Source organism: Dipodomys spectabilis, unplaced genomic scaffold, assembly GCF_019054845.1.
Source record: "Dipodomys spectabilis isolate Male_0828 unplaced genomic scaffold, ASM1905484v1 ptg000024l, whole genome shotgun sequence".
Taxonomy (NCBI): Eukaryota; Metazoa; Chordata; class Mammalia; order Rodentia; family Heteromyidae; genus Dipodomys; species Dipodomys spectabilis.
In genome coordinates, this window is record NW_024870701.1 from 15,045,942 (window position 1) to 15,164,255 (window position 118,314).

General features: G+C 41.3%; 3 protein-coding genes across 4 annotated transcripts; 1 reads left to right on the forward strand and 2 right to left on the reverse strand.

The window, feature by feature from the left end:
* Positions 1-5,380: 5,380 nt before the first annotated feature.
* On the forward strand, positions 5,381-25,883 carry Znf397 (zinc finger protein 397). The gene is made up of 7 exons (XM_042675001.1): positions 5,381-5,451; positions 7,085-7,564; positions 7,877-8,024; positions 9,834-10,893; positions 15,550-15,652; positions 15,706-15,757; positions 23,713-25,883. The coding sequence occupies exons 2-7, from the start codon at positions 7,160-7,162 to the stop codon at positions 25,614-25,616; spliced, it is 3,672 nt and encodes a 1,223-aa protein (XP_042530935.1). The 5' UTR covers positions 5,381-5,451; positions 7,085-7,159; the 3' UTR covers positions 25,617-25,883.
* Positions 25,884-30,031: 4,148 nt separating this feature from the next.
* Positions 30,032-40,058, reverse strand: Znf24 (zinc finger protein 24). 2 transcript variants are annotated; one of them, XR_006146905.1, is made up of 5 exons: positions 39,963-40,058; positions 37,042-37,543; positions 36,656-36,803; positions 33,770-35,578; positions 30,032-30,541 (listed from the first exon to the last, which is right to left on the reverse strand). XR_006146905.1 is itself a non-coding variant. In XM_042675024.1 (4 exons), the coding sequence occupies exons 2-4, from the start codon at positions 37,459-37,461 to the stop codon at positions 35,040-35,042; spliced, it is 1,107 nt and encodes a 368-aa protein (XP_042530958.1). In that variant the 5' UTR covers positions 37,462-37,543; positions 39,963-40,058; the 3' UTR covers positions 32,102-35,039. The 2 variants fall into 2 exon arrangements, 1 of the variants encoding a protein (XP_042530958.1); XM_042675024.1 differs by lacking the exon at positions 30,032-30,541 and having other exon boundaries at positions 32,102-35,578.
* Positions 40,059-40,355: 297 nt separating this feature from the next.
* LOC122104260 (zinc finger protein 396-like) lies at positions 40,356-62,492 on the reverse strand. Its single transcript, XM_042675002.1, is given in 6 exon segments — positions 40,356-40,586; positions 55,793-56,298; positions 60,394-60,536; positions 60,819-61,206; positions 61,761-61,825; positions 62,269-62,492. Coding segments are annotated over 6 exon segments (1,557 nt in total).
* Positions 62,493-118,314: the final 55,822 nt, after the last annotated feature.

Here is a 118,314-nt window from a genome sequence, read left to right on the forward strand (position 1 = left end):
CATTGGGTGCCAAGCTTTGGAACAATGAGCTTTAGGGGCTCATCTAAGATGGAAACCATAACATCCACACTGTGCACCAAAACAAATCCTAAATGGTTCAAAGACTTGCATATTAAAAATAATAGACAAACATTACTTGAAGTAAGGAAGGCTTCTTATAACTATCGTGCAAAGTAAAGAAACAACTGACAAACTTGACTAATTCTACTACATAAAAATCAGAAAGTTCAGGCTGGGAAGGTGGCTCAGTGGTAGAGCACTTGCCTTGCATGCATGAGGCCCTGGGTTCGATTCCTCAGCAAAGAGAAAAAAAAAAGCCGGAAGTGGCACTGTGGCTCAAGTGGTAGAGTGCTAGCCTTGAGCTGAAGAGCTGAGGGACAGGGTCCAGGCCCAGAGTTCAGGCCCCACCACCGGACCCCCCCCAAAAAAAATCAGAAAGTTCTTTATGGCAAAAACAAAGGCAAAAACCAAGGGGAAAAGTCATAAAAAATATTTTAAAGGGTCAATAATCCTATTTAAAATGCATATGGCTATCTCTTGTTGCGTTGTTTCAAATAGCAAAAAATTAGAAATAACCTCATTTAGAGGCTGATTAACTAAATTAAGGTTTTAGAAATGTTATTTACTCATTATAACTTCCAGTGAAAGTCATCCTAAGCCTATGTAGTCGAACATACCTGTAGTCATAGCTACTCAGGAGGCAAAGGCAGGAAGATCACTTGAGTCAGTAAGTTCAAGAGCAGCCTGGGTAAGGTAGTGACTCATCCATCTTAAGGTTTGGGTTTTGGTTTCTTTTCCAAATTATCCCAATGATTTTTCAAGACTGACTACAGTCTCAGAATGCTACAGAACACCTTGAGTTAACATTCTGACTTATTTCCTATTTGGCAAACTAAGAAATTAGTTAAAAATTTAAAATACAAGAAAGAAAAAACATTTGAATCCTTATCTTGGGGCTCATTTCGCCTAACATAAAGATTCAAATGTTTTTTCTTTCTTGCGATTGTTTCTAACATATTTATAAGATGATTTCTTTGTTGCTTTGTATGTACTTCCCCCATGGTATAACCCCTGTTTTCACTGTATTTGATGTTGGTATAATTTGTGGAGGGGAAGGGAAAAAACAAATTGTTTAAATAGGGATCCAGGTGGACCCATTGCAACAATGAGATGTACAAGATGTTATGTCGAAAAATGAACTTTACAGCTTGGGGGGAGAAGGGAGGAAGGAATGGGAAGGGGAAACAAAGGAGGAGGCAAAAATGCTTGATAAGAAATGTACTCATTACCTTGCCCATGTAATTATAACCCCTCTATACGCTATTTTCACAATTAAAAAAATTTTAAGTACAAACAGTGGTTTGCAAATGTTAAAAGCCTTTACAACTAAGCCATATGAAGTTCTGAGGTCTAACAAGGTATGTTATATTAAAGGGATGCAAATGGTAAGAAAAACAATGAAAGTAAGAAATTGATAGGAGAGGATGTGGCTTCTGCAATAGAAATATACCAAAATTCACTCAGTACCGATGGCTTACGCCTGTAATCCTGGCTACTTTTGAGGTGGAAAACTTGAGGATAGACATTCAAAGCCAGCCCTAGTAGGAAAGTTGTTTTTGTTGTTTTGTTTTGTTGGTTATGGGGCTTGAACTCAGGACCTGGAGCTGTCCCTGAGCTCTTTTTCTCAAGGCTAGTACTCTATCACTTTGAGCCACAGCTCCACTTCCACTTTTCCAGTGGTTATTGGAAATAAGAATCTCAAGGACTTTCTTGCACTGTCTTTGAACTGTCATCCTCAGATCTCAGCTTCCTGAGTAGCTAGGATTATAGGTATGAGCCTGCAGCACCTTGCTTCATGAGCCTCTTATCTCCAGTTAACCACAAGAAAACTGGAAGTAGAGCTGTAGCTCAAAGTGGTAGAGCTCTAGTCTTGAGCAAAAAAGTTCAGGTACAATACCCAGGCCCTGAGTTCAAGCCCCTGATTGACAAAAAGAAAAGAAAAATACCAGAGGTCTTCAGCTTATTATAGCAGTAACCTAGAGTTGTAGCAAAAGATTACAACAGCACATGTGGTATGTGTGGACCATATCATATGAGTCTGTATTTGGTTTCTTGCTTGTTGTATACTATATTCACCCATTCATTCCAGACTGGCAACTTACCTTCTCATTTCAAACAAGATAATTTAAAAGGAGGGAATTATATTTTTAAAACTTAAAGAGCTAGAGGCATGGCTCAAGTGCTAGAGCACCAGCCGTGAAAACGTAATAGACATACAGATATGAAAACCTAAAGAAGTCATTATTCACAGATCATTAAACTCAATTGTAAGATTAGGTAGAGTGTGGTCATAAGTGATTATGAAAGACAAAAGCGATCAATCTTCAAGACACTGAATATTAAATCAAGAGAGCTTATAAATATATACAGTTCCATAAAAACTAGTCATTTCTGCCTAAGCTTTGTTTACTGAATGATTTACATCTGTATTTTTTCCTAACTATTTTTCCTTAAGAGAAAAAAGAGAAAATGTATAGATAGAAACCTAATAGGATGTACAAATTTAAGTCTATATTTGTCAGCTACAAACTAGTGTGTCTATTAGGGCATATTTTGCTTTGCCTTTTGGTTTCCCTAATCCAAGCTGGGGCTGAGTATTTCTCCAATGTATGTACCTTTCATTTCCTCTTCACTTTCTACATTTCCATTGCTGTCTATGTCCTACCCTTTGGATGGGTTTTCAGAGGATCAGCTCTATGACACCTATTCACACAAATAGTCACAGAACTGAGTGCCTGTCTCGTTGGTGATTAATAAGTATTTTTATTAAATTAGTTATCAAATATAACAGATACAGCATGTATTTCATATACTAGTAATCTTCTAAATAGCCAACATTTTCATTTTGGCCCGTTACTTAATATTTTATTACTTATTTAAAAAGCAGATTTGTAAGATAAACATAACAGGAACTGAACCTTAAGACGTTCACTATAAAAAACAAATTTAGACAGATATTCAATATAAACTTCTAGAAAACAAATTATCCAAGCCTAGTTCTCTTTTTCTCATATAACTCAGAAGTAGGTGTAGTAGAGATAACTCTTTCATGCTGTCTTTGTTTCCAAGTAACCATAGAAAGTATTCAAGATTATTTGGGTTATTAAGATGCTACATGGTTTGTCTTTATAACTGAAATACTTGATGACTCATTTAGACATCAAAAATCCAAATAACTATATTCTATAAGTGCTTAAAGGGAATAAGAAATTACTGTGAAAACTCCACCAGGACCTTCTGAAGCTGTTCTGCCTGAAAAGGCCAGGAGGGGGCAGCAAATCCCCAGGAAATGTTAAAAGAATCCTGATTTGTTCCTATACATCTGAACTCGCATGGACCTACTAGACAGTGGATTAAATATCTGATGACTCCAGACAAATTGTATTTTCAAAGTAGTGGAAGCCTTGGAATTGTTTAAATCATTTTATTGACTAAGTATGTTGTTGCTAATTATAACCTACTGGCTAATTTATAATAGGTGTAATATATGACAAGTTTTCAGCCAATCAGAAAGTAGAGAGGAAAAAGATAAAAGAACAGGGAAAAGTAAAAGCTGAAAAATGCTTAAGTACTGTATAATACCTCACATTTGCATAATTGATAGCGTTCAACCTAATAATGAATAATTTACTGCTTATCATACTAATCATTTAAATACAGCCCTAGAAATTATAATGAAATCAAGTAACTTTTAAGCTAGTGATTTTTTTTTTTAGATCAACTAACTTTACTCATTCTTTGTGTAAGTAAATTATTTTATAAAAATGGAAGAATTTATCCTGTGACACAGGTTCTTCAGCTTAGAGTGATACCCAATTAGGCTTTGAGGTATGGCTCAAGTGGTTGAGCACTTGCCTAGAATGACACCCAGTATCCTCACACAATTGATCAAACCTGTAAGATACTGCTAGTATATAATCCTTTTTCAGACTAATAAAATTATAATGGTATGGAAAAATCAGATTTTTTTTTAGGGGGAGGGTCTGGTCGTGGGCCTGAACTCTGGGCCTGGGCGCTGTCCCTCAGCTCTTCACCTCAAGGCTAGCACTCTACCACTTGAGCCACAGTGCCACTTCCGGCTTTTTTCTGCTTATGTGGTACTGAGAAATCAAACCCAGGGCCTCAGGCATGTGAGGCAAGCACTTTACCACTGAGCCATCTTCCCAGCCCTGGAAAAAATTCGATTTTTTTTTTTTTAAAAGATGAACAATTTGCTAGGCACCAGTGGCCACACCTATTTATAATCCAACTTCCTCGGGAAAGTAAGATCCAAAGGTCATTGTTTGAAGCCAGCCCAGACAGACAAATCCAAAAAAACTCTTTTATCAAAAAAAAAAAAAAAAAAAACCATAAAGACTGCCTAAATTTTTTTTTTAGATAGGAAGACTTCTTTCCAAAGTAGCAAGATTAAAGTCAACACACACACACACACACACACACAAATCAGCTTTGCTACTATCAGTCAAGAACGGGTTGGAAAGAAATTGGGAAACCAATCCCATTTACACTAGCCCAGAATAACTCATGAACATAAACCCAAGCAAATGAAAGAGCTCTTCATTGAAAACGATAACACATTAAAGGGATACATTGAACAGGACAGTCAAACTTGGAGAAGGCCTCTCCTCCCATATGCACGGATTGGCAGGATTAGTATTGTGCCAGATGGCCATTATTTCCTTGCTTTTTAAGATGTTATTTCATAAAAAGCTTTACTCATAATGGCTTTCCTCGGGGAGGAAGGTAACATCTTCTACATAGCCAAAGACAAATACATGGAAACATATTTGTAACAAATGCGGTGTAACCTTAACAAGAACCGCACACACGCACGCGCGCACACACACGCACACATACACACGCACGCGCGCACACACTCGCACACACACACGCGTGCGCGCGCACACACGCACACATACACACGCACGCGCGCACACACGCACACATTACACACGCGCGCGCGCACACAATTTTTTAAATGGGGAAAGCTATTTCTCCAAAAAGTAACAAGGGGTCAAATCTAAATCTCAAGCTAAGTTAAAATAGGAGGTTTCCGATGGGGTAGAGGCGAGAGCCTGGGAGCCGGGGACAGGGGCGTCCTTGAACTCGGGAGCCGGAGGAGGGCCTGTCCTGGAAGGGCGGGTGACGGTGAGACCTGGCCCAAACCAGGAAGGCGGAGAATAGGATCCACGCGCTGATTGGGTGTCTGTGGGGAAAAGGGCGGAGGACGAATAAAACTCATGGCGCTGATTGGGTGTGTGTGAGTGAGGGGCGGGGAGGACGGAGTCTCCCTGGACTCGCGAGAGGAGAGCGGCGGGGGTACACTTCCGGTCTTTGTGGTTTGCCACTCGGGGTCGGCGGCTGGCGCCCTGGCAACTCTTGGGTTTCGCGGTGAGGGACGCGGGCCCGGACGCAGAGGGAGGGGACGGCAGGGTGGGTGCCCGACCTGGCGCGGGGTGGAGGAGCCGCACTCCTGGGTCTGCCTGTTGGGGCGGAGTCTCGGGGCGTGCGGTCCATCCCAGCCTCTCCGGTGGGAGCGCGGTCCTCCGCGCCGGGCCCTCCCTGAGAGCTACTGCGCCTTCCCGGGGTGTATAGTAGGAAGCCCGAGTATGCTAATGAGAATGCTAATGAGCATGCTAATTAGCCCCTGAAGCTCTCCGTGGTGCTGGGAGGCAGTTCCTCTGTTTGTCTTGCTGATTACACTGAAGGGGACTTGCTCCTGTGGATAGACCACCCCCCATCCCAAAATCCAGACGTTCGGGCTATATCACAGAATTGAATACAGAACTCTCAAGTGCCATATTGCGCTTGTGAAATAGTCTCTTCCCAGAATACTCTTCAGCTCTGAAGTTGGCCCTTTTGCATCTTTTAGTTTTACAATATCTAGCCTGCTTTCGAACGCATGGTAGGAGTTTTACAATTTTTTCTTGCTTTATGCCTCAAGCAGGTTCACTCATGAGCAACAAGCATTCTTTTAACCAAATGCACATGTAGGACAGAGCAATACTAAGTTCCTCTGTTTGTTGAAGAAATATTTGGTCACTAAATGTGAACAAATGGCTTATGTTCCACATTACTTCGTTTAAATCAACTCATTTAATTTTAGAGTGTGTGGGGAGGGGGGATTGGGACTTGAACTCAGGTTTTTCAGCTCTTTATTGGCCTTTTCACTCAAGGTTGACACTCTTAACTCTTAAGCCACATCTTGCTTCCAGCTTTTTGCTGTTTAATTCAAGAAAAGAATCTCATGGACTTTTGTTGGATTCCCACTATGATCCCCAAATTCTAACATACTGAGTAGCTAGGAATGAGACACCAGTACCCAGCTAATTTGAGTTTTTAAAAATGTTTTATTACTGCCCTAAGGGAAAATCAATACCTGCTATCAATAGGAGATAACTAAAAATAAGACTTGTAAAGTTGATGTTATTGAATTCTAGCTGGATATCATTATTACCCATGGAAGCCTGGATCAGAGGCCTCTATTTTAAAGTTCTGCAAGTTTTACATATATGTTAAAGGCACATTTTTCTCCTTGATGTGATCAAAATTGAAAGATAATTCACCCTGTGGCTCATGCCTGTAATTCTGGCTACTCAGGAGGCTGAGATCTGAGGATCTTGATTCAAAGCCAGCCCTGGCAAGAAAGTCTGTGGGACTCTTATCTCCAGTAAACTACTCAGAAAAAGCCAAAAGTGGAGCTCTGACTTAAGCGGCAGGGCATTAGTCTCGAGCAAAAGGCTCAGGGACAGTACACTGAGTTCAAGCCCCAGGACTGGCACACACACATCCCCACCAAAAAAAAAAGAAAGATAATTTAAAAAGGTAATAATCTAGGTGATTCATGTTCATAATTTCTAACAGTGATAGGAATTACAAGTAAGGCGAATGTTTTTAGTTCGACACTAGATTGCTATTTAGTGATAGTCCCAAATTTGCTTCTTTCAATGTTACTGGTTTATTATAAGACTTTTAGAGAATTTTTTTTCCTGCCAAAAGTTAACAGAGCTTTTATATTCTACAGGAAAGAAAAGATTACTCAAATCTCCAGCACAGAACTAGTTGTACTGTGCTTCTTCTTAAGCTGCTTCAGCCCAGAATGGCTGTGGAATCCAGAGCAATTTCAACTCAGGATCATCAGGAACAAGGATTACTACTGGTGAAAATAGAAGATGGCTTTTCCTGGAGCCATACATTTAAACAGAATGGAAGCACCGAATCCTGCCAAGAATTGTTTCGCCAGCAGTTCAGGAAGTTTTGCTACCATGAGACACCTGGACCTCGGGAGGCTCTGGGCCGACTCCAGGAGCTTTGCTATCAGTGGCTAATGCCAGAGTTGCATACCAAGGAACAGATCCTAGACCTACTGGTGCTAGAGCAGTTTCTGAGCATTCTGCCCGAGGAGCTGCAGATATGGGTACAGCAACATAGTCCAAGAAGTGGAGAGGAAGCTGTGACCCTGTTGGAGGATTTGGAGAGAGAGTTTGATGATCCAGGGCAACAGGTAGGAACAGATTGAAGTGATATAGGAAAAGGAATTTATAGCCGAGAGTGAGCGTGTAGTATACCAACAGTAGGTTGCATAGCTATATGTCTGTAATAAACCATATTCCTGATGTAATGATAGAGACATACCTGTCTGTGCCCTTAAATGGGTTTTTTTGGTCCCTATCCTTCATCTGTGAAGGTGGGCCAATCTAGTCATTTTTTTTCTTTTTTAAAACTATCTTGTAATTGTACAAAGGAGTTTCAGTTTAAGAAATCAGTTTAGAAAGATTTATAATGCATTTTGATAATCATGTTTTTCTAATTTCAGGTCCCAACTAGTCCACAGGGACCAGCGGTGCCATGGAGGGATCTGACATATCTCAGAGCATCCAAGGAGTCAGAAAACATCCAGCTCCAACTCCAGCCTCTGAAGACACAGTTGAAGTCCTGGAAACCTTGCCGTTCCTCCAAAAGTGGTGAGGAATAGAAACTTACCAGGAAACTCCTATCACTTAGGGTTCTGGTTTTGAGGATGCAGAATTAATTACATTTGCAAGCTTGCCACATGCGAGCATCACTTTCATTCATCAGAACCAGAGTTGCTTGCTTCAGCAGCTTTGTGTTCAGCAGACCTCTAATGGGTTGCAGCTAGTTGTTCTTGTGACAGTTTCCCCTCTCATTCATTCACTTATTTAATCATCTTTCCCCTAGTTAGTGAGTACTAAAATGTCTAATGCCATGGTAAGCACTGAGACTCCATCTTCAAGAAATTTTCAGTTCGAGGTGAATATATTACAGTAGGCACTAGTTAGTATGAGAACACATACAGTAGCGCCTAACCCAATCAGAAAGACAAAAGGAATGCTTCCTGGGAAGAGACACCTAAGACTTGGAAGATAAGTAGGAAGAAGCCAGATAAATGGGTGGAAGGAATGGCCAAGCAAAGAATGGCCACAAAGTTCTAGGAGAGAATATACCCATTCTGGAAATTGTAGGAAATTTTGTTTGAGGTGAGAAGATAATTGATTTAAAAAAAAAAAAAAAAGAGTAGTAAGAGAGAAACTAAAGTTGCAAAAATACATTTACTCAATGCAGAGGGGTGCAGTTTGGACAAGGGAGTGATGTGATTAGATTTTTAGAACTTGGCTGCAGAGTGGAAAGTGGATTTGAGGAAGGCAAGGCACTGAGCCACTTGTTATCAAGGTGGCCACAGTGAATAAATCAGCATGTGTTTTGGGGGAGGGTGGGAGAGGTCAAAGCAATCCCATTCCTCAGTGGTGAAAGTACATTTCAATATCTAGTCATCGTTAAAAAGCAGAGAGTGAGGAAGGGTGGCACACTATTGATATCTCAGGTAATGGTGGTACTGTTTTCATGTAAAAGGGGAAACACAAGGACAAACAAAGCATCTGAGGATATGTGAGGATGTTTTAGTTTGAAGTATTTTTATGCTTGTAAAATAGTCACAGTAAAATATTAGTCATTATTGAAACTAGTACATTGAAAGTTTGTAAAAGTGAGGACATGCGAGAGCCTTGAACAGAATCAGGAACACCGGTGTTCCAAGTGTGATTAGGAGCCCAGGCCATGAAGGATCAGCCATAGAAGTGAGACAAACGCGTGAATATATATAAAGGAAAGTGTGGACCTCACACTTACTGCTTCAAAAAGCCAAATAAGTAAGATCCAGAAGGTATGCATTGGGTTACAAAGTTGTGATGTTAGTGTTCTTGATGAGATCAGAACCAGTGGAAGCAGTGTGGTTTACATGGAGGGTAAGGTAGAAACTAGACTGCAGAATGGGAAGGTGTGCAGATAACCCTTTCTGTTGCACTGAGCTTGATTTTTTTTTTTTTTAAGGGGGAAATTTGAATTTATTTAAATGCTGAAAAGCAATAATCTAGAAAGAGGTTGAAAATAATAGAAAATACTTAATCAATTGAAGTCTTAAAGGAGGCAAAAAGGATGAAATTCAAAGTTTAGATGTAGGCTTTAGTTATAGCATCTATTTTGGCCAGTTGAAGGAAAGATAGTTACACTGACATCTTTGTAGGTAAACCTCTCTGTTTTCTACCATGTTGAAAGTGAATACTGAGCCAATCACAGTGTAGACCTGTAATTCCAGCTACTTGAGCAGCTAAGGTAGGAGGCTCTCATAAGCCCAGGAGTACCAAAGCCTGGGTACTCATAAGCCTGGGTAACATACCTTGTTTAAAAAAAAAAAAGAGGTGAATATTGAAAGACAGGAGAAATATAAAGTCTGATTTTTCCGCCTTTTTTGCTAGTTATCATTTCAGATTGTGAGAACAATGAAACAGCAAGTAATATCATTTCAGAAGAAAAATCACAGGAACTCTGTCAGGAAGCTTCATTTGGAGGAGGTGATGGGCAGGAAAGCAGCTTAGAGTGGCAGCAAGCAAGTGCTACACGGGAGAAGTTAAGAAGATCCCCTCCCCATGGGGGCAGCTTCAGTCAAGTGATCTTCACACACAAATCTTTAGGAAAGAAAGACCATGATGATGAGCCTCAAAGATTCTTGATTCTAAGTGCAAACTCTATAACATGTCAGAAGGTTCCTGCAGAAGAAAGACCTTATAGATGTGATGTCTGTGGGCACAGCTTCAAGCAGCATTCCTCTCTCACTCAGCATCAAAGAATCCATACTGGAGAAAAGCCCTATAAGTGTAACCAGTGTGGAAAGGCCTTTAGTTTGAGATCATATCTGATTATTCACCAGCGAATTCATAGTGGTGAGAAAGCATATGAATGCAGTGAATGTGGGAAAGCCTTCAATCAGAGCTCAGCTCTCATTAGACATCGGAAAATTCATACTGGTGAAAAAGCTTGTAAATGTAATGAGTGTGGCAAAGCATTCAGTCAAAGTTCGTATCTCATTATACATCAAAGAATTCACACTGGTGAAAAGCCCTACGAATGTAAGGAATGTGGGAAAACTTTTAGCCAGAGCTCAAAGCTTATTAGACATCAGCGAATTCATACAGGAGAGAGACCTTATGAATGTAATGAATGTGGGAAAGCTTTTAGGCAGAGCTCAGAGCTGATTACTCATCAGAGAATACACAGTGGGGAGAAGCCCTATGAATGTGGTGAATGTGGGAAAGCCTTCAGTCTGAGCTCCAACCTCATCAGGCATCAGAGAATTCACAGTGGAGAGGAACCTTACCAGTGTAACGAATGTGGTAAAACCTTCAAAAGGAGTTCAGCCCTTGTTCAGCATCAGAGGATCCATTCTGGGGATGAAGCTTATATATGTAATGAATGTGGGAAGACTTTCAGGCACAGATCAGTTCTCCTGCGCCATCAGAGGGTCCATACTGTAAATTTGTGAATATGATGTTTGTTTAAATACTTCTGTCAGATTTTTCTCTTTTAGAGCAGGTGACTTTGGAGCAACAGTTCAAGGTTGTGAACTACTGTCTTGAGTCACCTAATTTCGTTTACGCATCACTTCCTAATGCTACTACAAATCATCCCTTGAAGATTTTCCTTGTGACTTATCAGGATAACATGGAAGACTCTGATCCCAGCTTTTCTCTTAACTGTTGGAATACTCAGGAAATAGCAAAAAGCGGTGATGGAACATCAAAACCTCATTTTTGAGAATGTTATGAAAGGGCATGAGGCTCTAGGCTCTGTCACTGCATCTCATAGTCTAGTGTGCCAGGTTTGAGAGAGAATGTAGACAGCCGGAGGGACATTTCCTCAGGAACTCAAAAACAGTGATGCACAACAAGAAAGATGGGGAAACCGTTTTATCAAGTCTGTTGAGCATGGGGCAAGCTAGAAATAAGGCACAAGAAGAATACAAATTGTCCAGTGATTTTTATTTTGGCCAGCTTTGGGGTTTGAACTAAGTGCCTGGGTGCTGTCCCCAAGCTCTTTTGCTTAGCCTAGTCCTCTACAAATTGAGCCACAGCTTCACTTTCAGTATTTAGTGGTTAATTGGAGATTAAGAGTCTCCCAGACTTTCCTGCCTGGGCTGGCTTTGAACCATGACCCTCAGATCTCTCAGCCTCCTGAGTAGCTAGGATTATAGGCATGAGCCACTGGTGCCTGGCTTCAATGATTCTTTTTATTAACACCTGCTTTGCATCAAAGATTAAGGATACAATGGGAAACAAGACCTAATTCTGCAGTCAGGAAATGAACCTAACATGGTCAAGGCTATGTGGCTAAGGGTATTCCTTAAGCACTTTCCTCATTTCCTTATCCAAGAAGTTAAGAAAGAAAATTGCTGAAAGAGGATAGGCCAAAAGACAGTGTTCCCAGTGAAGGAATAACAAAGCCCAGGAAGAAAGTTCTGGCCTTTCTAGTTGTTGAAATGGGGGTCATGTTTATAACAAACACGGTTATATCCCTGAGATGGCCAATGTATGGGCATGCACTAACTATTAAGAATGGCATGCCGGGTACCGGTGGCTCACGCCTGTAATCCTAGCTACTCAGGAGGCAGAGATCTGAGGATCATGGTTCAAAGTCAGCCCAGGCAAGAAAGTCCATGAAACTCTTATCTCCAATAAACCACCAGAATACCAGAAGTGGCACTGTAGCTCAAGTGGTAGAGCACTCACTTTGAGCTGAAGAGCTGAGGGACAGCACCCAGGCCCAGAGTTCAAGACCCATGAACTACTGGGAAAAAAAAGTGGCAGGATATAGCTGGATGCTGGTGACTCACACTTGTAATCCTAGCTACTCAGGAGGCTGAGATCCCAGGATCATGGTTCAAAGCCAGCCCGAGTAAGAAAGTCTGTGAGATTCTTATCTCCAGTTAACTACCAGAAAACTGAAAGTGGTGCTGTGGCTCAAAGTGGTAGAGCATTAGCCTTGTGCAAAAAAGCTAAGGGATAGCTCCCAGGCCCTGAGTTCAAGCCCCACAACCACCACCACCACCACCAACAAAAAAGGTGGGAAACCTAAATGTCCAGTGTGGTGAGAATATGAAATAAGAAAAAGTATTATTTGGAAAATATGGCAAAAGATAACAAAATAGAGCTACTCAGCTGATTTTCTTTGTTTTCTACAGGGAAACACCCAAGCTGCAATGAGTAAGGTGTTAATGTAGGAATTGATACATTGTAAAAGGAAAATGGTTTCTATAGAGAGATCTTAGATCAGTAAGAAGTACATGCTAAGGGCTTTGTATATATGCATTAATTATTTCACTACAGTGCATATTTTCTGGATGAGGAAATAAGGTTAATGGTCATAGCTAAAAGCTACTGTGTTCAAAGCTTCAATTCATAACCCTACTTTGGAGCCACTTTATTCAGTTTCCCTGTGAAAAGCTTCCAACAGAAAAACTTGTATTTGGCTTGGAGTATACTTCTCAATCCTCAGTATTGAAAATTTAAGACTATGAAAGAAAGCCAAGCTCATCATCATAGAAGAGTTACAGGTGTGAGCCTCTGGTACCTGGCTAAAATATATTTAAGATTAGGGAAGTAGGCTGGGGATGTAGCTTAGTAGTATACTAGTGTGTGTGATGCACTTGTTTAATTTTCTGAACCAAAAAAGCCCAGGATAGTTGAGGAAATAAAAACATTTGCTTTCCTGAACATCTCTGTCCTTTCCAAGTCTGTGTAGCAAACATAACTCTGAACTTCAATTTCATCACTGATCAAATGACACTGGCAGACTTGACCCATCTCATGTAGGATTAAGAGAATCCTCTACAAGTGGGGCTGTGACTCAAAGTGGTAGAACACTAGCCTTGATAAAAAGAGCTCAGAGACAGCAACCAGGCCCTGAGTTCAAGCCCCACAAATGACCAAAAAAAAAAAATCCTGTACAAATTCAAAGATGCATTGTATTTATAAAATGCTTTGTTGAATGGCAACTCCTTTGCACAAGAGATTATACATTTTTTAAATAGAGAAAAAATTCGCTAAATTCTAAATCCCTGTGCAAAAGTTACAGCCTTGAATTTCAAAACTATAATCTTGAATTGCTTTTCCATAAATTTAGCCAACGCAAGGCACCTCACAACTCAGGTTAAAGGCTCTCTTACAGTTGCTTCAGAATTCTGCAAGTATGAAATGAAAGGGGCTTCAATATAAGCTGGATATCCAAGGAATTTTTTCTCATTCTCTGTGAAAGGATTAAAAAGCATTGTCAGCCAGGTGCTGGTAGCTCATGCCATAATTGTAGCTATTCAGGAGGCTGAGATCTGAGGATTATGGTTCGAAGCCAGCCAGGGCAGGAAAGTCCATGAGACTTTTATCCAATTAACCTCAGAAAACTAGAAATGGAGGTGTGGCTCAAAGTGCTCTAGCCTTGGGACAGTGCTTAGGCCCTGATTCCAAGCCCCATCTCTCTCTCTCTCTCTCTCTCTCTCTCTCTCTCTCTCTCTCTCTCTCATACACACACACACACACACACACAAAAGCATTATGTCCATATGAAATCTTGTACCAGAATGTTTATAACACCTTTATTTGCAATAGTAAGAAAAAGACTGGAAACAACCCAAAATTAGTGTTTTGTGAAATGAAAGGTTAGTACAGCTGGAAAAGGCTGTGGACCTGACCACCTGCTAGAGTTAAGGCAATGACAACTTTCTTTGCTATATCCAAGTGTGAAAATGGAACAGTGAAGCTTGTTGAGATTGGTCTGGAGGGAGTGGGAGAGAGGGAGTCTAATCAAGGTACATTTTGTAAGTGAATGAATGGACAAATCAAAATGGGACCCTTGTATACTAATTGATGCTAACCAAAATGCCCATCAACTACCTATCACATTGTGATCACTACACACAAGTTTTTATTCAGCAACCCAAAGGGATGAACTATTGATACAGCAATAATGACAAATCTCAAGGTTTCTCTCAATGAAAGAAGACTGGCCTAAATAAACAAATATGTTTAATTCCACCTCAATAGGTCAACAAGTACAAAAGATCACTAGCAGTTGAGAGGGGGGAGGAACTGGATGAGGAAACGTAAGAGTTGGTAGATGTGCACACTTCCGTGGTGATGGTTTCATGGCTGGGTGTGAGAACATCAAATTACAGCCTTTAGACATTAGATGTTTGTGTCAGGGCTTGGACGCAGGCCTGAGCACTGTCCCTGAGCTTTTCCGCCCAGGCCAGCGCTCACAGCTCCAATTACCGTTTTCTGATGATTGATAGCAGATAAGCGTCTCACGGACTTTCTTACCCAGGCTGGCTTCGAACCACAGTCCTCAGATCTAAGCCTCCTGAGCAGCTAGGCGGCCAGCTAAAACTTCTTAAAAAATAAAAATAAAAAGCACTCCCATTCTCCAGGACTCCGGAGTCAGCGGGAAGAAAGAATGGAAGCTCAGCTGCGAATCACCCTCCCTGAGGGCCTGCCGCGGCCACCGGCATGGGCAGGGTTAACTCCCCAGGCACTCCCACCGACACGCCCTCCCTCGCGCATGCGCAGTAACCACCCCAAGCTCAGCGCTGGACCCTTGCGGACGCCCCGGCATCCCGCGCGAACGCTGGGCGCTGGGCGGGCAGCCGGAGCCCACCTGGAGGTACGCGTGTTGACCCCCGGGGCGGGGGGGTGTGGGGGGCGCCGGCCACTTCCCCCAGGGCGATCGGTCCTTGGCCTAGGGTGCTGGTGGCAGCCGGTCCCCCGCGCCCTAGGCCTTGGGCTGCAGGGGAAGAGGCCGGGCGTGTCTGCAGAGGTGCAGGTGGCACCACCCAGTGTGCGCACATCGCGCCGCCGATCGGGCTGCTGGACTGTGGTTTGTGGGTGAGGCGCGAGGAAGGCCGGCGTGTGGGCGCCCCCGGCCGGCAAGCCTGGGAATGACAGACACACCTGCCCGCACCCCAGCTGCCCCGCCTGGACGTTCCCTCACCCCCTCCCCGCTCCGTCCCTAGCCCCCACACTTTGAACAACTCTCCACTAGAAAGGAGTTCAGGAGGGCGATGAGGGCAACTCGTGGAGGGAGGGGGAGAACGTTGAGTAACTTGGAAATGAACCGTTTCGTGTTTTCCCCCTTCGCCTTCTTGTGTAGGTGGAGGCCGTCTCTCTGTGTAACGAGTCCCATCTCCAGTCTGCACAGGGATTCTCTTCTGAGCCCACAGATGGCCAGTTGCCTCCAGGTCCCTGGCCCTCTGGTACACAAGGAATTGGAAGTTCTCCAGGGGTGCCCTGAGGCGTCCACCTGCAGCCCATGGAGATCCAGTTCGAGTATGAGTCTCAGGAACACCAACTTCTGACAGGTGAGGAGCAGTGTGTTGTGTACTACTCCAGGGTCTCAGGCAGAGAATGTCTCTTGTGTCTTCAAATGATATCAATCTTCTTCATTGCCTATGCACTCACTTTGCTAAGTAGTAGTATTTGTGTAGTGCTTGGAACATAGTTGTATGTCTTTGAGTTCTAGCAACCACATTTTTATTCGGTTCCTTCCTCTCCTCCATCTGTCTTTGGTGATACTGGGGCTTGATCTCAGGGCCTCACACTTGCTGGCTGGCACTTACAGACCTGTTTGGTTTTCTGCTAGTTATTTTGGAGATAAAGCCTCTTAGACTTTTCTACCCAGGTTGACTTTGAACTTTGATCCTCAGCTTCCTGACCAAAGCAATCACATGACCAATTCCAGATCATTATAGAAGAGAATGACACAAAGATACTGATATTGAGAGGCTTCTTTTTTTTTATTGTGAAAATACTGTACAGAGGGGTTACAATTACATGGGCAAGATAATGAGTACATTTCTTGTTTTTTTTTGTAGTTAAAATACCATCATTTATTTCTAGGGGCAAACACATTTTGTGTGAAACCTAAATGAAAAACATAACACATTATATACAAAGCTTTGGTAAAACACAGGTCTGGCTTACAATGGTGAACACTTAAGTTTGCATATACAGTGGTGTTGCAGGGTTGTTAAGGTTTATGGAAGTCCATCCTTTTGATGAACTTGATATGATGAAATTACCTAACCATACATAACCATATATATATACATACATATATACATATATATGTATATGTATGTACACACACGTATGTATTTATTAAGTGACATGTAAATAAAAATAAATATTTACATTGAATAAATTTAGTGAACCGATACTTTTCCCAAAGAATTATTTTACCTGAACCAATTCATGTCTTAAAGTCTCCAATGCTATACACTTACATGGTTGCGATCCCCTTCAGCTTTTTTTTTATTTTAATAGTTTCATTTTTATTTTTATTTTTCGTGAAAATGCTGTACAGAGGGGTTACAATTACATGGGCAAGATAATGAGTACATTTCTTATCAAGCATTGTAGCCTCCTCCTTTGTTTCCCCTTCCCATCCCTTCCCATCCTCCCCCTGCCCCCCCCCAATCCTCTCCAGCCCCCCCTCCACCAAAGTTGTGAAGTTCATTTTCGACATAACTTGTACATCTCACTGTTGCCATGGGTCCACCTGTATCCCTATTTAAATGATTTGTTTTTCCCCTTCCCCTCCACAAATTATACCATCACATACAGTGAAAGCAGGGGTTATACTGTTGGGGAGGGACATACAAAGCAACAAAGAAATCATCTTATAAATGGGTTAGAAACAATCGCATGAAAGAAAAAAAACATTTGAATACATATCTTAGGGTTCATTTCCCTAACGTCACCTTATCTGACATTTTCTGCTTAACTCAGACATATACTAGATATTACAAATAAGGGAAACCATGGGACCTATGTTTCTTTGGGCCTGGCTTATTTCACTTAATATAATTTTTTCCAAGCTTTTCCATTTCCTAACAAATGGGGCAATGTCATTCTTTCTGATGGAGGCATAGAATTCCATTGTGTATATATACCACATTTTCTTGATCCATTCATCTACTGCGGGGCATCTGGGTTGGTTCCATATCTTAGCTATAGTAAATAGTGCTGCAATAAACATATTCGTGCTGATAGCTTTAGTGTGGTGTTGTTTGTAAACATTTGGGTCCCATGGTTTCCCTTATTTGTAATATCTAGTATATGTATGAGTCAAGCGGAAAAGGTCAGATAATGTGATGTCAGGAAAATGAACCCTTAGATGTGTATTTTAATGTTTTTTTTCTTTCATGCATGTGTTTCTAACACATTTATAAGATTATCTCTTTGTTGCTTTGTATGTCCCTCCCCCACAGTATAACCCCTGCTTTCACTATATTTGATGTCAGTATAACTTGTGGAGGAGATGGGGAAAAACCAGTTGTTTAAGGATACAGGTGGACCTGTTGCAACAATAAGAAGTACAAGTTGTCATGTCCAAAACGAGCTTTACAACGTTGGTACGGGGGGGGGGGGGAAGGGGGGGAAAGGGGGGGAAGGAGAAGAATTGGGATTAGGGGGGGAGGGGGGAGGCTGGGAAGGGATGTGAAGGGTAAACAAAGGAGGAGGCTGCAATGCTTGGTAAGAAATGTACGCATTATCCTGCCCATGTAACTGTAACTCCTCTGTACAGTATGTTCACAAATAAAATTAAATTAAATTAAAAAAAAAAAAAACATTTGGGTAAATGCCCAAAAGTAGGATTGCTGGATCATAGGGGAGCTCTATGTGGAGTCTTTTGAGGAACCTCCATACTACTCTCCAAAGTGGTTGAACAAGTTTACACTCCCACCAACAATGCAGTAAGGTTCCCTTCTGTCCACATCCCCTCCAGCATCTGTTGTTTAATTAGAATTCTTGAGAGGCTTCTTTGAGGCCCATTCCTTCTATAAGAAATACCACAGGCTTGTCATGTGGGCATATAGATTCACATATACCTAAACTCATATACTCAGAAGGCAGAAATGGGGAGGATTGTGATTTGAGGCAAACTTTAGCAAAAAGTCAGCAGTACCCTGACCCTGTCTCAACTAATAAGCCAGACATATGTAGGAGACATAGATAGATGGATCCTGGTTAGATCCCAGCCCCAGGCAAAAAGCTGGAGACTAATGGAAAAATCACTAAGGGCTGGGGTGTGCTCAAAATGAAAAGACTAGCATTCAGATTACTACACTCCCAATACATCAGGAAAATCAGCATCTGATGAGACTGCCCTTTCTTTGCTAGTTGATCTAAAGTTACTTCATCTCCTATTAAAACCCTAGAATTGAATTACCTCTGGTGTTCTTCATATTAATTAATTGAATTAATATAGTGTAACTGTGAGAACCAGAGGCACTGGAAGTCCCGCCCCTTGCTGTTGTTACCCCACTGGGATCACTGGGGAGGGGGGCACCTAGAGAGAGAAAAAGAGAGAGAGAGAAAGAGACTGACTTGGTGTTGCAAGGGAGGTGGGAGAGAAGGAGACACAACAGGAAAGAGATATCTCCTGGAGCAGAGCAGTGCCCAGAGGAGAACCCAGGCCCACGGAGATGCCTGAGGAGACGGGGCCAACAGAGAGGCCTGCAGAATGCCCTGTGGAGAGCAGAGAGGCCTGTGAAGAGCCAAGAGGCCTGCAGACAGTGGAGGCCTGCAGACAGTGGCAAGGCATATGGAGAGGCCCACAGAGATCTGAAAGGCCTGCGGAGAGGTAGAGAGGCCTGTGGAAACTTGCCCCCTTGAACGTAACAGCTGTTCCTAGTTCTGAGGTAACCCAGGACAGGACAGTTGCAGACCAACTAATAAAACTCCTTTGTCACCTTTAACTGAGGCTCTGTGGATTTTCTCACTCCCAGGTCATTATATAACTAATAATTAGTACAGTATAACTAAATGTGCTGTAACTGAGGTATTATAATTTACTGACTACATATATTGTATATATATATCACTTTTAATTGTGCATTTTAATGAGTTTTAACATATTTAATATGCTCACTATAATCAACACTCCCTTCTTCCTCTCCCCCCGCCCAACACACACAAGATTTCCTTATTAGTCATTCTAGTCTATCTCCATTCCTAGGGTACCACTTGATTTCTGTCACCATTTACTTGGTTCAGATTCCCTAACATTTTGTGTAGATGGAATCATACTTTTGCATACCAGCAGTCTTCAATCTGGTTTTTGGGGGGTTTTTTTGGGGGGGGGCAGTCATGGAGCCTGAACTCTGGACCTGGGCGCTGTCCCTCAGCTCTTCAGTTCAAAGCTAACACTCTACCACTTGAGCCACAGCGCCACTTCCGGCTTTTTTTTTTCTGCTTATGTGGTGCTAAGGAATCAAACCCAGAGCCTCAAGCATGCAAGGCAAGTGCTCTACCACTGAGCCACCTTCCCAGCCCATGTTTTTTTTAAAAATATATATTCATCCATATTTTGTTTTTATTTTCTTTTGGCAGTCCATGATAATTATACTCAAGTCCTCAGCCTTGTACCACTGTACCACTTGAGGTTCACCCACAGTCTTCATGTTGTTTTATCAGTAATTTTTTCTTAATTGTTGACTAATATTCCATTGTTTGGCTCTATAACAACTTGCTTATTGACTCACCCAGTGATGGACATTCAGATTGTTTTTGTTTGGGCTGTTTTTTACTTGTTTGTTTTTTGTTCTGTATTTTCTATCTGCAGTGTATGGGAGTTCCAGTTATTCCACATCCTTTTTTTTTTTTTTCTTAGTCATGGGGCTTGAATTCACGGCCTGGGTGCTGTCCCTGAGCTTTCTTACTCAAAGCTAGCTCTCTACCACTTTCAGCCAGAACACTACTTCTAGTTTTCTGGTAGTTAATTGGAGATAAGAGTCTCATAGATTTTCCTACCCAGGCTGGCTTCAACCCTTGATCCTCAGATCTCACCCTCCTGAGTAACTAGTATTACACACATGAGCACCAGCATTTAGTCAGTTAATACTTAATTAAATACTTTATTAAATAAAGGCTGGCCTTCACCATTCATTATCTTAGCAATTTTGTTGAAGATCAGCTGTACACTTATTTTTATCTGTTCCTACAGACTGTACTATTTCATTAATGGTTGTTTCTCTCTTTATGGCATTACCACACTGAATGGATTTCTGTAGCTTTAACTTCTCTAATTTCGTTCTTTTTCAAAAGTATTTAAACTTCTTCTTGGCTTAACAAAAAATTTTAATGTATTTTTTATTGTTATTGTAAAGGTGATATACAGAGGGGTTACAGTTACAGGAGTTAGTTAAAGAATACATTTCTTGGGTGTGGGTGGGGAGGGGTAGGGTGAGGGGAGATTGGAAGGGATGGTAAGGGGAAACAAAGGAGGAGGCATCAATGCTTGATAAGAAATGTACTCATTACCTTTTTCATGTAATTGTAACCCTTCTGTACAGTATTTTCACAATAAAAAAAATAAGAATACATTTCTTTTTGGACAATGTCACCCTTTCCCTCATCCATGACTTTTAAATAAAGTTTAGAATTAGTTTGTCAATTTCTACTCCCCCTCCCCCCAAAAAAGCCAGAGGGACTTTGATGCTGCTCTCAACCAATAAGTCAATTTGTAAAGTATTTTAATAACATTAAATCCTGGCTGGACATTGGTGGCTCACGCCTAGCTACTCAGGAGGCTGAGATTTGAGGATGGGTGTTCAAAGCCATCTGGGGCAGGAAACTCTGTGACATTTTTATCTCCAGTTAACCACTAGAAAAGCAGAAGTAGAACTGTAGCTCAAAGTGGTAGAGTGGCTAGCCTTGGGCTGAATTGTCCAGGGACCAAGTTCAAGCCTGGTGACTAACAAAAACAAAATCTTGCTATCCACAAACAGTGGTATATTTTCCAATTTATTACGTCTTTTTCAGTTTATCTTGGCAGGATTTTATAATTTTCATTTTGTAAATATCACATATATTTGTATTGCATTTGAAACCTTTCATATCAGGGTACAATTTTTAAATGTTTAAAAATTTTATTATGACTTCATTGCATTTATGGAGAAATACAGTTAGCATTTGCATATTACTCTAATGAACTCATTTGCAAGTTCCAGCAGCCTTTATAAGATTCTGGATTCTGTGTATGTGACTGATCATGTCTCAGTAAAGACAATTGAGTTTTGTCTTCCCTGTTTGTATGTCATAATTACTTTTCATGTTTTATTTCATTGGCTATCAGTGTTGAATAGAAGTGGTACAGTGTGGTACAATGTTGAACAAAAGTGATGAAAGTGACCATTTGTGCCTTGTTCCTAAAAAATGTATTTAATATTTAATATTAAACTATTTTACCTGTAGATTTTCCTTTGCTTTTTATTGGAGTGGGCAGTTTACATATAACATAACTGATATATTTGGATGTGTCTGTACCAGCCTCTTGTTTATTTTGATTTTAAAACCATCTTTTCGGCCTATTTTCTCCTTTTGTATGTAATTGTACATTATCAGGTATTTGAAGTGTTTTGGATTTTTTTCTTTTATTCATTTTTCTCTATTATATTTTAGTTGTTACTTTATCATAGTCTTTGTCAAATACAGTTCTACAAGTGAATTAAATCCCAATGTTCTAGGCATCTATTATAAATAATGTGTTAATCTCTCTTATTCATCTGTTGTGTTACTATGTACTGTCCATGAGAGAATTAAGAAAATCATTTCTTACATTATTTTTTGGTACAAGTGATTGAACCTTTTATATGCTAGGCATATGCTCACCCCTGAGCTATAGCCCCCATTTCTATTTTCTGTTTTGTTGTCTTTTGGACCTATGGTCAAAAAAGGCTGCCTTAGAATTTTAATAGATCCACAGAATGTATTGCTCTTTATTTTAATTTACTACTTCTAGTGTTACTGGTAAAGTTCAGTTCTTCTGGCACACAAGTGACAATACTTGGCAGATAAGGGTCAGTGAGAAGGAAATCAGGTTTTATTATAATAAACCAACTGCTGGGGAAAGTGGCTTAACTCTTGTCCTAGTGTCCATTTCAAAGAATCCAGGTCTGCAAAAAGGGTATTTATGAGAAGGAGAAAGTGGAGAGTGAGCTAATGGACAGGAAAGCTATGTGCTGAGTTGTGTCTCTTAGGGAAGAGTGTTTTTTTTTCTCTCATCTGTGATGACCCCCAAGCCATTCTTCAGATAAATACTTTATTTTCATGTAAAGCTAAACTTCCTATTTTTAATTACAGAGCAGGATTAGCAAATCCTTGGTCCATGCTTTGATGCTATGGAAGCCCACCAGCTGGTTCTAGATTTGAAAAACTAAGATTACAGATGAGAAGGTCCAGACCTATATGTTTTCTCTTTGTTCTTCTTTCCTAGGATAATTATGTCTGAAGTAGAGATAGATGGCAGTAGTGGTGAATATCGCAGACACTCAAAGGTGGGGAGGCATCTATTAAAAGTTTTCCATTTGTGACAATTTTAGTGATACTAATAGGATGCTGGCACTGGCATGACCTTCTGGAACAGGAGGTGTGATAGGCTCCCACAGAATTGAAGGAAGTTAGTGGGCAATTGGTAGTGAACAGGCAGACCAAATTATATGAGCAGTGAAACAATAAATGTTTTTTCTACTTTTATGATTTGATACTTGATGGCATTTGATGACAGGCCAAGTGAAGGCACCATGTTCCAAAGACAGCTATCCAAATGGTTCCCTGATTGCCATGCACTCTCACCAGTTTAATAACCTGCCTCAAGTTCATCTGATTGCCAACAGCTAGTATATAAAATTCATCCTGGGTGGACAAAGGATTCCACCAACTTCCAGAAGACAGTTATAGAGTCAGATGACAAGGAATAGAGACTAAGTAAATTATTAGAATTTTGGCTGGTGTGCTAGGATAATAGGAAATACCTAATATTTAAGGGAAAATAATACAAAATGCTTAGCTGTCTTATCATCTGGCCCTTCCTATAGTCTGTCATTTGGAAGATCAATTTGGCAGTAGTAGTAAGCTCAAACCCCTGAGCAGTGCTCAATAACTCCCAACCATCTACTTGCCTTTCTTCTAGACTGTAGCATACTGCTTACCTTACATATGTTAATAAATTGCTTGTTTGTTAGCTCTTATTTAGTCACACTTTCATAAGCATAGTAAACCAATTTCAGTATTACCAGTTCTCCTATGACAATCATATAAAGTATATCTTGTGAATGACTTCTATCCATGATTAATGTGACCTATTACTTGTTGGTTCTTCTTAATTTTCCTCTCAAATGGTAATTTTCCGTGTTTTGGAGCAATCCTGTATGGTTATGATATTTGTAGGTAAATTCTGATCTGTTCCAACTGAAACAGATGAAGGGACAGAGTATGTATTTTATTTGAAATTTCTTTTTTCTTGTTCCAGATGATGAGACTAAGATCAAGATTGGAGAACCAGCTTCAGAGGAGGAAATTATAGCAGAAATTATAGCAGAGCCACTGACTGAAGAGTCTGGCAATACCAGAACAGATCTTCTCCAGGATGATGAATACAGAGAATTCTGTGAACTCGGAGATAAACTGGATGAAGAGGATGAGAACTTCCTTAAAAAAAGACAGCTTAATTGTGATGGATGTGACACAAGCTTTGCTTGGAGTACAGGCCTTCTTAGGCACCAAAGAACCCATTGGGAGAAACCCTATGAATGTGATGAATGTGGAAAAGCCTTTCGTATGAGGTCTGCCCTGGTTCTGCATCAGAGAATTCATACTGGTGAGAAACCCTATCCTTGTCATTGGTGTGTCAGAAGTTTCATTCGGAGCTCAGACCTCATTAAACATCAGCGAGTCCACACAGGTGAAAAACCTTATAAATGTGATGAATGTGGGAAAGCCTTCAGTCAGAGCTCAGATCTCATCATCCATCAGAGAATTCATACAGGAGAAAAGCCCTATCAGTGCAGTCATTGTGGTAAAAGTTTTAGCCAATGCTCTGACCTAGTAAAACATCAGCGAATCCACACTGGAGAGAAGCCTTATACATGTAACCAGTGTAACAGACGCTTTAGTCAGAGTTCTGATGTTATAAAACATCAGCGAATCCACACAGGAGAGAAGCCATATAAGTGTGATGTGTGTGGGAAAGCCTTCAGTCAGAGCTCAGATCTTATTCTACATCAGAGAATCCACACTGGGGAGAGGCCATATCCATGCAATCTGTGTAATAAAAGCTTTAGTCAGAACTCAGACCTTATTAAACATCTAAGGATTCACACTGGAGAGAAACCCTATAAATGTAATGAATGTGGAAAGGCTTTTAACCAGAGCTCAGTCCTTATTCTACATCAAAGAATTCACACCGGAGAGAAACCTTATCCATGTAATGAATGTAGCAGAACCTTCAGCAGGCTTTCAGATCTTATGAATCATCTGCGAATTCACACTGGTGAGAAACCTTTCCCATGTACTCAGTGCAGTAAAATGTTTAGTCGAAGGTCAGACCTTGTTAAGCATTACAGAATTCACACAGGTGAGAAGCCCTATGAATGTGACGAATGTGGAAAGACCTTCAGTCAGAGCTCCAACCTTATTCTACACCAGAGAATCCACACCGGAGAGAAACCCTATCCATGTCATTATTGCACTAAAAGTTTTAGTCGCCGCTCAGACCTTGTAAAGCATCAAAGAATCCACACTGGTGAGAAACCCTACATGTGTAATGTTTGCCGGAAAAGTTTTAGTCAAAGCTCAGATCTCACTAAACATCACAGAATACACTCTGGTGAAAAGCCCTACCATTGCACTAGTTGTGAGAAAGCCTTCAGTCAGAGTTCTGACCTCATCCTTCATCAGAGGATTCACACTGGAGAAAGGCCGTACCTGTGCATGTGGTGCAACAGGGGCTTCAGTCAGAACTCAGACCTTATCAAACACCAGAGAATCCACACTGGAGAAAAACCGTACGTATGTAACAAGTGTGGGAAGGCATTCAGTCAATGCTCAACACTTATTTTACACCAGAGAACCCACACCGGGGAGAAACCCTATTCATGTGTTCAGTGTGGCAAAAGCTTTAGCCGGCGTTCAGATCTCATTAGCCATCAAAGAATCCACACTGGTGAAAGAACATGTAAACGTTATAGATATGGGGAAACAGTCAGCCTGGACACAGAACTGAATGGACAGCAGAGCAGCCACACTGAAGACAAACTCTTCCAGTGTGTTCAGTGTGATAGGTGTTTTAGCCAACTCTCTGATCTTCTTGATCATGAAAATCTCCATGCTGAGGAAGACAATCTAACTGAGATGGGTGTGGGGAAACCTTTATAGTGTGTGCACCAGCATTATTCAGGACCAGAGATAACCATACCAGAACAACAATCTTATGAATGCAATTAAAGAGTGTGAAATAAGGTCTTACTCAGTGTTCAACTCATGCTACATTTAGAAAACTATGAAGAAAAAAAAAGCAACTTGATTTTTGTTATTTAATGTGTCGGCTTTGGCAGTACTGAAAACTGAGAAAAATACTAAGGAAGAATTCTGGGAGTTGTGGGGAAAACTTCGTTGTTAATAAATTTTTTTTCATGAATGTTAGTAAGCAGCAATAGAAAGAAATTCTTGGTTGTGTAAGAGAAACTAGACTTTTATTCAGACACAGTGCACAAGAGGGACGTTATATCACAGGAAGGAATGTACAGCAACATTAATATAGGATTTATCAGATTAAAAAAATCAGCATGGAAAAGAGATCTACAAGCTTCAGCAGGAAATATGCCCATTTTAGAATCCCAAACCTTTGGTGAGTCCAAATTATCAATTGCATAAAAGACGTTATTTTAGAAAATGTGGCTGAGGAATGGTGGCTCTTGCCTGTAATCCCAGCTACTCAGGAGACAGAGATCAGGAAAGTCTAGGTTTGAGGTCAGCATAGACCCCATCTCAACCATGCCAGAAGCCATAGGTAAGATGATTGCATTCTGAGGTCCACCTTGGGCAAAAACATGAGGCCCTACCTGAAAAACAATTAAATCACAAAAGGGATTAGGATATGACTTAATCAGCATAATGCATTGAGCTCAAGCCCTAGTACTAATGGGTAAGCAGTGTAATCTTGATAAATGAGAATTCGAATCTACAACAGAGGTAGCCAACTAGGCTAGAATTCCTTATATTTGTTTTCCTTTTTTTTCTTTTTGTTTTCTTTCTTTTTGTAGTATTGCTGGAACTCTTTATGTGAAACTTGTATACAATATATAGCAATGTTACCTTTCTAATTCCTAGTAGAAATAATTTGTACTTTCCCTTTTTATGATCAGTCTGACTATAAGTTTGTCAATTTTATTAAGCTTTTTTTTTACAAGACAAGTTTGAGTTTAAATAGATTATAGAAATTTATTTTTGGTTTTTGTTGATTACTGATGTAATCTTTGTTATTCTTATATGTTTTTACTTTAGGTTTATTGTTGGCCTATCTTTTTTGTTGGTTTGTATCAGTCTTAGGGCTTGAACTCAGGGCCTAGACGCTGTCCCTGAGCTTTTTTACCCAAGTGTTAACATTCTAGCTCCGTTTTTGGCTCTGTGTATGTGTGTGTGTGTGTGTATCTGTCTGTCTGTGTGTCTCTGTGTCTGTGACTGTGTCTGTGTGTGTTTAATTGGACATAAGAGTCTCACTTTCGTGCTCATGCAGGCTTCAAACTGAGATCCTCAGATGTTATCCTCTTGAGTAGCTAAGCATGTGCCACAAGCAACTGGCTATTTTCTCTTCTTAAGTAGAAGTGATTGAATTTAATTTGTCTCCAAATACAGAGGTAGTATAAGTTTTCCCTTAACTTTAACTGCATTTCATCAATTATTATTGCTATTTTAATATGCTTTATTTTTAGAGCAGTCTGAAGGTACAGAATTGCCCATATCCTTCATATGCATATACATGGATAGTAATTTATCACCCCAAACCCATATTCTTAGGGTTTGCCTTTTATGTTGATGTGATACAGAATAGTTCCACCGCTTTAAGAATTCTCTGTGCTTTACCCAATCATCCCCTAACCTTTGGATCTGATTGCATTGTGTGAACCTATTTTGGACTATTTCATGGGTCTGTTTATTCTTTGTAGTAAATCATGATGTCTCACAGTGTTAGTCTTCCAGCTTTTTTCTTCCATGTTGTGTCTTGGTCTTTTGCCTCTCCTTACAAACTTTAGATACATGTTGTCAGTATTCATCAAATAATTTCATTTAGATTGAGATAGACAATCTATACAACAAGATGAGAACTATCATCTTGATGATACTAGGCTTCTTATCCATGAAAATGGACTATCTGTCAAGTTCTTTGATTCATCAGTTTTGTAGTATTCTTAATATCGATCTTGTACATTTTGATAAATTTATACGTTTCAGTTTCTAGAGATGTCAGTGTAAGTGCTACTATGTTTTTAATTTCAAATTTAACCTTTCATTTTTAGTATATTACTTGTAATTTTGTGTGTGTGCTGGTCTTGGGATTTGAATTTGGGGCCTAGGTGCTGGCTCTTAGCTTAATTGCTCAAGGCGAACACTCTACCACTTGAACCACAGCTCTACTTCTGGCTGTTTTTAATTGTTAATTGAAGCTAAGAGTCTCACACACTTTCCTGCCCCCACTAGCTTAGAACCATAATCTTCAGATCTCAGCTGTCCAGTAGCTAGGATAACAGGTGTGAGCCAGCAGGGCCAAGCTCATGACTTCCAATGTCTGATTGCCTGTCAGGCATTATATACTGTGCATTGTTGGATACTAAATATATCAAGATCCAAATACATTGAGCATTGTATGGGATGTGTTTACCTCTGAGGTCTTACATTTTTTTCAGTCAGTGTTTAGTCTATGGTTCATGTTTTCCTACTTATAAATTAAAACTTGCGCTAGTACTCTGGTACTGCTAATACTACTAGTAGTTGAGTTTCTCAACTTTAGCAACATAGTCATTTGGGATGGGTTGCTGCCTTGTTCTACATAGTAGGATGTTTATCAGCATTTCTTGCCTATATTCAGTAGATGTCAGTAGTGCCTACTTCATGACCAAAATGTTTGGGGGAGAGGTATGATTTTGAGGATCACTGCTCTTATGTCCTGTAGATTGTAAAGCTTTTCTGAAGAGTTCCAGTGATTTTTTGCTCTAATCCTGGATTTGCCCCCTCCACTCTCAAATACTCAAGGAGGACTTGTAGTACTCTTTCCATGCCATTATCTCCTCTCTGGTATTCATCTCTGCAAAAGCTAAGCCACGTTACCCTGGACTCTTTGCTCTCCATCTGCTCCACTGAGACTGACCCCTAAACTTCCTCACCTCCATCTAGATGCGCTCTCCAGGTGGTAAACTACTGTTATCCTCACGTTTCCTATCTCTATCCTTGCTTTTATTTTTTTAGGCAAGTTAGAGTTAACACCTGTATATACCACCTCAGCCTGAAAACTTCAGTTTTGGAATAATAAAGTGTTTGCTAATTAAGAAAATACAAAAACGGGGCTGGGAAGGTGGCTCAGTGGTAGAGCGCTTGCCTTGCATGCCTGAGGCCCTGAGTTCGATACCTCAGCACCACATAAGCAAAAAGAGAAAAGCCAGAAATGGTGCTGTGGCTCAAGTGGTAGAGCGCTAGCCTTGAGCTGAAGAGCTGAGGGACAGCGCCCAGGCCCAGAGTTCAGGTCCCACGACTGGACCCCCCCCCCAAAAAAAAAATACAAAAAGAAGAAAATATGTGCTAGAGGGTTAGAAGAGTGTATTTCTGAGTAGGTGTGATGACTTCAATCCAGTGGTAAGGTTAACTTTGAGCAGCAGCCCTGACAGCTGACGTATCTGAAGACAGAAGAAAAGCAAAGAATCCACGCCAGCATATTCTTGAGTTATTTTCTATGTCCTAAATATCTGCCTTAACATGTCTATTGAGTGGTGACGCAATTTAGATGGCAGGGACCAGGAGGGTTCCTCTTGAGAAAATGAATCTGATCTGTGTAAGGAAGCAGGTAGAGACTGGTGAATGTTCCATGTCTGGGAAGAGCAAGTGCAGAGAACCTGATGTAAAAATAATGCTTGTTTTGCTTGAGACAGTAAGGAGGCTGGTGTGGCTGAACTGGAATGAACACGGGTCAAAGATGAGTCTGGAGAGAAAGGAGGAGGGCAGCAGGCAAAGTCGGACCTAGCTGACTACTGGGGTAAAATACTTTTCCTTTGGGAAAGGAGTGATAACACAAATAAAGTTGAACAAGGTCTCCACCTACTTTAAGTTCTTAAAATATCTCTTTACATATTTCCTTATTTATGAAGGCAGTAATAGGGAGCAGGGGACTCACCCATGCCACCCATGGGTCTGCATTTCTAATAACATCCTAACATTTTGATGTTCTTCATTGACCTTGACTTATACCTATTAAGCCATATACATATAATCAGGGATTGAGCCCCAGCAGCTTTAAGCACAGGCTTGAAATAAAATGAAGGTCTCCACCATGTTGAGATGGAAGCCATGGGAAGGACTGTAAGGGACAGATACAGGTGATGCAGTTAGGAGGTGGATGCACAGAGACTCAGCGTAATACCCAGCCATCATAGAGTCCTGGATTAATGAGTCTGGAAAGATGGGAAGAACTGATTGCATGAAAAGTTGCAGACATTTTTAACACATTATTCACTTATTGTTGGAATATAATGTATGCATGCATGGTGTGTGTCGGGAATGAAGTAACAAATGAGAGAGGCTGATGGAAGGCCATTCTAATTTTATTATAATGCATGAAGTCTAGAGTTTAAAATTACATTTTCTACAAATCAATAAGAAAATACAAATAACCTATATTAATCAGGACAGAAATCAAATTCAATTACCATAAACAAGGAGGAGACTTTATTGGCTCACAAAATTTTAAAGTCCAGAGGTAGGGCAGGCTTTAGGCACAGCTGGATCTAGGGCCTCCATAAAAATGACATCTGAATGTGGCTCTTTCCATTTCTGTTAGCCTCCAATTGTCTCTTCGTTCTTTATCCATGTGGTAAAAATTCAGGCTTATATGGTCCTTGGTTCCTGGTGTCCCCATAAAGCTGCCTTTCCAGTAGTTCCAGCAGAAGTTCTGTTGAAAGCTCTCTTTAGCCTAGGTTAACTTACTGTATGCTTGCTTTCATTGAAGTGGCTGGGGAGCTGTGGAACTGAGGACGCCAGGCTTGGTCATGTGCTCACTTATGTCACATGGAATGAGTTCACAATAAATAAAGGTTCTGTTACCAAAGAAGATGGGACAGGAAATGCTAAGAAAAAAAAAACACCACCAAAAACCAAAAATCATATCCACACTAACACGTAACCCAACAGATATGCAGGGAAAGTTTACCAACAACCCATGGTAAAACTATAAAAGACCAACAGACATGAGCATGACTCCCAACTCCATTATTAACCAGGGAAATGCAAAATGAAGTATTTTTACTTTGCCCAAGAGATGAACACTATAGAGGTAAATCTATGCAGGGACATGAGTTTTCCAAATAGCTGGTAGAAATATAGAAGTTATTGGGCTCTCTCAGAATGCTTAGAGGGATGGCCTGTCAGGCAGAAAGCCTTTTAACCCAACAATCCACCTTATAGAACTCCACCTAAAAAATATTCACACACATGCACAAAGACATCTGAGTATGATGTTCACTTTGACAATATTAACAGCAGGGGGGAAAAAGGAATGGCATTTTCATAGTATTTAATCCCATTAAAGAAACAAGCAATTCATACATATAATTCTACTTATGTAAAAATAATGTATGGAAAGGGTACTCTGAAGGTGTATACTAGGAAGTCCTGGAGAAAACAGTTTCTGCTCTTGCACTGATATTGCATGTTAAGTTCTGTATAATGAGAAGCGAGTCATTTATATTATACCCAAAAAAAAACAAAAGAGGCAAAAGTAATTCACAATATAATGACAGGTTTGAAAAGGTGTTCCTGCAAACAAAGGCACAACAAAGTACAACATAGCCAGGCGCTAGTGGCTCACACTGGTAATCCTATCTACTAAGGAATCTGAGATCTAAGGATTGTAGTTCAAAGCCAGACGGGGCAGGAAAGTCCATGAGACTGTTATTTTCAACTAACCACCAGAAAACCAGAAGTGGACCTGTGGCTCAAAGTGGTAGAACGCTAGCCTTGAGCAAAAGGACAGCACCCAAGCCCTGAGTTCAAGCCACATGACCAGCAAAAAACAAATACAAAACAAAACAAAAAACCAATATAACACATCCTGCCTATCGGATGGGCAAAAATTTTAAGTATTCAGGGCTGGCAGTACACACAGCATTCTTATTATTGATGGAATCGTAATTAGTGTCTATATGATTGTACTTCCCAGCCATGTCAAATGTGTATACTCTTGACCCAATAAATACATTTCTAGCTATTTATATTACAGAAATACCCACACAGGTAGTAGAACGTATGTATAGGGATGTCAACCTCTATCTATAAAGCTAATCATCCATCAATATGGAGTTGGTTAGATGAATTAAGAGTATATTCATGCAAGAGAATAGTATGCAGCTATGGAAAAAATGTCTACACCAATATGGGTAAAAGGAGGCATCTCAGTGCAGTACATATATGAAGTTACTTACCTACCTCATGTGGTTGCTAAGGATTAAGACTTAATCCATATTAAAGAGCTACAACTGGTTCCTGTACACATCAACCCAAAGTGCTGGCTATTAACAAATTTTTGCTCAAATATTCATATGTCTAGAGGCTGGAACGACAACAAACCAAATTACCACTTCTGGATAAGGCTGTTTTTACATTCTAAAATATTTTTCATTTTACATTTCTGTACTATGAAAATCTGAAATGAACTAATAGTTTTACATTTGCTCAAACAAAAGCGGTATTGATTAAAATTTAACTGCGACCACTCATAACACAAAAATCATGTCCTTGGAGTCTACAGAACTAGATTTGAGTTTTAGCTCTAGTTAGTCACATGCAAGTCAAGATCTGAATCTTACTTTCCTAGTCTACAATTATTGAGGTAGGTATAGTGTCTAATCCAATGCTCAGCATGCAGATTATTTAAAAACATGGAACCCTCCCCTTAGCTTACACAAATGTAAGACACTGCTAAAGACTAGATGTTAACTGAGTGTGAATATGAACAGCATAACCTCCAAGGCCACCAGAACATTTACCAGAAACTAATAGATACTCAGCAATCTATGTGCCCTGACAACGCTGCTCATTTGCTAAACAGATATTCTAATTAGGACACTGGTTGTTGCCGTATCACCACTAAACTGGAAGCTAGGTACCCCCCCCAGCTCACTGATTACCTGATCGGGTATGGATGAATATTTGGATGAAATCATAAATCACACCAAAGTTATTTTAAGTCAATTTGTCTAGTGGGGGCTTAAGCCTAACTGGAGATGGTAAATACACATCCCATCATTCCCGCCCTTATATACCAATATCAATGTTTTCTTGTTTGTTTTGATCCAGTCTCCTTTCTCCAGACCTTTCCCTTGCCCAAGAATCATTTCTGAACAATGTACAGATATCAGACCTGGAACCAGATCACATCTGCTAACTCATTTCTGTGCTCTCAAATTACCAAACATCTTTGGCATAACACATCTACCCCAGGGAAGCTTCCTTGTATATAGAAAAGACGATCTTTAAATGTGAAATTCCAGCATTCCAAATATGCCACCTCAAAACCTACTTGGAAAAAAGGCCAGTTATAAATAAATCAATCAAGATCATTTTATCTTAGAGCAGAGGAGTTTATAGCTTTATTGGAAATTGACTTGTTTCCTCCCAGCACAGAGAAAGACTCAAACAAAAGTCCCTACACTTTCTGGTATAACTTAAAATACATTATATCATTACTACATATTTATACTTCAATAAATCTTAAGTCTATAAAGCACATTTCTTATAATTGTTATCAGAAAAATCTATTAACAAGCTCCATTCTGCTTCAGTTCTCACCAGCTGGCCTTGAATTTATTACTTTTCTCATACAAATCTCACCTTACATTTTAAAATTTGATCCAAGAACCAGATATAAACCAAAACTCCAGAACTATGTACTATCTATATTTGCCTGGATCACCTCACATACAATGATGACCATTTTAAAAGCCTTTTCTTATATTCAATGTTTTAACTTCCAGAATTTTCCACCCAACAGTAGAACCACAGTACTCGGAATTCTCAGCCAAGGAGTATAAAATCCTACTACTACAATGTATTACTTTAATACATTTTTTTAAAAAATGTGTTAAGAATGAAAATCAAAAATACTTCAACCAATTCTGTTAATAAACTAGTTAATAGCCTAGTTGTTTATTTTTAAAGTAGTCCATTCAACTTAACATGTAAGTATGATCTAATCTTCTAGAAACTGAGTACATGTTTTGAAAAAAATTCCTCCTCCAAACTGTGACACAGAATTATCTTGTACTCACCTCTGAAGAAGACTCCTGGAGAGCTAGCTAGGTCTGAGCCCAGTCCTTCTCTCCTTCCAAACACAACACCCTACTAAAAGAACTACTGCTCTGGGAATCTCAGAGGTAACTTCCCCTGTGAATGCTGATAGGGAAAGAGGCTAAATACATAAAAAGGCTTCTTACTAACCCTCCTAGGACTTACAGTGAAAGAAACACCTACCTACTTAGGGTAGGATTACAGTACCTAGCACAGTGCCTTCTCAGTAGAAAATGTTTACTAATAAACACATGGCTGTTCTAGCCTGTTGTCAACCCTTTTGTACCAAAGGAAAATAGCAAACCTGATACTTGTTTGTCCTCTTGTCAGGCATTTTTTCTGTACTTAACAAAGATAAAGGTAAAATAACAATGAATTACATCTGTGAATCTTTCTCTAAAAGCCAAGACAGATTACCTTATACCATATGCTACAAATTCCTCCTTAGTGTTCTCTTTATACTTTTATAGCTATTGTTTAGACTGTCTACTCTTTAGTAAAACATGGGGAAAAAACATTTATTTCCATTAATAAGATGTGTCCTAATGAATGAGTTTTGTTTTTATTCTTTTTCCTGCAGAAAGATAACTGTACTTAAGAAAAACTGACACATTTGACTGCTTAGATCCAAGTATCTGGGTATCTTCCCAACGTGGATGTCCTCCCTTCCCTTATGAAGGAAGTGCTACCACATCACTTCTCTGAGATCTTAAGGCTCATTTTCTTTGAGGCTATTATCCATCCTTTATTTTCTATTTTCTCAAATATATATTCAAATGATGTAAAAGGAAAGAGGTCAGTTTTTTATAAGATACTTTTAAGTGGATGATGATGGTTCTCAGACTTTATAGTCCCTATTCTGACTTTTAAAAGTAGAAGGGAATGTATACTTACACAAAGCATTTCAATGATCAAATCATAAACAAGGTATCTGTCTAGAAAACTTTTAAGGGACAAAGAATCAGGTAGTTCATTGTTTGGAGGAAAAAAATAGAAAATACATCACATGTAAAATTTAGGCATTAACACCTGAATTAAATTTAAATTTTCAGTTTCTAGGCAGGCATAACACCATTTCTTTCCAGATAAAATATTAATGGTGAGCAAAGATTTCTTTTATATTTCCCAGTGGACTTTTCTGACAGTCAACAGGGAAAAAAACTATTCTGTATAACTTCATGTTTTAATTTTGTCTTCATATCTGAAGAAAAAGACCTGAGTGTTGATTTTTTTTTTTTTTTTTGTAATTTCTTAAACTTTCACAACATTCAGAAGTTTCTCTGCATTGTGTCTTCTCTGGTGTCTAAAAAGATTTGAGCTTTGACTATAGGATTTCCCACACTGAACACATTCATAAGGTTTCTCCCCAGTATGAATTCTCTGATGATTAATAAGCCCAGAATTCTGGCTAAAGGCTTTCCCACATTCAAGACATTTGTAAGGTTTTTCTCCAGTATGGACTCTCTGGTGTTGTACAAGGATGGAACTTCTGCTGAAGGCTTTCCCACATTCAACACATCCATAGGGCTTCTCCCCACTGTGAATTCTCTGATGAAGAATAAGGGCCGAGCCTTGACTGAAGTGTTTTCCACATTCATCACAAATATGTTGTTTCTTTCGAGAGGGATTTCTCTTTCTTTCAAATCTGCCCTTGGGGAAGCAGGCTTCTCCATATTTAAAAATTTGAGGAACACCTATATTAAGAGCACCAGGAACGCCATGAGATTCTCCTGTTGAAGCAATCTCCTGCTTTGAAGCTAGTGCTCCATTTTCAGTCCTGGCATCATCCTCTGAAACAAACAAAATATGTAAATATCCCTCAAATTCTACCTGGGGACAAAGGGAAAACATTTTCTTGAAAAAAGGAAATTTTAGGTGAATATCTTGTGCAGATACTAATGATAGCACTCTGAAAACTATTGTTAAGGTTGTTTACTCCCAAAAGAAAAAATAAAATGACTGATTTTCACTTTAAAAAGGTACTGGTGTGGTAACAGAATGACACAAATGATTCTACTAAACATTCTGAAGGGAGTTACAAATGGTAGATTCTAAGATGATCAGGGAGACAGTCACTTTTAACAGGAATAGGCCTAAATGTAACATTGTAAGAAAAAAAATAACCATCAGGAATCATTGTAATATTCTTTTGCTACATTCAAAAGCAAAGGTGTGAATAATAAGAAACCTGCCTGAAAGTAGCTACTTATAAAATGAGCAACTCATGCTGAGTTATAACCAAGAGAAGATTAAAAGCTTTAACCTAGGAGTCCTGGTAAGAAGAACCCAAAGATAAGCTGACAGCATCCTGTGTTAGCATGACACTTAAAAGTTAAATAAATTAGTTTCCTGTACATGAAACTTGCCTTAGATGGTCATTTGACATGGTACTTTAAAAAAAAAAGTTACTTCTAAGTTTTAGTGAAATGTGCCTTGTGAAAGAAAAGCCTGGATTGCTAAGAGTATGAGATACCATAACTGACCTGAAGCAAAGATAAGAACACGCTCATTTAAGAGTTTTCCAGAAATTTCAAAACTTAAAAACAGTTGATATAGGACAAGCAGCATCAGATAAGCAATACTGTGTACAAAATAGACAGACCTGGTGGGTGCTGGCTCAGAATAAGACAAATGGCAGCAGAAAGAGGTCTTCAGAAAGAGGGTGAAAGAAAAGACAAGGCTGAAGACCTTAATGTCTAATATGTAGGAACAACAACAACAACAAAAAAATCGGAGGCCAGCAAACAAAACTGTTATCTGAAAAGAAGATTTACAGTGTTTTCTATTATAGCTAAAGTGACTCCCCTTCCCTACACTACTATGTAAGTACTCTGGAAAAAAGGCCCACTTGGAACTTTAGTCCTCACCACAGTGCCTTAGGGAATGGAGTTCCCAGGATGCCCACTTGAGCTGGTTCTCCACAGCGTCAAGCTCAGAACTGGGTAATCCCTGAGCTGCTTCTTGAGATACCATGTCTTCCACTAGCACTTCCCGTTTCCGACGACGGAGAGAAACCTGAAAAACAAATTTTTTTTTCAACTGAGAAAGAATTTTGATACTGGACACATAAAACAGAAACCAAACAAATCATACTGCCAAAAGCTTGGTGGCAAAGCAGCACAACTACCAGAAAGTGGCAAGGGAATAGGGAGAAGGCATAAATATAAATCTCAGTAGAGTGGAATACAATCAGCAGTTTGCCTACTGCTCTGTCAGTGCTTCTGACCCAAGACAGTGACACACGCAGGCTTACCGGCTGTCCAGGGTCGTCCAGTTCACTCTCCAAATCCTCCAGCACTGTCACTGCTTCCTCTCCATTCTCTGGATGATGCTCTCGAACCCAAGTCTGCAACTCCTTGGGTAGGATGGCAACGAACTGCTCCAGCACAACCAGCTCCAAAATCTGTTCCTTTGTGTGGGTCTCTGGCCGGAGCCATAGACGGCAAAGTTCTCGAAGCTGACTCACAGCCTCCCGGGGGCCTGGTGAATCCTGGTATCCAAACTGCCTGAATCGCTGCCGGAAAACCTCTGGGTCCGGCAGATGGTTCCAGGCAATACTGGACCCCTCTTCACCATCAGGATCCTCCTCTAACTTCACTCTCAGAATTTTTTCCTCTTCATCTGGAGTTGGAATGATAAGTATTGAATCTTCTTCCACTGACTGTGCAGACATCCTGATTTGTAATACTTCAAGAAAAGGCAATCAAGGGAGGATATAAACCTCAGGAAAATATCTTGTTTTCCTCACAGCTTTCCTGAGACACAAGAAATAAAAAATATACAAATGACCAAATATCCCAAGATTTGGATCAATACGGACAAAAAGGCACCTGTTCTTTTACAGAATTCAGCAACAACCTATGTGGCCAAAGCAGGCAAACTTTAGCTCATACTAAATCTGTCCTGCCACCAATTTTTGTACAATGGTTCAAGAATAATTGAAAAACACAGAAAGATGTTATTAATAAAAATATTCATGTGAAAACATGAACTTAAAAAAATCAGGGCATCTGGGACTCACACTTGTAATCCTAACTACTCAGGAAGCTGAGATCTGAGGCTCATGGTTTGAAGCCAGCCAAGGCAGAAAAGTCCCCCTGTGAGATTCTAATCTCCAATTAACCACTCAAAAATCAGAAGTGATGCTGTGGCTTAAAGTAGTAGAGTGCACACCTTGGGCAAAAGAGCTCAGAGACAGTGCAGAGGCCCTGAGTTCAAGCCCCACAACTAACCCCATCCCTAAAAAAAAAATCCATGTCCAAAAATGACTTTATTGGTTCATAGTTTGTTACAATAGCAGAGCTCAATAGTTTCAACTGAGTATTTACTTAGTATTTACAAACTTAGTATTTACTATCTGTCCCTTTATCCAAAAGGAAAGTATTTGCCAGTCTATGAACTGCAAAGTCAACAAGTCCTATTCCAACAATCAAAAGAATTCAAACAAGAGCCAGCCTGCCTCAGTGTTTTCCAAATACGCATGACCTTAGAACACTTTTTGTAATCAAAAGTAATATATGCACACACAGAGGTCAACTCAAAAGTAACAGCCTGTCTATGTGTGTGGTAGCGTGCTGGAGACTGAACCCAGGGCCTTGAGCATGTGCTCTACCACTGAGGTACATCCCCAGCCTAAGTGCTTTTTATCTGCTTAGTAATTTCTCCTTATAAATGTATATATATATATATATGTATGTGTACACACACATATACACATGTACACATATACACACATACATACACACATATGTATACACATATATACACATGTACACATATACACACACATATATACATACACATACATATTTGGTCATGGAGCTGGAACTCAGGGCCTGGGTGCTGTCCCTGAGCTTTTTCACTCAAGGCTAGTGCTCCACAACTTTGAACCACAGTGCCAATTCGTTTTCTGGTGGTTAAAGTGCCTCATGGACTTTCGTGCCCAGGCTGGCTTTGAACTTCAATCCTTAAATCTCAGCCTCATGAGTAGCTAGGATTACAAGTGTGAGACACCAGCACCTGGCAATAGCAGTTTTGTGTGTGTGTGTTTTTTTTTAAGTTAAAACATCTTAAGATTTTTAAGAACTCATTAATTAAAACATATGTGACAATGTTCACTTGCTCAGTAACAGATCACATTCTGGAAAGAAAAACATACTGTGCATTGCATGCAAATATGAGTCATCTACAGCACCATAAACGAATTTAAATGTAAAACAGGCATTGATCACTGTTCTGTTTTTTTTAACTTTTTTTTGTCTTTTCTTTTTTGGTGCTGGGGGTTGTATTCAGGACGTTGCACTTGCTAAGCAAGCACTTTGCCACTGAGCTACATCCCAGCTATTCTATTTTTTAAAAAACACTCTCAGAACTTCTAGCAGTAGCCGAGTACGTCTTCTACTTTTGGGGAGTCACTGTGCTATTTCCATCCAAGAGAAATTCGCACCGGTCTCTTAAAGACTCTGGATTGTGATGGATGGCTTTATAAATAGAGTCTACTCCAAATCCGTTCATCCCTATTCCAAGACACGACCTTACCAAGGGTTCCAACATTGTGTAATACAATTTGTTTTCCTTCTATGTTGAAGGGGCGAAGTGCTCGTGGGACGAGGGCCCAGAAGGCAGGCTCACAGTCCCGAGCGCTCCAGTAGTTTCCAGTGATCTCCCACCTGACCGTCGGAGAGCCGCTGTTTAACTCGGTCCGGAGGTTCTCGGTTTCCCCTTCCCAGTACTCCCGCAGTGGATGGCAGAAGACCGGAGGCTGCCCCGCCAACAGCAGCAGAAGCGGAGTCACACTACCTCCGCCGGTGCCCCAAGACTACAAGTCCCGGCAGCCCCCGCGCAAAGCCCGCCCACCTCCCCCCAGGACTCCCAGAACCCTCCGCGAAACGCCCGGCCCTCGAAATAGAACAAAACCGGTAGGTGGGGGGGAGGGGAGAGAGTGGCGGACGACACGGTAGTTGGAGAAATCTCGGCGGAGGCCCGGAACCGAGGTCTCCGGCCGACCCTTCCCTCCCTTCCGCCGCCGGGCTCGGAATCGCCGACCTTTTCTCGGCACCTCCCGGGAAACAGCTGGGTCGGCGGACCTCCTCGTCGAACCTCGCTGACTGAGCCGCAGACCCCAGCCCAGCCTCCCCCTCCTCGTCATCCCTTTCCCCCAACGCCGGCGCAAACCTCTGGCTCAGGAACCGCAGCAGTTTCGCTGTCCGCCGCAGCCGCAGAAACGCCGCTCCGAAGCCGTTTTCCCAGCAGCCCCCGGCGCGGACTGCTTCCGGTCTGCAGGCCCGTGGAGGCGGAGGGAGGCAAACCCCCGCGTTGCCATGGAGACGCGCTCCGGGCGGGGGAGGGGCGGCCTGACTACAATGACCGCATTGAGGACGCTCGGCCTGGCTCCTCCGCGGGAAGAGCCCCCGCGTTCCCTTAGGCCAGTTTGGGGGTTGCGTTGTTGTTGTTTTTTTTCCCCCAAAGGAAAGAACGCTGCTGTTGATAGTCCTCACGCCTCCCAGGCCGCTTCCCGTGGTCCTCACCGCAGTCATCTGAAAGAAACGTCCTGTGGCCCGGGAGCTTTTAGTTTGCCCATTTCACAGCCAAGATAAGTGAAGCACTGATGTGTAACTTGCCATGGACTACAGGTTTGTCAGGGGAGGCAAGGCTTTGTACCAGAATGCAGCTTGTATTTCGCTTCCCGCTGCGAATGTTGCAATGCTCTACCTTACCAAGGCCAAGCAGGTGCTTGGAGGAGGATGCCACCGCGAATTTGCAGAATGCATGGTCATCTGGCGTCAGGCTAGTTACGCCCTTACAAATCAAAAAAGCTGCAGATTTTAAAAGCAAAAAGGCGACCACTTCATCCTCCTATTTATATTCCTCCACTGCACACCACATACTCAGCGTGACTTGAAAACTCTTTACACTGGCCTGCAAGGTCCCCCACCCACCCACCCACCCACCCCGTGGTCGGTCTGCCTCCCTGCCCTCCGGAGGGAAACGCAGGCATATCATACCTCAGGAGCATCCGCCTCCACCTTCCCTCCTCCAAGGCTCCATATTTCTCTCAGTACTATTCTAAGTGATCTTACATATTTACCCATGTTTTGAATGTAAATCTCACACAAGCAGGGACCTTGTCAAGACTTGTTCACTCACAGTAATGTCACTGTCTCAGGATGCTGACTGTCTGGTACACACAGAACTTGTTGAACAAATGAGTGGTGGACAAGTTATATTGTTGTCTTTTCTCAGTCACATGTCAGGCCTCAGAAGCCACACAAAAGAGCCCTGTTGTTTAAAAGTCTTGTGGTCACACATGTGGGTGCAGTTTTCCAAGACATTTGGAGATCCTCAAGCTTGAGTTTTTTGTCTCATTTGGGAAAGCGCTTCCACAAAATGCCCTCTGCTGAGTTAATGAATAAGAAAGCAAATGAATAGCAACTAGTAGTACTGCACTATTTTGAACTCTAACCAGAACCTATCTCCTCCTAACTCCTTGCTGCTAACTCCTGGACTTTTGTTTTTGTTTTTTCAATGTGGGAGGCTGCAGAAATCTAGCCTTTTCACTTTCCTCCTTGGCTACTGCCAACAACCAGCTGGTCTGTTCTTTGCAACTGTTCTCTCTTTTATGACTTCTAAAGGCTAGCTCAGGGCATTTCGTTTTATTTTACTTTAAGGAGTTTCTATGTGTAATTAATATTGAAAAATAAAAATGATAAACATCAAACCAAAACACTTGAGGAAATGTTGCAAAATTTTATGAAATGCTTTGCCTATGATTCCCTATTCTGTTATCCCCAATTACTTTTAAAAAAAATAGTGAATGGAAACCAGAGAGATCCTTTTCCTCACTGTGCTACTTTTTTGAAAAAAGGGAACAACATTCACCCACTTTAAAACATCATCATTCTAAGCACTATTGTGGAAACTTTTTCCGGATGGTAGCCCTAGTTGCCTTATTAAGAGCCTGGTCAACAGAGAGTGTTCTGTACATCTGGGCAGTCTGGGTGTAAGGAACATCTGCATACCAGTCTTGACAACCTTACACACATCCATATAGGCAACAAAGGCAGAACCAGAGCCACAAACCTATAGGAATCCTGTCAGGACATCCATTGATCCTCTTCAAACAAACATTGGTACCAGCTAGGGTTCACGTTCACATTTTCTGCCAATTAAAAATTAAAGGGGCCAGGTGCTGGTGGCTCACGCCTGTAATCCTAGCTACTCAGGAGGCTGGGGTCTGAGGATTGCCAGGTCTGAGATCAACGCCAGCTGGGGCTGGAGTGTCCTTGAGATTCTTATCTCCAATTAACTACAGGAAGTGGTCTGTGACTTAAGTAGAGTGCTCCCCTTGAGCTGAAGAGCTCAGGGACAGCACCCAGGCTCAGAGTTCAAGACCCACAACTGACAAAATAATAATAATAATAACTATCATTAATTATAACTGTTAGCAAATTGAGTCCCTTCCTATAGCCTAGTACACTCCTTCCCCTCTCCACAGCTTAGCAGGCTCCCTTCCTAAGCAACACTAGGCTCATGTAGTAAAGGCAGTAAATAATGAACTTCCAACCCCCTTTACCTTGGGATGGCACTTCTCTAGGGCAGCTACCACCATATAAGGCAACAAGAGCCCCTTACAATAACCTTCAAGTTTGGGCAATTGCAGAACACTTATCTACTATTTGGACAGCAGCCATAAATCCTAGTCTGCCATGATGAAGCCCCTGGCCTGCAGTCCACACCAGGGTCTCTGCCTCCTAGTCCCTTCTAGCCTCCCCCAAACCTCCTAGGTTATATAGGTCACCCCAGACAATAGACATGCTGCTTCTCATTCCTCCCTCGTGAGAAGGAGTCTTGCCGGCCCCCTTTCCTGGCAATAATCTTTCTTGTCCTCTGTACCTGGATGTCTTTGTGGTTCTCTGGCAAAGTCTATTAATCTTAATTTTGCTAAGAACAACAATAATAACAAAGGGCAGAGAAGTGCTTAAACAAAGCAGGTTTATTGGCAAGTGAAAGAGCAGTGAAATGGACTTCTTATGTCAAATATCTTTTCTACATCAACTGATATAACTGTGGGGTTTTATTGATACTGTGGATTATCTTGATTATTTAACTACTGAACTAACCTTATAGTCCTAGAATAAAACTCACTTGATTCCAGTACAACATATATTCTCTGTATTTGCCTTATCATTGTTCTGTTTAGGTTAGATAATTTCTACTAATCTATTTTTCTCATCTCCATTCTTTCACTGAGCACTAATGTCATATTTTTAATTCTAAAATTTTCATTTGGCACTTCTCTGTGTTCTTCTATTTCTCTTTCTGTCCTAATATCTGTCTCTCCACTCTTTCACTCTTATTTCTTTTCTTTTTTTGGGGGGGGGGGGGTCCGGTCGTGGGGCCTGAACTCTGGGCCTGGGCGCTGTCCCTCAGCTCTTCAGCTCAAGCTGAGCACTCTACCACTTGTGCCACAGCAGCACTTCCAGCTTTTTTCTTTTTCTTATGTGGTGCTGAGGAATCGAACCCAGGGCCTCATGCATGCAAGGCAAGTGCTCTACCACTGAGCCATCTACCCAGCCCCTCACTCTTATTTCTTAAGCATAGTTATAGAACCTGTTTAAAGGTACTTTGCTACTAATTCTACCATCTTTATTATCTAAGCTTTGGCATAATTTGATTTTCTTTTTCTTTGCAAATTGAAATTCTGAGTTCTTCCTATGCCTAGTAATTTTATTATACCCACACATTTAGAATGTTACCATATGTGGTGTATTATTTAAGTATGAAGAATGTTTATTTGTCAATTTGTTGATTTTTACCAGGCAATTTCCCTAGCTGGAGACAGCCCTAAAGTTCTGTTCATTATGTGAGCTGGGCTTCCAATATCAGGTTTTCAAACATTTCCCGTGCAGTTCTGGCCTGTACTTGTATGCGCCACCTAGTGGCCTGTATTGGACTTACAGAAGATCCTAGGTCCTCAATATTCATGGTCTGAGGTTCAGAATGGCAATCTGGAAGGGACTCAAGGAATTCATAAATATAGAGTGTGATTTGGACTCACATTCTGTGAATCCTCTAAGTATTTGTATTGTTCTAAATTATGTCTTTAAGAACATTCATTTTTCAAGTTTTTCTTTTTAAAAAAAATTCTGGTAGAATATAATAAGTTTATTAGAACAAGAATTATATAAATTTTCTTTTTTTTTTTTGTTTAGTGATACTGGGGTTTTCAACTGAAGACCTCACACTTTCTATATAGGTGCTCTACCATGAGTCATGCCCCCAGCCTCTTCCAAAGTGTGTGTGCATGCATTGTGTGTGTATGTGTACCAGTCCTGGGGCTTGAGCTTAGGGCCTGGATGCTGTCACCGAGGTTTTTTGCTCAAAGCTAGCCCTCTACCACTTGAGCCCAGCTCCATTTCCAGCTTTGTGATGGTTAGTTGGGGAGAAGACTCTCATGGACTTTCTTGCCTGAGCTAGCTTTGAGCCACCATCCTGAGATCTTAGCCTCTGAATAGGTAGAATTACAGGCATGAACCACCAGCATTCAGCTTTTGCAAGATTTTAAACTATGGTAAAATATGACATAAAACATAACACTTTAGCTGCCCTTAAGTATACAATTCAGTGGTATGCAACCATTACCTACAATGTATCTCAAGAATTCCATTACTCAGCTGGGCGCCAGTGGCTCACACCTGTAATCCTAGCTACTCAGGAGGCTGAGATCTGAGGATTGTGGTTCAAAGCCAGCCCAGACAAAGAAGTCCATGAGACTCTTATCTCCAATAAACCTCTAGAAAACCGGAAGTGGCACTGTGGCTCAAGCAGTAGAGTGCTTGCCTTGAGCTGAAGAGTGCAGGGACAACACCCAAGCCCAGAGTTCAAGCCCCATTACTGACAAAAAAAAGAATTCCATCACTCTAATTTAAAACTCTATATCCATTAAACAGTAACTCTGATGCTCCCTTCTCCCCAGCTTTGGGTGACCACCATTCCATGTTATGTTTCTGCGAACTTGCCTACTCTAGGTACCTCAGTATAAATGGCATCATGTATTTATCCTTTCTTGTTTGGCTTGTTGCACTTAGCATGTCTTGAGAGTCATCTCATTGTAGTATGTTATTGGAATTTCATTCCTTTGAAAAGCTAAGTAATATTTATGTGTATACCACATTTTAACCCATTTATTTGTAGAAGTGCATTTGAGTTGTTTGTCTAATGTGAGTAATATTTTGCATCCAGAAGCATCCCTAACTAATATAGGTCGCTGAAGACAATCGGAGAAGGTAGAGTGAAAACACGGGATTATTAGTAATACTGAAGGCCCAAATAAAGTGATAGTTGCTAAGCACCAATTTTATTTTAGAATATTTACTATCACTAGAAATCAACCTAATGGAAGTGCTAATATCACAATATTTTTTTAAAAAATGTTAGCCAAACTCATAGTAATTCTCTATTTAAACAAAGTAGTACCATATACTCATCAGGAAACTTACATAAATGCAAAGTAATTCAAAATACATAGCAATGCTCTTTCTAAAGATTCATTACATACTTAGATCACATAGTTCTCCCTACTTTTGGGGATTATTCATAATAAAGAGAACATAATCTTACAAAGTTTATGGTGGCATCTGATTTTGAATCTTCCATCATATTCACATAGGACTTAAAAAACTCTAAAAAGTAAGCAGTAACTTTGCAGTAGATACCTCTGGATTATCTGTTTCAAGACATGGCTTATTCCTCTCTTTAATTACAAAGAGAACGAGCCCCAAATAAAAAGACTCTCATAGACTGATAATAATAATAAAAAAAAACCCATAGCCAAGTGCTGGTGGCTTATGCCTGTAATCTTAGCTACTCAGGATGCTGGGATCTGAGGATCACTGTTCAAAGCCAGTACAGGCAGGAAAGTCTGAGGGACTCTGATTTCCAATTAATCACACAAAAAAGCCAGAAGTGGCACTGTGGCTCAAATGGTAAGTGCTAGCCTTGAGCAAAAGGACCTCAGTGACAGCACCTAGGTCCAGAGATCAAGCCCTAGGACCAGCCAAAAGAAAAAAAAAAAAGAAGAAGACACAATCCTACAAAAGCATAATCACTATCACAAAACTATATAAGAAAATTTGCATTTATCTGTTTCTCTACTATTTCTCAGTGTACAAAGCAGACCACACTAATTCTACATTTTTTTCTGAAATTACTCTAAGTACTAGATATGGCTGGATTTTTTTTGGGGGGGGGGGTCCAGTCATGGGGCCTGAACTCTGGGCCTGGGTGCTGTCCCTCAGCTCTTCACCTCAAGGCTAGCGCTCTACCACTTGAGCCACAGCGCCACTTCCGGCTTTTTTCTTTTTGCTTATGTGGTGCTGAGGAATCGAACCCAGGGCCTCATGCATGCAAGGCAAGCACTCTACTGCTGAGCCACCTTCCCAGCCCATGGACTTTTTTTTTTTGTCAGTTATGGAGCTTGAACTCAGGGCCTGGGTGCTGTCCCTGATCTCTTTCACTCAAGGCTAGCACTTGACCACTTTGAGCCGCAACTCCACTTCTAGTTTTCTGGTAGTTATTTGAAGATAAGAGTCTCATGGACTTCGGACTGGGAAGGTGGCTCAGTGGTAGGGCTTCCTTTTCCACACAACCTTGGTACACTTCTTAGTTATATACTGTATTTGCTAATGTTTATGCTAATCTGGTTCCTCATCTCTTTCTCTTCGTTATATTAAAATGATCATCAACCTTTTGTAAATATCAGTAGAACTGCCATGTTTGTTATGAGAATATTCCTTTTGTTCAGGCTATGCCTTAAAGACTTTTAGAAGTCATGTTAATTGTAAGGATTTCTTTTACAACATAGGAAATTATTTAGTCCTGGCAATACTGTTTAGGCCTACAGTTTAAGCCTCTTTGTTCACTCACCTCCTTACAATGACTATGTTATATTGCACATATTCTTTTGGGCCTCCTCAATGCTATTTTCAGAAGATAAAATAGAGAATTTTCTTAAAACAATTTAATCTCCGTGTCTGAAGTCGGGAACTGTGTTCAGGCTCCAGCAGCCAGTGGCAGAAGAAGCCCCACCTGTGTGCCCAGGAGGGAGTCTGAGCAGATTAAATCCAAGGTACCTGGCTGAAAACAGGATCTGCATACAGGCTCCAGCGGCCAGTGCAGTATACCCAGCCCACCACGTTTGGCCCAGAGTCCCCTTGGGAAGGAAGTCAAGCAACCTAGGTTACCGGTCCCTGGCTGAAGCTGGGAATTACGAGCTGGTAGTGGAAAGAGCCCAACCTGGGGGGTCCCCCCAGGCAGGAATCCAAGTGGCCTTTGCTGGGTTCCTGGCTGAAGTTGGGAACTGCACTTGCCGGCTCCAACAGCCTGTGAAACAAGCCCCACATGTGTGCACCAGTCAGATTAGGCTGTTTCCTGGGTGAAGTCAGGAACTGTGGGCTCCAGCAACCGGTGGAATACATCCAGCTCACCAGGTTCTTCCAAGAGCACCCCTGGGAGGAAACATGAGCAGCCTAGGCTGCTGATCCTTGGCTGAAGTTGGGAACTGCCTGTGGCTCCAGCAGGTGGCTGAATGAGCCCTACCTGTGTGTCCCAGGAGGGAACCCAAGCTGCCTAAACACCTGTCCCTGACTGAAGTCAGAAACTGTGCACACACCTCGGAAGAGGGTAGAGTGTGTCTGCCCACCAGAATCAAAAGTGAGCCCTACATGGGTCAGACTAGCAACTGGAGGTCGGCCCTTCCCCGCAACAGAACTGAGACTGGGCAAAGTCCTTCTTAGCCAGCCTAGGGCTGAGAGCAGGCTTCAACAACTGACTGAGGAACCAACCCAGAACCAAGTGAAGGCAGCCACCTATTGACCAAAACAGTCAGAGTTCAGGATTTGACTCCGATAATCCCTGCATCCTCATGCAAAATCACAGTGAAAAATTGCGAGATTCATCAACAACCAAGACAATAAACCATCCCACAAGGCCAGCAGCCACCCAGGGAAGAACTACAGTGAAAACAAAAAAGAAATGGAATACAAATGCTGCATACAAAAGTAAATAGGCAATGACCCAAAAATTAAAGTGAGAAATGGATCAGAAATTTAAAGAACAAAAAAAACAAATAATCAAAAGAGATCCAGGACTTCAAAAAAGAGATACACTCAAGAATAGATACAGTACATACCTCAATAAAGGGCAAAATTAACACTTTGAGAACTAACAGAGAAATCATAAATGGTTCGATTTCCTCCATGCAAACCACAATGGAAGCCATAGAATGTCAGGTACTGAAGACAAAATGCAGTAACTGGGGAAAAAAAGTCACAGATATTGAAAAAACAATCAAAATATATCAAAGGGAAGTCCAAGAACAGGCAGACAATGCCAAGAAATTTAACGTTCATATAATTGCGGTTGAGAAAGGAACACCAGGATAGAGGGATGCAACACTTAATAAAATTATCACTGAAACATTCCCCAATCTTAAAAGAGAAAATCCCATCTACATAACAGAAGCATACAGAACACCTAGCAAACAGGATCCCAGGAGAAACACTTCTAAGCAAATCACAGTAAAAATGCTAGATTTGAGTAACAAAGAAACAATCTTGCATACAGCAAAAGCAAAAAAGGAGCTATACTACAATGGGGAACAAAATCAGAATCATTGCAGATCTCTCCACACACACACTGAAAGCAAGGAAAGCCTGGAAAAGAACCATCCAAGCCCTGAGAACCAATAACTGCTAACCTAGGCTGGTATATGTAGCAAAGCTAGCATTCACATTCAATGGAGAAACTAAATTTTTTAATAGTATAGAAAAACTAAATGAATCCATAAACAATAAGCAAACACTACAAAGAATATTAAGAGGTGGAATACAATATGAAGAAAACAATCAAGATTAGGTATCCACATCAGACTGATATCACTAGGAGACCAACTTAGTAAACACAGGAGGAAAGAAAAGAAAAACTTAGGAAAGCAAGAAAATAACAGGAAACACAATGCACCTCTCTATAATAACCATAAATATTAATGGACTCAGTTCACCAATCAAAAGAAAACTAAAGATTGGATCAGAAAACATGATCCATCCATTTGTTGTCTTCAAGAGACCCATCTCACAGCCAAAGATAAAAACAAACTCTAAGTGAAGGGATGGAAAGAGATCTCCCATGCAAATGCTTCCAGCAAGAAGGCAGGAGTTGCCATCCTGATATCTGTCAAAAATTTTCATTAAAATCAATACAAAAAGACAAAGAAGGACACTACATATTAATACAGGGAACAATCCAAGAAGAGGATATCACCATTATCAATTTATACTCTCCAAACATTGTAGCACCCAAATACATTAAGCAAATACTCTCAGACTTACAGAAATAAATAGACCCAAATACAATATTGGTAGGAGACTTTAATACTCCACTCTCACCAAAGGACAGGTCTACCAACCAGAGGATTAGCAAAGAAGCCTCTTAATTAAATGATACCATATCTCAAATGGGTTTAATAGACATCTACAGAGTTTTACGCCCAACAACAACCCAGGACACATTCTTCTCAGCAGCCCATGGTAGTTTCTCCAAAATAGGTCATATCATAGTTCACACAAAGACTTTAAGCAAATACAAGAGGATCGATATAATCCCTTGTTTTCTATCTGACCATAACGGAACCATCTAGTTCTCAATAACAAAGCATACCATAGATATTAATCAAATACATGGAAATTGAACAGCATACTTCTAAGGAACACTTGGGACACAGAAGAAATTAAAGAAGAAATCAAAAAGTTCCTACAATTCAATGAAAATGAATATCATCACAAAGAAATCTGTAGGACATAGCCAAAGCAGTCCTGAGGGGCAAATTTATTGCTCTCAGTACACACATCAAGAAAATAGACAGACCAAGTAAATAATCTCATGGTACAACTAGAACTGCTAGAAAAGCAAAAAAAATATATATATATATTGAACAAAATAAGAGCTGAAATTAACAAGATAGAAACTAAGAAAACTATAAATAAAAATTAATAAAAAGCTGGGGTGTTTTTTTGGAAAAGAAAATTATGGACCTCTGGCAAGATTAACTAAAAAAAGAAGAGAGGAGACCCAAATCAATAAGATCGGAAATGCTGCAGGATAAATTACAACAAACATCCAAGACATCCAAACAATCATAAAGAACTATTCCCAGAATCTATACTCACTAAGGAAGTAAAGCCTAGCAGAAGTGAATGAATTTTTAGAGAAATAAAAATTGCCCAAAGTGAACCAAGAAGAAATAAATCAATTAAATAAGCCAATAACTTACAATGAGATAGAGGAAGCAATCAGAAGTCTTCCAATAAGGACAAGCCCAGGACCAGATGGATTCACTATGGAATTCTATAAGAGCTTTATAGAGGAACAAATAACCATACTCCTCAAGCTCCTTCGTGAGACAGAAGTAGAGGTAGAAATCCCAAACTCATTTTATGAAACCAATATTACACTCATCCCCAAACCAGGCAAAGATCCAACAAAAGAGAGCTATAGACCAATCACTTTGATGAACACAGATGCAAAGCTCCTCAATAAAATTTTAGCCAACAGAATCCAGAAACATATAAAAAAAAATCATTCACTATGATCAAGTAGGCTTCATCCCAGAGATGCAGGGATGATTTAACATATGTAAATCAATTAATGTAATCCATCACATCAACAGATCCAAGGTCAAGAAGCACATTATCTCCATTGATGCGGAAAAGAATTTTGATAAAATTCTTCACACATTCATGATAAAAGCTTTGGAGAAAATAGTAATAGAAGGACATTCCTTAAAACAATAAAAGCTATATACGACAGAAAACTACAACCAATTCTCCTAAAATCAGGAACAAAGCAAGGATGCCTACTCTGTCCACTCCTCTTCAATATAATTCTCCTCTTCAGTATAGTTCTGGAATCCTTAGCCAGAGTAATAAAGCAAGAAAAGGACAGTAAAGGGATCCACATAGGGAAGGAAGAAATGAAACCATCCCTATTTGCAGATGATATATTATACCTTAACGACTCCAGAAACTCCACTCCCAAACTCCTAGAACTTATGAACAAACCACTTTGGCAAAGTAGTAGGATACAAAATTAACCTACAAAAATCAGTTGCCTTTCTGCACACCAACAAGGTACAAGCAGAAAGGGAAAACAGGGTAACAACCCCACTCACAATAGCTTCAGAAAAAATATCTGGGAATTAACCTAACCAAAGATGTAAGGGACCTATTTATGAAAACTGTAAAAGCCTAAAGAAAGAAATCAAAGAAGACACCAGGAAAAGAAAGACCTTCCACGTTCTTGGATAGGCAGAATCAATATTGTGAAAATGGCCATAGTGCCAAAAATGATATACAAATGCAATGCAATTCCCATGAAAATCCCAATGGCATGCCTTTTTTAAAATGATTTTTTATTGTGAAAATAGTGTACAGAGGAGTTACAATTACATGGGCAAGATGAGTACATTTCTTATCAAGCATTGTTGCCTCCTCCTTTGTTTCCCCTTCCTATCCCTTCCCAACTCCCCCTCCACCCCCATCTCCCTCGCCGCCCCACCACTGCCAAAGTTGTAAAGTTCGTTTTTCAACATAAGGACTTGTACATCTTGTTGTTGTAATGGGTACACCTGTATCCCTATTTAAACAATTTGTTTTTTCCCTTCCTCTCCACAAATTATACCAACATCAAATACAGTGAAAGCAGGGGTTATATCGTGGGGGAAGGACATACAAAGCAACAAAGAAATAATCTTATAAATATGTAGAAACAAACACATGAAAGAAAAAACATTTGAATATTTATCTTGGGGTTCATTTTGCCTAACATCAACTTATCTGACCTTTTCTGCTTGACTCAGACATATACTAGTTATTGCGAATAAGGGAAACCATGGGGCCTTTGTTTCTTTAGGCCTGACTTACTTCACTTAATATAATTTTTTCCAAGTCTTTCCATTTCGTAACAAATGGGGCAATGTCATTCTTTCTGACAGAGGCATAGAATTCCATTGTGTATATATACCACATTTTCTTGATCCATTCATCTACTGAGGGGCATCTTGGTTGGTTCCATGTCTTAGCTATGGTAAATAATGCTGCAATAAACATAGTTGTGCTGGTAGCTTTAGTATGGTCTTGTTTGTGATCATTTGGGTAAATGCCCAAAAGTGGGATTGCTGGGTCATATTGGAGCTCTATATGTGGAGTCTTTTGAGGAACCTCCATACTGCTTTCCAAAGGGGTTGAACAAGTTTACACTCCCACCAACAATGCAGTAAGATTCCCTTCTGTCCACATCCCCTCTAGCATCTGTTGTTATTAGAATTCTTGATTTTAGCCATTCTAACTGTGGTGAGGTGGTATCTCAAGGTTGTTTTGATTTGCATTTCTTTTCTGGCTAGGGAGGTTGAACACTTCTTCATGTGTCTATTGGCCATCCTTCTTTCCTCTTCAGAGAAGTTTATCTTTAAGTCTTTAGCCCACTTAGTTATTGGCAGTTGTTTCTTTGAAGATTTGTTGTTGGGGGATTTAATTTTTTGAGTTCCAGGTACATTTTAGATATGAGACCCTTGTCTGTTGTATGGGTAGTGAAGATCTTCTCCCAATCCCTGGGCTTTCAATTGATCTTGCTAGCTATGTCCTTTGCCATGCAAAAGCTCTGCAATTTCATGCAATCCTATTTGTCCAACCTTTCTTTGATTTGTTGTGTTTCTGGGTCTCTATTAAGAAAATTTTGACCTGTGCCAAGGAGACCTAGGGTTTCTCCTATTCCATCCTGTAATGTTTTCAGAGTGTCTGCTTTGACTCCGAGGTCTTTGATCCATTTGGAGTTGATTCTGGTGCAGGGTGCTATATAAGGATCTAGCTTTAGTTTTCTACAAGTAGTTAACCAGTTTTGCCAGCACCATTTACTGAAGAGGCTGTCTTTCTTCCATTCTATTTTTTTAGCTCTCTTATTGAAGATTAGATGGCTATAGGTCTGTAGGTTCATTTCTGGGTTTTCAATTCTATTCCATTGGTCCTGAGGTCTGTTCTTGTGCCAGTACCAAGCTGTTTTGATTACTATGGTTTTGTAGTAGAGTTTGAAATTTGGTATTGATATTCCTCCAGCACCGTTCTTTCTGTTAAGGATTGTTTTTGCTGTTTGGGGTCTTTTATTGTTCCATATGAATTTTTTGGATTGCCTCTTCTATTTCCTTGAAGAATGAGGTTGGAATATTGATAAGAATCGCATTGAACTTGTAGATAGCGTTGGGAAGTATTGCCATTTTCACGATGTTGATCCTTCCAATCCAGGAGCATGGGAGGTTTTGTCACTTTCTAAGTTCTGTTTTGGTTTCCTTTTTCATGTTTTTAAAGTTTTCATCATAGAGGTCCTTCACTTCTTTGGTTAATTCCTAGGTATTTTATTTTTTGTGGGGCTATTACGAATGGAGTTGCTTTTCTCATTGTTGGCATACAGAAAAGCCATTGATTTTTTAGGATTAATTTTATAACCTGTTACTTTGCCAAAGTTTTGGCTCAGCCTGAATAATTTGGGAGTGGAGTCCGTGGGATTCTTTAAGTACAAGATCATGCCCAATGATATTCTTTACTGAAATAGAGAAAACAATCCAAAAATTCATATGGAACAACAAAAGACCTAGAATAGCCCAAGCAATTCTAAGCAAAAGAAACAATGCAGGAGGGATCATCATACCAGATTTCAAGCTCTATCATACAGCCATAATAACAAAGACAAAAATAAACTGAAGACCAATGGAACAGATTAGAAGATCCAGAAATAAAATCACATACCTCCAGTCAGCTGATATTTGAGAAGAGAGCAAAAGACATACAGAGGAAGAAACACAGTCTCTTCAACTACTGGTGCTGGGAAAACTGGGCAGCCACATGCAAAGGACCCCAGCCTGTCACCATGCACCAACATCAATTCAAAATGGATTAAAGGCCTTAACATCAAACCTGAAACTCTGAAACTACTGCAGGACAGAGGAGGAGAGACACTTGAACTTATAGGCACAGAGAAGAACTTCCTGAACAGAGTTTTAGGGTCAGAACAAATTGAAGAGAGACTCAACTAAAAAGTTTCTGCACAGCTAAAGACATAGCTATCAAAGTAGAAAGATAGCCAACCAATTGGGAAAAAATATTTATCAGCAATATATCAGACAAAGGCCTAATATCCATTATATATGGGGAACTCAAGAAACTAATCCCTCCCAAATCTAACAAACCAATCATTAAATAGGGAGGGAATTAAGAGAGACTTCTCAGAAGAAGAGATAAAGATGGCAAAGAAACACATGAGGAAATGTTCCTCATCCCTGATCATAAAGGAAATGCAAATAAAAACAACCCTGAGATACCACCTTACCCTAGTCAGAATGGCCCATATCCTAAATTCAGCCGATGACAAATGCTGGTGGGGATGTGGAGAAAAAGGAACCCTATTTCACTGTTGGTGAGAATGTACACAAGTACAACCACTTTGGAAAGCAGTCTGGAGATACCTCAAAAAGCCAAATATTGACATCCCCTGCCATGACCCAGGCATACGACTCCTAGGCATCTACCCTGAGCAACAGGAACCAGGAAACAAGGACACATGCATTTCCATGTTCATTGTTCACTGTTTACAATAGCCAAGATATGGAAACAACCCAGATGCCCCATTACAGATGAATGGATCCAAAAATTGTGGTACCTACATGCAATGGAATATTATGCAGACATTAGAAAGGACAAAATAATGGCATTCACAGGGAAATGGATGGAACTAGAAAAAAGTCATTTTGAGCAAGGTAAGCCAAGAGCAGAGAGACAAATGGCATGTGGTCTCCCTGATGTGTGGATGTTAAACTCAAAATGCAAGGAGATACAACAAAGCAAATAGGACTCAAGAAACAAATGGCCTCTACTTAATTTGTTGTATCATTTCTAAATGACTCTGTTTTCTTGACCTCATATATGGTATATAAATATGCCCATCTGAGGGAAGTTAGGAGGAGGGCACAGAATCAGAGGGAAACAGGGGAAAATATACAACAGAGGGGCCCATCAGCTGCACTGGACATTGATGAAAATGAACTAGGCAACTAAAGGGCAGCGCTGGGAGGGAGGGAATGAAAGGGAAAGAGGGAACGGCTGACACTAAGCAAAAGGAAAGAAATGTACATATCACTCGGAAAAAAAATGGTGATATTAAGGACACAGGCTGACCCACTGTAACAATGGGATGTACAAGACACTATGTTGAAAACGAACTTCACAACTTGGTGGGGGGAAGAGTTGGGGAGGTGGGGAGGAAAGGGATGGCAGGGAAAAAACAAAAGAGGAGGTAACAATGCTCAATAGGAAATGGAGTCATTACCTTATTCATGTAACTATAACCCCTCTGTACAGTATCTTTACAATAAAATATATACTAAAAAAAGAAATAGTTGTATTGTCCAAGCTTATAGAATTCACAAACTTTACAGGCCATGATAATGAAAATTTGCCTTGTGAAGGTTAAAATATGTTTGTGACTTTAACTAAGTATCACTATCCCACAATACTGTGAAATTTGTGAAACTTATTTAATCATTTAGTCTCAATAAAAAATTATTTAAGAATAAAAATGAAAAAAGATTTAATCTTTGGTCTTTATAATGCTAGTGCTCAAGTTATGAAATAGGGGAGGATATTTCTGTGCTGAATAGTGCACATATTCCTTCTCAACGAGGAAAAATGTACTTGGCTAAAAAGGACAAATATCTAAAATAGTGTTGCTTAGGGATGAAAAAGTGAATTAGGCTTTGGAATCTTAAACTCCTGAAATTGACTCTACACTTGTAAGCAGAAAAGCAAATATTGGCATGAACTACTTTATAATTCTCTCCCATGGCTTTTATGACCCTGGAAACTGGTAATTACTAAAACCATTAGTCTAACTAACAGTGACTATACCTTGTCTTTTCTTATTCTGCGAAAGCTCTGAGTATGTGCTTTGATTCCCTCATGACACACTGATGGGACTTTTTCTGTCCTGTGTCTTTTTCGATGTCGGAAAAGATTAGAGCTCTGACTAAAGGCTTTGTCTCATTCATGACACTTAAAGGGCTTCTCCCCAGTGTGAGTTCTTCAATGCTGAATCAGAATGGCACTTTGGCTGAAAGCTTTCGCCCACCGGTCACACACATATGGCTTCTCCCCACTGTGGATTCTCTGATGTAAAATAAGGGCTGAGCTCTGACTAAAGATTTTTCCACATTCATCACACTTGTGTTGTTTTCTTCGAGAGGGGTTTCCCTGTCTTCTTTCAAACCTGCCATCTTGCTCCCAGGTTCCTCTAGATGTGAAACTTGGGGAAGCATTCATAGGAAATGTGCTAGAAACATCACAATGCAGGTCCACACCTGAGAAAGTTTTCTTCCTTGAAGCAGATTTCCCATTTATAGTTTTGGTGTCTTCATCTGAAACAATAAATATAAGAGCACATGTCATCATCAGTTCTCTGATCAAAAAGAAAGGAGAATAGACCAGTTCAGAATAGATTATAGCTGTCTGTCTGTCTGTCTGTCTGGAATATTAGCTAGCCTGTTTGTAAAACAACATTGCAGAATGGAAGATGAAAAGTGTAAGATGCTGAGATGATAGTCAAAAGAAAAGATTTATATACTGAGGAGGCATCAACTAGAAAGATTCAAAGCTGGATTGGGAGCATAGTCCAACTGGCAGAGCAATTGCACAAGCAGCTTGAGAACCTGCGTTCAATCAGAGAAAGACAGAGTGTGAGTATGGGTGAAAGGATAGGCCAGACACTGGTGAAACTCTGGCAGAAAAGAAAGGACCTAAGAGATGAAGAATTATTGAAATAGAGAAGCAAATGAAAGGAGAGGAGTCAAACATGAGCAAAAAGAAAAACAATAAAATAAAAATGTACTGATAAGTGAATCGATAATCAAGCAAAGGACTGAGCTAAAGAAAGGCAAGGGATTAAAAAAGAACTTGGAAAATAAAAACATAAACTTTAGACAAAAAAGGGAAGATTATAGTCTAGATAATTGGCACCTCAGCTCAGGGCTACACAGGACACTCATCTATGAGAAATGTTTATTTATGTATGTATTTATAGCACTGGCCGGGTGGCTAAGTTCCCTGTACTATTTTTGTATTACATTTAGTGTTATGAAAAAGAGGCTATGGCTGTGGATGGGCTGTCGTCACTCAAATCTAGCTTGGGGCAGAATGCCTTCCAACTCAGGTGTGCCTGGTACTCCTGTACAACCACTCACTCACAGGTGACTATGGCAACTAAGTTTGCATCTTAATTGAAGGACTTTAGAAATTCTCATGGTGATAGTTTAACAGAAGTGGCTATAGCCGGGCGCCAGTGGCTCACGCCTGTAATCCTAGCTACTCAGGAAGCTGAGATCTGAGGATTGCAGTTCAAAGCCAGCCCAGGCAGGAAAGTCCATGAGGCTCTTATCTCCAATAAACCACTAGAAAACTGGAAGTGACGCTGTGGCTCACCTTGAGCTGAAGAGCACAAGGACAACATATAAGCTGAGAGTTCAAGCCCCACAACTAACAAAAGAAGAAGAAGAAGAAGGAGAAGAAGGAGAAGAAGAAGAAAGAAGAAGAAGAAGAAGAAGAAGAAGAAGAAGAAGAAGAAGAAGAAGAAGAAGAAGAAGAAGAAGAAGAAGAAGAAGAAGAAGAAGAAGAAGAAGAAGAAGAAGAAGAAGAAGAAGAAGGAAGAAGGAAGAAGAAGAAGAAGAAGAAGAAGAAGAAGAAGAGGAGGAGGAGGAGGAAGAGGAGGAGGAGGAGGAAGAGGAGGAAGAAGAGGAAGAAGAGGAAGAGGAAGAAGAGGAAGAAGAGGAAGAAGAAGAGGAAGAGGAAGAAGAGGAAGAGGAGGAAGAGGAGGAAGAGGAGGAAGAGGAGGAGGAAGAAGAAGAAGAAGAAGAAGAAGAAGAAGAAGAAGAAGAAGAAGAAGAAGAAGAAGAAGAAGAAGAAGAAGAAGAAGAAGAAGAAGAAGAAGAAGAAGAAGAAGAAGAAGGAGAAGAAGGAGAAGAAGGAGAAGAAGGAGAAGAAGAAAAAGGAGAGGAAGAAGGAGAGGAAGAAGCAGAAGCAGCAGCAGCAAATTCACATGGCCAGGGACATGAATTGTCTAGTTTGACCATGACTACTGGGGGTTCCTGTATCTTCAATAATATAAATGGATTGAAGGGATATGGAAAGGAAATGATGACCAGGGATTTGGAGGGTCCTCTCAAGGCTTAGTCAAAAGCATAATGTTAAAAAAAAAAAAACCTGTGATACTGGCCAAAAGAATTCTAAGTTAAATCAACATTAAATTCAATTTAGTGTGGGTCTAAATATAGCTATTATACAGTGAATTTAAGTCATTTCGTACATTTGGTCATAAATATAGCATACTCATTTATTACAGGTTTATTGCTGGTGTAGATAAAATTATTTTAGAAATGATATAAATTATATCTTTTTTTGCGAAATTCATTTTTTGACAGCTCATATTCCAATGTAACCTTAACACTTCATTATCATTATCCAAGTCCTGGCAACAGCATTTCATAGCACTGTGACTAAGGTTATCTGTAGAAACCTTGATAAGACATGACTCAGTACCACAGAATCTGTTGTGGACTTAAGAGACGATTCTGTTAGCCCATAATGGGATTTTGGCTCTGTCTGCATTGTACTGTAGAATCCTAATACTCCGTTTTCTATTTCAAGTTTCTATACATTTTTTTCTTTTTCTTTTTTAGTGTCAATCCTGAGGCTTGAACTCAGAGCCTGGATGCTGTCCCTGAGATTTTTGCTCAAGGCTAACACTCTACCGTTTCAGCCACACAGCTCAGTTCTGACTTTTTATTTTATTTTTGGTGTTTAATTGAAGATAAGAGTTTTACAGACTTTCCTGCCTGGGCTGGCTTCAAACCTGGATCCTCTGATCTCAGCCTCTTGAGTAAGTAGGATTACAGTCATGAGCCACCAATGCCTGGCTGTACATATCTTCTAATAAAACACTACTACTCATCCATGCCCCTTACTCTGCTCCCCCTCACAATGGTCATTCTATCTATCTATCTATCTATCTATCTATCTATCTATCTATCTATCTATCTATCTATCTATCTATCTATCCTACCTACCTATTTATCTACTTGATAATCTGGAGTTTGAACTCAGTGCCTTTGTTTGCTAGGGTTGGTGCTCTACTGCTTGAGCCATACCCTTGTCCCCTTTTTAACTTTCCTAAATGTTTGAATAGGGTCCCATTTTTATGCACTGCCAACCTGAGTTGTGATTTGCTTGCTTATGTTTCCCACATAGCTGGGATAATAGATTTGTACCCCATGCCTAGTTTTCTTACTGGTTGAGATTAGAGATTTCATGAGCTTTTTGTTTTCAACTGAAATCATCCTGATGTCAGCCTCCAGAGTAGCTAAGATTATAAGCATGAGCCACCGTGCCCAACCATTACACTTTTGTTGTTGTTGTTGTTGGTGGTGGTGGTCGTGGGGCTTGAATTCTAGGCCTGAGAGCTCTTCAGCTCAAGGCAAGTGCTCTACCACTTAAGCCACAGTGCCACTTCTGGTTTTCTAGTGTTTAATTGGAGATAAGAGTCTCATGGACTTTCCTGCCTGGCTAGCTTTGAACTGCGATCCTCAGATTTCAGCTTCTTGAGTAGCTAGGATTCCAGGCATGAGCCATGGGCATCTGGCCCATTACACTTCTTTTTTAAATGCCTTCAATGAAAGAAAAGATTCTTTTTTTCTTTTAGATCTGAGACCAGGACTCAAACTTGGTACCTGATGCTTTTGTACACTGGCTAGCACTCTACCAACTAAACCACACTCCAATCCCCAAAAGATTCATATACTAGCTACTTTGGGTCAGTTTTTTTCCCCCTCAATTTCTGAAGTTCTTTGGATCACTTTTACAACTGATGCAAAAAGCAATGGGAGCCAGTTTAGATGCCAAGGAACAATGTATCCAAAACAACATGACAGCAAAGTCATCTTAACACAGGAGGGAACAATTTTGCTCCTATATCTCCATGTAAAGGAGCAGCTGCCCAAGGAACAAGGAGGCAGTGGTTTCTAGGCTATGTATCTTGCAGCCCCACAGAAGGACTTCTGAGGCTGCCTACAGTGAAAAGAGATAGGAGCGATGCTGACCTGGAGGGACCTATGGGCTAAGACTGCCTGCCTGTTGCGTTAGGCAGAGCAACCATGTTTTTACCTGTTTCCTGCATTGGAACACCACATACAAACTCATTTGTGAAAAGGGCTTTAAAATGTTTTAAAACCCCAATGGAGTTGACATCAAAGATTCAAAATCTGAAGATTTAATGACTCCACACAATACCCGAGAGCAAGGTTCAGCTACTTGATTTAGTTGGTCAAATAACAGTGGAAGGTGCCATAGCAAAGAGACAGGAGGGGAGATTTGATGCCTTTGAATAAACCAGCCTATAAGTGTAGTGGGCTGTGCCCCGTTCTCTGCCCTTCGCCTCCCACCATGAACAGAGCCCTACCCCTCACCATGCTGGCTTAAGGGGTGCAGTTCCCACGATGGCCGCTGAGGCTGCTTCAAGGGCTTCCGCTGGCTTCTTGGTAATTTCGGAGTGATTTCCCAAGCTACCAGCTCATCCACAGCTGCGGCCTTTCTTAGTCCAAAAAAAGACCTGGGAATAGTTAGGTTTAACTGAAGCTGAAGAAAGGAATTGGGTATAGCCTCAAGGATAGAATAACAGAGAACAAATGCAGGATATGTCCTCCACCCAGGAAAAGGGAGGGAAAAGGTAGAGCTGTTACATCTATTTACTGGGACCCCCTTGAGTACATTCAGCCGCCTACATTTCAGGAGTGTTGAGTAGGAATATAATTTAATAGCTTCTCCTTTCCATGACATGCTTGTGTTCTGGACCCATTGTGCCTATTCATCTGCATGTGTCCTTCTTACCTGCCCAGCTGGCCCATGAGCCTCTCTCTCCACTTGCTCCAGCAGAATCACAGCTTCCTCTCCATTCTCAGGATGGTGCTTCTGTACCCATATCTGCAGCTCCTCGGGCAGGATGGCCAGGAACTGCTCCAGCACCTGCAGCTCCAGGATCTGCTCCTTGGAGTACAACTCTGGCCTCAGCCAGCAACAACAACAAAGTTCTTGGAGCTGACTCAGAGCCTCCCGGGGCCCAGGGGAATTCTGATAGTGAAAATGCCTGAAATGCTGACGGAAAGTGTCTGGGCTGTAGCAGCTATTTCAGTGGAGACTAGAACCCTGCTCTTCCTCCTCCATCTTTACTGCAATAACCTCATCAGGCTCTTCTGGAGTTTGTGGAAGGTGAGTTGATGACACTCCATTTCACAGACATTTTTGAGTGGTAATGGCTCAGGGCTGCAAGGCCTTAATCCTCAAGGAGGGGCAGCTCTCCTTGAGTATGGTTGTAAGAACAAGCAGAAACATGACAAAGGACAAAACACTTCTCAGAATCACACAACTAAGATTTAGAAACATAAGACCTTATGGAAAGCATCATCACTAACCTTAATATCAGCCATGCTTTCAAAGAAAGAACCAAAGAACTAAACTCACTAGCCTCACGTTTGTGAGTGATTCCCAACTTATTTGGAAACCAGTTACCTAGAGGCTGAGGAAATACTACCAGAAGAGATCATCTAGGGAAAAAAAAAAGAGAGATCATCTAGGATTGCAAAGGGTTCCTAGAGGACAGAAATGAGAAACCTGTGAAAAACACCTAATGGGAAGACTCAAAGAGCCAATTTCTTTATCGTGTCTCCTGCAAAAATCACAGGGAAATAGTCTCAGAACAGAAGTACTTCTGTGTGGATTTTTCAACATTTGTTGTTTTAAATAATATATGTCTTAAATACCATATTTAAATTCTCACAGAAACCATAGGAGTTATTATTGATCAGCAGGCCCTCTGTAGGTGAGGAATCTGTCACATCAAAGCTATGAGGGCAGAGCTGGGGTCTGAATTCAGACTGGCACACACTTCTTCCTCTACCACGCTGTGTGGTCAACAGGACCTAGAAGTGACCTCTGCCCCAGAGGCAGAGGAGGGAGAGATCTGCAAAGGCACATGGAGGTGAACCCTGGCCAGACAGATGGGTGGGAAGGGTTGGAATCTTTTAGGAACCTGGGGTGGGGATGGGGGTGGTGGTGGTGGTGGTTATAAGGCGAAAGTAGACTTCTGGAAGGGACAAGAGAGTCACTATCCGACACACTGCCACTTGGCACCAGGGGAAGAATCTGTGTGTGTCCACCACTGCTCTGGGTTCAAAACCAGAGATGGAGGAACCAGTACCCGCACCCCCTGCGATGGTCTAGAAGGAGCCCTAAGGCCCAGGTCCCCAGAGCCCGGGTACCAGGGATCTTTGCAGAAAGGAACTCACTTGGAGAAGGCGGGCACGAAGGTCCCCAGTGTACCCTCCCGTCCCTGGGACTCCCGCGCCTCGCGGCGACTCTCCTGGGCTGGGAAAAGCCGGGTGAGATCTCGTGGGTCTGGCTGGAGGCCAGGCCCAGTGCTCCCAGCAAGACACCCAGGGAAGCCAGATTTCAAGCTGCTTCCGGTCCTCTGGCGGCCTGGGGCCGGGCGAGATGCTGAAGCAGTTGCCATGGAGCCGAGAGAGCTTTCTCCTGTGCTCCACCGGGAGGCTGGGGACAAAAGGGAGGAGAGGGTAGGGAAGGAGAAGTGGGAAAGAGAAGGATGCAAGTCTCTGGTTGGTGCCTGCATCACTTCAGTCTTCAAGGCTGGTATCTTTCAAATCTGCATCCGTTTTGATAAGGCTACAGTATGGTTACTTTTAGGGTGAACAGGACAATCTGGGATAATAATCTTTCCATCTCAAGATCCTTAATGTTATCGTATCTGTAAAGACCTCTTTTTCCAAAGAAGACCACACGTACACGTTTCTTACATGACACGATAATTTTGAACACCATTTAAAAACTGAATTTGAATATGTTTGTTGTATTCTATTTTGGGTGAGAAAAATGTAACACATTATTTAGCACATCCTTGTAAGATCCACAAAGCATAACCGGATAAGCTGCATGTTTCGATTCCTAGTCCCGAGTCTGAGCGAATTGTTCCACTGAAATTAAATATTTCTTGTAATACTTGGGCACCACCCTTAAAACTTGTTATTTTTTCCTGTCAGGATGGGCAGCGGCCCATCATTTTATTTCAGACCCTCCTCAATCTTCACACAAGCTTTCCTTTCACAGACAGCTGAGGGTATTTGGGTCAGTCAGAGAATGCATTTAATCCCTTCTCTGTTTCTTTCTCCAACACATCTAACGACTTACATTCATTATTTGTACAACTCGGTATTTCCAGAATTTGCTTGTTGAATTCAGTTTGCTTCCTGCTTATTTTCTTTCATAACGAGCACCACAGAAGCTTTATTTGTTAAGACTTTGAGCCTTCCTTCTAATTTGGGAGCTCTGGGGCAGCCAAAGCTGTTAGTTCTTTACTAAGTAAAGAACTGCCTCAAAAGCAAAGCTTTGAGAAAGCAGATATGAGGAGCTGTAACCCAAGGTCTGCGGTTACTGAAATTTAAATGTAGTTAAAATCACATAAAATTGGAAATTCAATTCTTATAGTTGTACCTGTCACATTTCATGTGCTCAGTAATATTTGTGGGTAATGACTATCATACTGAATAGCACAAATGTAAAACATTCCCCCCAGACCAGAACGTTCTAACAGACACCTCTGTGTCTCCTGAAATATGTTTTAGGCTACATATGTGCACTTCTCTGGGGGTAGGGTCTCTCTGAAGATACAGCTACTAACATTAGCAGACTTGTCTGTTGCTATGTATTTGAGCCATTTTCAGCATGTAAATGCTGATTTCATACTTGGTACATTTGTATTGTTGTTGTTAGTGATGATGATGATGATGATGATGATGTGTGTGTGTGTGTGTGTGTGTGTGTGTGTGTGTGTGTGTTGGTCCTGGGGCTCGAACTTAGGGCCTGGGCACTGGTCCTGAGATTTATTTTTGCTCAAGGTTAGCACTCTACCACTTGAGCTACAGCTCCACTTTGAGCTTTTTGGTGATTAATTGGGGATAAGAGTCTCACTGACTTTCTTCCTGACCTGGCTTTAAAGCTTGATCCTCAGATCTCAACATCCTGAGTTGCTAGGATTACAGGTGTGAGCCACTGATTAGCCAACAGTGCCCAGCTTGGTTTCATACCTAAAAAACAAAGGGCTGAGAATGTGGCTTAGTGGTAGAGTGCTTGCCTAGCATGCATGAAGCCCTGGGTTCAACTCCTTAGTACCACATAATCAGAAAAAGTGAGAAGTGGCGCTGTGGCTCAAGTGATATAGTGCTAGCCTTGAACAAAAGAAGCTAGGGGACAGGGCCCAGGCTCTGAGTTCAAGCCCCAGGACTAGCAAAACAAAACAAAAAAAATCAAAACACAAAACTATTGCCTTTTGTTGGAAAACTGAAAAACCAAGGAATGATATTCCTCCATTCCCTTAGAATAAATGTTTAAGGAAAAGTACAACCTACTTTCTCCAGACAAAGCATGCTTTCTCTAGTGTGGCCAAGTCCGTTTGTATCTTTCCATTTCCCTAGTCTCTTTTTTTCCTCATTGCAAGAATAGCATGCTATGACTTACCAAGGGAACACACTGGGAGGAAAGGCTTCTTTTCTGGCCTGCTAAGCAGCCAGCTTCTCAAGACATTAAGGATGCTTTCTCTGGCTGCTGTTTCTGTTTGTTCTTGGCAGTTTTGCAGTAGAGTGATTCCCTTGCGCTGCTTCTCAGTGAATGATTTTCTCTTACACCCTAGAGTGAGTTCTGACAAGTTCCAGAGGGCAGATTTCCAACAAACTCCATGACCGTAGCACACTATCTTTTTCTGCTTACACTAAGCCATGACTGTGTACAGTGGAGGAGTAATAATCTTAAGACATTCATTTCTAGTCATCAGGTAGACAAGATGACATGTTTTGTGAATAGTACTAGTTCCATAGGCATCTGCCACAGCACCTATCTGTTTGATTGTATTTGAGAATCAGTCATAGGAATAATTTGGGATTAAAATGAAAATGCCTTTTTATAGAGCATATTTTCATTGGCTATTTACCAAATACCAGGTTATACTGTCTATTCAGAACCACTTTAAATCTCAGGCAAGCCTTGAAACTTTTTGAATGATCTAACTGATTTAAAATTGGTCTGTAGTTTTGTACATAGGCAGTATGTTTGACCCCTGTCCAAAGGAGAGTTTTATCTGATTCTAAACCATTTGTAATGTCTAGCCCTAACCATTTGTATTGTCTGGTCCCCAGAGTCTTTAAAAGGAGTTTAAATGTTTCCTAAAACAAGATCTCCTAGAAAGTGAATCTTAATCTTTAACTCATGCAATATGCAAAATTATTTGGGGCCCACATATAAAAACTGAAACTAAAACTCTTGGAAGAAAATACAGATAAAAAAAAGCTTTTGTAACCCCAAGTTAGGAAAAAATTTCTTAGGGGAGGGAATGGAAAAAAGGGAGTGAATGGTAAACATCATTAAGAAGAAAATAGGGAGAAAATATATCCAATAAAGGATTATTTCATGAGCATACAAAACACAATTAAAAAGATAACTTGATATTTTTTTTAAAAAACATGGCAAATAAGTACATGAGAACTTGCCCCAAATCACTAGTTACTAAAAACATTGCATTGAAAATCACAGTGAGGGCTGCAGGTGTAGCTTAGTTGGCAGAGCATATACTTACAATTCATGAGGCCCCAATTTGCCCTAAGCAATCACACACACACACACACACACACACACAAAATGATCAAGCTGCAGTTTTTGCTTCCTGCGTGGGTTTTGAATGACTTTTGGAGAAAAGGTCTTGAACAGACATACAGCTTCTCATTCTCTTTGTTCTTCTGGTCAGATCCATGCTTCCTAGACTAAAAGACCAGGAATATTCTTGCACCATTGTGTCAGAAGATAATCTTTTGAAACTGGGTTTTTCGATTCCAGGCCCAAACCTCAGGAGTCCCATGTTCGTGTTGTAAGGTATGAAAAGTAACTCAGTTGTGAAAAACAGAGAAGCCAGAGAACTTGGGTGTCTTTATTGGAAAGCTGGTGACTGCAGATGGACTCATGAGTTACTTTTCATATCTGTCAGTTAAATCCCATTCCCTATCCACCACGTGGCCAAGATGGCACTGGCTAGACCCAGCCTCTCCACTTGATTAGGTCTGGCTGCTCATCCCCTTATGTCAAGTAAAGAGACCTGGTGAAGGGCAGAGAAAGGAGATTTATTTCCCAGCCATGGGAAGACGGCACTTCTGTACATTGCTAGCCATCTTCAAGGGTGTAGACAACTTAGACTAAATAGGGAGAATTGAGGGGCAGGGGATAAAAGAAAGGTATACATAGCTGGGCTATGGCTCTCACCTGGAATCCTAAACTACTCGTGAGGCTGAGACCTGAGGATCTTTATTCAGAGGTAGCCCAAAGATTCAAATCTCCAAAAACCACCAAAAAAGACAGAAGCAGAGCTGTAGCTGATGTAGCAGAATGCCATCCTTGAAGTAGAAGCTAAGGGAAAGCATTCAGGCCCTGAGTTCAAGCCCGGTACAAGCGCACGTGCGCGTGCGCACACACACACACACACACACCAAAGTTATGCATAGTTGACCATTTTCAAGTCACAGATTCAGCCTGGCAGGAGGTCTGTACCATTTGGCTATTCTCTTCAAGATGATAAGAAGAAGCCATGCAAGTGTGTGGCAGTCACCTCTTGTCACAAGATGCTTATCAGTGAATTGAGTCTTTCCTAGAGCCGGAGGTAGTTAGTTGTAAAGTGATCACCACAGGGAATGGCTCAGATCAAAGATCATAGATGGAAAAATGGAAGTAAGGGGGGGGGGGCGGTGCCAAGCTTTGCTGAATTCACAGATCCAGTAAAAGCAGCCTTGAAGTAGTCTCTTATACTTCCCTATACATTTTTGATTTCAGCCATAGTTGTCAGGGGTCTTGATGGCAGCTTAGGTCTGTACAAGAGCCAGGTAAAGCCGGATACCACACTTTCCTGGAGTGTTTCACAAAGATCTTGAATCCATGGCAGTGACTTCATGCTTCATTTCTGCCCTCAGCTATTGTCTTCTTCCTTTGGTTTGATTATTTCTCCTTTATCTGTAGCCTGGTGAATCTGCACAGTACCTTGTCTCATTCAGGAGACATCTTGAGAGAGAAACATCCTGGCTGTGAAGTGAAGCAGAAGAAGAATAATTGCTATGCTTCCTTCCCCCTCCACCCCCATTCAAAATCTTCCAGAGACAGCAAATAGCAAGCCTTTGGGGGGACATTGATGTCTCTTCATGAAAACAGTGTTTGACTTTTTTTTAATCAGTGGGAACATAATTAAGTTTCCCCTCAAATTCACAAAGTAGCTGTAACACTATCGTGTACCCGGTCACGTTTATTTTAGCACAATGTTTTCTTTTATAAAGCAGTAAGTGGCGCATAGGGTGGGGGATAGTCTTCTAATTGGAACGTTACACATGGCTCTCATTGCAGTTAATTGAGGACCTTACTGTGACTTGGGAGGGCTCATGAGCTAGAGTCAGAATCCCTTTTTTGGAGTTTTATATACTGATGTTGAGTGAGAGAGCCTGTTTTCTCTGGGATCATGAGTCCTAGAGTGGAATACAGATTATTATAAAATTTCCAAATTTTCTTTTCCACAGAAAAGAGCCAAGGAGCACAACCACTGGATTTCCGTGGTCATCTGGGGAATCCATTTACAAACGTTAGCAATGAAATAAGCTTCTACTCATGAGAAATGAGTAGAAATGAGGTTCTACTACTTTGACAAGGGCTTTATCTCATCCCTCCAACAAATCCCCTCTGCAGTCAGGAAGTACTTGCAACCCATGGGTAAAGGCTGGCTTCATCCCCAGGCCCAGCCCTTCTGTGCTCCACTGTACCTTGGAGGTTCAAGTCTCTACGCAAGGGGGATTTCAAATACCAGGACTGCTCAGGGACTCCTCCCTGGACCTCTTGCCTAGAATGACAGTGAAAATCCCCCTGGAACCTGGCAGATCTGTTTCCTTTTCCAGAGCTGTTTCCAGGAACAGCTTGGCACCTCCTACTTGCAGTGAGTTGGGGACTCAACTCAGCAGGGCGTGGCATCAAGTGTAGGCTATTGCAATACTTTAAAATTTGCTGTTAGCTTATATTAATTCTACAAAGGGGCTTTTCTGTGTCATTTCCATGTACACAAGATACTCGGATAACACTCACATCTGCATCTCTCTCCCTCAACCTGTCCCCCTTTTCAAAACAATCTCAACAAGCTTCATTGTTCTATTTTCATACATGTGTATAAAGTTCTTTTACCCTCCCCATGGGTCCTTCTGCTAGTATCTACCCTCTTTGTTGTTGCTGTTTTTTGTTGTTGTTTGTTTGTTTTTTTGCCAGTTCTGGGGCTTGAACTCAGGGCCTAGACACTTTCTGAGTTTCTCTTTGTTGGTGCAATAGGCTCCTTTTCATAGCTTAGCATCTCTTCTCCTCAGCAACACTAGGCCCATTGAGTAAAGGCAGTGAATAATTGGCCTTCACCCCCCTTCACCTTGAGATGGCACTCCATTGGGGCAGTTATAACCCCTTTAAAGTGACCTTCAGTCTGGGCAGCTGCAGCCTCCTGTCTACTGCTGGTGCAGCTGCCATACATCCTAGCTTGCCATGATGAAGTCCCCGCCTTCTAGCACCCCCACATACACTATAGATTATAAAACAGGTGCTTTTCTCTCTGTGAGAACTGTCCTTGTCAAGTGTGTTTGCTGGAATAAGCCTTTCCTTTGTCCCACGTGACTGTGTGTCTGTGTGGTTTTCTGGGTAGGATCTTAGATTCTGGTGTGGAAACCAGGGATACTGGGCTTCCCTTGGTGACTTCCCTTGGTGCTCTTCCCCTCGGGGGAATCTGAGCTATCTCAGGGGCCCAGGGTCGAATCCAAGTCCACCCAGACAATCACCGAGGTGAATTCCTCCTGACCGAGGGCCACTTCCTGTATGCAACACCAGCTAATTCAGCCCCTCTTCAGTGGTGAGTGACAGGTTAGGGCTCGGAAGTTACAAAAACTCAGGGTAGGAGGCCTAGGCCATTGGTCATTATAGACCAGGGATTCACCAGCTGCAGGTGATGACCTCTCTTGTTGTTTCCCTTAAGTTCTAGTGACCCAGCAACTGCGGTGACCACCCATCTTGCTGCCTCTCCTGTTAGCTGACCAGAGACCTCCCGGGAGTGCTCTGGAGGATCTAGGGCCAACTCCATGCTCTCACTATGGGAGGGGCCCAATCTAACGTTCCTCAGGATTCTCTCCTCTAGGCTGTCTTCTGCCTAACATGGAGACACTAAAGCTCCAGGACTTAAAGCCTCATAAGCTCAAACGCTTATGCAATCAATTCTGGCCTCAATATTCCCTGGACAATAAGTCCAAGTGGCCCCCATAGGGGACACTGGATCCCAACATTTGACAGGACTTATACTACTCCTGCAGGTATAGTGGATGGAACTCCCTTACAGGGAATCCTTTCTCCTTCTTAGCTCTAGACCATCACTGTTCATCCTGCTCTCCTGCACACCTCTTGCTAGCCACTAAACCCCTAGACACCTTTTCACCTCTCAGGACTGGCAGCTATTCCCTTTGCCCTCCCTACCTCCTCCAAAGCCCCAGAGGAGGCTGTTACCCCCTCCTTCAGCTCTGGCTCCAGTGGCTCATCCCTCCCCTCCTCTTTCAGTCCAAGCCCTCCTCTGCCAGGCCCCTCTCCTGACCTTCTTGATTCTGCTCAGAACCAGAGGACAATGGAGTTGACCACACAAGGCCAAAACAGATGCTGGACTCAACAGAGCTCTGGAAACAGTTATGCAACCTCTCTCAGAGACACTAGGTGTCGCCCTTGCACAGGTTCAGACTAGAGAACCTGCTAAGGCTCTCACTCAAAATCCTGCCCCAGTTCCTCTGTTTCCATTGCATGAGGTGTGTGTGTGGGGGGGGGGGGGGGGGCAGGGGGGAGGGGGGTACAGAAGGAATCCTGTGTGTGCATGTCCCATTTTCACCGGCTGACCTATCTCAGGTTGAGGCATGCCTGAGGTCATTTTCCTGTATTCCTTCCACCTATATGAAAGAATTACATGTCCTTCGGTCCTGTGAAGTTACTTGGCATGATATTTATGTTATTCTAAGTCACACACCACTGTCAGAGGAGCAGGGGGAGGTTGGGGAAAAGGGCCACTGATAAGGCCCATCAAACTACCCCTGCTCACCCTGTCAGGACTGAGGCCAGCCCCCATCAGGAGCCTCACTGAGACTACAATTCCCAGGCAGGCTGCCCAAACCAGGACTGCCTTAAAACCTGCCTATTTGAGGGCCTCAGGGGGGGTCAGCATGCAAAGCCATCAATTATGACAAAATGACTGTGGTAACACAGGACAAAAATGAAAATCCGTCTGCCTTCTTGGATCTTGTCCCCTTGGAAAAGGAGAAACCTCCAAGCTGGAGACTCCCGTGCTGTGCTCCGGCCATGCTACCGATGTGACAAGCAGGTCCATCAAGTTAAAGACTGCCCACAACCACAGGATCCTACCACTCCATGCCCTAAGTGCCAGGTATGAAGACAAGGGGCTGTGGACTGTCCATTGTCCTCTCGAGGACGGAGGACATCCACCAAGGCCCCATCATCCAGCACTCTCCTGGAAGTGACGGCTGAAGATTGAGGTACCCTGGACCCCTGGTCTTTACTGCCCATATCACTGTGCAGGAGCCCAGGGTAACAATTGTGGTTGCAGGTAGGCTGATTTCATTTGTAGTGGACCCAGGTGCTTCATACTCTGTACTCACTGAGTTTGGGGGCTGGACCTACCTCGTTGAGACCTCTGTTGTCAGGGTTGGGGGACAAGCCCAATAGAACTCAACAAACACCCCCTATTATTTGCCTTCTTCGTACAGTGACCTTTTGTTATCCCTTTCTTGTTATCCCATGCTGCCCTGTCCCTCTACTGGGCAGAGACCTTTTGGCTGAATGTAATGTTTATATTACTTTATGCCCTTCTCAACTATTAGGGGGTGATTCCAATTCAGCCTCCCCTACACTTCCTTTACTGGCGGCTTGGATGCAACAGCCCAGACCCTCCGTGGGCTTTCCCTTCCCTCCCCCCAAGTAAATCGCTAAGTCTGGGACACCCACAAATCCTCTATTACCACACATCACCCTCCCATCCATATTTCCCTTACGGACCCCCAACACTTTCCCTCACAGCCTCAGCATCCCCCATCTTGCCACAGCCTTTTAGGGTTACAGCCAATTATTCAAGACCTACTGAGAAAAGGGCTGCTGCACCCAGCTACCTCTCTCTATAACACCCCCACTCTAGCGGTGGCCAAGTCTAATGGCTCTTTCCATTTGGTTCAGGATCTCCACCTTATAAACACAGCTGTTGTGCCCTTACACCCCCTCATGCCCAATCCTTATACTTTATTCTCCACCATTCCTACAATGGACGCCTTCTTGGTGTTAGATTCAAAGAATCTACTATTCCTTTGTCTCCCCCTCCCAGGACCTTTTTGCCTCTACCTGACAGACTCTACTACCCAAACCTCAACACAGATCACTTGGACCTTGCTGCCACAGGGCTTCTGGACAGCCCTCATCTCTTTGGCCAAGCACTGGCAAGGGAACTTAGGGGATTAAATTTATAACCGTCCACTTTCATCCAAAATGTGAATGACATCGCCTCTGCAGCCCCATCAAGTTATTATGCCATGCCCATACAGTTAAAATGCTTAACTTTCTTCCCTCCCGGGGATATCGAGTTTCATCCAATAAGGTCCAGGCTGTCCAGCAGTCAGTGATTTATCTGTGGGTCCAGTTTACTCCAACCCACAAGGCTATCACCTCCTGCCAAAAGCAGTTAATTGCCCTGTGCTGTCCACTGAATCTGAGCTTCTTTCCTTCTTGGGTTTGGCTGGGAACCTCAGGGCCTGGATCCCCAGCTACTCCCTCCTAACCCACCTTTTATATGAAGCAGCTAAGGGGCCACCTGAGGAACCCCTGTTATCTCCCTCCTCTCTTATTTCTCCCTTTAGGAAACTTCAGCAAGCCCTGTTACAGGCTCCAGCCCTCAAGCTGCCAGATCTCTCTCACCCATTCTCCCGATTCATCACTGAAAATCAAGGTTTTGCATTAGGAGTTTTGGGTCAACAGGTCAGGCCTTCGTTGTGCTGGTTGCCTATTTATCTAAATGTCTAGACTCTACTATTAGGGGATGGGCTCCTTGTCTCCGTGGCCTAGCAGCCTATCTTACTATAGGAGTAAACAACGACAACAACTGACTTTTGAAACAGCCCTCACCATTTTATCTTACCATCACCTTTTTGAATTACTAATCTACAAAGGGTTACATGCAATGCCCCGCCCCCTTTCCCATTCTCTCCCTCCCGGTATCCCTGATAGAAAATCCTATGTTAACCTTCCAGTCCTGTTCTCTGCTAACCCATCCACCCTATTACCTATTCCCAGTGAGGAAAGCTTGACTACACACTCATGTGTGGAGACTCTGGAGGATTTACTACCTCATCCAGTCCACATTAGTGAAGAACCATTAAAAACAATTCTCATGGGCTGGGAAGGTGGCTCAGTGGTAGAGTGCTTGCCTTGCATGCATGAGGACCTGGGTTCGATTCCTCAGCACCACATAAGCAGAAAAGGCTGGAAGTGGCGCTGTGGCTCAAGTGGTAGAGCATTAGCCTTGAGCTGCCCAGGCCCAGAGTTCAGGCCCCATGACTGACAAAAACCAATTTTTATTTTATTTAGTTTACTGATGGCAGCTCTTTTCTCCCGAAAAGTCCCCGTGTGGCTGGACATGCTGTTGTGTCACTCTCTGATGTTGTGGAAATTGGCCCTCTGCCTCTCACACCACCAACCCACAGGCTGAGCTGGTGGCCCAAACACAAGCATTCCACAGAGCTGCAGGACAAGCCCTGACGGCAAACACAGGCTGTCCTTCCTCATGCAGCAATGGGGAAAGAACGAGGCCTATTAACAACAAAGGGACACCAACTATAAGCAGTCCTTATCATCCCTGAACTTCTAAAAGCCTCTCTGCTTCTCTCAGCTATGGACATAGTTCTCCATAAAGCCCACCAGCCAGATGGCTCAGTTATAACTAAGGGAAATAACCTGAACCTGGCTGATGAGACTGCCAAATGGGCTGCAAAGTTCTTGAGGAGACATTGGCATTGGCATTACTGGTGATGGACAGCCTATTGATAACAGACAGCCTGGCTCCTCCCTCCAAACAGGATGCTTTCAAATACCTGCACTACCTCCTTCATCCCCATGTAGGTGCCTTAAGAGAATTTCTCAAATAAAGCCTTCCTCTAACCTCAGCTGATACATGACTTTCACGGACTTGTGAAATATGTCAAAAAGCCAACCCCAATACTAATATACGGCCACCTCCCTTTCCAACTCATCAGGCTCCAGGTAACTTCCCGGGTGTAGATTGGCAAGTAGACTTTACTCATATACCATCTGTTCCTAAGTTCAAGTACTTGTTGGTTCTTATAGACACTTTTACGGTGAATAGAGCCATTTCCCACTGCTAATAAAGAGCTTCCTCTGTATCCCAGATTCTTTTACAGGAGACAAAATTCCCTGCTTTGACTTGCCAGCATCAATCCAGATGGACAATGGCACACAATTTGTCTCCACAGTAACCCAACTTTTGGCTAAGTCTCTCAACATTTCCTGGCACTTCCATAATCCCTATCACCCCCAGTCCTTGGGAAAAGTGGAATGTGTCAATCGCTCCCTTAAACAGACTCTGACCAAGTTATCCCTTGAGTTACATGTAGACTGGCTAAACCTTTTACCTTTGGCTCTTTTTCGTCTATAGGTTTTGCCTAAAAAGCCTCTAATGCTTAGCCCTTTTGAAGTCATGTATGGCTGCCTACCTTTGCTTCCCTTATTTCAAGCCTCAGACTCTCCCTTGCCTTCCCCCATGTTGTCTTTAACATCTGCATACTTTTCTCTGGAAATATTCTGACCAGTACAGCACCAGGCCCTCCTGTCTGCCTCCAGAGCCCTCCATAAATACTGGAGACCTGGTGTACGTTTCTAAGCATTATCTGCCACAGGTACCAGGCTCCACCAAGTTTCCCACCAAATGGCACTCCACTGGGGCAGTTACAACCCCCTTAAAGTGACCTTCAGTCTGGGAAACTGCAGCCCCTTATCTATTACTTGCACAGCTGCCACACATCCTAGCCCAGGGCAGGGAAGGTGGCTCAGTGCATGCATGAGGCCCTGGGTTCGATTTCTTAGCACCACATAAGTAGAAAAAGCCAGAAATGGCACTGTGGCGCAAGTGGTAGAGTGCTAGCTAAGCCCAGAGTTCAGGCCTCACAACTGATCAAAAAACAAAACAAAACGAAACAAAAAACCCTCGCCCACCATGATGAAATCCTGGTCCTACACATCCATACCAGCTCCCCCTGCCACACACACAGATGATAAGTAGTCACATCAGACAATGACAGGTGCTCATCTCCCTGTGAGAACTGGCCTTGTCAGTGTCTTTGCTGGCAATAAGCTTTTCATTTGGTCCACATGACTGTGTGTCTGTGTGGTTTCCTAAGTTGGCACTTACACTCTTGCTCAAGGCTTGCACTCTACCACTGGAACCACAGCGACACTTCCAGCTTTTGCTGTTGAGGTGGTACTGAGGAATCAAACCTAGGGCTTCATGCATGCTAGGCAAGCACCCTACCACTAAGCCACATTCCCAGTCCAGTACTTATACTCTTTATAACCTTTTTTATTCTGTGATTCATTTCCTTTCAGCCTAGATTATTTGCACATTGGTAATCCATACATGCAAATATTGTAATTCAATTAGATTAACCTCATCTTTTGAATGTATGCTCTCTCTTTTTCCCAGTACCCCTTACCCTCTATTGTTCAATAGCTTCCACTGCATTTTCCTTCACTGTCTTTTTACATAGACACTATGAAGTTCCATAACGATTTGTTCTCCATCTCGCTCACCTCTCCCTTCCTCTGAAAATGAGTAAAAACACATAATACATGGCTTTTTGAGTTTGGCTTACCTTATTCAACATTATGATCTCTAGCTCTATTGACTCACCTAAATGACACAATTTCATCCAGATGACATAATCTTATCATTCTTTCTGGCTGTGTAATGTTCCACGGTATATATGTACTGTATTATTTTTATGTATACCTTGGTTGTTAAACACTCCATGTTATTCCATTCCGTTGTTCCATTGTTGAGTTATTGTGAACAAAATGGTGATAAATATGGTTATGCAGGTGTCTCTTTTGTAAATGGATTTACACTCCTTCAGATATATGCCCAAAAGTAGTATGGTGGGGTCATAAGGTAAACCTACTTTTTAAAGAACTTCCACACTGATTTCCGAGATGCATGCACTAGTTTACATTCTCACCCATAGTGCATGAGAGCTTCTTTTTCTTGAATTCTCAGCAGCAGCTGTTGTTTGTTTTCTTAATTGGGGCCATTCTGACTAGAGTGGAATTTTAGTGCAGTTTTAATTTACATTTCCTTTATATAGCTAAAAATTTTAACCATTTCTTTATGTGTCAGCCGTTTGTATTTCTTCTTCCGAGAACTTACTATTCAATTTGTTTGCCCATTTATTACTTGAATTATTTGTTCTTTTACTGTTTAACTTTTTGACTTCTTGGTATATCCCAGGTATCAATCTTTTATCCACCAAGTAACTGATGAAGATTTTCTCAAAGTTCTTAATGAGTTGCCTTCATCTATGATCCTTTGGAATGTGACACCAAATCTAGATGCTGTGAAATCAAAAGGCTTCTCAGTACCTCTGCATTAACTTAGTTAATTAAAAATTAGGAAATCCATCCAAAGAGTCTTCTAAGAACTTTCTGTGATCAGAATACAAATAAAGAATTTCAGATTTAAATCTTGTGTCCCATTTGTATCTTTATGCTCTGATTTGTTTACTGTATTTCACAATTATAAATTTTTGTGGAACAAAGTAGTCAAAGGACTTGCATACACATTTCTCTACGGAAGAGGTTCATCCAGAAGATGTATGAAATGACACCCAATATCATGATTGAGATATGAAATGGAAATTGAAACCTGTTATGGTTTGCATCTGAGGCAGCGGGACATCCCCACCTTCTCAGGTAATAAAACAGTGTTGTTTATCTTCTTTTCCACAAGAGGGTGCAAGCTGAATGAGATTTCTCAGCTGCATTGTTTCAGAGATGGCCCTTAGCTATCACCACAGACTACCTCTTACTTTTCTGCTTGGTAAAGCAGTTACTGTTAATGCAACTTGACATTGGAGCTCAGGAAATGCTAGTCCAAATTACCATATGATCCAGCTATACGATTCCTGGGTATAAAAGTGAGGAGGGGCTGGGAAGGTGGCTCAGTGGTAGAGCGCTTGCCTTGCATGCCTGAGGCCCTGGGTTGGATTCCTTAGCACGGCATAAGAAAAAAGCCGGAAGTGGCGCTGTGGCTCAAGTGGTAGAGCGCTAGCCTTGAGCTGAAGAGCAGAGGGACAGCACCCAGGCCCAGGGTTCAGGCCCCATGACCGGACCAAAAAAAAAATAAGTGAGGAAAATAAAGTCAGCATTCATTAGAGATAGCTGCATACCCATTTTATCACAGTGCTGGTTCCAAGTTATGGAATCACATAAATACCAATCAATGGAAATGTAGAGGATAGATAAATAGATAGATAGACAGACAGACAGACAGACAGACAGACAGACAGACAGACAGACAGACAGACAGATAGATAGATAGATAGATAGATAGATAGATAGATAGATAGATAGATAGATAGATAGATTACCCAGTCATAAAAAATAAAATAATGTCATTTGCAGGAAATGAAATGTTTAACTTTAGGGGACTAGTATGGTTTACTCAACATGTCATCAAGGTTTATTCAAGTTATTCATGATAGGATTCCTTGTTTTTAGAGATGAATCCATCGTTTCACATTTCCTTCATCTGCTCCTCTACTAGTAGCTTGCTTTTACCTCTTAGCTTTTGCAAATACAGTTGTGGTCAACTCAGGAGTACAAATAGCTCCTGTGGATCCTGTTTTTTATTCTTTCAGGCTAGACACCCAGAAGTGCAGCTGCTGAATCAGTGTGTGATGCTGGCATGGCACTCTTATATCATGGCTAATTATCCCTTGAACTTAGCTTCTTAGAACTAGGGTTATGTCAACACAAGTACGCTGTAACTACAAAATTTGCCTTCAGAAGGGATGTCCCCTGTCCCCATCTTCTTGACTTCTGACAGTGTTTGAGAAAGCCCACTGTTTGCTCTGCCACTCTGACTGCAGAAAGTACTGACTCATTAATGCCTTTAGTATCTAGCTGAGCTCCATAGATATTAGCTCCTTGATGAGGATTTTGTCTCTGGATTGAGCCTCTTTTGAACACCCACTGTTCTTACTATCTTACTTTTTTTGTTTTTTGTTTTTGTCGTTAATGGGGCTTGAACTCAGGGCTTGGGTGCTATCCCTGAGCTCTTTCACTCATGGCTAACACTACCATTTTGAGCCACAGTGCCATTTCCAGTTTCCTGCTGGTTAATTGACGATAAGAGTTTTACAGACTTTCCTGCTCCATCTGGCTTTGAACCCTGATCCTCAGATCTCAGCGTCCTGAATAGCTAGGATTACAGGCGTGAGCCACCAGCACCTGGCTTCTGTACTTTTATAATTAAAAATAAAACAACACAGAAGGAAGTGCTGTGCCAAGTGATGGCACTTTGGCACTGGGAATATTTTGAACAAAAAGAGAATCTCAGAAATCATCTGTCTTTCTCTCCCATGCCTTCATTCTCTCCCTAAGCAAGCCATGGAAATCAGAATTCCTCCTCCCAACGTGGGCCATAGAAACTAAAAGCCCTGTCTGTCCTCCATGATCTCACTTCTTCCTTCAAGAATCTTTCTCCAGAGGAGTCCTGCCACACATCCAGGAGGAAGGAATCTGCACAGAGAAGCGAAGAAAAACCTAAACCAATGGGCTCTGCTGTTTTCCCTTTCAGTCTACTGTGTTAGATTGCACTGTTGTCTAACCACGTTCCACATGACTGTCCATTCTTTGCTACTTTAAGTATGAAAGCAGTGTCTTAGAGTCGAGGCATGGGAGTCCACATGTTAGATCCAGCCATTTCTAAATAAGAAACACGGGGAAGGGCAGAGGTAGAAGATTTATTACATGGCAGGGGTATACCATGGGAAGGCAGCCCTTCGGTAATCTCCTGGGGAATAGATACAAGTTTTAGATTTAAACAGGTAACTAGGGGTGCTGAGTGAATGGGATATAAAGCTAAACAGTCTCTGACAGGTGTGGCCCAGCTGATGATTCTCTCACTCCTTGCCTCCAATGGGTTCTGGAGAAGTTGTTAATGCTTCATCACTGGGGAGAAGCAAACAAGTCGCTGTTGCCTGGTAGGTGGTCTGTGCTGAGCTGCTTGCTGCTCTCCCCCTTTGGGGAGTTTTGTCTTTTACCACAAGATGAGAAGAAGATATTGCCTACCTGAGGAGCAGTTTGTCTTTCACCCCAAGATGTTAGTTGGTAAATCCTGTTCTTCCTGGAGTCCAAGGTGATTATAAAATGACTACGGAAGAGAATGGCTCAGATCGAAGGACATCTGTAAAGGGAAAACTGGGTGCCTAACTTTAATTCTACACTTAGTTAATTCATGGGTCCAAGTAAAAATCAAAATCAGCACTCTGTGTGTGTGTTTGTGTGTGTGTGTGCCAGTCCTAGGGCATGAACTCAAGGCCTGGGTGCTGTTCCTGAACTTTTGTGCTCAAAGCTAACCCTCTACCACTTGAGCCACAGCTCTACTTCCAGCTTTTTGATGGTTATTTGGAGCTGAGAGTCTCATGAACTTTCTTACTTGGGCTGGCTTTGAATTGCCATCCTCAGATTTTAGCCTCTTGAGTAGCTAGGATTACAGGCATGAGACATCGCACTGTTGTCTAACTACATTCCACATGACTGTCCATTCCTCACTACCCAAAACCAGTCTCCAAATCAGCTTTTAAGCACATGTTACAAGCATAAAAACAGATAATGCCCCTTGTGTCACATAAAATTGGGATAAAATAAATCTATTGTGCTTTTTTCTTGCTAGTCTTTCTTTTGTCAGTGGAGTAACCCTTTTGATGGCTCAGGAAAATGGGTTACTCCTTCCTACTTCTACATACACATCTGAGTTTGAGGTCTAGGCACCATACAAGGGAAACCCAGATGAATACAATTCAATTCAAAGCACTCAGTTTAGTGGAGCTCAAGATGCTTAAGCAGTGTGGGGGGGGGGGGGGGGGTGAGGGGTTGGGCCTCCTGCAGAGACTAGAGGGGAACCGAGGAGCTGAAGAGTCATGCATTCCTGTCAGCAATGACAATGACATATCTGGATGAGATTGTGGAGATGGGTGGGAGTGGCTGTACACAGAACAGACAATTGTAAAAGGCCCAGGTAGCTGTGGGAACAGAGGAAAGAGATCCTTAGACAGGAGCTGGGCAGAATCTGAGCTCTTTCTCCTCTTTGCCAGGTCCTTGAACATCCATTCCCAATCCATGCAACATGTGCTGTTTTGCTCCTTTGTCTCCAGGTAGCCTGTTCTGTGGCCTGAGGTCTTATGACCTTTACAAACGCACCTCTCACTTGGCTTCTCCCTGACTTTACGCTTCTCACTTAGGCCAATTTCCTTGTCCTGAACCATGTCCTCTTCCAGACTGATGTTTGCTTTCAGGCCTTTTCCCATCTTTCCCCATGGTTCTTAAATATCAAGCCTCTCCCCGCCCCCCAGCTCCTCTGATCAGCCTTTCCTGATCTTAGCTGTCTCTTCCTGAGAGCTCTCCTGTTGTCTAGGCCTCCTTGTCCCTCCTGCCCCAGGATTGCTGTCCTTTCTTCCCTTCAGCCTCTCTTCTATCACCTGGTCCCCTTGCTTCTCTCAGGACCTGGAAATGGACAGACCCTGAAGACCCCCAGAGCTTGTAGACCCAGTGAACACTGTTTTCAGCAAGCCTCCCTTGTTCCTTTGGGGCCTAGATGTCCCATTCTGCCCTTGAATTTTGTTTTATCAATATTTTGCCCAACTTGGAAAGTGGAAAAGTCGTCTCCCCCCCCCCCCCCCAGCCCCCCCCCCCCCCGCCACTTTCAGATGCTCGGCCTGCCTAGGACTGCGTTCCCACCAAGCTTGTCTGCACAGTGGTGTCATGTAATGTAAATCACATCTGGGCAGGGCTCCCCTAGCAGGGCCTCTCCTCTGGGGTTTCCTTTCCTGGCCACAACACTTGAGGCAAGTGAATTGGCCCCATGGAGTCTCAGTTTCCCCGTCTGTACAATGTGATCACTTTGCCAGGCTGCTGGGAGACGTAAATGAGGTGTTCCCTGAGTGTCTAGGAAATGTGTCACCTGCACAAAACACCTGTTGCTATTATTATCATTACCATTACTTCCTGTGAAACAGGAGCCCAGTGACCTTCAAGCTGGAGCTTCCTTCAAGCTCTTTCTTGATTTTTTTTCTCTTTCTTATTTTCCCTCTCTTTTGCTTGCACTTTCTCTGTCTCTGTCTCTTTTTTGTATGGACTTTGAACTCAGGGTGTTACATTGCTAGGCAGTGACTCTATCACTTAAGCCACAATTTTTCTTTCTTTCTTTCTCTCTCTCTCTCTCTCTCTCTCTCTCTCTGGCTTTAGTTCTTTTCCAGATAGCATGTCAACTTTTTGCCTTAGACCAAGATGCTCTGCTTATTCATTAAGATGGGATCTTGTTCGCTTTTTAAAATTTTTTTATTTTTTATTTTTGGTCCTGAATGGCCTCAGAGCACAATACCCTCCCCCATCTCTGCCTCCCAAGTGGCTGGCATTACAGGTGTGCCACCCTGCCTGGCCTAAGTTTGTTGATTTTTCAAATCTCAGCTTTCTCAAAGAAGAAAAGAAAGACTTCAGAGAAGGGATACAGCAGTTCCAGGATCTATGCCAGTGACTTTTCTCTTGGCTGGGACTGTGGCACTTGCCTGCCAGGCCTGCCTTGTACTGGCAGCTGGAAGTGTGTGGCCAATCTGCCCACCCTGGCTGATTTGGTGCTGATGGCACAGGCCCCTCTGCAGCTCCTGTCTCTGATGCCTTGGGGGCACAAAAGGCACTTTGGGCTCCAAGGCTCCAGCCTCAGTGTGGCAGTGGTTTCTCAAGTCTAGGTCACCTCCAGCCTCTCTTTCTTCTCTGGTACTCCCCAGGTATTGCAATGCCTGAGCAAACAGTTCTCTGCCCTTAGTCCCTCTGGGTTGAAAGAAGAGGGTTTTTGTTCCCAGTCTGTGCAGGAAGCCCCACCACCCAGGGAGTTTGCCCCAGGCAAGTGGGGTGAGCGGCCAAACCACAGGCATCATTGCCACTTGCTCACGTTCTGGTGTCTAGCTATTAACAGGGGCAGGCATTGTTTGCTATGACAAGCCACCCGGTGTACACCAAAGTGTTTATTCCCACGTCGTGCAAAATCTCAGCCTGCAGTAGAGCAGGAGACACAGTCCTGAGAGGAAGGCCGACCCTTCCCTGATACATTTCACTGACCATTTCCCTTCCCCTTTATGATATTTTTGTCTCTTGGTATTTCACTCTCTTCCTTCTTTAGCTCAACAGCAGGCATAAAGCAATGAACCAAGGTTTGGAAACAGAATGACAGTCCATTTGGGCTGATGGATTATGCTGCAATCCTAAGTAATATTCAAGTCTACCTTATGCTGGGTGTGATAGTACATTCCTGTAATCCCAGCACTCAGGAAGCTCAGAAAGGGTAATCAAAAGTTCAAGGCCAACTTGTGCTACATAGTGAGACCCGGGAAGAAAAGAGTGAGGATCTCCCTTGCAACGTGGCTTTCACAAACTGGTATTGTTACCCTGACTTCCTCCCTTTACTCTGTAAGGAGATGTGTGTGTGTGTGTGTGTGTGTGTGTGTGTGTGTGTGTGTGTGTGTGTGTGCGCGCGCGCGCGCGCGCACGTGCGCGTACAGGTCGTGGGGCTTGAATTTAGTGTATGGGTGCCCAAGTCTTGCAACTCTACTACTTGAGCCACAGCTCCATTTTCCAGCTTTTCAGTGGTTAATTGGAGATGATAGTCTCAGAGACTTTCCTGTCCAGGCTGGCTTTGAACAATGATCCTTATAACTCAGCCTCCTGATTAGCTAGGACTACAAGCAAGAGCCACTGGTACCAGACTTGAGGAATTTAAAGGCTAAGAAGGGAGTTTGGAGAGAGCTATTGCTGGGTGGGCTGTACAGCTGTGCTATGGAAAGAGGAGGCAGAGAAGGCGGTATGGATGGGACCTGCTGACAGTTATTAGGAGCAAGAAGAATATGGGAGTGTCTCCCCCTGGATCTCTCAGGTAAGAAAGCTCACATGGATCCTTTTACACCACCCCTGAGAAAGTTCTGAGGCTCAGACCTTCACAACTGAAGAATGTGTCTTGAGGGACCAGTTGGAAAGAGAGCCTCAAAGAAGAGATCTCTGAAAACCCCACAAAAAGTAGCGAGGGAGGAATAAAGTCAGCTCGTCACTCAATTCCCAGCTGTGGAGACTCAGCCTGACCCTCCCTCACGGCTGCACCCTGGGTGTGGTCCATACTGGCAGGCAAGGGTGGAGAAAGAGAGAAAGAGAGAGAGGAAAACGAAGGTGAATATATTGGGACCTTTCCCACTGCAGGTGGCTGGTCCAGGGTGAACCTGGCACCAGGGCAGAGGGGAGGAAACCCAGCCCAGGCACACATTAGAGTTCATTACTGTTACACTAGATGAAACACATCACTGGACTTCCAGTGATTTGGAAGATTTCTGTTACCCACAAATAACCAGAAAAGTCTTAGAAGCTGCTTGAGTCTCCTCTAGGGGACCAGGAACAACTAGCCCCACAAGGGATTCCTTCAGATCCCACTTCATGAAGCCTGTCTGCTGCCTGCGAAGCCTAAGCCGGGAACTGGTGAACCAGCAGCAGGGTTGAGTTTCAGCAGGGTATTTGCGAGGGGAGGCAGCCGCTGCAGATCTAGTGCTGGTGATGAATAGCAGGCTTTCAGGAAAGCTTTGGAAGGGGGTATGTTAGCTTCTGAAAATAAGATGAGGTTAGACTGTGGGTATCAGTAGCTGGGTGGCTTCATCTCTACTAGAGTGACAAGAGAGGGATGAAGAGACCCACATCAGACAGGTGCAAACGTTTCCATGAACAAAGAGGGTGTGGGGCAGGTGAGTGGATTAGCCTCAGGAAGGGATGCATCTGGGGAAGTCTTCAGAAGCTCAGCTGACAGGGAGGAGCAATGGATTCGCAAGGTAGTCAGGGCCGGTGGCTCACAGCTGTAATCCTAGCTACTCAGGGGGCTATGGTCTGAAGCTCACAGTTTGAAGCTAGCTTAGGCAGGAAAGTCTGTGAGACTCTTATCTGCAATGAACCACTAAAAACAAAGTGGAGCTGTGTCTCAAGTGGTAGAGTGCTAGCTTCTCTTAGAGTGCTGTACCACATACATGTGTATAAAGCAATGAGAGCAGACCCTTCTGACTGGGTCTCTCCCACAAGGGGCTATTTCAACATGCTATAGTCATATTCCTCCTAGCAATTTGAGGCAATGAAATGCCATTTGGCATCGCAGTTCAATGCATTGTTCTGTGTTTGCATGAAATATCAGATGTGGCAGTTTTTCTGTGGGAACCTCTTGCCATGTATAGCTTACATTTTCCATGTTCTGAACAACTGAGTTGCTATTGAGTCATGAGCATTTCGATGACACACCTGGAAGCGGCAGGCTTGTCCTTACGGTCCCATTCTCTTCCAGCTAACTCTTCTCAGCGAGAATCTCAGGGTCTAAGGCAAGGGCTGGCACCCTCCCCTGATTATGAAGTCTTCTCCTTCTTCATCCCCATCCCTCCAACAGGTGAGGAGTCAGCAAAGCTATGGTTTCTCCTGGAAAAAAAAATGAGAGTGGGACTTGAACCCTCAGAACTATCAACCAATTAGGAAAGGACCAGAAAGAGAGAGGAAGAGAAGCAGAAAACTAGAGGAGGAAAGAGGGCAGGTCTGCAGCATCAGATGCTGCCAGCACGAGCAGGATGAGACCTGAAAGGCTATTGCAGGGCTGGGGAGAGACGCGCTGAGAAGCTCTGGGTGGAGTCTTAAAACCAGATTGTCATTGGGCCAGGTGTGAAGAAATGGAAGGAGCAAGTGCAGACAGCTCTTTGAAGCAATCTTGCTGAGAAAGAGCAAGAAGAGATGGGCAATCACTGCAGGGAGGGTGTTCCTATGATGGGTACGGTTTGAGCAAGATAACCCCCGCTTTTTTTCTTAAAGGCTCCTTACTTGTAACATATGAAAGCCCATATGCCATCTAGTTATCCTGTAGGGAGTGACTTACACAGGTGTCTGCACCTGACCAGACAATTGATGGCACTGATGCCATACATACCACAGTGCCATCAGTTCCAAAGCAAAGTGTGCACTTCAGGAGAGTCTGAGCGGGGCAGCAAGAAGCATCTGGAGCATGTGAAATCACACAGACTGGTAGATCAAAATAGAGAGAGAGGAAAAAATAACTCAGAAATATCACCATGTAAATGGATATTGTTTTTAGAAATCTGCAAACACCTAAAAGCTAGCTTGCCTAGCCTATAAAACAAATATCACAAATCTCCAGAGCTCTAACAGGTTTGCACAGAGCCCAAATGTTCCGTGGACACCATGGTGGTAGTGGATGTGATGATCCCAGTTTTAGGAGAGAGGCCAGCTTTATAACCACAGGACATCTGCTCACTAAAGACACCCTCAGCATGTTCTGTTCTTACCAGCTTCCAGGAAAAAGGGAGTCTGGAGGCTGAAATTGCTGATTACAGGCAAAGGATGTTAACGGGAAAATTGGTCATATTTTGTACGACGCAAGTTATAAAGAGAAAGATTTCAGAATGGCCAATATCTTAGTGAAAATGTGACTCAACACCTATGCTGCAAAAAAAAAAAAGCTAGAATGAAAACCAAATTAAAGCAAAAATAGAAGGAATATAAAATTGCATGAATATAATGGCTAAATAAAGCACATAAATTATGTTTTGCATAAAAATAACGTTATAAAAGAGAAGTAACAGATTCTATTTATCTTCCCACCTGAAATACCCAAAACAGGGAAAAAGAAGAATAGAATTCAGGAAAATGTTTTTATTTTTTTATTGTTTATTTGTGTGTGTGTGTGTGTGTGTGTGTGGGTGGGTGTGTTGGTCCTGGGGCTTAACCTTATGATCTAGGTGCTGTCCCTGACCTTATTTTGCTCAAGGCTAGCACTCTGCCACTTGATCAACAGCTCTACTTCCTGCTTTTTGGTAGTTTATTGGAGATAAAAATCTCATAGACTTTCCTTCCTGGGCAGGCTTTGAACTGTTATCCTAAGATCACAGCCTTTTGAGTAGTTAAGATTAGAAATGTGAACCACTAGCACCTGGAAATACTTTTTTTTTTGTTGCTCGTGGGGCTTCAACTCTTGTCTTGGGTGCTGTCCCTGTGCTCTTCAGCTCAAAGCGAGCACTCTACCGCTTGAGCCACAGTGCCACTTCTGGTTTTTGAGTGGTTTATTGGAGATAAGAGTCTCACAGAATTTCCTGCTTGAACCAAGATCCTCAGATCTCAGCCTCCTGAGTTGCTAGGATTACAGGCGTGAGCCACTGGCACCAAGCCTGGCAACATTTTTTTAAGCCAATATTCTTTTATGATCTTCTTACACTTAGGGAGATACCTGGGCCTGGTTTAGGAAATAATATGAATAAGTGAGATCTTCATACAGTAGGATATTGCACACCACTACATGGTTCTCTGTTCTAATGTCACCAGAGAGACATCACAATTTCCATCCTCCATGATTTGGGTCATTTTTACATAGAATCTTCTCAGTAGAATTGAGCCCCAATTTCCAGCTTACACGGGTATCCCACATACTCATTTGCTTCATCTCTACACAAACTTCTTTCTCCAAACTGCTTTCTTTCATTCTTTAAGTCCACCTACCATGTTTTGAAGAGATTAACAGAAAATTTACACCATTTCTGGTATCTGCCTGTCACTAAAATTCAGTTCCAATCTGACTGCTCATGTTTCCAATGAATTTAAAGTCATGATAATTCTTTTCATCAGAAAGGGTCTAGAGACATTAATCACAAATAAAGAAGATAAGTTACTGCAACCAGCTTATTGCTTTATTTTATTTTTTATTGTAAAGGTAATGTACAGTGTATCTCCTGTTGTCACTGTATTTGATTTTGGTACGCTGGTATTGCATATACATTTATTTGAATTAGGGAAGGGAAGGAGAACAACAGAATCATGAGACAAAGGACAAGGGGAGAATGCAACAACAACATACACAAGAGAATATGTTGGAAATGATCTGTAAACCTTGTGGGGAGGTGGGTGGGACTAAGGGAAAGTAGGAGAAAAATGAGGGATGGAGTAACAAGTTAGACAAGAAGTGTACTTATTACCTTACTTATGTAACTATAACTCTTCTGTAATCACCTTGACAATAATGGGGGGAAAAGGTGATGTACAGAAGGGTTACAGTTACATAAATCAGGTAATGAGCACATTTCTTTTTGAACAGCATCACCTCTTCCTCATTTTCTCCCAGTTTTCCCTTTGAATACTTTTAGGCAACAACAGAGTGAGGGGATCTAATCAAAGCAAGACCCAACTCTGAGCTGTTTACAAGAAGCCCATTTTATAGCTGGGTGGTCAGACCTTTAATCCTAGCTACTCAGGAGGCTGAGATCTGAGGATCGCAGTTCAAAGCCAGTCCATGCAACTAAGTCCGTGAGACTCTTATCTCCAATAAACCACTCAGAAAACCAGAAGTGGCGCTGTGGCTCAAGAGGTAGAGCACTAGCCTTGAGCTGAAGAGCACAGGGACAGCGCCCAAGCCAGGAGTTTAAGCCCCACAATCAACCCAAAAAAAAAAAAAAAAAAAGCCCATTTTACATATAAAGACTTAAATAAATGCAAACTGGTAATTGCCCAGGACTGTAGTGTAAATAGGAAAGGATTATTTAGTGAATATAGGATTTTCTTTTGTGATTGTATTTTGAAATAAAGTAGCAATTGTACATTACTGTGAATGTACTAAATCTTACTGAATCGTGTACTTTAAAATGGTTTTTATATTATATAGATTTCATTTCCAGAAAAAAAATTAACAGATGCACAGAGAGAAAAGCCACATAAATAACAACCAGAAAAACTCAGCAGAGCTACAGAAGATCTAAAAAAATAATTCTGACATATAACTTAATGTAATGATTCTGTTTTGCTCATTGAGAGTAAAAGATGAGATGGAGTATCTAAAAGGGAGGTGGATTTCAGAATTATAAATCTGACTGTCAAAAATCATTAACAGTAAATGAAGATCAAAATAGTCAACTGAAGAGAAAATGAATGAACTTTTGATGGCTCAGAAGACAGATTCTAGAATGTAGAAGTCAAAGTATGCAACAAAGAAGTTACAGAGAGGAAATTCCAGAAGGAGAGAAGAAAATGAGACAGAAGCTATATTTAACAGATGAAATTTTTCAAAAACTGATTTATATATGGCTCACAAGATTAAGGCATGAATTCTAACTTCTAGGTAAAAACAGTGGCATCAGGGAGATATTGAAATGGTATTTTCTAATGATAAAAGAAAATATCAGGCAATGTATGGTATAAACAACACACACTTCAGTAGTTCATAAGTAGGAACATTCAGCCAGACACTGTAATCCTAGTTTTTGAGGAGGGTGAGAAATGAGGACCATAGTTGGAAGCCAGCTCTAGGCAGGGAAGTCTGTGAAATTCTTATCTCCAGGTACTGTTCCCAGACTCTGAGTTCAAGCCCCAGAATGGAAAGTAGAAGCATCCAGCCAGGACAAAGAGTCACAGGAGATGGGCCTCTAAAGAGGGATTATCAAGTGGTGCTTCTCAAGCAAGTGGTCAGGAAATCTGGAGGTCTATTGATCAAATGCTGAATCAGTCTGTCTTGGTGAAATCGAGTTCCCATTACTAGGAGTGGAATGCAAATTGAGGCTGGACAGGGTCTATAGGAGCAAGATGGTAAATGGCATCAATGTCAACAGGTGATGGGAAATGTTGAAGGGGTGTTTGTTGTGGCATCCCTGTCTTTTTTCTTGGTAGGATATCTGTGGTTTGTTAGTTACTTTTCTTTTGTTTTTTAGATTTTAAATTGTTATTATAAAAGTGATGTACAGAAGGGTTACCGCGTAAGTCAGGTAAAGAGTCCATTTCTTTTTGGACAATGTCACTCCTTCCCTCATTTTCTGCCAGTTTAGTTTAGTTACTTTTCTTACAGCTGTTATAAAATAACTAACAGAAATAAAGAATCAATTTATTTTGGCTCACACTTACTGATATTTCAGTTCATAGTCCTTGGCTCTGCTGATTCCAAGTCAGTGGTAAAGCTGAACATTATGATGGTGAGAGGGTTTGGAGGAAGAGGCTGTTTATCCCAAAATGGACAGGAAGTAGAGAGTGAGTAAGGGACTGTGGGACAAAGTATAATCTTCAATGGAAGCCCCCGGTGACCTTCTTCATCTAAAGTTCTTCTAAAGTTCCCATGCCTCCCAAAACAGCACTACCAGCTCAGGACCAATCTTTCAACAGTGAAACTATGGCAACATTCATATTGAAACCATAATCATACCACTGGTCAGTTAGTCTCACATTTTCCTGATATAGATATAAACCATGCCATCTTTTGTTTCTTTACTATGAGTAAAATGAAATTTAGATAAATGCCATGTTCAGCCTGAACTCTTATTCCCTTGAGAGGAAATACTATGGGAATTAAATAATTATATTTATAATACCTTTATTCATAAAATCCTAACTTGGAAACAACCCAACTATTCATCAAATATACCAATACATTAATGGTTTAGAGTTTTTTTTTTTAAATAAAGAATACAGATGAGATTGGGTGTGTTCAGGATGGTATGGCCATAGAAACATAGGTCCCATGGTTTCTCTTATTTGCAATAACTAGTATATGTCTGAGACAAGCAGAAATGGTCAGATAAGTTGATGTTAAGCGAAATGAACCCCAAGATAAGGACTCAAATGTTTTTTTCTTTCTTGCTATTGTGTCTAACATATTTATAAGATATTTCTTTGTTGCTTTGTATGTCCCTCCCCCACAGTATAACCCCTGTTTTCACTATATTTGATGTTGGTATAATTTGTGGAGGGGAAGGGAAAAAACAAATTGTTTAAATAGGGTGGACCCATTGCAACAATGAGATATACAAGATGTTATGTTGAAATGAACTTTACAACTTTGGTGCAGGGGGCGGGTAGGGGTAGGAGGGGGTGAGGGGTATGTGGAGGGTTGGTAAATGGAAAAAAGGAGGAGGCAACAATGCTTGATAAGAAATGCACTCATTATCTTGTCCATGTAATTGTAACCCCTCTGTATGGTATTTTCACAATAAATAAAAAAAGAATACAACTACAATGAACTTTATTTCCTATTTTATTTTCCTCTATGAAGCCAGTGTGAAGTCATCGTTTAGTGAGGGAAGAGAAAATAAAGAAGTTCCCTTGCAAGGTAGCTTCACATGGCTGATCTTTTATTTTCTTTTTCTAAACTTTCTAAACTTCATTTAGTCTTCTATCTGCAGAAGGGCAGATATTCCAAATGTACCACAGGGGCTTTATCAATCTACGTGAATGCCATCTTGCTTGAACCATTTTTTCCTTATCAATTAATGCCACTTTTATTTACTCTCCTCCTTCAGAGTCCCACTCTGGTATGTCTAGTATACATCCTTGCTCTTTAGTGTGTGCTTTACCTTATATGAATCCTAAACACTGTGTGTTTAGGATCCTGTAACTTGACCTATTGGACTGAACTCATAATTCTCCTAGTCTCTTCCCTTTCATTTGTATCTCTTGGAATTTGGGATTCTGAAAGCATGTATTTAAGATCATGCAACTTTAACTTTTGCTGATTTAATGTTTGATTTCTTCTAATTACAGTGTGGAATGTGAAACTTTCCGGGCAGGATACACAAAAAGGGAGTTCAGTGACACAGACCTATATACACATTTAATTGCACTAACTAGTGGTGGTTGCTGTACAGAATGGCGTATCAATTTTCACTCCCACCATCAAAGTAGAAATGTTCCAATCCGATAAGAATAAAGTCAAGGCTAAGGCTGAGCTTCTCTTCATGTACTTATAAACCTTGTTTTTGTTTTTGTTTTGTTTTTATCTTTTTCCCACTTTTCCAGTAACTTTTCTTGTATGTTTTCTCTTGCTTTGCAAAACTTTCCCATATACTTTAGAGCCATGGTGTGCAGTAAAATTTTGAAAGGCCAAGCACTGGTGGTTCATGTCTGTAATCCTAACAATTCAAGAGGCTGAGCAAGGATCATAGTTCAAAGCCAGCCTAGGCAGGAAAAGTCTGTGAGACTCTTATCTCCGATTAAGCACCAGAAAAGCCAGAAGTAGAGCTGCGGTTCAAGTGATAGAGTGTTAGCCTTGAGAAAAAAAGCTCAGGGACAGTGCCCAGGTCCTGAGTTCAAGCCTCAGGATTGGTACAAAACAAAGAAACAAAACTTGGAAAGCTCTGGAACATTCTGTTGCATTTCAGTATGGAAGCCACTGACCATGTGCAACTGCTGAGCACTTAAAATGTAGCTTGTGTGATTTAGGAACTGAATTTTAAAAAATAAATGTATAAATACTAAGGTGTTGTACAGAGGGGTTATCATTTCATAAGTTGGGTAACGAGTGTATTTCTTTTTCTTTTTGGACAATGTCACCCCTTCCTTTGCTTTCCCCCAGTTTCCCTCTTCCATCCCTGCCTACAAGTTACACAGGTCATTTTCTATATTGTATATACTAAATAGCATGGTTGCATTTGTTTACTCTTCTTGCCCCCCTTTCTGTACCCCAACTTTATTCTTCCTAAAGGAAAAAAAAAAAAAAAACAAGCAAAACCTAACACCACTAACAGCAGCAGCAACACCAATCACAACAAAGAAACCTCATGTTTCCATTACCTGGAATGCATTTTAGTAAATAGTATTTTAAATGTTCAGAGAAGTTACACCTTTGTGTTTTTCCCCTAAGGGGTATGTCCTTTAGTCTGTGTGTGAATGCCTACAGTCCTGTTTAGGTTATCATGTGCAGAAAGTATTTTAGCTCTAGTTTCCACATATGAGAGAAAACATGCACTGTTTGTTTCTTTGAGTTTGGCATGTCTTGCTCTAGGTCCATCCATTTCCCAGCAAATGACATAATCTTACTCTTTCTAATAGATGACTAACACACTTTTTGCCCCATTAGTTGTAGGGTTTGAACTCAGGGCCTGGACACTGTCCCTGAGCTCTTTTTGCTCAAAGCTAGTGCTCTACCATTTTGAGCCACAGCTCCACTTCTAGGTTTCTGGTGGTTAATTGGAGATAAAAGTCTTTTTTTGGGGGGGTCCGGTCATGGGGCCTGGGCGCTGTTCTTCAGCTCTCCAGCTCAAGATTAGCGCTCTACCACTTGAGCCACAGCGCCACTTCGGCTTCTTTCTTTTTGCTTATGTGGTGTCGGGAGCCAAAAGTTGAGTCTCTCAACATAATAGGCTTGACTATCTCACTGGAACATCTTGAGGCTGAGTTTACAGAATCCAACCCTCATCCTGCCCTAAGAAAACATCCTGCAACTGCTAAAGACCACCCTTTCCTCCTGCCCTAAGTAAACATCCTGCACTGCTACGGCCAATGAAGAAGCTTCCCTGACAGCCAATGAAAAAGCTTCCTTATTCCAAGCATATAAATACCCCTGTGTGAAAAATAAAAATTTGCAGCTTGATCAGAATCCTTGTCTTGCTGTCATTCTTCGTGTCTCTTGTCCCTTCATTCCTTCTAACTTAGGTTCACTGCCCTGGCTGAGGTCCTGCGGGTCGGGACAATGTGGTGCTGAGGAATTAAACCCAGGGCCTCAGGCATGCAAGGCAAGCGCTCTACCACTGAGCCACCTTCCCAGCTCCTGGAGATAAAAGTCTTAAAGACTTCACTACCCTGAACCACAATCCTCAGATCTCAGCCTCCTGAGTAGGTAGGATTATAGGCAAGAGCCACCAGTACCCTGCTCAGTGTTTTTGATTTGCATTTCCTTTATGTCCAGGGAAGTTGAACATGTAGGAACATAATTTTTAATTTAATTTAATTTAACTTAACTTAAATGTTACTAGAAACAAGCATGTAGTAGCTATGATATTGGGCACTACAGGGTCTAAAATTAATTCCTTCTCAATTTTTGTTATTATAAATATCTCTACCCATCTGTCATCTGGCTGCTAGCATAGTCTGCTGAGCTCTTTGTAAATAGAAATACTGAACTTCAATGTGCTCACATAAACACAACTTTTTGGGGTTTTTTGAGAGGAGAAAGATATTCTCTAGGAAATATTCTCTAATAATTCCATTTTTTACAAAAATATTATCTGAAAATTTATTCTCTTGTCATTAAGTTTTACCTTTAATATTTAGTTCAACTGGCATTATCATATTACCTCTCAGGTTTATTTTTATGCCATATGGAAACTATTTTATCAACACAATTTATTAAATAATGCTTTATTTCCTTGTTAGAATGTGAAAGCATTTTTGTAAAAACATCACAAAATAGTTTCCAATAACACCTCGATAGATACTTTAGCTCTACCTTCTGTCCTGTTCCATGTGCCTGCTCTTTGGCTAGTATCCAGTTTTCATACTGGATTTCGTACTGCAATGGATCTTCATACTTGCTTGGCAGAACCTTTGCCCTCATTGCTTTGCATTATCAAATGGATGATCTATTAAGTAACAGATAATTATATATGTCCCTTTTTTTGGTGCCAGTATAAGGCTTGAATGCAAGTGCTGTGCACTGCGTTTTGTTTTGTTTTGTTTTGTTTTCTTTCTCAAAACTAGTGCTCTTGAATCACAGTTCCACTTCTAGGTCATTGACTTTCCTACTCAGCTGGCTTTGACCCATGATTCTTAGATTTCAGTTTTCTGCTTAACTAGGATTACAGGTGTGAGCCACCAGGACCCAGTTTTGTGGGGGTTTTGTTTTTGTTTTTGCAATACTGGGACCTCACATTTGCTAGGTGCAATGCTCTACCACTTAAGCCTTGCCAGTCTAGCCTGATAATTAAACATTTTAATGCACACAAGTCTTCTACTTAAGTTGAATTTCTTATAGGCAGCGTATAGTGACTTGAATTTTATGTAATCTGACAATCTGAGCATTTGCATTTATTACAGTTATCGATAAGGTTATGTTTAAATCTTTCATGTTGATATTTGTTTTCTGTGAGTTCCTTCTGTTCTTTGTTCCCTTTTCTTCCTTTTCAACTCTCCTTGGGGTTATGTTTTTAATGATACAGCTTACCTCATTTGTTGCTTTATGAGCTATAACTCTTTGTCATATTATTTTTGAACTTGCTTTAGGGTTGTAGTAAACACCTTTAATGTGTCGAATGACATTATAGACATCCTACACAGAATGAGAATCTTACAACAGTGTACTTCCATCTCTTTCCTCCGGGCTTCTGTGTTGTTGCTGTCACATATTTTACTTCTAACCCTACACTATATGGTTATTACTTTTGCTATAAGCAGTCTATTATCTGGGTATGAGACTTAAAGAAAAAAATTATTTATTCTTTCCCTCTATGGTTACTGTTTCTGATTCTCGTCTCTTTGAGATCCATTTTTTCTACTTGGTGTCACTGTCTTTCAACCTGAAAGATTTCCTTATGCATTTCTTATAGACAGAGTCTTCAGGTGATAGGCTATTTCAGCTTTTGTTTGTCTGGAAAGGGCTTTGTTTTGCCTACTTTGCCACTGAGTCTCTAAATCCAAGCACCAGGAACCACCACCACCACCACCCTTCCAGAATCTTCCAGGTGCCGGTGGTTCACACCTGTAACCCTAGCTACTCAGAAGGCTGAGATCTGAGGATTGCAGTTCAAAACCAGCCTGGGCAGGAAAATCTGTGAGACTCTTATTTCCAATAACCTACTCAGAAAAAGCCAGAAGTGGTGCTGTGGCTCAAGAGGTAGAGCACTAGCCTTGAGCACAAAGCCCCAGGACCAGCAAAGAAAAAAAGAATCTTCAGAAGAAAGCTTTTCAATATTCCTATGAACAAGAAAAGGAATATAAAATTCTCATGAGGGAGCTGCAGGGAATTTTTCCCTACACTGCATTCAGTGTTTGTTTGGAAAGGAATGGATGTAAAAATCTTTTTTCCTCTCTCTAAATATTCAGTTGTGCAATGTGGATCCACATGACGGGAAAGCTCACTGTGGAACTTTATAAATTACAGGAATGTAAACGAGTGATGGTAAAAAGCCTCGGACCTGTCCAGCGAGGTTGTTGGCTTTCCTGCTGGTAGGCTTTGGCACGGAAGGCCCAGAGGCAGAGAGGGGATGGCTCTCTCAGAAGAGAGCAAGAACCCCTTTGCCCCACTCCCTTTGGGAGTCAGCTTACGAAAGGTCACATTGACTTGGATGTCAGTCATGGCTATTCCAAACAAGAGCATAAACCCAAGCAACATTAGGTTGAGCAAGGTGTTTTTAATCACATTAGGAAATGTTAAACTCAGTTTGCTTGAATTTATTAGAGGATGCATGAAAGGACAAATGGAAAAAACAAATAAGAGCAAACACACTTGTTAAGATGGCTCCCAGCTACCTCATAGGCTTCGTTTCTAGGCCTGAAATGCCTAGTTGTGACTAAATAAACCTGTTTATTCACAAGCCTGCCTGCATCAAGGAGAGCTGTCAGCTGTGTCAAATGCACACTTGGGGTCACTAACCTGTGCTGTGTGCCGCTGCTTCCTTGTTAAACTTCTTGGAAAAAATTCTCCATACATGCCTCACACTTTTATTTATATATGTGTATAAAGGGACCAATAAAACACCATCCTACTTCCATAGTAACATGATCTTTAAAGGATGGTTCCATTACAGCAAATGTTTTGTTTGCTCTGATATCTTGGAGTCCTCTCCTGCTTTATCTCATTTTAATTTATAACAGGAAAGTGTAGCTATACATGGATCACAGTCCAGGTATTTATTTACTTAGCTTTAAGAAAGACTAGCTTGGTCTTTGTTTTGTGCAGACAGTATTCTGAGAGCCAACCAATCATCAATGGGGCGAATCAATGCTAGAGGATCTGTGACCAATCACTGGCCTAGGGACCTCATAACGCCCACCAGGCTCCTAGTCATCTCTTAGGGATTTGGAGCAGTAATCCTCTTCTCTTCCTCTCTGTGGGCATAATGTCCCCAGCTTTGAGCACTGGATGGTTTTTAATCTTGCCCTTGCCTTGCAACTTTGCCAAGAGCATCTTTGAGACAGACTGATGGAAAGAAAGTGGGGAGAAATAGCTCCAGTGAGTTCAACCCTTCAATTGTATTCACTGCCTGCACTATTTGACTTCACAAGGAGCCTGACTCCTTTAAAAAAAAAAAAAAAAGGAGTTGGGGGGAGAGGGATTAGGGTGAGGTGCTAGGGCTTGAACTCAGCTCTACTTCTGGCTTTTTGGCTGGTTAATTGAAGATAAGAATCTTTTAGATTTATCTGCCTGTGGCAAGCTTTGAACTATGATTCTTAGATCTCAGCCTCCTCAGTAGCTAGTATTGAAGGCATGAGCCACCTGACCCAGGTCCAGTCTCCTAATCTGAAGCATTTTGAAAGACTCCAGATTGTTCCTGAATCTGGAATTCTAGAGAAGTTGGAGAGCACTGATGGGCAATAAGAAGGGAAGGCCCACACCTCTGCATTCTGCAGACAGCATTCATCACAAGAGACTTCTGTCTCTTATGTTTTGACAGAGTAGGTATTGGTAAAATAGAACAGGTCTCCATCCTTACTTCAGAAAGACTATAGAGTTAGAGGAGGAAAGGCATTGAGGGAGGGGAGAAAGAGAACACGCAAGAGAAAAAGCGAGGAATCATTTCATCTTTAGGGACAAAAACTCCAGGTCTGCAAGAACAAGATATATCAATTGTGGCGGTGGTCTTGGCCCTGTTGAAGGAAATCCAGGCCACACTGAAATCCAGGGAATTTGAAATGGTGCTGTTTGTAGTGGCTTAAAGATTTCCACTGGCGATCGCTTTAAAGGCAAAGAAATATAATTAAAATAGAAATGGATCCAATTATTTCTGCCTCCTGTCTAAAAGGATGTAACTGGTAATGAGAATCACATGTTTAAGCGGTAGTTCCTTCTATTTCCAAGCAAGTTGCCCCTTGAGAAAAATTCCTTCTTTTCAACAAAGCAAAGAAAACCACATTTCTCTCTCCTCCTTGGCTACTGTGGTTTTGAACTGCTTTTTAACAAGTCCCAGCTATGGGCTTCTAGTAAATGCCATGGCACACGGTCTCGTTTCTCTTTCCTTTCTTCTCTTTATGAATCATGACAGAGTGATAGGACATGGTTTTGGTGTTCTTTTTTTATTTCAAGGAAACAGATCAGACAAAATCGAAGGATTGAAGCTCTAACCAGATCAAATACACCTTACCATCAAAGACAGACTGGTATCTGAGTCGGTGCCTCTTGGAGTGGAGATTATGTGACTTAGAGTGTGAGGAGGTGACAGTTGAGGGAGGCTTTTACCCTCTGTACAGGTGTCACTCAGGTAATACAGCAGCCATCAGTATGGCCTTACAAATTAATGCCTGTACAGGAGCAGAATGCCACAGTTAGCATCAATAAATAGATTGTATACACTAGCACTATCCTTACTACCTTACTGATCACTGGTGATAGAGTTTAAGCAAAGCATGGCAGTCCTTCACCAAGTCCTTCTCCCTAGAGGCAAGCCTAGGGCCCAGGTGCTAGAAACACCACTGCCTAGGCAAACATTTTCGTGTACTTATTACTGATTTGAATATCATCATTCCTGTTCAAATCTTTTGCTCATTTTAAAGTTGAGTTGTTGGAGTCCTTACAACTGAGGGTTTTTTTGTTGGTTTGTTTCTGTTTTTGTCAGTCATGGGGCTTGAACTCTGGGCCTGGGTGCGGTTCCTGAGCTCTTCAGCTCGAGGTAAGCACTCTACCACTTGAGCCACAGTGCTACTTCCAATTTTCTGGTGGTTAATTGTAGATAAGAGTCTCATGGACTTTCCTGCCTGGGTTGGCTTTGAACCATGATCCTCAGATCTCAGCCTTCTAAGTAGCTAGATTATAAAGGTGTGAGCCACTGGCACCTGGCTATTACTGCTAAGTTTTAAGAGTTCTTTGTGTATTTTAGATATAAATACCTTATCAGATATAGATTTGCAAAGTATTTTTTTCATAGTCTCTGGGTTGGTCTTTATTTTTGATACTGAGGTTTAAAATGAGGACCTCAAAATGGCTAGACAGGCACTTTACTACTTGAGAGTATGATCAGACCTTGTTTGCCTTAGTTTTTTGCCTTTGTTTTCAGGTGGAGTCTCACATTTGTGCCCAGGGCCAGCCTCAGATCTTAATCCTTCCACCTCCTGTGCAGCTGAGATCATAGGCCCACAACACATTGCCCCAGCTTATTGATTGAGATGAGGTCTTGCTTACTTTTTGCTCAGGCAAGCCTCAAACTGTGATCCTCCCAATCTCGGGATCCTGAATAGCTGGAATTACAAGCATGAGCCACCATGCCCAGCTTGTAATTTCTTAATTGTATCTTTTATAGAGCGAACATTTAAAACTTGGGTGAAGTCAAAGCTATTAGTTGTTTCTTTTGGTATCATACTGTGCTTTTTATACCATTTCTAAGAACTCTATACACAAACCAAAATGACAATCATTTTGCAAAGTATTTTCAGCTAGAATTTTTTTAGTCTTTATTCTCACTTTTCAGCACTTACATTTCAAGTTAGTTTCTGTATATGTTGTGAAGAATGTCCCAATAACATTTGTTGAACATTATCATTCTTTCTCAACTGAACCTCTTTCAGACCTTTGTTGAAAAGCCATTGATGATAAATGTAAGGGTTTATTTCTGAACTTTTAATAGAGCTAGATGTCTACCCATAGGGAGTACGATCAATGTGACTATTATTGCATACATGCCATATTGTCTTGAGGATCATGGCTTTGTAATAAGCACTGAGATCAGATAGTACATGTCCTCCAACTCTATTTCTTCTTTAATGTTTTGGCTCTTTTGAGTCCTTTGCATTTCACATCTGTAAGCTCCATTTGTCAACTTCTATAAGACATCCTTCTGGGATTTAGATAATGATTCTGTTGAATTTAGCAGTTCTTCAAAGAGAATTGCTTTATTAGTGAGTGTTGCTTTCAATCCATGAAGATGGAATGTCTCCATTTATTTAGATATTGAATTTCTTTGTAATGTTTTATACATTTAGTGTACATATTTAAATCTTGGACTTTGTGTTTAATTATTTTGGATGCTATTGTGAATATAGCTTTCTTTCTGAAAAATCTTATTTTGTTTTAGACTCCTCATAGTGAATATTTAAGAAACACGAGTATATTTTGTACATTAATCTTTTATCTTGAAGTATAGCCAAATTTGCTGCCAGTACATACATACATACATACATACATTCATACATATATACATACATACACACTTTTTTTTTTATCAGTTGTGTGGCTTGAACTCGAGGCCTGGGCACTGTCCCTGAGCTTTTTCTCTCAAGGCCAGAATTCTGCCATTTTGAGCCACAGCTCTACCTGATTTTCTGGTGGTTAATTGGAGATAAGAGTCTCACAGACTTTCCTGACTGGACTGCATTCATCATTCTTCTCTTCATTTGTCTGCTCCCTCCCTCCACCCATGACAAATCATGTTCTGCTTTCTGGTATTATTTTGTTAAACTGATCATTACTTGTTCGAAGGAGTTTCACCATTGAACTTCACCCAAGTGAAGTCAATTAGTTTGTGTGTATATGCTTATAAACTTGAATACATTTCCATGTATGTATTTTAGATATAACTTGCACTAAACATATTCAGTTTGTTTCTCTGAGCCTGACTTCACTTAGCACAATTTTTTTCTATATCTATACATAATATTAGGCCTTCTGATAAATGAGTAAAATTCCATTGTGGGGGTAGGAAGGTGGCTCAGTAGTAGAGTGCTTGCCTTGCATGCATGAGGTCCTGGGTTCGATTCCTCAGCACCACATAAACAAAAAAAGCCAGAAGTGGCTCTGTGGCTTAAGTGGTAGAGTGCCACCCTTGAGCAAAAGCAGCTCAGGGACAGCACTCAGGCCCTGTGTCAAGCCCCAAGACCAGCAAAAAAGAAAAAAATTCCATTGTGTGTCTATATGTACATATAGTATATGTATATATGTAAATATACATGAATATATATGCGTATATACTTGTACATATGTGTATATATGTATACAGATGTCCATTATATGTATATGTATAAATAGTCTATATATGTATATGTGTAAGTGTACATATGCATATGTATATATGTGTATATATATGTACATATACATGTACATGTACATATATACACATATATGCATGTGTGTATGTGATCTTTGGAATCTATCACTCCCCAGTATTCATCTGTATGGTTTAAAAAAATTCTTACTTGTTCTTTTATTTTGAGGGGGTAGGCTAGCTTCTTCAAGTCATTGTATCTGCGTAGCTTAATTGTCATCTAACGATTGGTTAGAGACTGTTTAAAAACACATTTATACACATATATAGTGTATATCTCTACATACACACACACATTTTCTCACATTTTCTTTATCCGCTCATCCGCTGTAGGGCGTCTAGGCTGTTTCTTTATCTTGGCTATTGTAAATGGTGCAGCAATGAACACAGATGTGCACGTGTCTCTGCTATATTCTGACTTGTAATATTCTGGGTAGAGGCTCAAGGTGACATCGCTGGATTAAAGGGTTCTGTTTTTGAGCAATCTCCAAGCTGCCTTCCAGAGTGATTGCACTGGTTTACATTTCCACCAACAGCACAATAGGGTTCTTTCGTTCATCTCATCCCTACCAGCTGCTATGGCTTGTATTCTTGAAGATGGCTCATCTTACTGGGGTGAGATGAAATCTCAGTGTTGTTTTGATTTGCATTTCCTTTATAGTCTTGTGTGTTTATTGGCCATTCTTGCTTCTTCTGTGGTTTCTGCTGAGAAAGTAACCATCTTTTGTATCACTGTTTCCCTCTAGATGAAGGGTTTTTTCTTGTTTCCCTTAAGACTCTCTTTGCTGTTTGCTTTCAACAATTGGATGCATGTCAGTGAACATTTCTTCATGTCTTTCCACCTTGGGATCCACTGTACTCATGGACCTCTAGATTAATGTTTTTCATGAAATTTGGGAGGATTTCAGCTGTTTTTTTTTTTTTAAAAAAAAGATTATCCTCATCTTTTCATCTCTTGTCACATTCTGAAATTGTTGCTATGCAGTTGGTATGTTTGATATTGCTCTATATGTCTAGGTAACTTTGTTCAAGTTTCTTCAATCTTTTTCCCCTTTGTTCTTCAGATTGGATAATATTTTATTTGTCTTTAAAGTCATTAATTCTTTCTTTTGATATTCTAAGTCTATTGTTGTATTCCATATAATTACTTTGGTATTATACTTTCAACTCTAGAAAATCCATGTGGTTCTTTTCTTAAATCTGCTTCTTTATTGATATTTCTACTTGTTGAGTCATTTTCATAATATTTTCCTTAGATTCTTTAAACTTGGTTTTCTTAATTTTTTTCAACATCTTTCAAATAGTAGCTTTTAAGTCTTTGTTAAATGCAATATTTGGACCACTCAAAGGTAGTTTCCATTAATTTTTTGTTCTCCCAGCAAGGATCACAGTTTGTTGTTTTATTACATAATTTATAAAGTTGGATATCTTAGATGATATATTTTATCAACTTTGGATTCAGTTTTCCTTTTATTTTCCACAAGTTTTGATTGTTGCTGATTACATATATATGCATATATATACACATATATGTGCATGTGTTTGTAATATATACACACACACACACACAAGAGTCTGGACTTGATCTGCAGTATTCATCTACTTGGTTAAAAAAAATCTTGTGGCGCTCTTGCCGGATTGCCTCTGCCCTCCATCCTAGCCCAGTCAGCACAGTTGCTCTACAAGGACAAGATTGGCTTTCACTTGATTAAAAGTGAAGAGTAGAAACCCACCGTCAATAGCAAGTGGGAAAAGCTTGTGATTTTCCAGGATTGCCTGGAGTTGCAATCCTATGGAGATCAATGTTACTGAGTTAACCAGAAATATAGTAGAAAGATCCTAGGGGTAGATAGCATTATGGTCTTGATAACTATTCCAGATGTCCCTTGCCATCTGGGAGCATATGTGCATGCACAGGAGAAACCAACAAAGGTTCATGTTAAAGTAACATCAAGTTAGAGTAGAAAACTGGACCTAATTATCTTATATTTTGTAATTTAAACACAAATCTACTACCAACAGAATGTGAGGTTTTGTTTGTTTTGTCAGTCGTGGAGATTGAACTCAGGGCCTGGGCACTATTCCTAAGCTCATTTTGATCAAGGCTAGCACTATACCACTTTGAGTCACAGCTCTATTTTCTGCTGATAAATTGAAGATAGGAGTCTCACAAACTTTCCAGCCCAGGCTGGCTTTGAACTGTGATCCTCAGATCTTAGCCTCCTGAGTAACTAGGATTACAGGCATGAGCTACCAAGCCAAAAAGTGATTTTTTTAAAAACATAGTCTCTGCCCAATCATTGAACGACCATTAAGCTATACAGACATACCCAATGACCTGCAAGAAGCTAGCCTACCCCCTAAAAAAAACCCAAGATTTTTTAACCAAGTGGATGAATACTACAGATCAAGTCCAGACTCTTTGTGTGTGTGTGTGTGTGTGTGTGTGTGTACACACATATATATTACAAACACATGTATATATATGCATATATATGTTTTTTGTTTGTTTTGTTTTGTTTTTCTGGTCCTGGGGCTTGAAGTCAAGGCCTCAAGATCTCACTTGACTTTTTGAACTCATGGCTACAGCTCGAACACTTGAGCCATGTTTCTACTTCCAGCTTTTTTGCTGGTTAATGACAGGCTTGTCTGCCTGGGTTGGCTTTGAATCACAGTCTTCAGAACTCAGACTCCTATGTAGTTAGGATTACAGATGTAAGCCACTAATGCCCAGCTTAGGGAACACACCTTTTACTGCTGCCAGGAGAAGGGCTGCAGGATTAGCCTGAGTGGCTGCGTTGCTACCCGAGGAGACTGAGACTGGAAGGACGTCTAGAGATGAGGCCTCCCCAACAGGAACACTGCACACTTTTCTCTGGTGAACTTGGAGGCCATTCAGCTCCTTGTCTACTTGAAGCTATCGTCCTTGTTTGTCCTGCAAGCTTAGTTTTCATCACAGATTCACCCACTTCCTCCCCAGGTTTCCTATCTTCTAAAGAAGAGCACTACATCTCCTTGAATCCAGGCTGACAGCATGAAACGCTCTGGTTTCTCTCTTGTCTGATGATTCTCAATGGCTTGTCTTTTTGTCACCTTCCTCTTGTCCTGCCCTGCTTGGAGAGACCTATATTTCTCATATTTAAATGAGAAAAGTTTACTATTGCCTACCCAACCCTGCCCAAGTCCTGCTGGCTCTGAGTTTCCTCAGATCCACTCAGATTTCCCCTGATCCCTTCTGCTTCCTTTCCAGGTGTCCATAGGATCAAAGAAGGGTGAAGACGGGTCATTCAGACTTGCATCACTGTGAGTGACTGCACCACTAACAAAAATGCTTCCTTTTGAGGAACATAGAAATAGCTTTTACTTACAACAGTAGCACAAGGACTCAAAAATACAGCTTGTTTTGAAAGGTATTAGTGGGTGTGAGTCAGAGTCAGCAGCACCAGGGTGTGGACGTGAACTCAGAAAAAGCTCTCTGGTACAATATCTGCAACTGAATCCCACAAGGCCAAAGCTGCCCAGCCCCTTCTCATTACTCTTTCTTTCCTAGCATGACTCTGTCACCCCAAACAATCTTTTGAAATCCCCAGTACCTCAGAATGGGAGTTTATTTGGAAATAAGGTCATTGCAGAAGTAACTCATTCAGATGACGTCATCAGGGTGGGTCCTAATCCAATATACTCGTGTCCATACAAAGAAGACACAGAGACACATAGATTCTAAGAATGGACAGCTTGTGAAGATGGAGCAGAGGTTAGATGGATTACTCCTGTAAACCAAGAAACAGCTGGACAATACCAACATCTAGGCAAAGCAAGAGTCCTGCCCTAGAGATAGCTAGAAGATATGCCCTGGTCATTCTGCCACCAGGCACCACCTATGTGGCCAGCCAGGCCACAAACAGTGAAAGTCTGGGACATTACCAGGCTTACTCAGGCTTGCTCAAGTCTAGTCAGGTCTTCGTGGTGGGCCTACGCAGGCTCCTTGGTAGCCTTGAGCCTGCAGCAGAGCCTGTGTCAGGGACATTGTTGCCCAGATAAGTGCTCAACTGTCTCCATCAAATGTCAACCTTTCAGTGTGCTCCTCCTGGCCATCCTACTTATTTAAATTACGTTCTTCATTTGGAGATAATTATAATCACATGAAGTTGTAAGAATAAAAATGGTTCCTGGCCGAGCGTCGGTGGCTGATGCCTGTGGTCCTAGCTACTCAGGAGGCTGAGATCTGAGGATCATGGTTCAAAGCCAGCCCTGACAGAAAGTTTGTCCATGAGACTCTTATCTCCAATTAGCCACCAGAAAGCTGGAAGTGGTGCTGTGGCTCAAGTGGTAGAGTGTTAGCCTTGAGCTGAAGAGCTGAGGGACAGTGCCCAGGCCCAGAGTTCAAGCCCCATGACCAACAACAACAACAAAAAAAGGTTCCTAGTACCTGTTAGTCATTTCCCATATTAGAACATCTTGTCCATCTACCAGGGCCATAGGTATTTATATGATCAAGACGCTAAACATTTCTACCAAAATGCTTTCCTTATTATTTTGTTTTGTTTTGTTGAGACAGAGTTTTGGTATGCAGTCCAGGCTGGCCTTGAATTAGCAATCCTCCTGCATTGTCCTTTCCAGTAATGGCACTGCAAGCACATGCCACCACACCTAGCTCATAATGCCCTTTTATAGCTACATATACCTCCTTCCTTCTCCCCTCCTCCTAATCCCTAACACCATTCATCTTTCTTTACTTTTATGATTTATCATTTCAAGAATGTTATATAAATGGGACAATGTCGTTTATAATTGGGGGGGGGGGGGACAGAACAGTTCTCTGGTGTTTCACTAGATGATTATATATGTCAATAGCTCCTTTTTATTGCTGAGTGGTATTCTACAGCACAGTATGTTTCATCATTCTCTGGCAGAAGAACAACTGGATTGTTTCCAGTTTGGAGCCATTACAAATAGAGCTGCTATGGAAAATGAGGTGTAGGTTTCTGTGTAAATGTAAGTTTCATTTCTCCAGCATAAATATGATTGCTAGGTCACATATTATTTGCACAATTGTTTGTTTGTGCTGATATTGGGGTTTGAACTCAGGGCCTGGGTGTTGTCCTTCAACTTTTTCGCTCAAGGCTGGCATCCTTGAAGTAGAGCCATAGCTTTACTTCTGGCTTATTTGTAGTTAATTGGAGGTATGTCTTGCAGACTTTCTGCCTGGTCTGGCTTTGAATTGCCATTCTCAGATCTCAGCCTCCTGAGTAGCTGACTGGTATGAGCCACCAGTGCCCAGCTATATCTTTCCCTCCCTCCCTCCCTCCCTTCCTCCCTCCCTTCCTCCCTTCCTCCCTTCCTTCCTCCCTTCCTTCCTCCCTTCCTTCCTCCCTTCCTTCCTCCCTTCCTTCCTCCCTTCCTTCCTTGTTAAACCCAGGTCCTTCTGGTATAAACTGTAACCTTCCTGCTTCCCAACTTTACCCTGCTTGCTTTTCAGGAGCATTGATACAGACACCAGATCTGAAAACAGACCTCTGATCAGCATCCTCCATTGTAGGACACGCAAAAGCCACCATACTCACAAACTATGTAATGTGGTTACGACAACAGGCCAGATTCTGGGCACAAATTCCCCCATGAAGCAGTCTACTGGATTTACCACACACACACACACACACAATTCACAATTGTATAGAATTCAAAAGCCAAAGTAATGCCATCCCTAAATAAAGCTTATGATTGAAAGACAGTTGAGCTTAGAAACTCTCCTGATTTATGAGCTGACCAGGCAGAGTTGAGGTTCAAATGGACTCCCTCCTTCTCCCCTCCCCCTCCAGCAGAGCTGCCGGGCATGCACCAGCCTCTGGGGCTGGAGGCTTTTTGCAAATGAGCAGAAAGGACACACACAGGGGCAGAGAACTCAGGACAGGCCTGTATTTCATACTGAAAAGTGAAAACCAAATAAACAAAGCTGCCTGTCAGGGCAATTGGCCAGCTCAACTGGGAAGTGAATGGCAAACACATTCCTGGGCTCGGTAGAAGCCTCTGGAAGAAACCCAGAACCTTACGTTCTGGCCTGCCTGGGAGTGGTGGTGGTGGTTATTGTTACAATAAATTCATTTCATTCTTCATGCATTGATTTCCTGCATTTTGAACATGTGCTTGACATTTGTACTGATTAGGTGAATACTAGAAGAAATGATTAAATAATTTTGTAAAATAATGCTTTGGCCTGAATTAAAATGGAAATATTTATAGCATTCCTACTAATGCCAGATGGTGTCAGCCTGACTCTTATACTGCTTTTTCAAAAACACACTGAGCTAAAGAAACTTCACAAACAAGCTAAAATGAGCCAAGTTTCTAGAAGCTTTTTCTACATGCACACTCTTCCCCTTTTATCTGGCCCCAAGAGGAAGGCCGGTGAGCATCTATCTAGGGAGTATATACAGTGCTCTGACCATCTTCATTATTTAAAAGCAGAACCAAACACTGTTGAGATGGCTCAAGAATCACTGTGTACACATGTCTGTGTCTCCTCTAGGCCCAGAGCCATGGGACTTGAAGGCCTCTGTGCTTTGATTCTTATGACTCTGTTTCTTGCTTTCTTCCCTATCCCCCATGCATTTCATTATTCCTTTTATTCTCTCTTCCTCTTTCCATCCTAAGCTGAACCAATTAAGCTAACCAGAGCCTTAGCCCAAAAGCATCAGCCTCCACACTGGATATATACAATATATCACCATCTCAGTGTCATGAACAGCCATGCTCAGCCAAGATCTGTGTCATTCGCCCACCCTAAAGCCTTCAGCCTGGACAACTGGAAGGAATGGCCTAGGTCAGAGTGTAGTTCCCACTATTGTTCTGAACATGTCCCTTGCCTGCCCCCACCTAGATCCAGTCCATACCACGTGCAACCCAGACCTCAGCCTAATGGCCTAGAACTCCACTGGTACCCCAGGATATCAGCGCAACTATGTGCATAATCAGAGTGTCCTAGGATCTGAGCAGAGAGGTTTCATTACAAGCTTCAACACAAACTCTGAGGAAGGTTATCAGCTTATGAGAGAAAATCAGAACCAGCTCCAAGGAGCCTTGAAAGCCTAAACTTTCCAATGCCCAGTGAGCATTGGGCCATCAATCATGATGTAACATAGCCAAGAAAGACCTTACCAGAGGCTGAATGGCTAGGGCCATCCAGTGTTGGATGTCCAGCCTCCTAAATTGTGACATGGCATGGCTTAAGTGATACAGCACCTGCCTAGAAAACACAAAGTTCTCTGTCTCCACCTCCTTCTCTCCCTGTCCCTCATATCCTTCTTTCCTCCCCCATCTAGGCTTTTAAAGTCATATTTTCTCTCATTTCAGTTCTTCTGCTTTCATCTTATAAGTATTCTTGTGTCAATTTTGGGACCACTTGGATAATCTTTCTAACTGAAGAACCTTAATTTACTCATACCTGATGGATTTGGTTTTTGCCATGTATGGAAACACATTTACAGCTTCCAGAGATTAAGATCTGGCTTTTGAGGGAAGGAAATTATTGAGCCTGCCAGAAAGAAAGAAGGGATGATGTCCAATTATATACAGACTTAAATGATCTGCCTGGAGGAGCATGCTTTGTGGAGGGAGAGGAGAAAAGACAGAGGCAGAGAGAGGAGATGGGTTGTGCCTTTGTTAAGATCCATTCTTGCCATCTATTAAGTTTCCCCATAGGTGTTGTACACTGCTTAAAGACAATAAACACAAAAGGATAGCTTATGAATGTGACTCCAGCATTAACCATTGGGTTTTATTATGGTCAATAGCTGTGGGGTGTGTTGGGTTTTAGGTGAGTGGGATGAGGAATAGGGACATTCTCTTGCAAACAGACGCATAGGGGAGAGGAAGACCTAAAAATGGATGTTAAGATAGCAACTGTATTAAACAAATTTATGAAACTTTGAAGAAAACAAATCACCAGCATTCACACACGAAGAAGTAGCATGTCTGACGGCACCTATGTTGATCTTAAAAATCTGAATGCTCAATTACTTGCAAAGAAAACTTGTCATACCTGGTCTTATGGATAAGTTTTATCAAAAGTTGCAATGAAGAAATTGCCAACTGTACATAAACTTTCAGAGAACAGAGCAGGAGAAAACTGTCACCAAATTTAAAAGTATTTTGGGCAATATTACTATGGTTTGGATAAATGTCTCCTAAAGGCCCATGTGTTAGAGGTGTAGGCTATGTACCTTTAAGAGTTCAGGCCTACTAGAAGGTCATTAACATTGAGGGTGTGTCCTCAAAGGCAATCGTGAGACCACAAATCCATCCTCTTCCTATCTTACACTTCTTAGTCACCAAGTGAATGATTTTTCTCGGGCCATAAGCTTCAGCCATGATGCATTCATCTCACTACAGGCCCAAAAGCAATGGAGTCAATCAATCATGGGCTAGAACCTCCAAAGCTGTAAGCCAAAATAAGCCTTTTGTCTTCATAAATTGATTATCTCAGGTATTTGTTACAGTAACAGAAAGTTAACCCATACAAACCCCAAATCCAAAACCAGACAAAGACATTACAAGAAAAGAAAACCACAAACCAATATCCCTCAAAAAATACAGACACAAAAATCCTTAGCAAAATATTAGCAAGTTAAACCCAGGATTTTTTAACAAAAGGATAATACAACATGACCTAGTGTAAGTTTTCCCAGGAATGCAGGATTGTTTAAATATTGCAATATCAAGCAGTCAAAACCATCCCTTTGTTAGAATTAATCTCAATGGATGTAGGGACTGCATTTGACAAAACTCAACACACTGCATTTTGTGTTTTGACAAAACTTACTTCTTTTAAGAAAAAAAAACTGCATTGTCACTGTTGATAATCATGGTGTTCTTTTTGCTTTTTTGTTTTGTTTTGTTTGTTTTCCTGTCTTTTGAGGGAGGACAAGGAGGGCAGAAATGGAGGGAGGAAAGGTGAATAAATGCAATCATTGTACTCAGTTAACATTGTGTGGGAAATGAACTACGCAATTTGTGGACAGGAACAAGAGAAAAGCAAGGGGTGATATTGTCTAAAGAGAAATGTACTCATTGCCTGACTTCAAAGCAAGAACTTCTCTGTACAATACCTTAATAATAACAAGATGACATTTTAAAAATTACCACTTGCCTGGTACATACTAATGAATATTTAAAAGTTTCACCTGAAGATGAGAACATGGCAAAGTTGTCAGTCTCTCCTGCTTTAGTCAACATTGCACTTCAGATCGCATGCACTGGGACAACTGGGGAGAAAATCAAAATAGCAGGTAAAAGATGAGAAAGAATTAAAACTGTGTTCAGTCAATAAATGAGTTTTAGAAAGTCAGAATACAAGCCCACTTGACAAGTATCAATCATACTTCTAACTACTAGCAACAAAAAAAATGGAGAATAGAATTCAAGAAAATATCATTTGACTACAGAGTCAGATTCAGGAAATACTTTCTTGTGTTTGAATGGCATTTATGGTAGTTGGTAATAAGTGATCTAAAAATTAAATTAGGAAACAATTCCATTACCACAACCTCAAAAAGGAAAAGAACAATTTCACGAATAAATTTAACTAAGGAGGCAAGACACTTGTATAGTGAAAATGACAAAACATTGTTGAGGAGGATAATTAAGGAGGACCTAATTAGAAGGACAACACATTTTCTTGGATTGGAAGACATAATACTGTTAATATGACAATATTGCCCAAAGCAATGAATGGATACAGTGCACTTTTATTTTTCAAAAATCCTAGCATTTTAAAAATAGGAATTAATCGAAGACCCATGTTAAAACTCAAATAGAATCTTATGGGATCCCAAGTAGCCAAAAGAATATTTAAAGGAAAAAAATTGGAAGGCTCACACTTCCTAATTTCAAAACTTACCAAAAAGCTACACTAATCAAAACAGTTGTGGTACTGGCATGTGTACAGATATAGACCAGTGGAATGGAGAAGAGAGCCCAGAAAAGTTGGACTTGGAAAATCAATTGACCATGACACGTATGGTCAATTGGTTTTCAATAAGAATGCCAAGACCACTCAATGGAAAAAGGGACAGGCTTACAGCAAATAATGCTGGGGAAACTAGATAGCCATACTCAAAGGAATGAAGATGGACCCTTACCTTTTACCATATAAAAAGATTAATGCAAAGATTTAAATATAAGAGCTAAAACTGTACAACTCTTAGGAAAAAAGGGAAGACACTTTAAGACATTAGATTTGGCAATGATTGTTAGAAAGGACTATAACAGCTCAGGTAAAAGAGAAAAATTAAGAAACTGGGCTTCATCAAAAATTTAGAAGTCGCCGAGAGGCGTGACTCACGCCTGTAATCCTAGCTGCTCAGGAGGCTGAAATCTGAGGATTGTGGTTGAAAGCCACCCGGGGCAGGAAAGTCCATGAGACTTTTATCTCCAATAAACCACTAGGAAACCGGAAGTGGTGCTATGGCTCAAGTGGTAGAGCGCTAGCCTTGAGCTGAAGAGCGCAGGGACAGCGCCCAAGCCCAGAGTTAAAGCCCCATGACTGACCCCCCCCCCCCCCCCAAAAATTAGAAGTTCTAGTGTGAACTTTTGACTCGAAGTTCTAGTGTGAACTTTTGACTCGAGTAGGAGGATTAGTAAGGAACAAAGTATTTGCAAATCATGTATGTGATAGGAATGAAGTATCCAAAAATATCTGAAGAACTTTACAACTCAGCAGCAAAAAGACAACAACCCAATTTTGAAATGGACAAAGGACTTGAACACACACTTCTTCAGCAAACATAAATACATGTCTAATTACTATATCACAAGATACTCAACATTACTAGTCATGAGAGAAATGCAAACCAAAACCACAATGATGTAATACTTCATACCCACAGGACAAGTGTAATGAAAATAAAAACAGAAGAAGCAAGTGTTGGTAAGACTGGAGAGGTTGGAAACATGACACATTTCTGGTGGAATAGAAACTGGTGCGGACACTGAAAAACTGGTGGTCCATGAAAGAAAAAACTAAACATAGAATTACCATATGACCTAGGAGTTCCATTCCTTGATATATACTCAAAAAATTGAGGATGAAGATCCAGACAAAAACTTATACTAATAGCAGCACTATTCTCCATAGCAAAATGTGGTCACAACTTAAGTGACTATGGATGGATAAATGAGCAAATAAAACATGGTTTTTTCATGTAATGGAATAGTATTAAGCCATAAGAGCTACAATATGACAACACTTGAAACATCATGCTTAATGAAAGAAGCCATATGCAAAAGATTAAATATCGTAAGGTTCACCGTTCACATAAAATATTCAGAACTGATAAGTTCATAGAGATAGAAAGTAGTTAACAGGGTTTCGAGAGATAGATTAATAATGGATATGAGTTTCCTTTGGAGGGAATGATGGAAATGTTTTAAAAAATCATGTATTTGTGGTGGTTTTTCAACCTTGTAAGCATACCAAAAAATGAATGAAGTATACATTCTAAAACACTTAATTATATGCAAGTTATACATCAACATTTCAACACAAAAAAATCTGTGCAACATACAATTATAAACCAAAAGACTGAATACTGCTGTGTGCCAATAAATTTTTAAAAACTAACATTTATAATAGCAACAGAAACCTCATAAGATATTGTAAATAAATGGAAGAAAATATATGCAATATCGCTATACTAAAACTATATAAAAGCCTGCTGAGAGAAATTAAATAATGGAAGGACAGTTTGAGTTCATATCTCATACATTTCTGTATAATTGCGGCATTCAGTCTTCTCAAATTGAGCTGTAGTCTCAATGAAATTTCAATCAAAATCCAAGTAGGCATGCTCTCTTTCTCTTCCCTCTCTCTTTTGAAGTAATGAAGAGACTGCTTTTATTATTCACATGCAAAGGACCTGCAGTAGCTAAGACTACCAAGAAAGATAAAGTTGAAGACTTATATAACCTGATTTCAGCATTTCTATAAATCTATCGCAATTACAACAATGCATATAGGACATAACAGAAAAAAATATAGGTCCACACATCTATGTAACTGAATTTTAAAACAGGCACCACAGTAATTTACTGAGGAAAGAAAGCCTCTTCAACAGATGGTACTTGAATATCCATATGGAAAAAAATAAGTTGATTCCTACCTCACATCATACATAAAATAATTCAGGACAGACAACAAATCTAATTAGGAAAGATAAAACTATGATAGTTCTAGAGTAGAGCATTGAGGAATATCTTCATGACCTTGAGATAGACATGTTTTTAGTTAGGACACAGAAACACTAACCACACAAGAAAAACCATCCAAATAAAAAAAAAAAGAGGCATCAATATTAAAACTTCAGCTCATCGAACAATATTACTTAGAGAATGAAAAGAATGGGATTCCACATTCCATTTAGTAGCAATGGGTCAAATTATTGGCCTCCCACTTCCCTGCTCCAAAGGTTTGGATCACTTAAAAGACCTTGTCCACTTCTACCCATCATTCTCTCGCTTAGACTGACAGGTTGACAAGTTGTGAGAAATGAGTACAGTCCTATTCAATTCAACAGATTTCCTGTCTAACAACAAAGCTACCCTGCTAATCATATTTCTGCAAATACGAACAGGCCATGATTTTCTTAACCTCTTTTTAGCATTGAATTGGGAGCCAATTTCCAGGCACTGAAGGAATTAAGAATACATTTTAAATGACATGGTGAAATCGACTATTCTGAATCTGCCTGCATAATACCTAAACTTCTCAGAAACATCCTCTATCATGCTTGTAGATGCTAAAGCACTTCATACAGATAGCACCTAAGACAGTACTTTCATGCAAAATTTCAGGCAAACCTGCTAACACACAAGCATTATCTTCTTTTTGAGTACATTAAGATTTCTGAGGACGTTGTGTTATTTTAGTAAATAAAGGCCTAGAAATAAACCCAAAGCCTCAGACTCCAAGTTTATTATTCTACCTAATTGTCAGACCCGGACATAGATGGTGGGGAAAATAGCTACTAACTCTGCCTGTCAGTATGAAGAGGTGAACTCGCAGGCAAACAACACCTACTGAATTTAAAGTATAGGGATGGACACAATCAGATTTTGTTGTTGTTGTTGTTTTGCCTATCTTAGCATTACTTTGCGTTGCACAAACTGCCAATGTGGTACACCTGAGAGAGCTCTGGGAATCCCAAGGTTTTGTTTTATGGTCATAAGCAGTACTGATATCCACAAGTTTAGGTAGACCAGTTTGATTTTGCTTAACTTGGAGATAGTTGGATTCACCAGCCACCACACAACTGGAAATGAAGACTGTCCAAAGAGACTGATATTATCAGGCTTTAAAATCAGAGCCATCTCTCTGGCTGTGGACCAGGCTCAGATGTTAAAGTCAGTCAATTACTCTGCAATTGTGTTTGTTTCAAATACCATATCTATTACTTACTATAAGACTAACGGTGAGGAGCTTTTGTCAAAGCATTAGGCATACAGGGAACCCAGTCTGGCTTCCAGTTTCCCTGCCCCTAATCCTTTGGGTTCAGGTCTTCTGTGCTCATCCACAGGTAAAGGTCATGTGCTAGGAAAGGAAGAACATGAAGTCAGAAAGAATCTGGCAACAAACAGAAAATGCAGGGTGGAGCTGAGATGCAGAGAAGCTCAAGGGAAAAGAGAACTGGAGCAAAGGCAGGTAAAACAAAACAGCAGGACATTAGGATTCCCGAGGTGGGCAGGTCTGCATATGCCAGGCTTCCTTAACAATGTACATTTGCTTTTCAAATCTGTTTGCCATCTTTGTTCTTTCTCATTTCTTTCCTTTGAAAGTCTTCTGTAACGTGAATTGTGTGTGATGTGCCACAAATAGGCAAATCAAGACCCTACTGTTACAGTTGGGATGTTTCTGTTGAACACAAGAAAAGCTTCTTTCCAAATTTCCCCTTGGTAACTAACATTTCTTCCCAAATCCTCCATCTCCTCATAAAGCAACAGCTGTGCAAGAAACACAGACTAAAGATCAGGGTATTGTGGATTTATAACAACACCACAAATGACTGCAGGAAAGAACAGGCTAGACTTGGCATTAGCACAATGACAGAGGCAATCTATTTGTTTGGGGTTTAACACTCCTGCTATCCCTGGGAATTACTGCTTCATTATCACAATGCCTACTAGGTAGAATGTGTTAGAGTGAAGGAACCTCTGAGTCATTTCCAAAAGTTCTATTAAGGGAAGTTCTGCAAATAATACTATTTCTTAAGGCAGAAACCATTTTAACAATAATTTCTTCTTTTGTGCTTAAGACACATTGCCTTATGAATCGGAAATAAATGGCTATTAAAACTACAGTAGTTCTTGTGGCTTGTACAATATTTAAAATAGTAAAAGGAAGGTATAGTATACAAAATTAAGAAGAATAAGGGAAGGGGTGGGTCAAAGGGGGTGAAAATGTTGAGGGAAGTGACAGATCAAGATGCATTGTATACATAGACTGCTTTGTTAAATGACAAAAAATCCAATATATATCTTACAAAACTTAGAAAAGAGAGAGAAGGGGTGGGTTGGGAGGGATGGGTGAGAATGTTGAAAGGGCTGATATTGATCAAGACACGCTGCATTCATAACCCAAGCTGCTGAATAACAACTGTTTTGTACAACTACTTAAAGATAATAAAGAATATCTTTTAAAAAAGAAGCTAAAGCTCGCTTAGTAACTAGTTCATATCTTATCACACCTATAGCTTCAAGGGCAGTATTTAGGATTCATGAGTAAGATTTTTCCCATGACATGGGACAAAGCAGCTGCCATTCTCTTGCGGCTGGTAGGATGGCTTTTAACCCTTTATTTTTTTTTCCCTGGTAACTTTAAAGGATACTTTTCGGTTTATAGAAAAGGCTCAAAGCTGCCACATAGTTTTTTCCATTTTTCCTATATCATCCCCTCTATAGTTAACAGCTTAACATTAGTGCAGCATGTTTGCTAGAATTAATGACACAATATTATTATGTTACTAGTAACCAAAGTCTGTAGTTTATTCCAGTGTCCTTACATGTGTACTTCCTGTCCCAGGGTCTCAGTTGGCACCCATATGACATTTTGTTGTCTGTTTTGTTGTCATGTGTCCTTAGGCCCTCTTGGCTGATGACCCCCGTCAGTTTTGATACATACCCACCAAGATTGTCTAGAGGTCCCTCTAGTGATTGCCCCACTGTGAATGGCAATAGCACGTGTGTGAGAGGTATAGGGGAAGACTTGAGTTCCAGATTCAGCAATGAAAAGAGGAGATGCCCCAACAGACCAGGACCATGACTTGGACCACTGAATGAAATGATTGCTTCCCAAGAAAGACACAGAGTTTCCTAGCTGGCTTTACCTAGTGTCTGGTGAGTAGACACCCCCAGCGGGCATGGGGTAGTGACAATGGTTCCGGTGGGAATCATTTATGGTCTGGGTATCAGCTTGGGAGGCTGATGTTTAAAATGGGACCCATTGGAGGGAGCATTCTGAATACAGGAAGGTATAAGCATTGCGCAGGTGTGGCTCAAAGCCAGCCAGTGGCAGGGGCACCCTAAGATTTGAACGCACGGGTTTGGAGCCACAGGATGTGTGTACATCCCAGGGAGGTACAATGGACCTGGAGAAGGGTCCAGCATAGCGCATGCGCTGCTGGGCTCTGGCACAGCAGGAGCCCACAGGGCCTGTGATGGAGCTCTCTGTGCTGCCCGGTGGACTTAAGTGAGCCCCAAACCACTGTGCCCCTATGGCGGGCAGTATTTCCAGTTTTCTCACACATGCTCAACCATTCTGCCTGGCATGCCAGCCAAAACTCCCTTCGGCCATGGGAGTCCGTGCGTGCTCTCACATGGAAAGTCCCCCCTGTCCCGCACCCCCACCCCCACCCCGCTGCTGCAGGATGCGCTCTGCAGTCCCCATCCGGTGCTCCTTATCAAGGCAGCAGGCAGCTACATTCCCCCAGCCTGAGTCACCACCCCAAGCCTGCGCTGCCGTGCTCCAGCTTGGCCTAGGGACTAGTCCACAGTCCATTCTATCTTGCCCTGTCCTTTTATTTTCCATAAACACTAGATACTTATTTTTTATTTCCTACATCAAATGATTATTACCCAAAGGGAAAAAAAAATTATACTCTTTGCCTTTTCTGTGTCCTTAAAAAAAATCTAGCCTGTCCCACTGCCACTGACTTCAATTCGAATTACAACATCATAGATACAGTTCTTTTTATCTGGTTGCCCTGAATGTTCCACTACTACTTTGTTAGTTTGGTTCAAACATTTTTCCTATCCACCTCTCTGGTGTAAATTGAACCTTCTCTGTCATGCTCATCAGTGTCTTACCTCTTTTGCCATCAATTTTTTATTTTTATTTTGTGCCAGTTCTGGGGCTTGTACTTAGGGCCTGGGTGCCGTACTTGAGCTTTTGTGCTCTACCACTTGAACTGCAGCTCCTCTTGTTGGCTTTTTGGTGGCTAATTGGAGATAAGAGCCTCACAGTCTTTCTTGACCAAGTTGGCTTCAAACTGTGATCCTCAGCTCTCTCAGCCTCCTTAGTATCTAAGATTACAGGCTTGAGCCACTGGTACCCAGCACTGGCCATAATTTAAACCTTCTGTCATGAGGCCTCTCCTTCCCACATGAATAGATGAATGGATGAAAATGATGCCAAGCATCTAAACCAAGTTAATCTGTGAAACTTGAATCGGTCAGAAAATTTGAGACTAGATAGATTTTCATTTATTTTACTTAAAAGGTAGATTTTCTAGAATCATGGAATAATTGAATCTCAGGTTTACAAATTCCTATAATATACAGTCTGAGGTTAAATTTTAATTACTATAATGATAGATAGGCACTAAGGAACACCAATGGTTTTAGAAAACATATGTGAGGAAAAAGAATTGGATATATTCTCTTAGTGGCTGTTGACATGAACAGTGACTCTACCAAGCATCCCAAGAGCACCTTAAGTTGAAGGATACTTGTTCCCAGAGTATTCTCCCCACTTTGAGAAATCATTCCATTACTCTTACTTTGAAGATTGTTTTGTAAACATTGAGCCCCCATTGTGTGTCATGCAAGTTGATTAGTAATTTCTAGTTCTTTTCCCCTATTGAAAATCTCACTAACTTATTCATTTATACATGTCAAAATGCTACTACATACTTTCCACCAACAATCTTACGGAACAACAGATGTTTAGAGGGCTCTAAAGTATGCAGACCCTGAATGAAGTCAGACTTCCTGTTCTTGAAAGGTCTTTCTTTGCCTGCAAACAAGGTAGCAGCTGCAGAGTGGGGTCTTCCACTACTGCTCCTGACTCTTTCCTCAATTTCATCAAGACAATACATGTTCCTTTCCATTAGATCTAAGGGAGAGAACAAAACAACAGTTTGAATACATACCACATCTGGCAAAGCCATCCATATTTTTACTATTGCAATTGGTTTTCACTTCAAAATTCATGAAGCATAGAAGATGTGCAAGGCTCCCAGCTCAGCACTAGCAGTAATGCCAATGAAAAGTAATAGAAACTGAACTGTTCACCCAATCTGCCCTTTAAAACAAGTGCATTGGTCAGGGCTTTCCAGAGAAACAGACAAGAAGGATGTGTGTGTGTGTGTGTGTGTGTGAGTGTGTGTGTGTGTGTTTGTGTGTGTGTGTGTGTGTGTGTACAGAGAGATCATGTGAATGGCTCAAGTTATTCTGGGGCCTAGAAAATCTAAGACATGCAGGGTGATGAGCAGGCTAGAGACCCAGGGAATAGTTGAGTCTGAAGATACAAAGTGGATGACACAAAGCCCATCCATACTGTGGAGAGTAATCTGCTTTATTCAAACCTGATTGTTTTCAGTGTTCATCTCATCTAAAAAGTGCCCTAGTTTCAACATCTAGATATGACTCACCAGCTTGGATATTGTGGCCTAGCTAAGTAGACATATAAAATTAACCACAGAACATATAAAATTACATGGATGATGTACTTAAGAAAAATTTAATTGTTCTCCTATACATCAGGGCAGTCACTGAGAACCTCCATACCCTCCTCAGGTAGCTCCAGGCCAATTTCCTTCCAGAGGAAGCAGGCACGGAGAAGTCCTGTGCCTGGCAGAAAGCCTGGCTCTCTGCTCTCTAAAAGTCATGCAGCTTCGCCATTGAACTTCAAGATCCTTCCTTGTAACATGAGCCTACCTTGCAGGGTTATATGACATAGAAACATCAGACATGGAGTACTTGTTGCTCTACCAGGAGCAATCATTGCCAATTTTCTGATGCCTGCAAACTTTTCATATACTTTCTTATTCTTGTTAGTTGTTTGGGGCAGTGCTGTGCATTGGGCCCAGGGTCTGAAGCATGCTAGACAGGTGCTTTACCACTAAGTGGTAGCCTCAACCCTGATCTTTTTATTAGGGGGGGGGGTCAGGTTGTGGGGCCTGAACTCTGGGCCTGGGCGCTGTCCCTCAGCTCTTCAGCTCAAGGCTAACTCTACCACTTGAGCCACAGCGCCACTTCCGGCTTTTTTCTTTTTGCTTATGTGGTGCTGAGGAATCAAACCCAGGGCCTCATGCATGCAAGGCAAGCACTCTACCACTGAGCCACCTTCCCAGCCCCCCTGATCTTTTTGTTTAACTACAAAACAGTGGTATCAGTCCACCAGATATTCCCCTAGTATCTGAAAGCAGAAAGAGTTAATTATGAGTTGAGCTAGTTCTAAAAGAAAACAATTCATTTCTTTAGAATTTGAAAGTTGTTTCAAATTTGTTAGTGACTATGACCAGGTATTTGGAAAAGTGTCTTTTTTTGTGTGGTCTTCAGCAGGTTAACATTGTTCATCCATTGCCTTGTATGACAATCTCAAAAAAGTCTGCATATGGA

Excerpts from the sequence above, each read along its gene's own strand:
- Znf397 (XM_042675001.1), top strand. The coding sequence starts at position 7,160 with ATGGCTGTGGAATCCAGAGCAATTTCAACTCAGGATCATCAGGAACAA. Across the intron at positions 7,565-7,876 it reads TTGATGATCCAGGGCAACAG|GTCCCAACTAGTCCACAGGG; the intron begins GTAGGAACAGAT and ends TTCTAATTTCAG. Across the intron at positions 15,758-23,712 it reads GGAACACCAACTTCTGACAG|ATGATGAGACTAAGATCAAG; the intron begins GTGAGGAGCAGT and ends TTCTTGTTCCAG.
- Znf24 (XM_042675024.1), bottom strand. The coding sequence starts at position 37,461 with ATGTCTGCACAGTCAGTGGAAGAAGATTCAATACTTATCATTCCAACT. Across the intron at positions 36,804-37,041 it reads TGGACGACCCTGGACAGCCG|GTTTCTCTCCGTCGTCGGAA; the intron begins GTAAGCCTGCGT and ends TTTGTTTTTCAG. Across the intron at positions 35,579-36,655 it reads CCATTCCCTAAGGCACTGTG|AGGATGATGCCAGGACTGAA; the intron begins GTGAGGACTAAA and ends TGTTTGTTTCAG.